The sequence below is a fragment of the Pavona decussata genome, unplaced genomic scaffold, assembly GCF_977016875.1.
Source record: "Pavona decussata unplaced genomic scaffold, jaPavDecu1.1 SCAFFOLD_9, whole genome shotgun sequence".
Classification (NCBI taxonomy): domain Eukaryota; kingdom Metazoa; phylum Cnidaria; class Anthozoa; order Scleractinia; family Agariciidae; genus Pavona; species Pavona decussata.
This window is the reverse complement of record NW_028145432.1, coordinates 3,630,470-3,772,908: the sequence shown is the minus strand read 5'-3', so window position 1 is coordinate 3,772,908 and position 142,439 is coordinate 3,630,470. Positions and strand designations below refer to the sequence as shown.

The 142,439-nt window shown below is 38.6% G+C and overlaps 14 protein-coding genes across 15 annotated transcripts in view; 5 read left to right on the top strand and 9 right to left on the bottom strand.

Annotated features, from left to right (window-relative positions):
* Positions 1–3,895: 3,895 nt before the first annotated feature.
* Positions 3,896–5,179, top strand: LOC146488631 (uncharacterized). The gene is made up of 2 exons (XM_085116824.1): positions 3,896–4,251; positions 4,642–5,179. The coding sequence occupies exons 1-2, from the start codon at positions 3,999–4,001 to the stop codon at positions 5,034–5,036; spliced, it is 648 nt and encodes a 215-aa protein (XP_084972950.1). The 5' UTR covers positions 3,896–3,998; the 3' UTR covers positions 5,037–5,179.
* Positions 5,180–17,248: 12,069 nt separating this feature from the next.
* On the bottom strand, positions 17,249–20,400 carry LOC146488630 (T-cell leukemia homeobox protein 3-like). The gene is made up of 2 exons (XM_085116817.1): positions 19,888–20,400; positions 17,249–18,568 (listed from the first exon to the last, which is right to left on the bottom strand). The coding sequence occupies exons 1-2, from the start codon at positions 20,216–20,218 to the stop codon at positions 18,156–18,158; spliced, it is 744 nt and encodes a 247-aa protein (XP_084972943.1). The 5' UTR covers positions 20,219–20,400; the 3' UTR covers positions 17,249–18,155.
* An 11,428-nt stretch (positions 20,401–31,828) lies between these two features.
* LOC146488629 (uncharacterized) lies at positions 31,829–35,702 on the bottom strand. Its single transcript, XM_085118949.1, has 2 exons — positions 35,028–35,702; positions 31,829–33,472 (listed from the first exon to the last, which is right to left on the bottom strand). The coding sequence occupies exons 1-2, from the start codon at positions 35,353–35,355 to the stop codon at positions 33,063–33,065; spliced, it is 738 nt and encodes a 245-aa protein (XP_084975075.1). The 5' UTR covers positions 35,356–35,702; the 3' UTR covers positions 31,829–33,062.
* Positions 35,703–41,386: 5,684 nt separating this feature from the next.
* Positions 41,387–44,647, bottom strand: LOC146488628 (PR domain zinc finger protein 14-like). Its single transcript, XM_085116809.1, has 3 exons — positions 44,268–44,647; positions 43,408–43,681; positions 41,387–43,227 (listed from the first exon to the last, which is right to left on the bottom strand). Exons 1-3 carry the CDS (start codon positions 44,568–44,570, stop codon positions 42,560–42,562), a joined length of 1,245 nt encoding a protein of 414 aa, XP_084972935.1. The 5' UTR covers positions 44,571–44,647; the 3' UTR covers positions 41,387–42,559.
* A 12,461-nt stretch (positions 44,648–57,108) lies between these two features.
* On the top strand, positions 57,109–61,139 carry LOC146488627 (homeobox protein MSX-1-like). Its single transcript, XM_085116807.1, has 2 exons — positions 57,109–57,432; positions 60,387–61,139. The coding sequence occupies exons 1-2, from the start codon at positions 57,144–57,146 to the stop codon at positions 60,758–60,760; spliced, it is 663 nt and encodes a 220-aa protein (XP_084972933.1). The 5' UTR covers positions 57,109–57,143; the 3' UTR covers positions 60,761–61,139.
* Positions 61,140–69,764: 8,625 nt separating this feature from the next.
* LOC146488626 (uncharacterized) lies at positions 69,765–72,712 on the bottom strand. Its single transcript, XM_085116799.1, has 2 exons — positions 72,122–72,712; positions 69,765–71,624 (listed from the first exon to the last, which is right to left on the bottom strand). Exons 1-2 carry the CDS (start codon positions 72,144–72,146, stop codon positions 71,218–71,220), a joined length of 432 nt encoding a protein of 143 aa, XP_084972925.1. The 5' UTR covers positions 72,147–72,712; the 3' UTR covers positions 69,765–71,217.
* A 309-nt stretch (positions 72,713–73,021) lies between these two features.
* LOC146488625 (uncharacterized) lies at positions 73,022–76,106 on the bottom strand. The gene is made up of 2 exons (XM_085116787.1): positions 75,734–76,106; positions 73,022–74,459 (listed from the first exon to the last, which is right to left on the bottom strand). The coding sequence occupies exons 1-2, from the start codon at positions 76,053–76,055 to the stop codon at positions 74,119–74,121; spliced, it is 663 nt and encodes a 220-aa protein (XP_084972913.1). The 5' UTR covers positions 76,056–76,106; the 3' UTR covers positions 73,022–74,118.
* A 1,674-nt stretch (positions 76,107–77,780) lies between these two features.
* LOC146488624 (T-cell leukemia homeobox protein 1-like) lies at positions 77,781–79,799 on the bottom strand. The gene is made up of 2 exons (XM_085116775.1): positions 79,342–79,799; positions 77,781–78,454 (listed from the first exon to the last, which is right to left on the bottom strand). The coding sequence occupies exons 1-2, from the start codon at positions 79,712–79,714 to the stop codon at positions 78,141–78,143; spliced, it is 687 nt and encodes a 228-aa protein (XP_084972901.1). The 5' UTR covers positions 79,715–79,799; the 3' UTR covers positions 77,781–78,140.
* Positions 79,800–84,121: 4,322 nt separating this feature from the next.
* Positions 84,122–116,162, bottom strand: LOC146488623 (ATP-dependent RNA helicase DHX8-like). 2 transcript variants are annotated; one of them, XM_085118931.1, is made up of 25 exons: positions 115,931–116,162; positions 112,225–112,310; positions 111,028–111,103; positions 110,209–110,318; positions 108,184–108,228; positions 104,059–104,108; positions 101,798–101,878; positions 101,493–101,576; positions 100,444–100,555; positions 99,448–99,546; positions 98,238–98,348; positions 97,334–97,428; positions 96,724–96,826; positions 96,551–96,635; positions 95,013–95,110; positions 94,310–94,457; positions 93,611–93,798; positions 92,365–92,980; positions 91,431–91,588; positions 89,891–90,031; positions 88,705–88,917; positions 87,712–87,921; positions 86,749–86,945; positions 86,059–86,406; positions 84,122–84,657 (listed from the first exon to the last, which is right to left on the bottom strand). In XM_085118931.1, exons 1-25 carry the CDS (start codon positions 116,022–116,024, stop codon positions 84,606–84,608), a joined length of 3,600 nt encoding a protein of 1,199 aa, XP_084975057.1. In that variant the 5' UTR covers positions 116,025–116,162; the 3' UTR covers positions 84,122–84,605. The 2 variants fall into 2 exon arrangements, with proteins under 2 accessions (XP_084975057.1, XP_084975065.1); XM_085118939.1 differs by having other exon boundaries at positions 101,798–101,875.
* Positions 116,163–118,656: 2,494 nt separating this feature from the next.
* Positions 118,657–123,981, top strand: LOC146488622 (26S proteasome complex subunit SEM1-like). The gene is made up of 3 exons (XM_085116764.1): positions 118,657–118,797; positions 122,346–122,442; positions 123,796–123,981. Exons 1-3 carry the CDS (start codon positions 118,722–118,724, stop codon positions 123,851–123,853), a joined length of 231 nt encoding a protein of 76 aa, XP_084972890.1. The 5' UTR covers positions 118,657–118,721; the 3' UTR covers positions 123,854–123,981.
* A 1,682-nt stretch (positions 123,982–125,663) lies between these two features.
* Positions 125,664–129,899, top strand: LOC146488621 (major facilitator superfamily domain-containing protein 6-like). Its single transcript, XM_085116069.1, has 4 exons — positions 125,664–125,857; positions 125,973–126,058; positions 127,586–128,956; positions 129,721–129,899. Exons 3-4 carry the CDS (start codon positions 127,618–127,620, stop codon positions 129,897–129,899), a joined length of 1,518 nt encoding a protein of 505 aa, XP_084972195.1. The 5' UTR covers positions 125,664–125,857; positions 125,973–126,058; positions 127,586–127,617.
* An 813-nt stretch (positions 129,900–130,712) lies between these two features.
* LOC146488620 (major facilitator superfamily domain-containing protein 6-like) lies at positions 130,713–132,624 on the bottom strand. The gene has a single exon (XM_085116068.1). It carries the CDS (start codon positions 132,312–132,314, stop codon positions 130,713–130,715), a length of 1,602 nt encoding a protein of 533 aa, XP_084972194.1. The 5' UTR covers positions 132,315–132,624.
* Positions 132,625–133,882: 1,258 nt separating this feature from the next.
* On the bottom strand, positions 133,883–138,575 carry LOC146488619 (uncharacterized). Its single transcript, XM_085116753.1, has one exon. It carries the CDS (start codon positions 138,551–138,553, stop codon positions 134,321–134,323), a length of 4,233 nt encoding a protein of 1,410 aa, XP_084972879.1. The 5' UTR covers positions 138,554–138,575; the 3' UTR covers positions 133,883–134,320.
* Positions 138,576–141,066: 2,491 nt separating this feature from the next.
* LOC146488618 (major facilitator superfamily domain-containing protein 6-like) overlaps positions 141,067–142,439 on the top strand; it is a 5,624-nt gene continuing 4,251 nt past the window's right edge. The window contains exon 1 of the mRNA XM_085116060.1: positions 141,067–142,439. This exon is cut by the window's right edge and continues 68 nt beyond it. Within this exon, the coding sequence (XP_084972186.1) occupies positions 141,067–142,439 (1,373 nt within the window).

Here is a 142,439-nt window from a genome sequence, read left to right as displayed (position 1 = left end):
CTGCAACGCAGGCTAAGAAAATGCCATTCAGGGTAGTTTTTGATCGCCGTTTTCCTGGTCTGGTGAACTTATCGCAAAAGCTGCCGTCATGATGACCTCATTTGTTATTGTCAACTCGTAACGACGTTTTGCGTGGAACAACGCAGAGGATACGGACTGTTTCCTAGGTTGTAATCGTTCCCTTATCGATCGGGTACAATCGTTAAGATAAATACGATTTTATCGATATATCGTAGAACACCGTTCCTGTTTATTGTTGTCCGAATCCTGGAACAGCAATGACGAAAGATAAAACTACCAATTTTCCAGTATTTCGTTCAGAGCTTTGGCGAGGAAGTAAAAACCTTTTTAAAAAATGAGATGATTCGCGAGCGATTTGTCCTGCGCAGTTATGTAACAAAACATGCCTGTTTGTTCTGGAACAGCTTAAGGGATTATCAAATCAATGGTGTCCGGGCTCTGCGTTGTATACTTTAGTGAATCATGTCATCAATTCTCGTAATTACCCAAAGGAACAGCGTGTAGCCAGTTAATCGGCTATCTCTAAAATAGGGAACGGGGAATGGAGGAATGGGGAACGGGGAACGGGGAATCTCTAAAATAGGGAATCTCTAAAAGGGGGAATCTCTAAAAGGGGGAATCTCTAAAATAGGGAATCTCTTAAAGGGGGAATCTCTAAAATAGGGAATCTCTAAAAGGGGGAATCTCTAAAATAGGGAATCTCTAAAAGGGGGAATCTCTAAAATAGGGAATATCTAAAAGGAGGAATCTCTAAAATAGGGAATCTCTAAAATAGGGAATCTCTAAAAGGGGGAATCTCTAAAATAGGGAATCTCTAAAAGGGGGAATCTCTAGAATAGGGAATCTCTAAAAGGGGGAATCTCTAAAATAGGGAATCTCTAAAAGGGGGAATCTCTAAAATAGGGAATCTCTAAAAGGGGGAATCTCTAAAAGGGGGAATCTCTAAAATAGGGAATCTCTAAAAGGGGGAATCTCTAAAATAGGGAATCTCTAAAAGGGGGAATCTCTAAAATAGGGAATCTCTAAAAGGGGGAATCTCTAAAATAGGGAATCTCTAAAATAGGGAATCTCTAAAATAGGGAATCTCTAAAAGGGGGAATCTCTAAAATAGGGAATCTCTAAAAGGGGGAATCTCTTAAATCTCTAAAGCTTTTTTACAACCACTGTTTCGGCAGGCTTTTTTGTTGTCTGATACTGGGTAATAAACACCGCGCCAAATGAGCCTTGACCAATTACTTCCTGGCTCGTAATCTCGTCCCAGCTAAATTTTGGGAGCCCATCAAACGCCTCAAGCTTTTTTCTTTTGCTGGCAAACGCCAATGGAAACTTGAAATTGTTATCCATGTTGACCTGAAACCACCGACTTGAAAAAAGGTCGACCGAAGGTCGGGATGACATGTCTTATCTCAACACGTTCTTGCAGCCATTTCCTGCCATTTAAATTGGAAGTTCAAAAATGTTTGCCAAAAAATTTGACCGCCAAAAATTAGAAGATACAAAAATTCGCTTAGTGCGACCCGACCCTAAGAGAATTTGTCTTTTTGGCATAAAAAAGCAGACGCTATTAAACCTTATATTCTCATTACTAGTCTTGTTAATTACGCCATGAAACGTAACCAGCCAGACACAATGAAAACATATTTAGCATGTGCAATCTGGGTGGCTTCCGGCCTACGTTATCCCAGGGAGATAAGCATGTCTGGTACCTGAGTGATAACATCATAGATAAGGTGAATTTTTTCCTTGACCAGTGAAACCTTTTTTTTCTTGAAAAACATTGAGGGCGTTTGTTGCAACTTTCGAAAGGCATATAAGGAAATTGGTTAGGGCTTTTTTATTAGACATCGTTGTAAGGCCATTAGGGCTGATGGATCAATCGCAACACAAACAACGCACATTTCACATTTTTGAACTGATCACTAGATAAGCTTTAAGCAGGCATAAAGACGTCTGTCTAGTCCAGTTAATGATGGTCGACGCGTGCTACAGATGCCAGGCCCGGTTCCAGTTCCAGTCATTTTGAGTCTACGGCTTATTCAGAGATTCAATTGCGCTTTTATCTTTACCGTTTTGCAGTAAGATGCTGTAGGAAATTCGATTTCTCTTGCTGTATGTGGCCCTTTGGTATCGATTGGCATAATTTTTTTAGACCACCCCTACCGAAGATATTGCGGCAAGCGACCACAACAATTTATTTTTATCTTATATATCTAGTAATTATGACAACAACTGTCAATAATATTATTGGTTGTTAGCAAATGCTGTAAATGTCTCTTAGGAAAAACTCTACTTCTAAAACGTTCTTAGATTTATCCAGTTTGTTGATAGATTCTCCCGTTTAGAGATTCCCCCTTTTAGAGATTCCCTATTTTAGAGATTCCCCCTTTTAGAGATTCCCCCTTCTAGAAATTCCCCCTTTTAGAGATTCCCTATTTTAGAGATTCCCCCTTTTAGAGATTCCCTATTTTAGAGATTCCCCCTTTTAGAGATTCCCTATTTTAGAGATTCCCCCTTTTAGAGATTCCCCCTTTTAGAGATTCCCCGTTCCCCGTTCCCCGTTCCCCATTCCCCATTCCTCCATTCCCCGTTCCCTGTTTTAGAGATAGCCCCAGTTAATCTGATTTCATTTCCTTTGTACAAGGGCTAGCAGACCCGAAGGCGCCGCTCACAACAACTTTTCACACTTTCGGTGACAAGCCGTGGTGACAACGCTCACACATCCGTCTGTCCAGTTACACTTAGGCACGACGCAACATTCTCGACAGCGTTTGAAAAACTTTGAGCGAATTGAAAGAAGTCTCATTTTTTGCAGTGAAATGCCTTTTGTCACATTTTGGTTCCATTACTATCCCTTGTTCTGGAACACATGCCTTTTACATCGTCTACAAACGGGAATATTTTTGGTGTAAAGGAACTGAGAATTCAATCAATATTTTATTTTTATATAAATTGGACTTGTTTGCTTTTGGTTCCATAAAGATAGAGGTACGCGTAAAACAAAGCTCGCTTTGAGAGAAGAAAAAATTATAATGATAATTGCTACACACACACAAAGCGTGAAAACAAATACAAGGCCACAAAACAACAAGTAGAGGAACGCAAGGAAAATACCGACAGGGTTATTTCCGACAACCGCGATGGCAATTTCGATTAATCTTGCTTCCTTCCTTGTCAATGGCAATAATTCATGGTCTTGCCTACTTGCGGAAGTTCCGTTCATTCAATTCAATGAGATGTAGACGGAGTTGCGCAAGGAACCACGGTCCAGCAAGTGACTGAGCCGATGTGCTGTCGACGAGGACGACTTTTCAAACTCATAAAAAAAGTTTCTTAATATAATTTGGTAATGAAAAAGGTCGAAAACGATCTCTAATTGTTTTTAATCTTGTTGTATCACTTCCAAAGTTCGATCCAAAATAATTTCCAAAATATGGATGAATTAGAAGACCTCGCTTCCACAAAAAAAAAAGAAAAGCACTTTGGTTGCCTTCCCATTGTTTTGTTGCCAAACAACTATAATTAACCCCATGTCCAATATGAACCTTGTGTATAAACAAATTTCTATTGGTCAACAGAGCGAGAATACCGCCCGAACGATCAAGAAATAAAAGAACAATGTAAACTGCCCGATTGATGAGAGACATTACATTTCATTATTCGCGATCACTTCTTGATTGGCTTGGTGGAGAGTAGTGATTTCTTTATTTTACAGTTGACCATGGGCTGAGTGATAGTGAATTTTTGTCCTGGTGATCCGTCTGAGGGTAATTTGAGTGGCCTCTCTCGCCTGTCATTTCAATTATTTATTAGCCAATGGCATGAATGTAGCTGACGTAAAATATCCCAGCCCCTGTAATTAGTAACGTCTGCCAGAGAGAGAGAGCGTAATCCGATAAGAAACAATACCGACTCGGCCAGTCACTAATTCGTGTCCGCTCGTGCGATCATACAAAGAAGACGGCGGGCGACATCCAACAATGCAGAATTCGATTTCTTTCTCTATAGAGTCGATTATTTCCAGAACAGACCCTCCGAAACAAAGAGAGGATGAAAGGAAAGTAGCGTTTAGTTGTGGTCCGCTCAGTGCTATGCAGAATTTGGTCGAGCTCACTCCACGAGGAGATTATTATTTGGAAGAGGCCTTCCCTTGCTCCAACATGGCGCGAAAAAAATCAAACAAACATTTTCATGGAGAGGACCTAATGGATCTCTCTTCCTCCTCTCCTTCTGGTAAGCCAACTATTAATTTTATTTATTGTACATATACTGTTTTCAAAGCAATCAGAGGAATGTAGGCAAAAAGTGCTATAGCTATGCCTCTCAACGTGTGCCTAACAATACTCGTACTTTGGGGAAACCTTTTTCAGGAATTGTTAAACCGGATAATTTTTTACTGAGCTTTAGCTAAGAGCTTTTACAATGTTTTGAAGTCTGCCCAATTTGTCGCAGGAAGGTAATTGCCCTTTTTTCGTGTGCATTCTGATGAAAGCAAAGGTGTTTGGTTTTTGTCGTTCCGTATATCCATCTATATATACCCAGTTAGGCCGAATGTTCTGTATTCTAAAACCTCTTCTCACGTTCAGAGTATTGATCTAGTCTCTGTTTTTGATTGCAAACTAGGAGACGAAAGCCATCCCAGTCCAAGTTCTCCCGCAGGAAGCGACGAGTTAGAAGATGAACAAGGAGATCAAAATTCTGACTCCGAGGGTGGAAACAAATCACGGCGAAAAAGAACAGCATTTACAAGCCAACAACTACTAGAACTTGAAAGAGAATTTCATTCGAAGAAGTATCTTTCGCTTGAAGAACGATCACAGATTGCTAGGACATTGAACCTCACTGAAGTTCAAGTTAAAATTTGGTTTCAAAACCGACGCGCAAAATGGAAGAGAGTAAGAACGCTGGGAGGGCCTCAAGCTCATGGCAACAGGAAACTTCATGCTCCCAAACTTGTTGTTCCCATTCCAATTCATGTGAACAGATATGGACCCAAGAACCAACTGCACATTTCATGAGAATGCTAATTTATTAATTTATCGAAAATGGACAATGCGCTTGGTTGGTTTTGAATGATTATGGTTTGTGGACATGGAAGATTATCTGTTGTTCGAATGGAAAGTCTGAGGTAATGTGCACTGTGCTAGTGTGTTTTGGCATTCTCTTTACTTTGGTCAGTTTTGTTCACGTCGCTAATATGGCATGGATAATTGCCTGTTATATTCAATTTGTTGTAAATGGTGTTTTAAAATTACAATGCGTGGAAGCAGAAGACAGGACAATGATGAAAACAAGGCATAGTGTTTGGTCAACCGAGACAACACTAATTATTCCTTCCTTAAAAGAAAGACTTGTCGTTTACTTTCGCATACTTAGAATAAACTCAGCCTATCGAAAAACTATTCATCTCTTTTGTACGTGATTAAAATTCAGCATTTCTTAAGCGTATTTAAGGACCAAATTTCATCCTTACGACGCCATTTTTGGTACGAATATACCTAGACGACAACAATTATAATTCCTACTGTGTGTTTTTGCTGTGTGCTGTTCGCACCTCAGTCGCCATCATGTCTACAGTATAATGCTTTGGGATCCTTGCGGCAACTTTGAGGGTGTGAAAACAGCATCTTTTAATGAGAAGTAATTCTTTTCAATTTAGAACTAATCTGGCACTTCACACCTCAGAAGAAACTGGCTGTAGCGTTTCTTCCTTGAGAAATCTCAGTAGAAATCAGTGGTTAAAGAACCCGAGTTGTTGAATCCGAAGTGCTCTAAGCTCGCCCTCTGGGAAATAGGAAAGGCAAATTGTTGTGCACTAGTTAACTGGCAAAGCTTTAACATTTAAAACAGTAGTTGTTGCAACTTGCTTATTCGAGTTTTACTCCGGGTCTAGTGCAGACTTTATAAATAAAGCTTTTTCAAGTCATCGGGAAAATATGCACTCGATGCACAATTAAATTACAGTTGAAGTGTAAAACAATTTCTTGTAAATCGTAAGATTTGAAGGTCAGTTCTTGTACAAGCAAGATACGGCTGAACATGATCAAGGGGTAAATATTTCCTTATGGTATTTTATCGCTTATCAGGAGAACGGCACTGATCGTTCGTTAAAATATCGGTTTTGTAATTTAACGTGTTGTTAAGGAATTATTATCGGACGTAATTTTACTGAGTTGAACAAAGAACAACAAACGTCGACATCTCTGGTTTTAATGTCGTTCGAATAACTATTTTGGCTGTTCACTGGGTTTTAAGAGAACGGTTTGCATGTTTCGCTATTTACGTTTGACTTTAAAATAATGATTTCTGGTTAAAATAACTTGAACACGATTCTCTTCAGGCGTCAATTCAGGCGCTTAAATTGTTTCGAGATGTGTAATCCGGCGACCAACCATGATTCAACCCGATATATGTACACAACCGAAAGGTAACTGATCGAAAGTAGTAATAAGTTTGCCAAAAACTTCGTAAAAGTGACACGAGTATTTAAAGGCCTTTGGGCACCCATTATAACAAGTTTAAAGTATCAATATTGACATCATATGAATGTTTTCCTGAATGTCCTCCTTGTGTTGAGAAAACTTATTTCAACGTTAGTGATCATCGCCTTCCTTTTTATGGCCCATATCTTTGATAAGTAATGGTACTGTAGGAGAAATGTATGCTGGTAACTATTGAGGCTTTAGGCCGGTTAACCTATCCGGGTTTGAATCATCTCTCCCATTCAAACTCATTTTTTTTGTTCTTGGACAAGTAGCAAACTACGTTAGCCGCTTAGAATTGCCCGAAAAAGATTGGATTTATTGCAGTGCAGCGATTATTGCAGAATTTTAGAGTGATATACAAAACGACGGTGAGAATAAGAAAGTTCAGCCAACGCTGTTTTTATTTAAATCCCCCATTGAAAGCAAACCACTTTTCTTTGAGGTCTTCAACAATTTCTATTTTGATTCCACAAACAAATTGTGCCATAATAAACAGATTAGAATTACACAGGAGCGTACAACAGCTAAGAAGTTATTTGACAAAACATTAACCGCTTGCGTATGTCCAAACCTTGTAAACCTGTAATAAAATAACCGATTCAGTGAAGGAAAGTTCGGTTAAAATGTCCAATATTTTGAAACTAAAGGCTCTGATCCCCACAAGTTGGAAGTATCACAATGGAGAAGCCAAAGCGGAGGTAAAGATATCTTGTTTGGACTAAAAGTCAGTGCACATAAAACTGTAAACCTTTTTTATAACGATGTTTTTCTTGCATTGCAATGCTCTTTGGGGCAGCCGGAAATGAAAGCCCCCTCAGTAACATTTACTTTGGCCGTGTCTTGTACAGATAAGGTGTACAGATTTCAATAACCGTAAATTTCACACGATTGTCACGGTAAACGTACCGTGATATTTCCCTCGTTTTGCGTTTCCTTCAAGTTCATAGTATTTTTGAAGTTACTTGCAAATCATTTTATGTGCTCACTGTTGAGAAGCAATGGACAAACATAAAATTAAATTTTTGAGAGTACGAAATAACGGCTGCAAAAATCTACCATCAGTCATAACATTCATGAACCACAAACACTATTCTCTGTCACGGCGGGGCCCTTGCTTCCCGTCTAATCAGATTTTCGCCTATCGTTAGTGGCGATAATTGATAAAATCTGTCAAATTGAAATAATTATGGCGGCAACATTTTAAGAAGGTTTGTTTGGTTTCCAATATCCGTCAGGATACTGCACGCTATTGGTAGATTTTCGGATTAGGGATGAAACCTCTGTAGCTGGTTACGCTTTAAAGGTTAAAATGTTTCGAGAGAAAGTAAGTCGAATTGACGGCCGTGAGCCCTAAAATGGAACTCTTAAAAGAAAGCTTTGTGAAATAATTGTTGCTGGAAAATATCACGCGCAAATCTAATGTCACTTCAATTGATTTATAACGGTTGCTTTTGTCTGGCAGTATCCTGAGTGTCGCCTAATGAACAGAACATCTCGGTGGATTTACATCCGGTGATCTTCGGTTAAAATCAGCAGTACTTGACATGGGTGAAATAGAAAATTGTTTGTGCCCATGCTAGAGCTGATCCGGACGGAAAAAAAGATTTCCACGATATGTATTTAGCAAGCAGTTTAAAGCTTTGACACCTTGGCTAAGAGTTTGTGGCTCGTTAGTCCAGGCAGACCCGAAGGCGCCGTACTGTACGACATTTTCACACTTTTAAGACAAGTGAAAAATGATGTGTAATTGGTCAACAAAATCCGTTTTCCCACGCTTAGTCGCTTTAGTTGTGCAAAATGCTAATTTATGTCCAACAGATAGATAACTATACGGCTTGCTTTTAGTGAACGCATTGTACAAATATTTCAAACTACTGGTTGGACTGGTGGAAATGTCCGAAAAACGCAAGCAAAAATTCGCATTGAGGTTGAGAGGGCGGGCAGGCGGGCGGATGGCCAAAAACCTCTTACGTGATTTCCGTCGACATAAATCGTGGAAAACATGACAAAGACTGTCAATGTGCTGAGGCCGACGTCACATAAATCATTCCTTGGAAATCGATATTGGAATAAAAAAGGGTGCTTAATTTTTGTTTTCAAAGTTGGGTTTCACATTTTTTTTGAAAACCTACAGTACAGCTGACCCAGACAGTCCATGGGCGGGCTGAAGGATTTTTAACCGTCTGAGATTAAGGGGCTGGAACGGAGAGGTGGGGGAGGGGGTGGGGAGGTAGTTGGGCATATTTGGCGGGGCGAGGGGGGCTGGTCTTGTACTGGGGAATTTTACCATCGCCGGATTGCGGATAAGTATATGCGATTAAGTACCATAAAACCCCGGTTATAAGCCCCTTCGATTGTAGGCCCATCTATCGGTAAACAAAAATTTTATACCGGTTATAAGCTCTCCACCCTTCCCCTTATAGCCCCAAAGTTTATGTAAACACCCGAAAGAAAGTGTTTAATGTTTGAGAAGATGTGGAGTCTTTCCTTGAGACGGATGACCCAGGCTAGGCATTGACGATGATGAACAAGAAGATTTTGAAGTGGAAAGCCTAAATTAACTTTTGAAGTAGAACTGAGATCAAAGTCTGATCTCGTTTTGTTATGGTATGGTTACAGTTACAGAGCTTCGAATTTGGTCTTGTGAGTGATTTAAAGTCATTTTTATTATTATTATTATTATTATTATTATTATTATTATTATTATTATTATTATTATTATTACTATTATTATTAGAACTCCCCCCCCCCCGGATATAAGCCCACCCAAAATTCCTTACGAAATTATATAATCCCGGCCGGGATTATACGGTAAGTAAGTATATTTATAAATAAAATTCGATAACAATCGAAAAAGTAAGGTTTAGAAAGTTCATTTGCTTTCATCTTCTAGCTGACAGCTTTTTTTCCTGGAAGATAAGATCATGGGAAAGGCACAGTTGCAAAAGCGACTCGAAAACCTAAACAACTACTTTGTAAACGGTTCCCAAAAAAACTACCCCAGGCCCCAGTTGTTCAAACAACGGATCAGTCGGTCTCCAGCAGATAAAATGTATTCTCTGGAATACATTTTATTTGCTTTAACAGCGATTCATCCACTGGATAGAGTTATTCACTCTTTCGGAACAACAGGGGCCAGGGCTTTACGCCCTTTGACTAGCGTGACAGGGCAAACCTCCTGCACAAAAGGATTTTCCCCAACTTAGGTAACCCGTATAGGAAGGTGAAGTCTTTTAAATTTTGCATTTTAGACTCATTGCAAGATCTTCTCTTGGCGTGGAGAAGTTGTCAATACAACTCGGTACATGTTTGTTTATGTTCTGTAATTAGGCCTCTTTGGTTGTGATGTAATTCCGCGTCGCGTTTCGTTGTGTAACATGTGAGTCGGAACACACCCGGTGCAGCTGTGTCCCCGGATCGCCGGTAACACTGATCCCATTCTGGGTTACGTTCAAGTGATTAAAGTCTAAGGTTGGATCCAAGTGCTGCCTATTCTGTTCGTCCTGGGGATTTCTGTCCCGACCTTCCCACAGTGTTTCCCAGAGATAAGAGAGTTTCTCACGATAGCCAAAACCGTTGCTCTACTGCACTGACTGAGCTACCAGGGTGTGAATGTGAAGCGTACAGTGAACGTTATCATTGAAGGTTAATAAGAACTTTATCACATGCATGCATGGCATCATTTGCAAAACTGAATGCTACAATCAGCTGATTTTACGCGAGTAGTAACATCAGGGGTAACATTATAACTTTCCCGGTGCTCGGTGCATACAATTTTTAAGGAAGAAAACGAAATGAGCAGTACTAATCGTACATTCCTAAAGTTTTCCTAAACTTTGCTGAAAGACCTTAGAAGCAGAGAAGAATGATCATTGGACAAAACGATAGAAAAATTAGTGAACAAACGCAAATCAGACTTGCAACGCAACTGAAACCGGCAGCAATTTTTCTCCTCAGTTCCCGCACAAACACTCAATGTTCAGTCTTGCTTCACGGGTTCGGGATTTAAATGCAACAAACAAATTAAGCACCTGATGCCATTTATGTATAAAAACAATAAAATCTGCAATACCGCGGCGACAAAAGTTTCTTTCCCTTGTATAGGGTATTGCATTTTTCCCGGACATCGAATTTGTGAAAGAAACATGATCAGAATGACGTTGTGACGATGGATTTTTCCTATTCTTGTGATTCAACTGTTGAAGAGTACTTTTTACGTAACACGACGACTTCGGCGACAACTACGGGTTGGGGGAGGGGGGTGGGGGAGAGATTAGCTCAAGAGGGAAAAATTAACTCAAGAGCAACTCACTTGCGCAGGAACGAAGCTCGCCACAACTTCTGTGGTACGCGGGATCTGGCTAACTATAACTCAAAGACAGCATGGAACAAATTAACATTTTTTTTAAATTTTTTTTTTATACTCTCCATTCTTACTGTTACATAAGCGCAAAATACAAAAGTTGAAGGTATTAAAAACATAGACTAACACGCAGCTCAAAAATACAATTCAAATAGCGGAGAGGAGAGTAGAGGGGCACCTCTAGTAAAACTAATACTGTGCCCCTTTAAAAGAAGTAAATCAATAAGAAAAGTAACTAAGTAGAATAGAAAAAATAAGAAAGATATAGCAGAAGGAAAACAGAAAACAAGGAGAAACGAAAATAATTGGAAAAAATTAAATTGAAATATAAAATTAAAACTCAGACCAGCACAGATTTATTCTGACTCACAACATAACCGGGAACATAACCGGTTTTCAAGCACATGCACGTTCAGGTTCTTATATATGTACATCAGTTCTTTGTTTGAGTCGGAACTCTTTGCATAAAAGTACAGCGTGGAGTACAACAAGTGTTACAACAAAAGAAACTACTTAACATTCAAAGTTCACGTGGAGAGATATATTGTTAAACTTAAGATTGGCAATACAAGCAAACTCCCCTTGAAAGGAAACTCAATGAAGGAAACACCGACGCTGTTTGCGGATCAACAAAAGGTACATCAACTCTCCAAGAATGGAACAAAAGATATGCTGAGTCTGTTTGAATCCTAAAGCAGTTAACTAATTAAATATTTTTTTCATGAAACTCGAGCTATTGAAAAGGTGATGCACAACGTTTAATTGACCACGTGTGCAGGAACTGGTTTGAATACAACTGTCGAATACACTTGTCGGTTTACAGCTCACATTAGACATACTGGCGTCGCGAAAACGTTCCAAACAGCGTGTATCAGTGAATTTGAGTGTTGGTAATCAAAAGATGTCAAATATATCTGGAAGTGTATTTTTTGTTAATTTGTGCGTGAACATCGCATAAAAAATTATTTTGATGAAATTGTAAGATGAGTCAAACAGAGGTTTAGTGTGTGCTACCGGTCTGACAAAAATATTATACCAATCACCTTTTTTTGAAGGAGTACAAGTCTATTTAATTTAGTTGGTATGTTGCCAGTGTTTTTCAAGTGTTTTTCAAGTGTTTTTCAAGTACTTTCAAGGGGCAACAGTTTGCCCATACTATATTACCATAGAAAAAAGAAGGATACGCTAATGAATAGTATAGAGTAAAAAGGCTTTTGTGGCAAAAAATGACTGACACACCTAATGATCCCTATGTTTTTGGATACTTTTTGGCAGATATAGTTAAGGTTCCAGTTAAGGTTAGAGTCAATAATAATCGCTAAAAATTTAAATGATTTGACTCTATCGATGTTTATTTTAACTATTCTGACTTGAATTCCTTCTGGATTGGTTTTCTTTTTCTTAATTTTTATTAGAAAAAAAATACACATATATCTGAAATGTAGTTTTATTGATATTAAAAGAAAAGCCTATTAGACTTGAACCAATTAGAGAGGTTGATTAATTAATCATGTAACTCCTGTACTAGTTAAGTTTGCTTTTTACCATTCAAAAACCCATTAGTATCATCAACAAACAGTACGAATTTAAGCTTGGTAGATGCACTTTCATATCGTTAATGTACAGTAGAAATAACAGAGGCCCTAAAACGGATCCCTGTGAAACACCACATTATACAGTCATCGTTTTTGATTTACAATCAGAATAAATTTGTACATACTGCAATCTATGAGATAAATATTTGAACCATTGAAGGGGTACACCCCTTATTCCATATTGTTCAAGTTGGGTCTTGACAATCTGCGAGCCAGCGAGCCAGCGAGCCATGCGAGGCAGACGTGCGAGGCACTTAGGTTAGCCTAAAAAACACTCCGGTTAGCCTAAATAGCACTCAGGTAAGCCCGGTTAGCTTAATGGTTAGCATTTATGTAGGGGGTTGTTCGTGCCTCGCAAGCCTCGCATGTTTGGCTCGCATGGCTCGCACGTTTGGCTTGCATGCCTCGCATGGCTCGCACGTTTGGCTCGCTGGCTCGTTGACTCGCACATTGGCCACACTCGTTCAAGTTTAGAGATTACGATGTCATGATTGACTGTTTCAAATGCTTTGGACAAATCTAGATGAACATTTGTAGCTGAAGTCTTTGCTTATTTTAAACTATTCATACAGTAGAAGTAATCATTCCGGAGAGAAGTTTATCTCTCAATTCGAAGCACGAGGAAACAAATGAATTTAACTGAGTGTTTATAAAATAGTCAATTAAGCTCATTATATGCGATAGTAAAGTTCCTCTTGCTAATAGTCGTGGAAATGGAAGGCTAGGTTCTATCAGAACATATCTCTTAAAGAAGAATAGCTTGGGCAATCTAATGAAAAGTGAATTTCATCTCCAATGGTTTTACAGTTGCAAACATTACACACCCTTTCATTACAGGGTATGTTGTCGTATCTTCCTGTTTCAATCAAAAGCTTGTGGCTTCGCTAACGCTTTCGTAGAAGCAGAGGGGCCATAAGGTGTTTTGATTGTGTAATAAAAGTTGGGTTTTTGTGAGTGTTGAAGGGTTTGGTGCCAATGAGAGATATATTTCTTTTTCATAAGATCTATATCTTGTTTGATGTTATTTTCATTCAGTGTTTAATAATTAAAGTTGGGGAAATTATAGTATTCACTCATCTTCATGAGACTGGAGTAAAAAACTAGTTTGACCATTACAATGAAGGTAAACAGATATTCTTAGAGATTGTTTTACTATAGAATGTTCATCCTGTCCTTGGAGTAGTATTTGTAAAAATTAATTGAGTATGCAGTTTTTCGATGAGATCTTTGTTCCATTTCTTAAGATCAATTTTGCCGAATGCTCCCCTGACCTCTGAACTGTGTAAACGTATAGAGAAGAAAAGAGAAAAATTATCAAAAGTTTGTTGCACATAGATATCAGGAGTTGACTAAAGTCGAGATATCTCTTACATGCAGAGATTGATCTTCTGGTTTTCTGTACTATTCTTTACTTAGAAATTGAGAAATTGCCATAAAAGGTTGTACCTAAGTTAGTGTTTTCATGGGCATTATAGATTAAATCCCCATTTAGAAAGAAACGATATTTTTCTCTTGTCGATTTACGGTTTTGTTCTTGGAAAATTAATGTTTTGGGATTCTTCAGATTAGTTATCAGGAGCCATTTCTCACTGTATTTGTGTAGAAGATTAATTTGATTCTCAAGACCAGCAGCACTTCCAGATATTCTACAAATACAACAAATACCTCTATAATTCAATGGGTCTGATTTGTTCCTGGTTTAAAAATGATCCTTTTTGATAATAAAATTGAAAAGCTTTACTAAAGAAGAGACCAATGGATGCATTTAATGTATCGTTTATAATTAGCAGTTTTAATTAGTTTTGGACTTTTTTATACAATCGATACTTATGTTTAACAGATTTCAGGAATGAAGAGTTTAGCTAGGATGTCTTTGAACATTTTGTTTTTTTTCTTTATTGAAGGAACACAAGAATTATAAGTTTTTGAAAACTTTTCTAGAAAATTATTATAGGATACATTGGCATTGGTAGAGGATAATACATTGAACCAGTCAATGTTTGATGAGGATTCCTAAAATTTGTCAAGATTATTCTTGTTAAAGCCTCTTCGCATGATAACTTTTTGGCTTTTATCGCTCTGCTTTTTGATAGTTTGGCGATTACAGTGATGGCAGGTGATCAGAGATATCAAAGTACAGAATACTATTTAAAATATTATCAATATCATTAGTGAAAATATTGTCAATAAGAGTAGCAGTGTTGCTTGTAATCCTACTTGGTTGTGTTATTAAAGGTTTGGAATAAAATCATGTCCACAACCTCACTGGTACTAATCAGTATAAGATTATGTGACTGGTTTCTAATAAGGTTAATGTTGAAGTCACCCATGATGTTGTGAATTTTTTCTCAGTTTTAATTACCCTTATTCAGTTTGTCAATGAAAATATTTTTGTAATCTAATGGTCAATCCTGACTTTTGCTCATAAAAAAAGAGTCTTAAGTAATGTTTTATTAGCCTACTTTTATGGCGTGTTCTTTTTTGTCGTACCATTTTATCGTTGCGTGCAGTTTCTTAACCGAGTAAGTGATTTTATGAGCGCTTAAATTGTGCCTATAAACCGAAATAAAGAGGTGTTTTCATTGTTTTTGACAGTTTTTCTGTGGCCTGCAAACGGTCAACCTGTATTAAGCCGGCGGTCACTCAGCCACTCCCCGAGAGTGACCACTTAAACAGCTTCGACTTTTTTTGTGACTTAACTTGGTTTCAGCACACTTAGGCTTCTACTTGAGAGTTCTCAGAGTTTAAAGACATGAATAACTGACAAGCCACAACCACAATTGATAGCAGGAGGAATCCTCCCACTTCTTAGCATTAAACAAAACCAGAGTTTACCCAGGTGTGTGTCGAGGACGCAAGAGTACGTAAAGTGACTTGTTATCCAGTTTGTCGCTACGTTTTGAATAGGTGATTCTTGTACTTCTTCGAGAAAGTTTAGACACTAGACTGTTAAAAAGTCACAATTGAAAAATCGTGACTTTCTGTTAGGTTTCGTTACTGAGGGAAAACCGATGAGGGGAATTGCATTACGTGTTCAGTGATCTTCGTGAACTCTTTGCAGCTGTCTTTGTGGCGCCCTGATTTGACTTATCGACAGAAAGGCCATTTTCTCAATTCCTTTCAACTTTAAACTGTTTACTCGGTTTCCCTGATAAAGAAAAATCAATCCAGCGTTGGTTCTCAGAAAAATCAATCCAGCGTTGGTTCTCTGCGTTTGTCCACTGTTTGCATGGGCGAAATTGTAAATCTACGACTGAGAGTATTGTGGTCGAGATGAATAACATATGTAACTGCTTAGAAAGCATATAATGTTTAATGGTAAAATATGTAAAAAAAAAAAAAAAAAAAAAAAAATTAAGGCATGAAATCGTAGTCCAGCGGAATTAAACTTTGTTGAATCAACTACAGTTCCTCGGTCACTCCTATTAGTTTATAGAAACATAGCACTGAAAGTTTAGTTTTTACGACAGTACTTGACAGTGGTTTGAAGGATCAAATAAAATAAAAAATTGAGGTAGCTTTGACCGCCGCCGGCTAAATTCTCCTTACAGTATCACTTCTATATCAAATATACAGATCAGAAGAAGAAAGGAAATAAAATTCTCTCAGTGTAACATAAAAAGCACGAGAAAAGTGAAGAGAATGTGCGTGTTGGTACTAAACTGATTAAATTGGACGAGAGCAAAAACTTAGTGAAATATGCAATGGGAGGTAGGGACTAAAGTGAACTACAAAACGGAAGGAAAACACCGTCTAACTAGAAGAAGAAGACACGTTAAATAAAATGTATGTATGTATGTTTAAAAATGGTCGCGGTCCAGAGCTCATTCATGCATGTCTTGAACTTGTCACGCTAAAAGCGTCACGCCATGTTACCCTTTTTATCACTGAGTCAGTTAGTTGTAGTGGTGAAAAGGGGGCGGGAGGTGGGATGTCGGGGGGCGATAAGGAAGTCGCTTCTTTGTGGATACAAAAATTGTTCTTTTCAGACTCGGTAAATCGTGACGCACCTCCCTGGTTCACCGTTCAGTAAATGTCACCTCCATTTCAGAGACTTTTCAAGCAGAACTTCAACCTTTCCACAACAGGTGTAGGAACGGATGACGAAATTGTTAGTAACCCCAATGTTTTATGAAAATTAACACGTGAATCAAATGAACGTGGTTTCGTCTACTCTGTGGCAAAGCGGATTTGCCTTTTTACTCCAGAAAGGTTTATCCTTCACAAATATACTATAAAGTTGGTTTTGGTAAGTTAATCTGGCTGTTATGAAGCTCTGAAGTCGTGAGTAAACATTTATTTGGCCGTTTTAAGTGCAACTGACAATTTTATCTCATGATAACGGGAACATCTGGGAAATTGTCGGGAAACAACGAAATACGCCCGTCACCGCACCGGGTATTTTTCCGAGACGTGATATTATTTCGCCTTCTTCGGCCAGATCTCAACTTTTCAAACAGTGAAATTGTACGAGAAAGTTTCTGTGTGTTAATGAATAAAACTGTTTTCTACAATATAAGTCACTTTGTAGTGATATCAATGGAAACTCATCATGTAGTTGTCTGATTGCTGGCCTTGTTCCAGTAAAATGCAAGGAAGCTAAGGAATCCGGTTGATTGCTGTGAAAAAAAAAAACAAACAACAACAACTTGTCGATTAAAAAAGGGTCAAATGCCCAGCAATTCTACTAAGAAAAACAAACGAGGTAAATTTACAGAACTAAGCTCAGTCTTACTTCGAAATAAGAAATTTTATGGTCATTTGAAAGGCATGAAAAGAATACATAGTCACTGAGAAATGGCAAAGCGTTTTATTTTTACTGTAATACGATGGCTATTACATCTATGGGCATGGCTACAATGATAACCTATGTATGTATGTATATTTTTATATGATAATATAATTTGCTATGCTATATATGCTATAATTTGATAAACGCCACTAGATCCTTCTAGGTGAAGTTATCAGTTAGGATGCCATAAAGTGTGAAAGCACTTGACACTCATTTAACAGCTTTACCTGACCACTTAATTTGCTCGGCAACAAAGCTTATAATACAAGTAGCGACTTTCAAAATGGCTCTGTTAAATATCAGAAGGGATGAAGGTTATCAGTATTCAATTCGTACTCGATACATGTCAGTGTGAAAAGGGTTCGTCAGAACTATTCTCAGTTTTTAATGGTTTTGTTGGCAAAAGGAAAGATACTATCGAAACTGACAGACCTTTGTCGTCTGAAAACAATATTTACCTTGACAAGGATACTGCAAATTACGCTTGTTGGGAGAATGTATTGTACAGCCGGTTGAAAAACACTGTAGTGACTGATTGACTGCATTGCAGGAAAACGTGTTTTGAGAGATAAACTATATACACTGTATGGTTAGCAAAATATTCGGCGAGAAATTGGGTATGAGAAGGACTAGATGCACTGGATTGAGTTTCTTAGCTAAGCTGATTATATTATACCAACCTTAGCAATAAATACAAAGCAAGACCCAGCAAGGGATCAGATAATAATAACAAAATAAAAAAAGTTACACTTTCTAATCGTAAGCATGTTGTGTGGCAAGGAAATCGAAATTTCATCTGCCCTCTAATGAAAACGTAAATGAATTTCTACCTTGAAAATGCTACATAAAAGTACCAAAAAATACTACTGCACAGCAGTCTAACTTTGCTTTTTCAGAGCAAACTATGGAACAAAAGAATCTTTAAAATCGATGGTCGGAAACAACGGCAATGCAGCACAATGCTGTGGCCAAACTCTGAACGGATTAATAAGCGACTCAACACAAATGTTCTGACAAAAAGGGTTCGTGCTCTGCATTGCGAGTAAGACATGTTCCATTTCCTCCTTGTAGCGGCTTGAGGTTGCGCTCGCTTCATCTTTTGTTTCCTTTTTCCACTTTGTTCGCCGATTTTGAAACCAGGTTTTGACTTGAGTTTCTGTAAGGTTTACCTCTAAAGCAAGCTCAGCTCTCTTGTCCTCCGTTACGTACCGCTGTTTGGCGAATTCCTTCTCCATGGTTTGGATTTGATGCGGCGAAAACAGTGGTCGCTGTTTCTTCTTTCGCATAGGGCGCCTTTTCTTCTTTGAGAAAATTCCTAATTACAGAAGATGTTAATAGAACAAGACAATTTTACCAAAACTGGAGTGTGAATGAAAAGTTCTTAGTATGATTTTTACAAGTTCAAGCGATACCAAACAAGGGGCACGGAAAACAAGTGGTGTCGAGGTTTTTTTTTATGGCAGTCACGGCTTTTGTTAACAAAAATCTAAAAATTTAAATCTGAAATAAACATCTTCCCTTTGCTAAAAGAATAAACAAGAAATAGGGCATAACAGCTTTACCTTAAAATTAGCCTACCCTCGTGTTTATCTTTCGTAGGAAGAAATGACAAATAGAGTTCATTCAGTTAAATTATATTTTTTTTCGAATCACCTTCTATCTTTCCATCGGAGAGGGTTGGGTAGTTAATTAAAGAATTTTAAAAACTGCAAAATGGGGCAATGAAAAAAGGGAAACAGATGTGCAATAAAACTAGCCAAAGCAGTTATTTTCACGGCCGGTTTACAATCCTTCAGAGATGGGACCAAGGTAAGTTAGCATTGGGAAGCTCAGCAACATATTTTATCGTACCCTGAAGTAAAGTTTCCTCTGAAGGTATCACTTATATCTTCCAAATTGAATTGCTATCTTCTCCTTTGCAGTTAGTGGCTCATTGACAAAGCAATTTATTTGGACAAAGAAACTTCATCTCGAATGCATGAAATGGAAAATTTTCATACGCCATTTTGTACGCGCAATGAATCTGCTCTAAAATTTAGAGAGTTTTCGGTGTCTTGAAAAGTCAGTTTATGGTATTAGACATAAAGATTAAGCACGAAAATTAGCAGCTGTGTTTTAATGGACTGCAGTAAAATACGGCAACTCTGTACTTGTTTATAACTAATCGAAGTTCACTTCAGCTATTCCATTCTCTACTGTGTAAATTTGTCTCAGCAAAGGATATTGAAACCCTTTTGTCAAAACAAATGTTTCCTTCGCGACGCCAGTTCGTTCTCTTACTTTCAATTTTCAATGTCTTGCTCCAAGAAGTAACTAAAACGTTGGTGGTCTGGAAATAAATTGAAATCTCCGCTGCTTCGCGCCATGAACGACGCAATGCAAACGTTGTCAACTTATGCACAACAATCTTTGGTATAGGTTTCTGTTTCAAATGGTCCTAACTCCTAAGTCTGATTTTTTCCCTTAAACAGTTCATAAATCAATCCGAACACCCAACTAATAATAATCAGTTTATTTTAGCGATAAGAACACAAAACGGAAAGGTAAAGCTGAATTGCTTGTAGTTCTCGTCGCTTTGTTTTTGCCGAATATGAACAAACAACAACCTTTTTGAGATGCGTTCAATAGACTTACCTAATGGAAATCTCTGGTCCCTAAAAGGAAACCTTCCACAGGCCCAATGGTGAGTATAAGGCATGAGACCGAAATCTTGCCAATTCATGAGACCAGTACCTGGACCGCTATCACTACGATTATGTAGAATGGGACGAACTACACGAGGAACAAGCGGGAGAGCGCGAGAGCAATTTTCGGTTGGTGAACTTTTAACTGAAGATGGGGAACGTTCTTCTTCACTCTCTTCTGGGAGATCTAATAGTCGTCTTATCGAAAACGAGCTGTTTGGTCCACAACTTGGAAGATTAACAGGATGAAAAGACGAAAATGTGCGACATCTCGACGCCATCTTGTTAGCGCAATGTGATTACCGTGCATTGGGTGTGTAAAATAGGGTCGCTTCTTTGAAAGCCATCACTGATTGAAATGCGTCGCCGCTGACTCATAATGGCGTTATGTCTGTCATTCACGATGCACCAATCACCTTCTACACTCAGTCGTTTACACTGACAGAGAATCTTACATTTGCTCCAACTATTGGCCAATATTTCAACGGGTCTCTTAACTCAGTTAACGTTTTCTCCGCGGGAAGTGTCTCCTTAAAAGGTCATTGTCAAGGGAATTTTGCTATGTTTTGGAAAAGAATGCGCAAAGTTTTGACAAATTACCTTTGCTCAAAGAAGCAATTGCTCCTAGCGCCAAAGAAGAAATTTCAAGTGATTTCGGCTTGAAGTATGAACGTTTCCATACTCCATTTTTTGTGATTTTTCCCAGCGCACAGAGGAAACGTGATTTTTTCCATCCCGGCCATCCGCAGCCAAAGGAACTCTAGTTTCTGTGAACTAGTAAAGTAATTGAATTGCTAACAAAACTGAACCATTATTTTAACTTTTCCATCGATGCAAATGTTTATTGTCAATTCAAAGTGACGCTAAAGATTTATAAGTGACATTGCCCCTTTGACAATGTGCTTAAATCAAAAGTATACCATTGCAGACAATTTTGTTTTTATAAGGAGTTGGTTTATTGATATGTTAACCAAGCTGTCGGATTTCGTGGTTTGGCTTTGTTTGTGTTTTATTTGGAGGATGTTTTGAAAGAGGACTCTAGGCAGGCTGAGTCTGTTCTTTGCACTTTTTGATAATCCGAAAGGGAATTTGTTTTATCTAAGATAGCATAATATTAAACGACATCCTGATTAAATCGTTACAACTGTGCATATACAAAGTTCTTATTAACGAAGTTTTGGACAATCGTTTTCAATGAAAATAAGTGATATGAGTAAAAATCCGACTTTTTGTGACGCTATATTCAGGTTCAAACAATAATGTCAAAAGGTCGGCAGAACTTTTTGTTTTGTTTTGTTGCATTGGATATAAATAACTTTAAGGAACGGTTGAGTTCACAGTTCATGTTTTTTTTTTTACTTTTTGTTTTGTAGCGGAAGATCTTGAGTGTTCTTCCGCTGCGTTGGACACGGATTCCCTCACAAAGGTCACACAAAAATTTACACAGCGTACTGTTGATTGACTATCGGTGATATTTATCGTTGTTATAATACTGACCTCTCGACAGTTTTTAAACTATAGTATAGACTGGCTCAAGAGAGGATGAAGGTCCTCTCTTGACTGGCTTGAATTCTTTACGAGACATTGTGGTTTAGTTTTTCTGTGTCTGCTGCTATTTTCTTTAACAATGGCAAAAAGATTTCCTTTAAACAGTCTAACTTTCTAACTTGGTCGCCGAAATGAGTGGACGGTAGATCTGCTGTCTTGTAAACAAAGAATTGGATAATGATAAGTTAAACAACGTTTGTAGGGTATTTTTAATAGGACTACTTTCCTCATAGAGCTAATGCTGTGATCATTAAAGATTGAAAACCGATTGAGCTGTCATGATATGTAGTGATGTCACTGATAACATATTTATTCAAGGCTTGGTGATGAAGCAAAAGAAAATTGTTGGCGGGTTTAGTTTAAGTTTGTTACGTACAATGATTTCCAAGGAAGGGAGGAAAAAACGGTTTACAATTCTACAGACAACGTAAACAGTGTTTTGTGACTTATCTTATGAAGAGAGGGGGAATTTCATATCAGCGAAGATTTGATTCAGTCAGGCGCAAACATGTAGACGAAATTAGAAGGCCTAAGGGGGATCGCATTACTACATCATCTGTTTTTTTTTTTTGCTCGTTACAATTGCCCTCTGAAATAATGTAGGTAGTCTTTTGTGGCAACTCTAAAAAACTCAGGGAGGTCAGACTCAAGAATGTTCAGGTCGTGATTTTCGAATTTCACTGAAAATCTCAACACATATCTAAATGCTTTTTCAGGGGATTATTCCTTGGTACAAGGGAGAAACATCGCTCGACACCAAAATTTCTTCGCCGTTGATTTGATATATTCTATCATTTCTCGAGAGCCTTTATGTTCTGCTGCAGCTCTATACATGCTCGTAGCCTACTAGTTTTGTCACATCGCTAGCCACTCAGCTTTATGTTTAATATAAACTTTATACGAACTATAAATGTGAGCTAATCTACTGTCAGCCGTAATCTGTCAAAGAAACGTTTTCGTAAGACGTTCATATATAAACCTCCCTCGCGTCTGGCCGTATTAGGAAATTTATACTGATAGAATCCATTTAAATAATACTTAACTGGCAGTGCACATTGCATTCTTTCCTTGTTTCCCACATCAAGATACTTTAATTACAAATGTAAACATAAAAGTTCTACACACACTCCTCGTGATCGGAGAAAAGAACTGATATGTCGTCATACATATGGTACTGTTCTTTCGAAGATCAGTGCGTTGTTGAGTGTTAAAGCATTTCATCCCTCTGTGTACATTTTCAGTGGAAATAGAACTCAGTTTAGAAAAGGTCTGGAAACCTGGAGCCTGTACGAAAAGACGAAAAGGCACCAAGAAACGTTACCAAGAACAAATAACCACTTCTAGATATATGGCACAGTCAGAGTTGTCCCAAAACCAGATAAGTGATCAAGCGTCTTCATCAAACTCTCTATTGTGTAGAGATGGGACCCAGAAATTAACTATTCCCACAGAAGAAGAAGCACCTATTGTAGATTCGGTCTTTTAAAATAAACAATCTAAATCGATTGTTGGCTCTATCTGCTAAGGCTCGAGACTGGCGAGCAAAAACACAAAAGAAGCGGCTAGTGATGCGATCAACCTAAGAGGACAAGAAATAACACCGATCTCGTTTGGAAGCCTGTTAAAACATCCAAAGAATGGATTTCAATTGAGAGGATGAATGTTTTTTTGTGCAGATATCGTACGATGTTTGTTCCCTGTATCCAAAAAAAAACAAAACTAAATATTTAGATTCCAACTGAAAACAGTAAAACGAAGCGAATAATTAACTCCAAAATAAAATTAACAAGCTGAGCCGTCATAAAGTCCGACCTCACTGAACCTTCGTCTCTCTCCAACAACGCCCGATTGCTATTTGAGTTTTACGGTAACCCAAACCAGCAAGAAGATGGTGTGTAAATGAGTTGGCCCCCTTATATTTTCACAGAAGAATATTCTGGAAGAATAAAACATTCCCTCTTTCTGCACTGTTTACGGATCAATTTTTTCCTTGAAAGTAATCAGTGAAACCTCCCTCTGTTCAACTGACAGTGGAAATCTGACATCTGTGCCAGTCGTTCAAATTTACACATAATGAGGGCTAGCAACAATCAAAAAGGTGTCTAGAAAACCCACCATCATTGGTCTTGCTTTAACCAAAGACATGTTGACATCACTTACAAAGGATCACTACTTACTTGTGCTAAGCCATGCTCAACCAGGCCTGCTGGTACTATTTCTTCGAGGAATCAGGTGACCATCTCACAATACCGTTATATCCTCTCAAATATCCCACGAACTTTGCCCAATCTAATTCAGTCACCCAGAAAAAAATCCAAAGAGAAATGTTATTTTAAGACCAAATGAAGATGCAGCGGACGTCATTCGTAGACAACTAAGACTGAGACCTTGTTTGGCAAAGAATTTAAACCAGTCTATAATAGCCCAAAAAAATGGTCATGAGGTCATGATTAATAAGAAGAACCAAACCGCCGATAGACAGTTAACAACACCGGCGCTGTTTTTAATTTTCACTGTGACCTGTTTGATGAGGGTTATATCTGCTACACGCTGCAGGCACTCGTACCAAGGCAGCTTCAAACACAACTGAGAGCTTGATTTGATAACTTGATATCCATGCGAACTTTTCTCATCCGTGCGACTGGATGTCTACGCAAACGGCTGAGTTGCTTGGTCTATGAATGTTTTTTGTTTTGTTTTGCATTTTTTCCTTCTTGTTTTCTTTTTCTGAAGGTTTCTTTTGTTTAAGCCGGAATCCAGTCCGACTCCATCCGTGCATGCATTAGTGTCCTTTTTCGCAGAGTTGAAACGACCTTCTGACATACACATTTTATCTTGACAATAATTTCATCAAGACTTCAAAACGTTGTTTTTTTTTTCGTGTAACGTATAATCGTATTATCTCGGTATCAGCCATTTTTTAATGACATTAATTGGTTGTTGTAGCAATCGTCGAGAAAGGAGCCTGGCGTCATGAAGCAGCCAATCGTGACGTCGGCTCTTTTAGGGTAACATTTATAAAACTCAAATACGTAGTTTCCGACAAGAAAAAAAAAAGCAGAGTGTAAAATTAATTAAATAAAAGCGTAGAGTCCAAAATAAATCTAATGTTTGACGTTTGCCTTTTAATGGCGCTCCCAGAAACGAGGTGGAGAAAAAGCACAGGTTAAAAATATGGAAGTGGGTGGTCCCAACATCACCTTCGCGTTAAAGTTTTTAGGCATTCCAAGGAAGATCCTTCTTTTGTTCACGCTTTCTGAAGAATGCGGCAGAAGGGAACGAATTACAAACAGCTACATTGTTATCTTGATTTTTGCTTGCTCTTAGAGCTCTGCTGGAGGGTAATGGCATAATCTGATGCGGCAAAGTATGGTCATTGGTCAAGTTTTGCAAAAAAAAAAAAAAGTTTCATGTTTCGTGTTTTTGGAAATGCTGCTTAACTCTGTAAAAGGCTTCAGTGATATAAAAGCTGTTGCTTCTCACTCCTAGTCATTCCAGTGTTGTACTGGAATGAGTAAATGACATTGTGGAAGATTCTTTATAGTATTACTGACCCGAAAAACATCACGAAGTCATACGGCATAATTTTAAGAGTGTCAGGATGGACAAATCGAAACTGTGTGCTCAGTTATCCAGCCAAACGGCAATTGCCTGTCACGTTTGGCAGGGACTCTTTCAATCTTCCAAACGTAAGTATATCTTCTCAGTATCTTCCAACATGCATAAAACGGTTCTGTGATGTAGTTTGAAATACTGACTTGAAAATAAAAATAAAATAAAACAAATACGTAAAAAATTTAACTCGTGTAAGTGACGGTAAGGAAGTGGGTCAGAGGAGGGGTGTTTGAAAACAATTCAAGGTGTTACTGAAAAGAAAGCAATTCATAATTTTGTAGTAATGCAGCGTTATTAATTTTGCTGAGAGTTAAAATGGTGACTGAAAATGTCTTTTCTATTTAGGTTCTTAATGCATGTGGAAACTGATTTTTACCATTTGCAGTATACTCTGACAACAGGTGAGTTTGATTCTGATTATCTGTATCTGAGTGATGAATTAAAGAAAAAGCTATTTGTTGTTAAGTTGGCTAGGCTTATTTCTTTTAGCACGCTGGCTGAGTTCCATTTTCAACACGTTGGCTGAGTTAATTTCATTCACCATGTTCTTTGAGATGATTTTATCGAACACATTTACTTGCGCGTAAGCGGCTTCAGCTTTGAAAACGGGGGGAAAGTAGTATAGCATCATTCCATCTATGATTCTAAGGGCAATAGCGAAATAAATCCACTCACCAACTTGATACTTCCCAGGAAACTTCGTCCTACAAACAGACGTCAACTCAAGAGCCTATGCGCGGTGAGAAAAGCATTCCCGGCCCAAGAGTCTGTTAGCGCGATATCTCCTTTGTATCACAGAACTATCCTGGCATACACTGCCATGAATGGTGACCTTGCTGATGTTTACCGGCAACTCAGGTTGCTACGTTTGTTGTTTTCTATTGAATTCACTGTAAATATTGGTATACCTTTTAGGTGCTGCGCCCGCACGGACACCTCTTCTCATTGGAGATTCAACTGTATATGTTAAAGTCTATGTCACAATAGCGAGAGAACGAGGCTAGATCAAGTTTGGCGAGATGTAAATGGGCAGTGGTGCACAGTTATTGGCACTCTGTTAATGTTGGTCTGAGTTTAAAACCTGTGAATCACTCTCGCTATGGGATATCAGTGTTGCTAGAGCTAAAGCGGTTTTCAACTGAGCGTCGTCCCTGGCCAATCGTTGCATACTTATTCATCACAACAAACCGATCAGAACTGGAAGCAAGTACAAAAAAATGGCGTTAAGCGGAGAAAAACGCGAGCGAGCAAGTCGCCATTGGTTTTTGGTTTCGCTGTGATTCACTGAGAAAATGACACGAGTTTTGCTACCAAATCACAAGGCGAAGTAAAGAAAACCAAACGCGAAATTACTTTCGATACTCAATTGAAAACCTCTCTATAATGTGAAATAACAGTCTTTGCTAGACAGGTATTGTCTGGTGAAAATTAAGGTGAGCATGAAGTCCAGAAGGCCAAACGGAAAATTAAAGACTGAAAGACTGAAATGAGAAAGTCGGGGAGAGCGCCTGAACGGAATCCAAGAAGAAATAGGAAGCTGAGAAGTGCATGACAAAGCAAATTCTTCATTTAAATGAATTAGAACAATTGAGAACAGACTTGCACAAACCTGGCTTAACAAGCTTCTCCGCTTACAAGGGAAATTGACAGCCATAAGCAATTCATTGTGTTCTTTCAAAGCTTTCTTCATACAGTAAATGAATATATAAATATATATATATATATACCTATTACTTGACCCAGCCAGTCAGTTAGTCCTTCTGTCATTCGATTGGTCGGTAGGTTGGTCGGTCATTCACTCACTCACTAACTTGCTCGCTCGCTTGCTCATTCATTCATTCATTCATTCATTCATTCATTCATTCATTCATTCATTCATTCATTCATTCATTCATTCATTCATTCATTCATTCATTCATTCATTCATTCATTCATTCATTCAGCCAGTCAGTCGGTCAGTCAGTCAGTCAAGCAATGAGTCAGTAAGTGAGTTAGTCAGTCAGTCAGTCCGTCAGTCAGTCAGTCAGTCTAACTAGTCACTTAGCTGCTCAGTGTTAACAGCTTCTCTGAAAATCTCGGAAAGCAATACTAAATACACAATAGAGTACTACAACAAATTTAGTTAAGAAAAAGTTGGTTTCTGTTTAGAAAATGAACAATAAAGGTGATTTAAGGTGATGGACATTACCCCTAGCTATGACATTCAGAGATATCGGCATTTTTTTTAACTTTAAAAAGACATGTGTTGATGCCAACCAATCTTTACTGGATCCTAGCCGGTCGACTGAGGATTTTTTTAATGCCAGCGAGAAGTGCTTATATTTTCATTGATCAGTTAATTGCAGTATATTGACAGAGCAACTGACACTAGGGGAATAACAGGACACATCTGTCACCTTGCCACTACCAATAACATTTTCAGAATGATTTTTAAAAGAAAACATATCGGACGCTCTGACTGGTTGCAACTGAAGTAGCTGCCTGTTTTCATTTGATGAGTGGCCGCCATGTGCTCACATGATCAGATGCAATAATTCACAAATGTTCGGGAGAAATTGGAAACTATTAATGTAAAACTTTGGTATTTTTCAGTACCTTTAGGCAAAGTCGAAGAGAAACTTTCAAAGGGATTGTAAGGATGCAATGTTTGCCCCAACGGCCTTCGATCTTCGGCAACTACTTTTTGCATCCGGACACACCTACAAATTCATCAAGTGGAGGGTCGGTCGGTTAAGGTTGGACGGAAACCAAAAGATCAAATTTGTATTCTTATTTTCCGCCGCGCACTTTGGAGAAATTAGAAGCTGCAGAGAATATCACCGGCTCTTGGCTGTCATTTCAAGTACAAACTGGTTGTCTCCACCATCATCAATCTTCATTAACGCCAAGCTTGCGAAAATAGTCTGGATATACAAACTATCAAAAGCATTTTATTATGAGAAAGGTCTTTTTTCTAACGCTTTTACGGCGACATCGGCAAACTCGTATTTACAGCTGGTAGAATTTTAGTATGATTTGACCAAACGCAACGTACTTCGAAGCATTATTTCATGGGAGTCGAGTTATTGGGGGAGAGGGGTTGGGTTGTGTGTTAGCCAAAAGAAAGATCTGTTTAACTATATGAAAAGACAACGTTATCGTACAATTGATCAAACAAAATATGTACTATTTTGTTCCCTTTTTGTTGACTACAATCTGTATGTAACAAAGAAGATACAGGTAACACGTGTCAAATCGAGGTATCCCCTATAACCGATCATGTTGTCAAGAGCTTTACCATAGGTACAATTTCAAGAACACGCAATACTTCAAAAACACAATAAAATCAATAGAGTTTGAGTTTCTGGCAATAGTTAATCATAAAGCCATTTTAATTTGGGAGAGCTTCCTTGACTCTTGAAAGGGAACGTAAAAATGTACAAGTAAACTGAATCTTGAGGAGAGCCTCTTTTGTTTGTTAAAAAAAAAATAATAATAATTGGATGGTTATATGACACTTTCATTGCGATCGAGTGAGGAGGACCTCATACAGCGTTTACAGGATGGTGTACATTCTCTTTTGATCATGAAACGAACACACGGGGAGCGTTTACATGACACCGGAATGCGTTTCCGCACCGAAATAAGAATCTCGATCCGGTACAAGTATCGGAGGACTCGAAACCAGGTAAATAGGCAGAAAAGGACAATGGGAACAACTGCTAAGCGGTTTAAAAAAGCCGTACCAGTATCATGGAAACCCTCCGTAAGATTCAAGGTACAAAAAGTGGTAACCCTACCTCACATGCTTTTTAAACAAGATTTATATTAATGGTTTCTCCTGATTTTATTCGCAGGTCAAATATACGACATTTCATATATTCCACTTCCGTCTCTCCATCATTTCTAGTTCTGCCGGCTATTCTACGAACTCACCGGAATGGCAGCTCAATTGGTAGACTGCTGCGCCGGTATCGCAGGGGTCATGGAGTTCGAACACCGTTCAAGTATGAATTTCTTCACGTTTTCTTTTACCAGCTGCGATAGTCTCTCATTTAATTAATAGAACTTCCATAAGTACACACAGAAATCCACCTGCTTTTTTTGCACTAGTTTGTTCTAGAAACTGGAAAACAATTTTATGAGCGATTTTCTTTTGAGCGCTAACAAAACAAAAAACAAACTTAAAAAGAAAGGCAATTTGATTTGTTAACACAAGGAAGACAAACACGTCGTTGTTTTAGTTATTTCGATCTATGGGCCAAGAATGTTCCAGACATCGATTATCATCTCTCGGTCACTACTGTGTGGTCAAAAGAAAACGTTTGTTACAGGTTTTCTTTAGCGGAAAACGAAGTTAAGGCCGGCCTTGACTTTACTCTTTTGAATTAGTGGACGGATGAAACATATCGCGAACACTCACGGAAACGGCATATTCACGGGTCAAACAAACTCGCTCTATTTATTTAGAGTAATTGCATTTGAAGGTGAACGTCAAAATAGCGATGCCCCGTCTACAGGGTCGGCCCAGATGAAAGTGTTCTCAGCAAACATTAGTCTATTTGTGTGTCTCCTAAGATTTCCCACTTGACCAATCAGTTTGTTTCCTTTTGACCTTTCTCCCAAAAAAGCTTACCAACAGTTCTGATCGCTTGGGAAAGACTAATGTCTTTTTGAAGTCTTTTTTGGTCTGTAAATTGAATTGTCTATTCAACCTCCCTTTGTAAACAAAAAGTACGTTATAATAATTGGTCAACGGATTAATCACAAATGAAAATGCTTGAAAGTCAGGTTATCTGTCACCACTTTCATCGCCTTTTGAATGCATGGTGGCACAGTTCCGGCTGAAATCACGCACATGACACGAGATAATAAATGAAGCTTGTCAACTGTCAATATTTGCAACCAAATTTAACACGCAGATGTTTTGTGAAAAAGTGCTAGTGGCCTTTTCAGTTGACACCAATAAATTGCAGCCTACAGAAAGAGGATATAAACGTTTTGTTTTTCAAAGGCAGATAGCTCTGTATTTTAATGACAGACTTGGTTGTGCTTCATGAATGATCACGCGATCCTAAATCCCACAGTATCCGTTGACTAAATAGGTTACGCTCTTTCAATGGACTAAACAATGACTAGAAGAGAAACTGTCGTCAGCGAAATGCTTGTCAACCATTATCCAGCTTGGAAGCGTTAGTTTGTTCTGTTGTTGGAAATAGTTTGTTTCATACTTTTGGTGTGGACATTGTTATATTGTTGCAGGATACCTTTAATTTTTAAACACGTGACCGAAAAACGGGAGGTAATTTCGTAAGCTGTGAGTTATCGTGTTAGTCATCAGTTGTGTAATAACTGTATTTTTCCCCCTGTGTGATATGATCTGCAAGGTACGTCATCCGCATAAAATTGGTTTATAATCTACTTTGATTTTGAGTTTGATTTTGTAGCCACTTGTCCTTATCTGTGTGACTAATTGTGAACTGATTAGTGAATTTCACAAGCACTTGGGACTTCAGCGTCGCGCAGGAAACCCTTCCTCTTGATTCTTATTTTCTATACAAGTTTTTGGAACACCCTCATCCCAAACTCCATTGGTATGCTGGATTGAACTCTGACCATTGTAGTCGGTCTTTATCTGGCCATAAAAATTACTGTGGCTCTTTGTTCCACAGATGCACTCTGTCGGGATCATCTCTTATGGATTGAGAGCTCTCAATTGATCCTTATGGAGTAATGGGGAGAGCCTATGTTACCACTGTTATCAGTACTGCATCTGCTCGGTAGAAAAAACTGAATATCTTCATAAATTTTGTTTTTACAAAATTAACAGTAGAGGTAGGAGGGTTTAGGACTTTGTATTGATGTTGTTCCAACAAAATGTCTATGAGTGGTTGTTGAAGAAAACTGAGACTCGCTCTTACCTTCCACTGAATTAGAGATGACTTTCATGGATCAGTGAAAGCCAGATAAAATAGGTTGATTACAGATGCATGACATGTGTGATCAAGTTGTTTATACAGAGTAATTGAGTGCTAATTTCGATGGGTGCACAAATTCACGGCCGAAAGTGTAAAATTAGTGATACAACCCACTTCCATCAAGATTCCTAACATTAGAAGACCTCGCATGGTGAAAATCTGGCTCCTTTGTGAAATAATAACTCATTAACTACGGTCATATGCTCCAAGGTGGATTGTTTAGGGAAAACACTTGGTCAATGAAGATATGAAAGATAGGGCTTAAAGCCGATCCTTTGATTTGCCAGTTTGACTAGTTAATAGTCTGATAAGTAGTCCATTGGGTTCCATACGCCTGCAAAACTGATCCACTCAGCAACGGTTTGGATGGCAGAATAATTTTGGCAACCACATTATGTTCTCATGTAAACAGAAATTTATACTCTTTTCAAGATTGTAGCAAGTTAATATATATATATTTTTTTTCCATACTAGATATCAAGCCGTGTGTTTCAGATACGCTGTATCAAATGGCAATTCAGAATTTACCGTTTCATAATAAAGAATGCAATATTGGTCGAAATAAAAAGGGTCAGGAGACTTCTGACATTGAAAACACATTTGAATCACTGGCTTTGTTCCAAGAATGCTCAACACCCTTTCCGGAAATGTTGCCCCAAATTATTTTTTTAAACGAAAAATTCACTATCACGATGTCGTAAAAAATAAATAAAAATATGATAACAATCAGAATAGAATACCATTTCGTAAACCGTGAAGGAAATCCACATGTTAGGAAATAGGAAATTGTTTTATTTTCACCTTACATGTACGCTCCTTAAATTTAGCAGCTTTTTATACGAGCACTGCGTAATGAAAGGCCATATACTGTAGACAAACAGTCAGTATTCAAGGTGAACTTATGTCGGGATTTCGTAAACTGTGGAAGCACTTGATACTCGTTTATCAGCTTTTCCTGACCGCTTATTAAATTTACACTGTCATAAAACATTCTGGTCGATTAAATATGGAACAATATATTGTATATTGTATAATTTATACTGAATAGGCGAAAAAGGTTTGTTCAAATAATCTGCAGAAACAAATATTTTGATGGGTAAATAAGAACGAGTTCATCGGTTGACCGAGTTAAATCAGTATCCGAGTCAGGTCCGAGTCCGAGTGAAATGGCCGAGTCAACAGAAAATGTTTCAATTTGGACGAAAGAGCAGAATTTAACACTCACAGCGGAAAAATGTATTTCACACTTGAAGGGCACTGCTTGTTAAATTCCATGAAACATGCTGAAATCTTTCGATGTAAATCGCTGAGATTTAAGAATAAGAATGACAGACATGAGTTAACCTCAGTCAGATTTGATTTCTTGTCGTTCAATTTAAAGCCGTTTTCGTCCGTGAAAATACAACCTTATTTACAACATTTAAAACACGTCAGAAAGAAGGAGAGAGGATTTACTATCTGCAATTTTTACAACCAGCCAAAAGTAAACTAAAAGTGCTCAAACTTTAGAAAAGCGAAAGCGTTCTCTCCAACATAAATTCTGGTCATATATGTTTTAGTACCGTAATAGTAAGGCATTGGAAGAATTTGAAAGCCTCACAGGACGATTATTTTAATTAAATTAAAAAAGAGCTTGTTTGAAACAAAAAAGGTTATCTACTTGGCCATTCCACTCGCGCGCGGATTTGAATCGGAAAAATGGATTTACTGAATTCATGACTGTATCAAGGAATGCGAAACGAATTGGATACACTGAATTAATTTCTCAGGACTTGTGCATGAAATTGTACCAAGCTCGGTGATAAATATGAAGCATGAGAATCGATAATAACATACAAAACCAGAAACAAGCTTAATTCTCTACTCGTACATATATTCTAAGATAATCTACTGAGGAATGGAAACGTAAACGAACTTCTAATATAAGCTAAACTTGGTATGTTACATATACATATCTACCACTAAACACGACGTACAACAATCGTGCTTTGCGTTTAAGAACACTCTATGGAGGAAAAGAACCTTTGAAGTCTATAGTCGAAAACACCGGTGCAGCACAATGCTGTGGAAAAACTCTGAACGGATTAACAAGCGACTCAACACAAACGTTTTGACAAAAACGGTTTGTGCTCTGCATTGCGAGTAAGACATGTTCCATTTCTTTCTGGGAGCACCTTGAGGCTGCACTCGCTTCATCTATTGTTTCCTTTTTCCACTTTGTTCGTCGATTTTGAAACCAGGTTTTGACTTGAGTTTCTGTAAGGTTTACCTCTAAAGCAAGCTGAGCTCTCTTATCCTCCGTTACGTAACGCTGTTTGGCGAATTCTTTCTCCATCGTTTGAATTTGGTGCGGTGAAAACAGTGGTCGCTGTTTCTTCTTTCGCATAGGACGCCTTCTCTTCTTTGGAAAGATCCCTAAGCCATAAAGAATCAAAAAGGCATTAAAAAGATAATATTTTACTCAACTGGTGTGTAAATGGAAAGTTCTAATGTATTTTCAGCAAGTTAGGACGAGACGAAACGAAACGAAACTAGAGGCAGTAATACAAGTTGTGTGTCCTTTTTGTTTGGTTTGTTTTTGGGTCTTTTGAGGAATAATTGGAAAACAGGAATATCAAACAAATGTTCTCTGATTGTTGAAAGAATAAATACTAAAATAGTTTGGCCTTTACTTAGACTAATCCCCTCTCGTTCTTCAGCAGACAGAAATCAATACTTAGCGAGTAAACGAAAAATTATAATTTTCGAGCAAGCTCTTAAGATTACGAATTCAAGCACAGCTAAAATGTGTGAAGAAATCAAAGAAACTAACAGAAGTTCATTTACAACTTAATTTTCATGGCGAGTAGACTAAAGCAAGTTACCAACAAGCTGGTCAGTAGTACACGTAATATTCTTTCCATGTAGAAGAGTAGGTTTTGGTTTAGGTCCTCTTAGTGTGAGGGATAGCAAACGAATCAAACGTATCTGTTGGAAGGCAGTAATCGCCTTAGCTATACAGATGAAGAACAGCTAGAAGAACTGTTTACTCAAACTTTCCTAACATGAGAAAAAAAATAAGATACTTTGTTTTAGGAGGGGTAAAAATGTCGTCGCATTGAGCCAACTAGGATTATTTAGAAAGGCATTAGAAGATCGGAAATTCGGGAGATGAGATTCTGATTGCTATGATTTTCTGTCATTTAAATTTTCAGCTTAGGAATTTGAACAGGACATGATAACTGTGTTAGGTAACACGAATAGCTTTTAAAAGGGCCATAAACGATCTAGAAACACGGCAAGCTAAGTGTTTTGCTGAAATTATCTCGTTCGGTGCCCCAGCAATGTGCATAAAATCGTACAATGTTTGTCCTCGTGTTCTTGTCAGTCAGTTGGTAGTCTTTTCCTGTTCCTGTAAGTTTGCCGGTGACTTCGCTTAGTCTATTTCTACTTGAAAAGAGGGTCTTAACGTGTGTACAGGTTAGGAATGCACAACGTAGTTAAACGGTTCTGATGAAAGATAACCTCAGGGAGCTTTTCTGTTGTATATATTTGTTCTGGTGAAGAAGCGCAAACCTTTGCAAAAATTACTCCCTCCAGACAATATTCCATTCCCTTGCCATAAGCAATGACTAAATGATTGTTGATTAGGGACGAAATTAATCATCCCAGTATTTTGTGATCTACAAAGAAGCAAAACGTTGTGAAGTTATGGACGGCAAATCAGTGAATCTCCCTCTGGGGCATCTGTCTCTGACTCAGATGGAATTAGTTTTAAATCCTACTTTTCCTTTTAACAATTCGGCATAAATCCATCTGAACTTTAGAGTAGTAATACGGACTCAGCTTATTCTAGCCCCTAGAAAACAAAACAAGACAGCAAACCTGAATAGGTATTTAGGTAAAGTTGTCGTGTCTTCCCGAAGGCGTAACATGGACATTAGAACAGCAACCTATTGAGATGTGTCTACTGTGTCTGTGACTCACTTACCTAATGGAAATCGCTGATCTCCAAAAGAAAGAGTACTATAGCCCCAGCGATGAGCACAAGACATGACACCGAAGTCTTGCCAATTCATGAGTGCAGTGTGTGGTACATTTTCCCGATAATTGTGTACCATGGGACGAAACACTCGAGGAACAAGGGGGAGAGAACGAGGGTAACTCTCGATGGGTGAACTGTTACTTGAAGATGAGGCACATTCTCCTTTACTCTCTTCTGGGAGATCTAATATTCGTCTGATTGAAAACGAGCTGTTTGGTCCACAACTTGGATTAACATGATGAAAAGACGGGAAAGTGCCACGTCTCGACGCCATCTTGTTAGCGCAATGTGGTTACCTTGGGTGTGTAAAATAGGGCCGCTTCTTTGGATATTCATCTCTTATTGAAAACAGTCTGGCGCGGCGGAGTTATGCCTGTCATTCACAACGCACCAATCACTGTCTACCTAAGTCGTTAACACTGACAGATTAACTAAGATGTTTTTGAAGTGTTTGCTTGCTCTAATAGTCTCATTTCTGTGAAGTTCTAAAAAACGTTCATGATCGCTCTTTTCTTTCATGAGAGTTTATCGCCACGGCCAAATCTCAGACCTCACTTTTGACCTCGGAGCGCCTCGCCAGTCCCCAAAAGAGGGTAGTGCTGTTGGTCACGGTTTCCGTTTCCGAATTACAGCAATATGATCTCCATTCAGATAATTCGCTGCTAATTGGTTAAGCGGAAGAGCATGAAGTGCCAATAATTATTTAGAGTATATCCCGGGGGTACTCCCTATGTAAGCTATATAGGTGTGTGCAGCCCCAAAGGCTATGGTTTTTGAGCGGTTTTGGTCTGAAATAAGGTACAAATTTTACACTGTGTGGATTCTAGAAACCAGGTCTGAAAATGGGTACGAATTTTAGAGGTCAGATCTGAACAATGATACCGGAAACTTGCATATTATGGTCTGGTACGTGGGGTTCCCGGCCGGGAGTGTGTATCTACAGAAATCTTTTTTGAACAACAATGGTGAACATTGTTCTTTGGTTACAGAAATTTAAAATAAATATGTAAATCTGAGACCGACAAAATACCTTGGATTAACTTATATATTGCTTGCAAATCTAGGAAACACATGATGTAATGTTCCAATGTTTAACTCCTGGTTTATACCTACGGAAAAATCGATCTTTGCTGACACAGCGTTGTATCCACTGGTAGCGTAATTTTGGGGAGATATCAGTATTGTAACATAGATGAAAAAGGTTAAAAAAATTAATACTTAAGACTGAAAATAAAAAAGTCCTTAATCCTGAAATAAGCTGGTTGAGAACGTTGTAATCTACCACTTAACGTGGAGGCCAATAAAAATTCTCTAACCTCCTAATCGGTGAGGCTTTACCATCCACAAACGCAATTTCATGGGTCTGTTTGTGGTTGACTGCGCGTTAGTCGGGAGTGTGCGATATTATTTTTAGTGTGAGGGGCCTGCCGGTGATGTTGTTGCAGATGAAATCGAAATGTTCATATATATAATTCCACAAATCAAAAATAAAAGACAAATGAAACATTAAAAAGTCATCTATAACGATCGAAATATGTATGTTGATGTGATATATCCGTTAGCTGTCAGAAGTCTTCTGTGCCGGTTCATGTTTGAAGCAGCTCGGTATCTAATAACCTAATTCATGTCACAAGCCCATTTCATGATTCTATGAATATTTAAAACTGTACAGACGTGGAGCTAGACAAGAGGTGTAACTTACATTCCACTGGTGAATTTGTAGATGAAACCCTGAGGCAACTGTTCATGAATGCAGTTTTTGGGGACCACGCGTTTCATTTGCCCGCTCTTTAAGTTTTCCCCTTCCCACAGCCTGGAACACGTTATTCGTTTCATGAATGTCCAGTACTTTAACACTCCATGAAGCAAATTTTATAGGCATAATTGGAGCTTAAGTTTATTTGGCCCTGTATAATTTCATCGCTTGCAAGTTCTCCTATTTTATAAGTGTCGTCAATTAACCATTTGATTTACGACCTGACTTATCGGGTCCATAGGTCTGCCTTTAATCTTGCGGAGTTTTTTTTTCTCGTGTTGAGATTATTTTCCTCCTAGAAGAGGCTAGAAGAAGGCGACAAACTGATAAACAACTCAGTGACCTTCCATAAAAGAGTATAGTAGTTTTTCACTCTGAAACATTTTTGGAGACCTGACACAGCTGTAACGGCAAATTTTTTTCAGTGTCGCAAACAACATCAAAAATACTACACTTGATCAGTGACTTGACACCTTTTTCGCAAATCAGAAGTTTTAATCCTTTCAACCCATTTGAGTGAATAGACATCAATTACACGGCTATTAATCAAGGGTTTGTAGTCGCTTGGCACTGAGTGGAAAAGCTGCAGTCAACTAACACGGCAGGTACTCACTCAGTGATCTAGCAAGTAACATAAAACCAAAGACTGTATATGTTGTTATAAATGATGTTTTACTTGGGAATATTGGTTGGAAGAATGGACTGAAGTATGTTTTAAAACTGCATCCATGCGCTGTGCATGTAGGAAGTGTCAAACAACTATTTAAAATTACGGTTTAACTTAAAAATGCTGAAGCTCTTAGTTTTATACCGAAACAAATGTTTAACAGTGATTTATTAGGGCAGCGTCGTCACTTAGCAAAAGTATCAAATACTCTGGGATGTTTTTGCAATGTTCGGATCAAGTTTGTAACCGAATAAAACAGAGGTTAAGAATAATCTATATATATTGGAACATTTGGATACCTGATAGATTCGACCGCCTTAAAAATCGGATAATTAATTTTATGATTACAACGTGGTATTCTCGAGTTCCAGGGAATAATCTGCGGGCATACCTGGTCATTGTTGAAATTCACTCTATTTGGCTTCACCGAAATCAGTGTTCAAATGACTTCTGGGCATGTAGACTCAAGAGGACTGGAAAATAGTGGTACCTGCAACGACTTAGAATTGATGTTTGCTGTTACTCTTTCAAAGGAAAATTGATTGATCAACCAATCAATCAATTGCTTGAATGTGAAAACATGCGAGAGGCTGCAACCATGTTTTCACTGAAGAGTCAGAATCCCTAACAATCCTTGCAGACTACATCTTTGCAGTTTAACATTTTAGTGTCCTAAGGTCATTTACACCGCCCTTCCGTCAACCTAAAGCAAATCCGCTTTAAGCATTTTCAAAAAAGTAACTTCCGACAGCTATAAATTTTAGAAAGTAAACCGGCGCCATTCTGAGGCACTCTTTGTATAACATATCAAACATATCAGTTTCATTTTTCACCTTAATATTTCAACAGAGAACAGAGTGCCTGTAGCTGAATTTAGCCGTTTTTAGTACATTATATAGTGAGTGTTCGACAAACGCGATTAGTCTAATAGCCAGTAACAAATTTAAACGATAATAATAAGCACTGGAAAAAGGTCAACGTAGCCTGTGTGACAAACGCTAGAAAGATGAAGAGGGAAGCGAAATCGGGCGCGCGCGCAAAGCGAGGAGAACACTGCTCTTGTACGTGCGCAGCAGAGCGTTTTCGTGGGATTCCTGCGTCTGTCGTATTTTGACCGCGCGAAAATCCCCCCAATCTATCCTTCCATTTCTCTTTTCGTCCCAACTTTCGCGCGGTCAGAAAAATAGACAACGCGGGAAAACACCATAGAAGCGCTTACTCATGAGTAGGCTAGACTGGCGCTAGAGTGAGCAACAGAGGGGCGCCTGGAGCGCGTAGGGTAGGAGATAGAGGGAAAGGAAGGCATGAATTAACGTAGGTTGAAATAATAATAATAATAATAATAATAATAATAATAATAATAATAATAATAATAATAATAATGATAATGATAATGATAATGATAATGATGATGATGATAATAATGATGATGATGATGATGATGATGATAATAATAATAATAATAATAATAACAACAAAACCAGGGGTACAGGAAGGGCATCTATGACAACCATACGCTACGCTGCAAATAAATTCACCCTTAACATGTGGTTCGTGCTTTGGCGTGCGTATGTTGAATTGTGATGCACGCGGGAAGTTTGGAGAGCAAGAAGGAAGTGTAGGAGTTGTTCGAGGCGTAGCCTAGCTTGTAGCTTCTTGAGTGCTCTCCAAACTTCTCAATTGTACTATAACTCGATATAGGCAAACCTGAATGTACGAAGCTATTGTTTTCTAACATTGCCAGTGGGAATGTATGAAGAACAACTTGGTAAACTGAAAAGGGAAAAAAATCGAAAAAATTCAAAATACAAAACCCGCGCGAATGAATCTATAAAATGAAAAAGGTCTTAGCTTCTTTTCTGAACAAAGCTGAAGCACCATTTCCCGTTCCTAAAGTCTGTACACCCGTGAAGGGCGGGTGAAGGGTGAAGAAGTTTCATTTATGCCATCTTTTATGCCACGGAAAGTGATTGATTTTCACCATAGCAACGGACCAGATAGCGGCTTATCCGTTGGATATTTATTCATAGCAGTATCCATGCTTCACAACGCCTGTTTGATAACTTTTTGATAACTATCCGGCGGACCCCAGTTTATGTGGTGGGTAGGCCTATCCAGTGGATAAATTAAAGTTATCCGCTCTTTGAACAACTGGGGCTAGGTCATTCAGCACACAACTGAAATTTGTGTTCTATGCGAGTGAAATTTAGTAATAATGCTTTATTTCTGTTCCAGCGTGGGAAAACCTATGGAGATCAAACCTTAAAATTTTACCGAAATGCCAATTGAAATTGATGACTGTCATTACGGAAACCCAAGTCATTTGCTTTCGAAGGCTAAGGAAAAGAGTTTACCAGTTACCTGCAACCTTAACTTAAAAGAAGGTTACTAACAGCATAAGCTGGATCATTTATTCCAGACGATTTTAATGCCTAATTTTTACTATGGTTTATCTGTATACGGAGCATCTACTGCCGCTTTGAATAGTATTCAACGTTTTTTGGACCGCTGCTATAAACGCAAGTATTTTTCAAAGAAAGTAGATATCAGGGAACTACTTGGAATAGGCGGACATTCAGATTTTTAGAAAGGCCTCTTGTAAGAACTCTCCGTTATGTACAAGGAATTTTACCGAATGTGAAGCACACGAACTACTCCTTGAGGAGAAATACTTTTATGTGTCCTAAGGTAAACACAGGATGCATCAAGCTATCGTTTGTTGATAGATTCGTATTTCAGTATGTCTTTGAGAACTTGTAAAAAATAATAGATGAAGTACTGATGGGCTTCGGATTTTATACATTTTGATATATTTTAATCTATTCTTATTGTTATTATTTGTAACTGAAGATGTGTATTTTTATCTTTTGAAGACCATTGAAGACTTATTATTATTACTTTTATCATTAACTGTCTGAGTAGACGTTCTTGGTGATACAAACAATAGGTTATACTGCGATTCATTGCCAATGCGACTAAAACAGATTCGTACCCAGTCATTTTTTATTTGTTTGTAAGGCGAGAGAAAATTGGATACGAAAATAGATTGAGATGGCATGGCGCCAATCTTCTCCCGCTCCACAAACAGATAAATAGGGACTAGGCACGAGTCTGAGAGTGAAATGTGACGTATTTTCCAATACTGCATGACGTTACTACCAAGATGGACTGTGTGTCAATAAAAAGCACACGCTTCAACCGGCTGTACTTTTGTTCGAATTATAAATAAACTCGGGAACTGCCTGCGTTGATCTCAAGATACAGAGTTATTACCGACTTGCTTTCTATAGTTTTGTTGTTTATACGAGTCCTACCTCTCCAGCCCAAGCTTAGATTGTTAAACGTTCAATTAGAAACATTGTGCTTGTCTATTTTAACTGAAAAAAGAAAGGTATTTTTCTAAGCCTTTCTTGATTACCAGGAGTTTTAATTTCTACTGAAACAGGTTGCTAATTGAGGGTGTGCCTGTACCGACTGTACCTGACGTCACGTTCGAATTCAGCTCCACATTGCAACCCATCCTAAACAAGACACCAAAAATTTCTACCCCTTTGAGACTCGTTTGAGATTAATTTTTATTTTAGAACAAATTCCTCACAGCATTGATCCGTTTCCCGGTAAATGATACCCTGTTCGAGAACAAACCTATTTGGTTCCCATACCCCGCCCCTTTTTTTTTCAGGGTATGGTTTTCGCACAGAGGCACATTCTTACATTGGTTACCTAATTCGCTCCCGACCTGATATATACATAGGAGACCCCCCCCCCCCCCCTCCTTTACGCTGAGATATTGTTAGGTACAGTGGAGAACTACGCCGAACTTTCAGCCTATAAAGACCATAAAGAGAAGAAGAAAACTAACCGAACAAAAACTTATCGAGGCTATATCCAAGTACGTTTGCACTACAATGAAAAGTTGGTGCATATAAACTGGTCTTAACTGTCATTACAGGTGAACGTTTCCAAAGCGTGGCTTTCAACAATAGAAATTAACACCCTTTCTAATAAGTCATTACTAGACGAACGAGAAAGGCTTCTAACAAAATAATGTTACAAGTAGTTCTCAAAGAAAGTGGAAGCTAGAAGGACTTGATTTTATAGGAGTTTTTGCGAACTCACAGATACCCTCTATGTGGAGATGTAGCCTATTCTTTGACGTTCAGGCGTTGGGTTTAGCGCGAACGAATTGCTAATCAACCATAGTATACAGTAACAGTAATTGTAAGTTTAAACGCAAAAGAGCATTCTTTTAATGCAGTTGATGCAAGTTGAGTCTCAGCCTCGCAATATCATGGGATGGGGCTTGTAATAAGAGTAGTTTGTCAAAAGTCACTAACAGTGTTAAATAACTAAAATTTTAAATCTTTATTACAAGACAAGAAATTAACTTAAAACGTTTTTTTTTTAATTGTATCAATTTTCATGACAAGAAATGTTCAACCAACATTTGAGTCATTGTAATTAACATTTAAAGTATTTTCTAAGGATCTTCCTCTAAAAGGAAATTGAAAATGTCTAAAGGTACATTCTTTTCATGAAGTGATGTTGGTGGACTTACTTATGCGCAGAACACATGTAATTAATTATTTATCGCTCGCAGGTTCATGTTGGTGTGTTTACTTTAGTGCGGTTTATCTTTTTATAAGATCTTGGCTCTTGTTTCGCCATCGACAAGATTTCAATATCGTAAGTGATTAGTCGCTGTTGTTTTAAAACATGGCTACAGGTTCTTTATTGACGGCGCCTTACAACCCCACCTCGTTGTCAAACAAACGAGGTTATGTTACTGGTTAATTTAAAAAGTAAGAAAAACCTTTTATTATTCCAATACTACTTAAATTTACTCTTGACTTTCTTGTAAAAAATGCTAATACCTCGATGTAACCAAAGCACTTTTAAACAACTTAAAGAAATTTGCCTAGTCTCCTAACAAGGGACTAACAAATAGTCTTGCAGGTGCTAACCGTTTCCTTCAAAACTTAAGATATATTATAGCTATGGTAATAAATAAAATTTTTATGGTTACGTTACGTTAGTAATGGCACCGAATTATATTCAAACATTTAACAGTGTCTTTCGCATGACTTTAGGTGCGCGATTCTTTCTTGTAATGCAGTCAAAATTAGCACGGTGTCGATCACGTGACGAAGGGCTTGAAAATGCTCTGCCGCATTTCTCACAAGTGTAAGGCTTGGCTCCCGTGTGCATGTTGATGTGAAACTTCAGTTCATAGGACTGAGCAAAAGCCTTTCCACAGTATTCACACACGCATGGCTTCTCTTTAGTGTGCGTACGACGAACATGACTATCATGCGCCGCGTGCGAGGCGAACGCACGCCCACAATGCCTGCACTTGAAGGGCTTCTCCCCACTGTGCTGACGGATGTGTGTGCGCAGAATAGAAGAAGCTGTGAAGGCCTTGACACAGTGAGGACATTTGTATGGTCTCTCTCCGCTGTGTACTCTCATGTGTTTGTTGAGGCTAGATGACTGAGAGAACCGTTTGCTGCAAACTGCACATTGATGAGGGCGGTGTTTCTCGTGCACATGCAGTACATGAATACGGAGGCGATCCCGCTTGTCAAAGGACCTGTTACACACCGTACATGGAAACTTCCGGTCTCCTTGATCCACACAACGTGTGTATTTAAGGTGGCGGTCTCGGTAATACTTGTAGGCAAAAACTTTACCGCACCTCTCGCACGAGAAACTGCCAAAAACACCTGTAACAAATTCAACAACATGCAATCAAATGAAAAGAAAAGGAGCGCCACGTTGAAACGAACACAACCTAAAACTAATCCTTTCATGGTGTTTTGGATACCAACAATTACAAAATAATGTAAGGCCTCATCGCATGCAAAATTTGGCAATTGCCTTGTAGCTTTAGAATATAATCTCACCTTGTACAGTTTCGTTGGTTTTTTCTTTCTTTGGCAAAGTCTTGATCCCGGTTGGAATCCCCATGAACATATCATAGCTGTTCCCATACCAAACCAGAAGTTCCTCTCCGTGTAAGATGTCTCGACACGATTCGTAAAACAGCTGGTCGCCATCTTGAACCAACACAAGGTTTTGTTCTTCGCTGTTTCGTGCACAATTGACAAACTTCATCCAGTTCTGTGGATCGCTTTGTCCATCAATGTAATATGCCAGCCCTCCATCCTCTTTGAAGATCTTTAATCAAAGGAGCACAATGTCATGAACAGCCATAACTCAACCTTAATTTTCTTTACCGATTCCTTAGTAACAGCTTTTAAAGAAAAATCCACAGCTCTGCGCTCCGATCAAAGACATATTTTGCAGAGTGTTTGCAGCTCGCTTAAGCGTTATGCTCCTGGTGTAAAGTCAATGCTCAGCTTCCAGTAGGTGAACTGAGTGAATACGACATAAACCTATTTCTAGTTTAATTTAGTGTCCACCGATTTTAACTTATCATATGATAAATGAAAGAAGAAAAATAACTGCCATCATCTCACAATGTCATGTGAGAACTGACAAAAATCCTACGTTTTCATAAAAGTGTGAGGAAAAAATAGAAAGTGGCTGCAAGGAAGTTGATAAATACTGTACATTTTTGCGTGTTCTACGTACGCGCAAGTATAAAAACGTTAAAATGACAAGTAATCAGGTATAGAGGCTATAAAGCCTAGCGCTTTTCTTATTGTGAGCACCCGGCTATCATTTTTTGTAAAATCTGCTTAACAAGGAAAGGGAATCATTCGAACATGATATTTCACATCAGGTGTTTTACTGTACTCACCTCCCATAGAAACTCATTATTTTCTCCTTCTTTTACTTGCGACGGTTGAACCACTCTTCCGAGGTAAGGTCCAAAGCGGGTTCCTTTAGAGATGGAAGCACGGCAGCAGACCGCTGTAGTGTGGACGCCTGTATTCACAAGCCGAATACCTTCTGGCATGCATAAAGGTGGTGCGGCTATTTGATGATCCAAGTGACTGTATGTCGGATAATAAAGTGCTGAACAAGGCGGCCACTCTGAAACAGTCGAAAAACCTAGTGATGAGTTCAGCGAAGTATATTCAGTAGTGTATAAGAACGCCATTAAATAGTTTATTGCAGACCCTCAGAGGAGCTTAAAGCCTTAAAAATGAAGACAAAACTTGAAAGCCTCATGGCCAATATATATATATCGTTGTCATACACCTGGAAGGTTTGCTATCGTGATATAGTAATTATATCATGTTAAAGGGTTGGAACTGAGCCATTTTTGCGGGGTTAGAAATGCCAAAGATATAATCGACGTAAATCAGCATAATTGACATTCTGAGTGTACATAAAAAGCTCGTAAAATTAGAACGCGTTTAAAAGATACATTTTCAATTAAAGTCAATTTAAAAGTTTGTAATATATGCTTATTATAAACTTAGCTGATAAATTCCAAAGGAGGCGAGGATTTTAAAAATGTTTTGATATTTTCTCGGCTTAGCAGTTTATTTTCGTGCCCGAATCATAGATAATATTAAATAGATAGTTGCCATCGTAAGCGCTCTCATTTGTCACACTGAAAAGAAAGAATTTCCCCTGAGAAGTGGACTCGACGAGCGGAAGCTAAAATATACATAGCTTAATAAAATTCACATTGTTTAGGTGATTTTTACGTACGCGTAAGGTGTAAATCTTAATACGACGATTATCCCCAAAATATCACAACTTTTAAAATATATGATCTCAGTAGAATTTTACACAATCTATGTTTGTTGCATGCAAATTAAATTCAGAAAGTTTAAAACAAGAAGGAAAAGAAGAAGAAGAAAAGTTGTATAAAATTTGAAAGGAAACTTCTCTGTAAGTAATTAAAAGATAAAAAGCGACCTCACTTGCAGGTTAATTAATTGAGAAAGCCACATTAAAATAAGATCTATCAAGTAAGTAAAGATGCTATTAGATGGACGTAAAGTTAATAAACGATATGTTAATTGGCTTCAAGACTTTAACGAGATGATGAAAAAGTTATTAAAAAACGTGGTTACTACTCCTGATTAAATTCCCATAGCCATCATACTATCATGGTATAATTTAATTTTTTGGAGCATAACAACCTTCAGTTGCTGAGCAAGCTGTTGTCACTGATCAGTGTAGTTGAATTGTAGTTTTTTGTATAGTAAGTGAATTTCTACTGATAAATTCCAGTGTAAATTTTAGCCATTGGAATAAAATGGGACAATTTATTAACTTTATAAAGATACAAGTCAGACATCAATGTCTGTTATTAATAATACTTCCGTGCACGAATATATTTTGCTAGACATCACTTCAAAGTATTAGTTAATTGCCCAAAGTGCGTTTTGTCTGTAATGGTAATCACGTTATTGTGAATCGCTAATTTATCCTCTCAGTGAAAGATGAATTTTGAAAATAAGCATTTTGTTAATTTTACACTCTGTCTATTATCCCGCAGTGTTGAGCACCGGACAAAAATATGATACTTTTCAGGGTAACAGTTTAATGGCCAAAAAAAAAGTCACTTTGGAATATCAGATTGTGCTCATTTCGTCGTTTCACTCACATATCAAAGTGATCGCATCAACAAGTCATACCGTTTTTATGTATTACACATCCTGTGACTTAACACTAAAGGCCGTAAATGAACCACATCATCTCCTCAAACTATGATAACTTTTGTAAGACTCACTAGGATATGTTATTATTCCCTGTGTGTGATAATAAATGTACTCTATATGGTCTTAGCTATCGCCGATGAACTCCTCCATAACGACACTATACTTTCTTTCTTCCTTCCTCTATGGCAATATTTATTTCCTCCATAACGATATACTTTATCATGTAAAATACTGACTTGGATTTCAGAAGTTGTCCTTTAGCTATCCGGCTGTTTGTCCCATTCAGTTAGAATGCTACACACAAATTTCGTTGCTGGAAAATTTTATTCACGAAATGAAGTTTATGAAAGAGTCGGGGACGCCCACCGGTTCGTTTGCGGGAAAAAATCTGTTGGATAAGCCTTTATCCAACAAAATTTATGATTTATCTCAAAAATTATGATTCATGGTCAATTATGATGAAAAACAAGAGTTTTGCGCAACATGAGGGAAAATTCCAACATTCGCCTGATTGTTGGTTGTAATGCTAAGCTTCTGTTTTAACAATGTTTATGTTCATAACTGGACCGAAGCGAAGAAAATAATCAATCTTTCGGTTGAAGGGGTTCGAGGGTTTTGTCGGCAGAAACAATATTTTTTGGCGTTACCTTTTCTCGGAAAAACGACGACCTTTACAATAATAAACGTGATTTACACTTTACAATACTTTAAGACATGCAAATTTGTTTTAATCCCTGTCTATTTAAATCGAAAATAACTGCAGACGAAAGCCAAATACCGAGTCAGCGATTTTGAAAACTTTTTGTACCAGCGGGCTGTCTCAGTCCCTCCCTACAACTACCAGAAATCTTTGCGTGTGTGCATGGCATTAGTATGAAAGCGGCCTATTATGTAGAAAAATTGGTTCTTCTTGTATTACGGAGGACAAAAAAAGATCTTAAGAAAGCCAACAGGAACAGCGGAAATTAAGGAAACCGCTACCTAAAAGCTTCTTCAGTTGCAGCTTACGCGCGATCAACTGCGTGGTTTCGCTGAATTCATCGCCGAGCCAAGGTGGCCTGTAACGAGAACGGGTTTTTTTAAATCCTTCAATTTTTTTTATCGTTATATCACGCTGTGCATATAAAGCGACATCGGGACTAATTTTAAATTTTTTCCAACCGAGAATATGAAGTTGCAAACTTTCAGTTCGTTCGAATTACGGTGGACTAACTAGGTTTCATTCAGTTATCATCTATGTCTTGGCGTTTCGTTTCATTGGATACGCAATGTTTGAAGGAAAAAATATATTCTTTTGTCTCTTTTGCTTATTGTTATGGCTAAATGACCTGAATTTTGTAGTTAAACCTAATTATGTTAATTGAATATTTCTTGTTGTTTCGTCCAATAACCCGCACGACAATTTCACCAAAAAATTGTTATTACCGGAATACATTAATAAATAGAGAATAGTTTTCAATATCAGCCTTTGAAGTAATATTGGTTGGTAATCTTGAATATGCAGTTTTTGTGGTTGATTCGCTCTTTCAGTGCGGCAAAGATAATTTTAAAAATGCGTCACTGTAACGATTTCTTCGAAACAAAGAGTTCGAATTTTATCACTGACTTATTACAGAAGTGGAATAAACAAAAGTATACCTAAAAAATAAGAACGCGCATTGATTAGCTTGCTCTTGCTACGCTCTTGTTAATGCTGGTCCACTGCTTAGACCCTGAAACATTCGGAGTTTTATTTGCCGAGAGTTTCGTTTATGAAAGAGAATATTTTAATAAATTTCCCATGTTCCTAGATAATTGGCCAGTTTTGTTGAAACATTTTGTGGGTGTTTTCACACCGCTTGTTACGGCAATTTTTTTTGGAGTAGGCAGGTTTTCTTTTTCCCAGTGTAAAGCAGTTTACCGAACGTGTGTTACTTTATCAACACTAATTATATCAATTATTCTTTGCTTCAGTGTTGTTATCTATCCTTAACTAATAATATGCCGCCAATTACAGGATTTATGCTCTGATTGTAAAAGTAGGTTCCATCGTCTTCTCATAACGCGTCCTTGTAAGGTTAAGGAGATTAATACCGGTCAGGTCAATGTCCAACTGTCATATTGCGCAAATTTCTGTATATAACACTAAGCTGATAACAGGACGGTATAGATTGTCAATTAGGAAAGCCACCTTTTTCGTGATCATCGGCCATGCAATTAGTGTTCGGGTATTTCGTGATAATTGTTAACGTGAACTGTCCAGAAAAAGGTTTATCTGGAGAAGTAGAACAAGATAAGTGAAGCAAACTTCCTTGAAATGATAAATCTAAGTGTTGACACCAAACAGTTATCTTTAAAAATAAGTCTGTAGTGGGATTTGCTCATTAAAAATAGTTAGCGGCGAACATCGGCAGGGAAACACCCACTTCATACTCAACAATAACATAAATACAACTCCAGGCATATCATTTAGCATAGACTCTACCAAGAAGTTTTTGGATGATTATATTTTATCTGCTGTATTTGATATAGTATCTCTGTTTAATTTTTGTTTTATGTCGCTTTAACTTGAGTAACTTTTAAATCGGAACACAAACCAGAATACTAAAAAACGACTACGTTACAGGTAAAAGGATCGCAAATATATTACTTACAACATAATTGAATTTTATAGCCCTGACAATCCTTACCTTCCATAAAATCATGAAGTGCACCTTTTCGGTTCATGAGCGGGCCAAAAAGAAGATGATCTACGGCTTCTTGACTAAACTGAATAGAACCAGTAGTGCTTTTTGCTTTGTGATAACTCTTCGTCAACGAAGTCATCTTATTGAACCTGAAAGGGAAATTTGAATAATGAAATCGCAACCTTCATAATACTACACGCGCGTGCTATATCTTGGATAATGTTTAAATAATAAGTAATTTCACCCTAATTTAAAAAGATGAAAAATATCAACAGTATGGCTTAAGGTCCCGCGAATTTTCGTTCTTTTTTTAACTAGGTGTCCCACTGTAAACACTTTCCAACGTAGCTTTTTATTCCAGTTAACATCGCTTTCATAAGCGGTTCAAGCGCACAACGAATCGAGAAGCGAACTTGATTCTTTGTTTTTTGTTTTTTTCTATATGCCGTTTAGGGAAAGCTCAGCGAGGCAAGCTGTTAACCATTGCTGAGTTCTTTAAAAATTCAATACAAACTTTAATCAGTGGTACAGTCCGCACCAAGGTTAAGGTTACGAACAAAACCAAGGCTCGGAAATTATGCCTTCTTTTCCGTTAAAAGCCGACTGTTACTAATGTAAAATCATTGGAAAAAAGCATTGTCGATCTGATGTTAATATCAAAATAAACAAAAAGATGAAAGATATACCTCTGTTTCTATGCCTTTGGACAGGTATCGTTATATTTTTCTTGATCGCCACATCTCTAACTTGTTAGAGTCTAGAACAATTTTTCCGTTTGCTTCACTGCGTGTGGTCACAGCATTTAACATTGCGGTGCATGGCTAATTATATTACGCATGCTCAGCTGTGTTTATTTGCAACTGCAGATGTTTAAAAGTTCTGTGATAGATGGTGGTTATTGATGAGATGAAAAAGATATACTGAAAAAGATTTAATACTAACCTGTAGTCTTCAGAAAGCAGCAGTGCTAACAAATTGATACCAAAAAGGATGTAAACCTATATTACAAAAGCAGCGGCTAATTATTATTTTACTGATACGCGTGTTGCTTGTTAGCGCGTGCACTGGGCTATGAAATTATTGTGTTTGTTTGTTGGAATGAATATAATGAGGCTAGCAAGAAAGGAAGCCTGATCGTTGTCGATAGGACTTTCATTTGTTTCTTCAAAACCAAACTTAACAAGAAATATCAGCATACTAACTGAGCTGGAGTTTTGAAAAGGATGTCAAAATCTTACTCTGGAACCTGGATGGGAGCACAGCCGTAGGCAGCCTTCTTCCTAGCGTGGCTGATTATTTCATAGGGGGCATGCCGTCAAAGATGGCCTACGTAAACTAAGAGCAAAGCTAAGAGGCCACGTCTACTCGGGATCCCTCCCTTTAAATCCAGGGAGGTAGGGTGGGTCAGAATTTTGTCAAGTAAATGTTCACAGATGAGACCTATTCATCAAGTGAACGTATTAAATTAAGAAGGGAATTTTCATTGAGTACGTAACCAAGATGCTTGTTTTGTTTTCAGTGAAATGGGAACTGCATTGCATAGCAGATCCTGTCCAAGTTAGTTGATATCTCTGGCAGTAAATTGTAATTGGATGGGGGGGGGGGGGGTGTGGGGTGGGGGAGACCATTTCTTGTTTCTTTTGTTGATTGAGTTACATTACTGGCTTAACATGGTTCCAGCTTTTCTTAGATTTAAATTACAGGCTACATGAAGCTTGATGACTTTGAAGACATGGATATGGCAAGACTCTAATTTGCTGTTGGATGTCAGATGTTCTGGTTAGATTTAGTGTCTAAAACCGGCCAAATGGGATATTTTCCTGAACATTGGAAGTCAGTTTCGATTAAAATCAGGTATATATACAAATGAAACGTAGCACAGTCAGCTGTGGTTGCCAATCTTCTTTATTATTGGTGGGAAGATTACAATTTTAAAATTTTCCCTTTTACTCTCAGATTCGTCTCTGTAAACGCATTACAACTCAGCTTTTATCCCCTCCTCCAACCTCGACATACCAACACTTAAATTTCATCGGCTTTTCTGTCACTCCCTTCTTGAAGTAAAGCTCCTATCTGCCTTTTCTGGGAATGAGTTTCGTTTCCGAGCCAAAATGGTACCCTATCATCCTCCAAACCACCCCAGCTTTGCTTTTCACCGGGTTCACCGCAAGGGTTTTCATACCATCGCATTTTCCCTAGCTTATCTTCCTCACAGATTGACTGAACCAACACGTGGATTTCATCGATGGTGTAAAATCTAACTTAATTCCTTACCTAACACATTACTAACTCATAAACTAAAGTGCTTACACGTGTCTTAAAGCAGTTAGCCTAACATAGGGACTCACCTGAACTGATGCTTTAACCCTAAGCGAGAGCTACTTTATTGGTTTCTAACAGACTCTCTCGGGGACCTCTTCATCAAATGCCGGCAGCTTTTAACTGGACAAAGGTTTTACAAGTTATGCTAAGAAAATATTTTTCATGTTCGGTGTTTAGCAGGTTGTGCTCCACCCCCTGACAGAAAAAACCCCAGGATTTTTCAGCTTTAAACATGTAACAATTACTTATGCAATATGAACTGACCTAATAAAAGAATATAGGATATTTGAAATGATTCTTAAGTAACTTGTTGAAATTAAATGTTTAAAGGTACGCTCTAGAGAAATTTATTCTGTCCGGGTATGACAACCTGTTTGTAAAAACACACAGCAGTGATTATAATCACGCGCTATTGATGTTGTTCCAGTGTCTTTAACACTAGATCATTTTAAGCTCTAAGGACGTTTTTGTTTTTCACGGTAAGCGATCTAGCTGATTCTTTTGTTGTGAAGAAAACCTCACCAGTTTGGCAAGGTGGCAGCATTCTAAGTAAAAAAAAAAAGACACGCCTTCCTGTCAGGGGAAACACACCACCATCACTTATTAATCACTGGTGATTGTAATCAGTGACATCATGTGTTTTAATTTTCTCTGTTGATACTCTCCTCTGTTATCTATCTCCACGTTATTACAATGTACACTTATAGAATGTTTTTTTTTTCATTGTTATTTCACACTTCACTAGGTTTACTGCTAAAAATATTAATAATAGTAATCAGAGTCAGTGGCTGAAACATTCCGAGATCAGTACAGTCATTATATTACTCGCGCGTTATTTATTACTCTGTGCCACTATAATTGGAGTTGTTCCATTTTAAGCTGCCGGATAATTTGTGTCTTACCTCGTGTTCCTTTACCGGTGTTTTGCCTGTCTTCATTTAAATATTGCCGTCATTGAAGCTTTCTTCTTAATAATTTCCTTGAATTTCTCAGTTTGGGGGGAAAATAATATTATGACAAGTGTAAAGTGACAAGTAGGGCGAGAAAGAGATATTCTTTAGTTTTCTAATTCCTTAGGGACCTTTTCCCTAAGAACAAAAGAAAGGCACAATGATATTAAAAAGAAATATATAATAAATTTGATAGTAAATGCGAACAAAGAATCGTTTTTTCATGGAATACGCTGAAATGGAATTCTACGATTTCTAGAAGAGTTAGAATTACAAAAAGAATTGTGTAATCACTGGGTTGTAATGGATTGGTTTCAGATCGAGTTTTGCTCGAGTTTTTAATTCTCTCACTGGGTTTCCAGTTGTTTCAAAGGAGACTGGAAGACGAAACCTCGCTTAAAGGTTAGCGATTACACAAAAAGCAAGCAAAAATATTTTAGCATGGCCAGGTCGTTTTAAGAAAACGGAACAGAAATCTTTTTTCGTCTTCCTCCGTGAACCGTAGTACTTTTAGTTTCGAAAGTGCCAGGGTCTGCTACAATTCAAAATTGTGAATGTATGCCATAATTAGAGATTTTCACCTTACAAGAATTCTAACAACTTGACTCTATCAACTTGACTCCAACAGAGATCTTCTTTTTTTATAGAACCTCGTGGTGGATATATCTGTTTTACAGTTGAGGATGGTGGTTGTATTACATTTAGACTGACTGAGCCAGCTGACGGGTGCTTAAGAGAGAAAGAAAGAAAGAACGAAATTACAGACAATTGTCAATAAAGAAAGAAAGAAAGAAAGAAAGAAAGAAATAGAAAGAAAGTAATAGAAAGAAAGAAAGAAAGAAAGAAAGAAAGAAAGAAAGAAAGAAAGAAAGAAAGAAAGAAAGAAAGAAATAGAAAGAAAAAAAGAAAGAAAGAAATGGAAAGAAAATATTAATAAATGAATTAATGAATGAAACAAGGAAACAAGGAAAAGAAGGAAAGAAAGAAAGAGTACAATGCGGTGCACCTACAAAATCTGATATCGAATGATATCCTTGCTTTATGAAATTATTTTTTACTGCGAGGAAACCCTAAAATTTCTATCGATGAAGTCAAATGCCTCTTTAAAATCGATTAAGATGCCATCCAAGGACCTGTTTATATAGAGTAAAGTTGTCTGCCTCCTATCTTGACTGACCTTTATACCAGAACACATTTAACATATTTTTATACTATGCCGCGTGAGAAATCAATCGGAGAACGGCTTTTAAATTAAAATTAAGAGCCAATAATCATTATTTTGGGCCCGAGGGCGTCAACGGAAGTGACGTCATAACCATGCAAATGTTAAAAATGGAAAAAATCACCTACTGGCCACGCTATGTAACACATAACATATACAATTGTTCTCGAACGATATTTGATTTGATACTTGTTTAGGTTTAGGTTTGAATTATTGGTAGCTTGTCTTTTACGATGACCATAAAATCGGAAGCATCTGATCCAGGTTCCTTCCTGTGAACTGTCTAACATCAAATCTAACAGGTGTTTCTTTGAATGACAGAGTTCCTAATTCAATAAAGCTAATAAGATTCTTCAAAGTTTTTTTTTCAAAGTTTTTTTTTTTGGCATAAGATATTATAGTTTCGCGCTATCGTTACCAGACTTTAAATAGTGCAATAAAAAAGGCATAAAAATCAAGCACCCTAACACCCAAACCTATTCTCAGTGTAGTTGTCGCCTTCGATTGACCGTTTTCCGGAATAAAAATAAATGGAACGGTATCTAGATTTCTCAGTTCGTCTTAGGTAAACTCGGGAAGGCGTATTTGAAACATTTTTGGTCGCACTCAGATTCCGGTAAGTTCAAAAACCTCTTATGAAATCGTAATCATTTTATGTTTTCTTACTCCAGAATAAAGGTCAACCAACTCGCTCTTACATAAGTATTAATGCTTGTGTGTATGACATAGATGCGTGGATCTCTTTTAAATTAAACAAAGATAAACTGAACTGTATTGGTTTTAGACCCAAATTGTCAGCCATCACTGCCAATCTGCAATCAAGTACTAGCGATAAAATCATGCATTGCTCTTCGTCAGTAGAGAGCACTGAGGTGTGTTTGACCGCTCACTATCTATGAAAAAGAATGTTACTGTAATCTGCAAATCGCCGTTCACCACCAGCAAAACAAATAAGAAAGGTTTCTTTCGCAGCAACTAGGCTACTGAAATTCTGGTGTATGTTTTAGTTACGTCATGAACAGATCATTGTGATTCTCTTTTGTTTTTTATGTCGCAACGCAAGTACTTTAAAAAGCTTCAATCCGGCCAAATTGCAGCCTAGGCTTATTTACCTGACTGACAAGTATACACTCATCGGCCAACTGATCTACTCCGCGAACGCGTGAACTTTAAGATCTTGTTGTTGACGTTTACAGCTTTAAATGATTTGTTCCCCTGCTGTTATATTAATGAGCTTATTGCTAGGTACACTCCAAATAGATCATTGAGATTTGCGACACGAAAATCGACAAGCCTTTTTAGTTATAAAAAAAATCTCCTCCTGAAAACATTACGCAGTAGCAAACGTTTTGGAATTGTTTAAACTCATCTTTTTAAACAAGCATCTTAACTTTGACGTTATACCTTTGATAATTTTATTATTTTTGATCCATTTTAGTTTTTGATCATGTAAAACACCATAAAGAGGTCACAAGTTAGGTACTACCATGAGTGCCTCTCAGTATTATTCTTGACCATCGTAAGTGATTAATCAGTGTGTAAAATGTAGGCTCAGTTCCTCCAGTTACACACAAGGCCGGAGAGAAATGCTTCGGATCTAAGGTCATACAAAATAACCCCCAGGCTGCCTCTTCTCTCTTCGTCTTCTTTGTCGTCCTCTGTTTTACTAAAAAAAACTGCCTGCTTAATCACTTGTTACAGTCCTGCTAAGGTCCACAGCAAGAAAGAGAGAAGAGTAAATCGAATTTCTGGGACTTTTTTCCCGTTAAATCTGAAAATCAAAAGCAAAGTATTGGTCTACACATCTGTAAAATAGTTCCGTGCAAAATTCTTGAAAATTTCAAAAGACAACGAAAGGCGTCACTGACAGGAAGGCTATTGAAGCGCTTTTTGACCTTCCAAATTCCACCACACTGAATTCCACACTAAAATGAGAATCCCTGTGAGGTCTTGCCCCGATGACTTCTTGAAAAAATGCGCAAACGACTCAGCGACGTGCTGACGCATTAGATTACTAACACTTTAAGGGGACACTTGTTGTTTTTAAAAGCAGACAACACCAAAAATGATCTTGATTTGATTACTGTCATCGCTATTTCTTTACAAATGCATTCGCCGCTCAACTGCGCCATCATCGATTCGACCTTTTGGTTGATTTTTTGTATAAAATGTATTGAGTATATTTGCGGACACAAAGAAATTCAATCACTATCCGAGCCGGCAAATAGTGCTGAGCGAGGATTTATGGAGCAGTTCTTGACAATTATAAGAGTACATGTTTTGCTGTTCTTTAAAAGAATGTAATTAGCGTGAAAGGCAGTATCGCTACATAAAATGCTTAGTATTACATAAGCTACGTAAATCATTCCTGAAATCCTGTCCACGGATAACTGTCATTTTCACTGCACGCGAGCCAAACCTCAAATGATTGCACAAATCAACAGGTGTTCTTAATCCGTAATAAAATAAATTGAAGTATTCAGGCAAATAAAAGTGTCGATATATGATATCAATCGAGGACTTTTTTTCCAGTTTATCATTGATTCGACAGGGTATTCATTCGTGAAACTTTCAATACTTTTTAGACAACAAGGACACAACAACAACAATGACAAAATGATTATTTCTTGTCATAGTTTAAGGGCCAAAAAGGCAGCGAAAACAACATCTTTATGAAGTTTCTTTATTATACAAGGTATAGCTGAACAAGATTAGTGTCCCTCTTTGATCTACAGACATCCTTTCGACATTATTTTATAAAGACCGCCTTGCTTTTGTCAGAATACTTATCATGATAAAACAGCATGAGAATTGTGCATAGAGGATACAAGTAAACACAGTAAACTGTTTTTATTTTATTTTATATATTTTTTTGTCATGAGCTTTGGAAAAATATAAATAATCTGCGTTCCGACGAGGGTGGAATCTGAGACCTTTCGTGCACCAGTGGGATGCACCAAGTTAAGGTCATTTGCACTGCTTACATATATAATATATGTTCTGTTTTGATGCCTTGCCAAGTGCCTAATACAGCTTATAACAAGGAAGATTCAGTGTACTTCATGTTAAACTCTGCTCTCAGAGACAATTGAGTTACAGATGTTTTTCGTATGCATGAGTACAACAAAATAACCCTCTGACCTGGTAAAAGAGAACTTGTACAATGATTTATGAAGCCGGTGAAATTAATTTTCACATAATTAACAGTGATTTTGGGTTTACCTTCATCATAGCAAACTATCACAAGAAAAGACAAAAATGTCGCACGACGGAAATTAGCTTATCTAGCTCAATACATTTGAAAACAGGAAATCCCCGGTGATCTTAAAACAGCTCAATTACGGATAGTAATTTTGAACAATGTGACTCTAGATATGCTATTGCATTCTTTATTTAATATTTTCGCCTCAACCTCTCAGGAAATTTAAAAAGGCTATATCAGTGTCTTCGGTGAGCTTCGAATTTGTACGTATTTGTTACACCGTTATAAATTTAGACTATCCTTTTCCGGTCAGTAAATTACCTCAACCGGAAGTTAAAAAACATAATTCTGTTTGCTTCGAAAGCTTTGAAGATTTAGGAGTTATTTTGGATTATTTTAATGGAAGAAGCAAAGAATTAAACAAAGTTAACGTTGCTACGATGAAAGCTCTGGAGCTTGCAAAACCAATATAAGACATATAACGGCGTACCCTGAAACATAGCCTGACATCAATTCTAGTGGTGAAATCGATACTAATTGACATTTCCAAGTGTAGAAGAGTGAGTGATAGCACTAATTGGGCATCAATATACAGGCTTTGTGTCTCCAATCTACTTTAGTTGTGGAGTCCCTTTGGCGGCCTAAAGTGCTGTTTTTCACACCAACCTACCGCCCAAAAACACCATCCCACAATGGCGTCTTTAGGTCGAGAAGTTCTGCCGCAAGCACAGCCAGTTTTTGACAACCCGTTCTCCATAAAAAGCATTTTGAATCTTTCTGACGAAGCGAACGATAAATGCGCAGAGATTTCAAACGAAAACAGTCGTCCGATCATTCCTATCGTCCCTCAGCCTATAAGGCCCTCAGTTGGGTTCAATATGGAGGCAGGATTGTCTTCTTACAGAACAGCACAGTGGCTCGCTGCAGCAAGTCACTTTCCTCCATGGCTCCTTGGAACTCGCTTCATGAGATTTTTACCAGGTAAATTTGAGTGGGTGTGAGTTCAAAAGGCGCGAGTGATACTCTCATAAAAGTGCTATACACTATTGTGTCGGGATTAACGAGGTTTTCGCCTCATTGGTGGGCCATTCGTTCTCGTACGCACCCGTTTTGCACGATGCAAAGAGCGACATGATTTATGGAGTGTCAACAAGACTTTGATGGAGAGAAATTTGATTTAGAACCAGCATGGCAATGCCTGAATGCTACCACGAGTTGATTATAAATACCAATTGGAATGCTTCTTTCCATTCGGCACATTTAATAATTTCTTCGCGTACCGATTCCAGTTATTCAGTTATCCTTGTGTAACTGAGCTGTAAACTTAGAAGGAAATAATGCATACAAGACTGAATGCGAATTAGCTGCTCATTTGTAACTGTATCAAAACACAGTAAGTTTTGTTGTTTTATTTATTTTGTTGAGTTGAACTAAAAGTTCTCCACTGAAACCATGCTCATTATCCACTATCTCGAGTTCGAGCTCTCGGATTCGAGTTGAGTTGTGAGCTGGCGGTAAAATAGCTGAAATTTCGCGAGTAGTACCTTTACAGGCTATTATCACATGTACGTTTACCTCTTTCTGATGAATTTTATATTGCTGAGCCATTTGACAAAATAATGATCAAGGCAATTAATTTTACATTGGATGAATATACAACATAAAATTTGTAGGGCTGGAGATTTTTTTCCGTTTCCATATTCAAGATTTTCTCGTTTCAATGGCATTTGGCTCTCATCAAGTGTTATTAACTGACGCGAAAGAAAAATTCTCTCCTACGGATTATTGATGGATTTAAAGCGTTGATGTGCTCTGTGTCACGGTCACCTCTTCGCTCTCACAGAATACCGCTGCTAAATTTATCAAAGTTCAGTGTGACCAAAGGGGATCATGGAAGATAGCTCGAAATCGCATCAGTTTTTTCGAGGTAGTTTAGCAATTAAAAAACTTATTTCTAAAAAGATTTTCATAACGTACTGCAAACAGTTTAGCGGTTGGAGCTTTGCGCAGTTAGCGCCATCTAACCCCTGGTGATAGTGATGGTACAGACCGGCTTACATTCCTTTAGCGTTAAGAACTACTATGCTCTTCAAAATACTGCCAATGTAATGTTTACATGTTTTACGGTCTAAATAAAATGCATCCAGAGTTTACAAGGTTTAAATACTCAGGACTTCCTATTTTTTGGCCTTACACTAAACTACTCTTGAGGCTCTTAGCCCCGTGCGCCTCCTGGTGAGAAAACAAAACCACGAAGCAAAATGGCAAATGCCAAAACAAAACAGTGTCACCTATTTTTGCGTCACTATAAATGGCCAAAAACATAGTTGAACCGATGGACTCGTCACAATAATTGTCCCTTACGATAACCCTATACCGTTGCACACTGGAATTAGAATTAATTATGTTTGGCTGCGGATAGCTAGGATGGAAATCAGTGGATTACATCAAGTTCTTCCCATGTATTGTAGAGAAGTCGCTAAAAACTGGTTATAGTTTGTTATTCCTTGAAGAAATCCCTTAAAGAGGACGTCTCTTGAGGTTTTTGACCTGTTTGATTAAAAATGGTGAAATAAGACCTTCACATAGCTACAAAACAATTTTAGAACAACGAGAGGAAAGAGATCAACTCAATTCTTGAAAAGAAGAACTCGTGATCTGTTCAAGCGCATTTTGAAAACAAAAATGGGAGAAATTGAAAAACGTTAGTTTCAATCCATTCCCACTTACTCTGTCTCCAGCCAGAGGCACTAATCGACAGCTTTATTGCACTGGGGTGATAATTTACAACAAAACTAGACAATTATGTTATGTTTCTTTTGACAGACAAACATTTTTGGGTTTTCAAATTCGCGTGATACTTTCCGGTGCTCTAACAGCAATTTCATATTAGAAAAAATGTTCTTGTCAAATATTTGAGCAGACATGATCAGTGACCAAAATACAGCACAATCATGGTGACAGCTACCCCTTAATAAGGTTAAAGAACAAATATGAACATCACATATTATATTAAAATAAGAGTTCATTGAAAAGTTCAAGTACTGAAATCAGGGCTGGCACCTTGCGGTCATCTCAGTAAATCGATTAGGAAGGCCAAAAAATCTCAGAAAATGAGATCGAATTAGATCTAAAACCTAGCGGTTTCTTCGGTGCTTTGGCCTGAAAATTTTATTAACGAGAGAAAATTGATTACTTTTCAGTGCCGGTCTGCCAGAGAGCGAAGTAAGAGCAGCTAGAATTTTCGAAAAACCGTCAGCAGCTCGTAAATTCTGGGGATAACGGATCTGATCTCTGAATTTTCTGCGACTTAAAAAGTCAACTAAAGAATTCAACAGATCAAATTGTGTTAACTAGCGCGCACAAATATGCCTTTTAAACGCCCGAAAACGATATTGGAGAACAGAAAGCGACATTTGAAATATTTTTCTTAGATATTATTATTTGGTGTCCTCGTGAAATGAATATTTTATTCTCATCCAGTCGATCGAGCTTGAAATTAATACCGACAGAAAAAATTTCCATTCTCTGTCACTGCCGCATACAGTTAGTTTCGCCAAATGCAAACATATCTCTTTTGTTGATCGGTGTTGATTGTCAAAAGGCAGTTTTGCTGTGGAACGATCAAAGCTCAATGTAACGTGAGGGGTATTATGTACAAAAAAAACCATTAGGACTTAAGTATACAATTATATTTCAGAAAATTTGATGGCCAAAATTTCAACTAGTGTAGTGGACGTAACGTTTTGTAGTCAGTATAGAAGAAGCTGAAAGAGAAATATACGATGACAATGTAAGCCGTAAGCCCAAAACCCTTCACTGGTCGCTCTCTCATAGCAGGCAAAATGTTTTTCTGGTTTTATATAGAGTTCGCTTCTACTCAACAACAGATAATCCATCATATTAATGCAGCAGGTACTACTTTTTTCTCCAAGGTGCAACGGCTTACCTACACAGGAGACGCCACCAACGCAAAAGAAAACAAAGACCTTTGTTCACTCAACATCAAGTTCACACTTTGGAGCAGGAGTTTGCCAGGAATCGCTACGTCTCAGAAATAAAACGAGCAGAGCTTTCATCCAAACTGAACCTCACAGAGACGCAAGTGAAGACGTGGTTCCAAAACAGAAGAACGAAATGGAGAAAGGAGGCCAGAGATGAACTAGAAACCGCTTTGATGGACAGCAAGAGACGATGGAAAGAAGATACCGGAATAAATGAACCATCTTCTTCTTCAATAACCGAAGAGTCTGCTCAATTATTCATAGACTTGGACAACTATAAACTAAAACCAACTTCTCACGGCTAAAAAAGAGTTAAAGCAAAAGTTTTGTTGTAAGACCATTGTCATCTCTATTTACAAAGGAGAATTAATATGAAGTTACTTTGGAGACTTTTGAAATCTTAAGCATTCAATTCGGAATGCTGGAATTATCTGAAGCAGTTGTCTTAAAAATAAAGCGGATCGGATGATCATAGTGAATATTTTATTGAAAACCGAGAAGATGAACGTTTCCAGATCTTGTTTCCAGATTCTTGTTTTGTCCTATAACCGATCGTCTTTGCTGATTCAGTGAACATCAACGAAGATCATTGATATTGAAGAGAATCTGGGCTTTTTCCTTTCCGACTGTATTTAATTTGATGCTGTGTATTCAGACCGCACCAAGGTTTGTGTTTGAAGGAAATAGTGTTCTGAGAGTCAATCGTTTTCACGTCTTATATTTTCAAGATGCACATTATTTTTTATCTTATTTGAGCTTGAAATAATGCCGGAGTGATCACTAAACGAAGATATTTTTTATCGCTAATTTTTATTAATTATAAGCAAGAATTCAGATTTCGATAAAATTATAAGCTAATAAAATTACTGTTGTCCCAATGCTGTAGTCATGCTTTATGATTTACTTTAACTCGAAGTAACAGCCAAACCAAAAAATCAATGTGAATACGAAAGAGACAAATGGCGTCCCTTGAGTGCATGCTGGACGGATGATGGTCACATGACCTATCCCGACTAAACTAAATATGTTGTAATCATTGGACTATAATCTCCCTATTACAACGAAGAGGGATTCTATACTATCATTTGTTGAAATACATCACAAAACTCTAATGCAGCTTGGCAGAAACACGTTTAAAGGGATTATGTGAGGTATTTGCCAAAAGTCACACTTACACCAACGAAAACCTGCATACAATAGTCCAGTTTTGTTAAAAGTCACCATACTACTCAACCTATTGGCCAACGTTTTCACTTTCCGCAGTTCTTTCATGTAAAAATCGCTGAACAAAGGAACGAATATTGCGGCTTTTATGAACAGAGGTTATGTAGTAATTTGTCATCGTAACCCTTCGGCTAGCACTCGAAACGTCAGCACTTTACGGTGACCAAATTACGAAGATACCAAATTATCAACTCTGGCAGCAGCACAGTTCCTTTAGAAGCTAACCCCCTTACTCAATAACCAGTAGGGCTTGTTTTCCCTTCAAGAATTCACTAGAAATTTTCCTCTCAATGTTATAAAAACATTTCTCTTGGGTATGCAGGACTCAATCTCTTTTTGAGAGAAGGAGCAAGAGACATAAGGCAGACGTTCAAAAGATGACTTGTTTTAGACGTTAAGGGACGAAGGATAACTCTTGAGGTCACACGCAAGCGAAGATTAATATCATAAATGGTAGATGAAACATTATGGCCCAATTTGCATGTGTGAGATGCGAGATACAGTCGTCATTATAACGCGCGTGCATCCTAATCTAATTCCTATTGGCGTCATCATGGTACATTTCTGAACATACGCACGGCCGTGCGTCCATCCGATGACGTGTGCAAGTCAGGTGAAGAAAGCATGCGCGCGCTATGTTATAAAAACTTTTTACAGAGAGACAACACCATAAAAAATGTATATTTATAAGAGCTTGTCGAAGTTAATGAAACGTTAAGATTAAACCGATATGAGAAACTACTTTCACCTTTTTTTTCAGAGAATTTTGTAATTTATCAGGAACAAAACCTGTTTCCCAGGAGTCGTTTACTTTATTTTCACTATGTTATAAAAGAATTGGTTCATGCTTTTAGTTGTGCGTATATCGAGTTATGGATGCACTTGGGAAGTTTGGAGAGCACTCAAGAAGCTAGAGTTGCTCTCGGCTACGCCTCGAGCAACTCTTACGCTTCTCTCGTGCTCTCCAAACTTCCCGCGTGCATCCATAACTCGATATACGCACACTAAGCATGAACCAATTCTTAAGTATTCGTCGTTGACAGAAAAAGGTGCTTTGTTAGAAGGCTGTAGGCAATTGAAGTGTATGGAACAACACTAGACTGATGACATCCTAACTGATGAAAAAAACTGAAGTCCAGACGATTAATTGTCAATCAATAATAATCGATAAATCGAAAATTAAGATCGATTGTCTGATGGACGAAAACAAGAAGCTGTCGGTGCGATTGTTATCCGGTGGACGTCATCTTGTAATTTATCCCTTTTTTCGTTTTTTTTCCCCGTAACAATACCGGCAACAACCAACACACTGATCAATAATTAGCGTATGATTCACGGCACCCTCAATCAGTAAAATTCGGTATTGTCAAGTGTTTACATGACTGGAGGAAATGTTTCAGTGTGACATGACTATCAGTTATCTCTGAACATGTGTCATCTGTTCTTGTTTCTGTTAACCTTCTTTTTTGCAGAGACTAAGTAAGACCCGTTCACAGCGGTTCTACCTTACATAGACGGACTTTCCGGACCTCTCCGCCGCTGTGGCTACAACATATAATATATGCACGACCATCAAATCTGACATCACACTTACGGTCACACTTGTTGTGGCCTAAGGACACGGTTTAACTGTAACTTATATTAACAATGACATCCCCGATTAAAGGCTCCGTGGTCCGTATCCCTCCAACTGCTTTGTCATGTCGGCACTGGCATTTAGTGAATTAAACTGGTTACTCTAAGTAAAAATACACCCCAGAGAACAGTGTGTTCATGATTTCAGCACCTACAGAATTTCTCAACTTTACATGTGCTTTGCAGAGGACGATGACAAAATATATTCAGCAAATTCCTGATTAACCTGCCGCCCTGTTTTGTCAGCAATCAGTGCAAGAGAGTATGTCAGTGTCATTGTGTATAGTCAGTGTCTGTATCCTTCCTCCTTAGAACTTCTTCTTCTTCTTCTTCTTCTTCTTCTTCTTCTTCTTCTTCTTCTTCTTCTTCTTCTTTCTTCAATCCTTCACGCTTTGTACAGCCGTTAGAAAGGAATAAGTTCTACTGCTTTGAAGACTTCCGTATGATAACCGCTGGTATGTTAGAGCCAACACATAAATACTCACAGCATGCAACTGGTAAACGATAAATATATTGTATACGAGGTAGGGGATATCTGCTGGACAACCGACGGTTCATACTCTTAATATGCCTAGGTAAAGTATAGTGTAACCCCTTTCAATATGGCCACCAATCTGGTCGAATTGGCGGTGTGGCAGGTTAACAGTCTGGTGTTAAACCTTGTGCCAGGTCTCGCTCAATGTCAGGAAAAATGAAATTTTTAGTAGGTGTTGTTTACACGCTACCTGCGCGACTTTGATTCCGGTGCGCGTTCACACCGGTTCCCTCTTGTGTTTCTGTATTCGCTTACGTAATACCCCTAGTCAAACCAGTGAGACTTCATCCGGTCACTGTACCGGAGCGACATTCACATTCCGGTGCGAAAACTCATTCAGAAGTCATGTAAACGAGATACAACTGTTCGTTCCAGCAAGAAATAACTCTGCTAGGAGTCTGGAAGGGGTAGCGCACGCGTAGTCTTTGACATCCAATCCAAGATGGCGTTACAGTCACGTCGGCCGGCATGAACAGCCTCGTTCCTTTTTTTCCCTTTCCTCCTCTCCCCAATTTACAAAGGAAAAACCCTGGGAACGAGGTTGCCGGCATGAAGGGTCCCTTCATGTAAACGCGGCCTGATTAAAACTCTCATCCCAGGTTAATGATTGGTCAATTTTCCCTGCATGCAGATCACCCGGAAGTAACCAAATCGAAAATGAAAATATCTTTCTTTGCTGCGTTTTATAGTAAAATACATAGATTCAGTCACCGACCATGGAAATTAATTAAGAACTGATGCACTCCAGTAAATCTTCAGTGAATACGCTGTTGATCAAGTTGCATTATGTTTTGAGTACGTGGAAAATCATTATCAATCCTCGCTGATGTAATTTGGGTTTATAGTTATGTTGTATGGTTTTGTGGTACTACCTGCGTTTATATTTCAACAGATTGAACAAAACATATACCCACAACTGGCACTCAACTCTCCTCAGAGCCTTTTCTCTGTACTCAGGCTGCCAGTCTAAGTCACAGGGCCGGAATATCGTTTGCGATATACACTGGCCTCTCGACAGTAAAAAGTCTACTTTTCCCAGCACAAGGGGCCCAATTTGGTCCCACACCACACCCTAAGTTTATTCGTTTGAACTCTGAAAGACCAATGGTCTGAAAGTGTACTCACTAGTCTCCTTCGTGCTCACGGCAGCACTTCTCTTGACACGAAGTATTCTTAGACAATTCTGGTTCAAAAGTCGAATCCACCTTCATACAGCAACACACAAAACCTAAACCCCGCCAAATGAACTTTGCAAAGTCCCGACGTCAGGTGTGTACATTGTAATACCTCATTTGGTCTAAACTGGGTAAGTCCTTTCGTCTACAGGTGTTAAAAGAGTCTTGAACAGTGTGCAATATTGGGGGTAGCAAAATGAATTGACTGCATGTCAATAACAAAATCACAAACTTAGCTGATGCTTTCTGGATAAATTACAAAATAAACAGATAAAAATTAATGTGCGTATTAAAATGATGTTCTTCATTGACTGATAAAGGCATACTCGGAAAAAGGAAATCCGAGTGCTTCTATCAGGAGATCCCTCCGAGACCTTCGGATTACTAGTTCGAATGCTCTGCCACTGAGCTAAGAAGAAGAACAGGCATGTCAGACATTGACATGGAGATTTGCAACCCTCTCCGGGGGGAGAAGCCATTTAGGTGTTTGGGTATGTGGGACATGGTTTTTTAACCGTATGGGTATAGACTTCAACCATTTAAGTTTGGACCCTGAAAATGGAGTATTACCTGTCCTTGGTAAAGTCCTGGAGAAGGTCCAAATAATGCTAAATAAGGATGCCTTTAGAGTCAAAGAAAATCAACATGCTTTTTCTCATGGTCGTACGCGTTCGACCGTATCTGCCCTTGTAAACATAACACAAACATGGTTTGACGATTCCGACAACATAACAGGAGAAAAAAAGCCATCCATTCCTTATTCATTGATTTTAGCAAGGCCCTCGTCCTGGTCGACCACTCGATTCTTCTATCAAAGCTTAGGAAAGAAAGATCAATAAGTCCTTGTGGCAGTGGTTACGGAACTTTCTCCAAGACAGAACACAACAAGTCAAATTCCCTGGTGTCCTATCAACGACACGGACATGCCCAGCAGGGCGGTGTACCACAAGGATCTGTTATATCCCCTTTATTGTTCAGTATCTTCAAAGATGACTTTGATGACTCTATACCTGTACAACTGCATGATCGTGTACAGATGTGTAAGTACGCTGATGGCTGCACAGCGTTTGAAAGTATACCAATTGGTGAATTATCAAACATGCAGGAAGTACTTGATGGCCTTCGGAACTGGGCAACTACAAATAACATGCTGTTGAACCCAAAGAAAACCAAGAACATGTGGATCTCGTTTTCTAAAAACTCTATCAAGCCGGACGCCCTACGAATAAATGACTCATGTTTGGAGAGGGTATCAAAGTTTAAGTTACTGGGGGTATGGCAAAAGACCTGTGTTAGAACAATCATGTTGAACAGACGGTAAAGAAAGCCAGCAAGAGACTGTATTACTTACGCGAATGTAGGAAAGCAAATCTACCCACAGAGATTGGCATCAGAGTATATTGTACTAAGATACGTCCACTCCTCGAAGATGCATCCCCAGTATGGGGCGGTCTGCCGAAATACCTTGCAGATGAGTTGGGGTCCACACAAAACAGGTGTCTGGACATCATTGGGATACAGAGAACATCCCTCCCGACGTTGGAGGAAAGACGAAAAGTAGCGACAAAGCGTGAACTGGAAAGAATTGTAAATAATAAAAAACCACCCAAATCAAATTTTCACTACAAAGCCAAATACAAGCTACAGCTATAACCTGAGATCAACACCAGGACCAGTAGCAATACCAAGGTCAAGAACCAAAAGACATGCGAACTCTTTTATGGCGCGAGCAGCAAGGCCCCTTTGTTTAGGATTCGTTGTATTTTTAACTTTAGATCCAATTATGTAAATCCATTGTATATTTATTTTTTTAAGATGGATGAATAAAGCTTATTATTATTACGGATATTACGTTTCCAGTCCAGGTCTGAAAACGGGAATTGAAGCTTTACATATTTTGGTCTTGAGTGGGTTCAGGCTTTTGCTTGAGGAGCGGGAGACACCAAACCCACCTGCGTCGCAGCCAAAGAAGGCATCAGTCCGAGATTAAAAGTTTAAACTCAACTGTCTTGGCCTAATTCCTTCCCCTCCTGCATTTGTCTTGTTACTCACAATGTAGAGATACCAAACTTTCCTGGAAGAACACCATTCTCTTAATAAAGATGGCATTTTCTTGAACGACAATTTACAAAACCTTAAAAAAAGAAGAGCGATAACTAACTAAAACAATTTAAACCAGCAGCAAAAGAGCCAACAGCATTTATACAAATACTTCAACACTCGATCAGTCGTACTTAAGGTCAAAACAGTCATTTTGTCTACAGAAACATTTGGTCTTAAAGGTTACGGAACCTGCTATATATTGTGCTAATGTAGAAGTGACATTGTAATCATGTGATACACAACCTGTTAGTGCCACTGATGTTTCGGTTGTGTATTAAGATGTTGTAAGTCGTGCAAGGTAAGTTTTGTTCAAAACTGAAAACTCAAATTACCCCACCCCAACCCCCTTCTTTATTCAGCCTCCCTCCTGTCCTGAGGCCTGAAATAAGCCCTCCTCCCAGGGTGGGCTTAATAGACGCCTTACGATACTCGTTGAAAGCGGTGACAGAACACTTAAATGTCAACACCTTATCAATACTCGCACCGTTTGCGCTGTCAGTCAACATATATTCTTTGTGGGCTTCCAACGAAAATATTTGAAGGCTAATATGAAGACAAAGCTCACATTTTTTCCCGGGAGCTACGCTCTTCGAGATCACATCCATGAACATTATGGCGCAAAATAAAATTGTTTTCTCATAACGTAAACTTGCACCTGCTACTGCTGGTAATGATTAGATTCCCTCGTTCCCCTGCCTCCTCACTCAAATTCCACCAGCACCCACATATAAAAATAAATGGTCCAGAATGAGACTCCGAGGAATTCTCATATCTGGTGTGCCACTCGGATCAAGATGAAAAGCTGAAGCCTGGAAATTATCTTGCAAACGATCTATCACAGATGATCGTTAAGTGCAATGTTTCCATATGTTCGCAAAGCCAAGGATCACAAACATTCGCAAAACAAAATGATCCCTTTTCCTTGCTAAATTTTTGGACAGCGGAATTGGCCTTTCACGATCGTAATCTCACGATCGCAGACGTCTATTTCCATAATGGCTCTTGATGGCAGAATTTTGAGATCGTCTGCGATAGAGTCTGCGATAATATGAAAAGTGGTATGTTAAAATCAGGAGCCAATATCTATTGTTAGTCCTTAGCCAAAAATCTTTTCCCCTCTGAGGAAATCACTCTCTGGGGCTGAGCACTTCTGGAAGGCACAAAACGCTTTCTATGGAGCCAGAGGGAGGAGGAGAGCCGAGTACTCTAAGTAAAAGTGTCTGAAGTATGTTGAGGGAACTTAGAAAAAGAACACTTCAAAGGTACGGCTCGTTTTCTGTGGGTGCGGGTCAAAGTAATTTTCAATACTAAGAGATATCAATTCGGACAAGGTGGTTTGCGTTTCCCCTAATCTTTTACGCTATTAAAAAGGTACCAAGATAACCCTAACGATGGGAATTGGAGTTTGCAATACCCTAAGTAGTGACGAACCCCGAAAGTTTACTCCGGAAAGGTACTACGAGCACCTCCTCACTGTTCTCTGAAAGTCTCCCCCGGATGTTTAGTGTGCGGTAGGTACTGCAGTGTCCGCTGATGAATGATACCATGCCGCACGCATGTATTCGCCAAGGTACAAGTTGTCAAATCCATGTCAATCCTTAGAAAGTGAGAAAAATTGAAGCCAGTAAATCACAGATAGGTATCAGGTCTAGCTATCACACTGTGCCTATCAGAGAAACGCATTCTTGCTTAATCCGTGGCGGGATGCCAATTGTGCTATAGCGCTACAGGCCGCAACACAGATAACAGTCTGTGCGATGAATCTTGCGGTTTGAGGCGTTCACCAATTACTCTTCGGCACAGCACGTGATGATTATCTTCAAAGGAGAATCAGGCATTGGTTTGGAGGTATTTCCGTGATCCAATTTCTTTTCAAAACCTTTTTCTTTCTGGACTGATAATTTCGTGGATATTAGGTCGCTCACTTTTCTTAGTTTTCACATTGAACGTCTTCTCAAGACGTTGAATATTTAAATAGATAATGTGAATTGTGAGGTCAGGACCCCAGTTATCTACAATTTTCTCTCAAACACAATGTGTTTGTAAGACTCAAATGGTTCACTTGAAAAGGGAATCAAAAACACTATAGAGGAGACAGCTAAGTGGGGGAAAAGCGCGTTGATTTAAGAAAAAAAAATGATTAATGATGACTGAGGAAATGACAATGATAATAGTGATTTTAAATGCGCTGCCAAAATCAATGAATATTAAAAAATGAAAACGTGTTGTCACTAAAGGAGATCAGCTTAAAAAAAGGAATGTGTTTCTTTTGAACACCAGCCCATAAAGAAATCACCGTTGCAAATGTCGATTTGTTTACAAAACCTTTGCGGTTTTCAAGGGTTTTTAGATAAAGCCTGGTATTTCCTCTGCTTGTTAGGTCTCTCTTATCACCTACTCCGGGTATTTTTCTGCATAAGTATCGTGGAGTCAGAGAGGAGGGGGAGAATGGGACACAGCTGCCTTGCTTGCTACATCCAAGGATATTTTCACCAGGAGGAGCTCCTTTAAACAACTCTAAACGGGGTTTATTTTGGGAACTCATTCAATTTAATCAAAAACTACCATTTTTTTTAAGAAAAACGTTTTATCTAGATTACGTACAAAAATCGTTGACTGCGACCCGCGTCCCGCGTCTTTCGTGATAAATATAAAAAAACAATAAATAAAAAAAGCCTAATTCTGTCTGTTCTCTAGGGGTGGCCCAAGTAGTATATCGATTACTTCCTTTCAAGACAAACAACTGACTGGGTTAAACCTGTTTTCGGTTCAGTTTCGCTTGGACTTGAACTGTTGCCTGTTATTGCATCTAATGGCACTAATGTCACTAATGAGGCTATAGTTTAACACCCAAATATATTAGTTTACGAGTAACGGATGCGTGTGGTCGCTAACACAATTTATCTTTCCTGTTCCGATCAGAAGTCAACAAGAATATCGCATGTCAGTTTTTAACTCCTTCGTAGGCGCCAAACGGCTAAAGCGTGCGTGCACATCCTTAAATACTTACCAATGAATAAAACAATTAGATTAAAAGGAATTATGCCATTAATAATTAGAACAATGTTGCCTTCACCCGAAAGTTGTCCCGAAGTTCTAGCTATAGTATATCTTCAGTGTACAATGTCTCGGCCTGCAACCACGATTTTCTTCTTGCTTTCCTTTAGTAGTATCTGAATGATTGGATTTTGGTGACAAAAAGTTTTTGCAGTACCATGATTTGAGCGCAAGAGCATGGCCTTTGAAGGCATTGTAAATGTCGGAATAATGCTTTTTGCGCTTTCCGTTTTTCGACAAGCACATATCAACAGAGGAAACGCCCAGAAAGGGGAAGTTGGGCCTGATCTGGTGCTTACTTTCACCAGAAAGTTCCTGAGATACCTTCAGTAAAGTTAAAGTACCTTTGAAAACAGACATTTGCCGATAATCTCACTCAGTCGCTCTTTCTCATTGCACTTCTTGTTTTTCTACTAACCAACAAGAACTCCCTCACCGTAGTGTGTTTTAAATTCCCATTCACTTTAAACTCGTAAATCTCCAGAGTAAGATTTTCACTGGCATATGCTGTTAACAAGACTCTCTTGTGGTCTACTGACTTAACCAACAAGATATTTCAGTTTTGTAAACAGTTCTTCGCTGCAATGAATCCCCCAATGCACTGAATTCGTGAGTTCACTGACAGTTTGTGAAACACTTGGAGTTGCGACTGTCAAAAGCGGACAAGGTACAAAAACATTTTCAAGTCAGTTTACCAACCCCAACATATTTAGTTTTTCAAGAAGCCAAACAGCGGAGCAGTTTATCAGTATATCTGTTTTACCAAAGACAACTCGGCCGACCAGCAATACCTCTACATTATATTTTAAGTTGAAGTGTTTTCGCTACATTCCGATACTCATTAAAAATGCTGGGTATGAGGGGAACAATCGAATACCATTCAGTTTAAAATAATGGTAACAAACCGCCCATAATCTGATCGTTCACTCTCAATACTGGCACTGATAGGTTCCGTACGGATCAGTTCGCTGTGAATATCATATCCCGCTTGCTTGTGTCATAAACACATCTTCCGTGAAAATTTTAAAGTCAGTTAAAGTGCTTGGGCTTGGAGGAAATGAAATTGACAGCTATCGACGACCCCACTGTCGCCATCTGCAAACGTCAAATCCAACAACAGTTCATGATCTGCGAAGAGCTTCTTTTCTGGGATGGCTCCTTGCAGACCTTGCAGTTCTTGGCGCGTTTCAGAAACTGTAGTTGCCTTCTTTTCTTGCTTCATCTGTTGTACTGAACCATATTCTACTTGCGTTTCTGAACGGTCCAGCTCTGACTGAAGAGATCTTGGCACACCTCGCTCTCCACGATTGGGCGTTCCTCTGTGAATTCGATTTCCATGGCCGTTTGAACTTGTTGTTATGAAAAACAGTGAACGCTTTTCATCTTCTTTGACGAAAGCCTCCGTCGTCTCTGTAGGATTGTATATGGTGCCAGCATACCCTTGGTAAAAAGAAAACGAAAATAAAGGTTTTTTCAAATAGCTATTCGAAACCTAGCGTTCATTAAATAGCTCTACACAACCCGAATCTTTCACAAACGTCAAAAAGAAGTACAGCTTCGGATACAAGTATCAACAAGGACGGTATCAGTTGTACAATGGCGTTTTTGGTTAGTTTATTGTATTTCAAGGTTATTTCTTAAACATACGCAATTACATTAATTCTTGCGCGTGTAGAGGACTGTACTAAATAGTGAAGTATGCATCCAGGACAACGAATGAAAGGTCATGATAAATGACCGTACATACATCATGAATGTTCACAGCACTTGACTGTACCGTCTTTACTGAGATCATGCTTACGGCTTGATCGTCACTATACCGCGTCATTCAGCAAAGTTAAGTATCCACTTTGGATGGTCAGAAAGAACTGAAGGTAGTCCAAGGGGCCATAATATTCAAAACAAACTAAACAAGTTCGGTAACACTTCACACTTACCAGGGAATACTTTTAGATGCATCATAAAATTTGCTCGAAGTTCCCTTCCCAATACTAATACTCATCCAGTTTTAGGCGCGTTCATTAGCGGGACAAGACTTGCACTAGGGTACATCAATAGGGTACATTGTAGGGTTGTGGGTAACAACAGGTCTTGGTTTCGAGCATTTGTATCATCAAAATTTTCACGTGCCAGAAGAGGAACGTGATCGACCACATCCCTTCCGATCCGTTTTGATTGAAAACTTCACATCTCCTGAAATTTCTCAGACCATGGGTTTGCAAAGAGTTTTGGAGAGACCAAGTTAAACTTTAGAGGAAGGCAGCTAGCCTGGAGTCTTTTAACAAGATTTGCACTCGAAATATGCCGAACTCTGTGAAAGGTTGCACTGCTGATGACAAAAAATGAGCGATTTGCTTGAAGGACTGGGAATGGAGACGATTGACAGACTCATCTCTGGTGGATACGCTGTATTTGATCCAAAGCTGAAAGACTGCAGCTCAAGTACAATACGGTATGCCAAATACATTTGGAGTTAACCGAAGTGAAAATTGATGTAGATCTAGGTCCCGGTTTGAGTCGTCGGTAAGCTTAATCTGAACCAGTTCCCCTGCGCTTTGGTGTAACATTTAGGATCTAGGTCAGTAAAAACTTTTAGCGTTTTCACAAAACTTTATATCCTAGAAAACTGTAATTCGGCTTCAGTTGAAGAAACATTACTGAGAAAATGGACTGATTAAGGGTAGAACAATTAGCAGTTTATTTTTCTGACACGGCTTCTGTCAAAGTTTCCCAAACAGACACGATCAACAGATTGAAACTAACCGATTTTCTCCGTGTTGATCAAAACACTTGCATAACTCATGTTTGTTGGAGACATGCAAGGAACATAACAACAGTCAAGCTTTCTTATGAACGTTATTAGTATCTGACATGAAACGTTGCAAAAGCAAAAAAGCAGTTTGTGTCTGGATTAAGAAGGTAAAATCGACCAGCGATGTCCTCTGAGTAAAAATAATCCCTGGTTTATACATTTAGTGTGAACAAATAACAAAGTTTGTTTGTCATCAACTCTTGAACGATGTTGATTCAAATCAGAATACTTGGACTGACACCAAAACGCAAAAGAAGGAAGCGTATTCATATGAAGACATATTTTTCTGAATTATACAACTGATCATTGACAGCACAAGAATTCGCTCCCACTTTCTTTCAGTGACTCGAATCGGTAACTAACATGGCATAACTCCCCAATTCTTTGTGGCACCATAGTAATAAAAAGGATTACGTAACAAAATGATTATACTACATAGCTCTGCACAAACTGATTTAAATGGACATCCGGCTATACGGATGATAAAATATAGAAAGGCTCTTTGACAAAAACAATTTCAAAGTCCGAACTTCGACGGCATGAACGAAACTGGGAAGGTAACATTGAATGCTTCAGCGAAAGAGGCGGGAGAAATAAAACGCATCAAATATCATAGAAAATTGAGGACGTAAACTAGCTAATGTGTTTGTTTATCCAACACCCAGGACATGGCAGCTTAGTTTTGAATGATTTCACTCGAAGAACGTTTCTATGTTTCACTGATCAGTATGGTTCATCCGTTCGGTATTTTGTCATGATCTTCGATTACTTTCGTTGTTATCATTATAAACAGAAGTTCAAAACAATTAAAAAACGAAGCAAACAGCTGAAGTACTCTTCTGTTGTTCGGAGTAAACCTTGAGCTGATCAGAAAACGCCATGGCGTTGTAACAATCAAAGACCCAGGAGCATTGCTTAACAGTTATAGCAGCCACGTCATGATAAATGTAAATGATTGTTACAAATCGACCCTGTTCTGTTTACTAGCTACAAGGGCTCAATAGTCCAGTCTTGATAGCACCAGTAAACAGTGTTATAAACATAGTCTCCTAGTCTGCTGAAGCACTTTCGCTTGGAGCAGATCAAACTGACAGAGCTATGACTGCATTCCATCTGCAAACATCAAATGTACTGCAAGCACAGTTTAATCTGTGAAGAGCTTTTTTCTGGCATGGCTCCTTGCAAACTTTGCAGTTCTTGGTGTGTATCAGAATCTATGGTTCCTCCGTTGTCCTTCAGTTCTTTTCTCCACTTGGTTCGTCTGTTTTGGAACCATGTTTTAACTTGTGTTTCTGTAAGGTCCAGCTGTGAGGCGAGTTCAGCGCGCTTGTTCTCAGTGATGTAGCGATTCTTCAAGAACTCTTGTTCCATAGTTTGAACTTGCTGTTGAGAAAACAGTGGCCGTTTTTTCCTCTTTGTTGAAGGTTTTCTTCGTCTTTGAAGGCGCGTGTATGGTGCACACCCTAAGCAAGAGATAAAAGAAATTGTAATTGTGCTAAATAATTTATAAGTAAGTGATCAAACCAGAAATATAAATACAGTGACTAAACACAGAGAGGCGTTTCATCAAAAGGATATTTTATAACTTTCATTACAGGTTGTCATTTTCTTCATTTTAAATGGAAAATTGTAAGAGTTAATACTTGAACTGAATTCAGTTCTGTTTTAATAGGACAATTTAACATCCGAGAACGCCAAGGACAGTTGATCAAACGGTGTTGAGGCTGTTTGGAAACTCTACCACTGCAGTGTTCGCAGTGTTCCCTTTGCTTGCTACTCCTTATTGCAGCGATTTTGAGAAAAAAGACTTAACCAACCAGTCCACTGTGAGAAACTGAGTTTTAACAAAACGCATTTTCTCAGTAACAAAGCAGCTCACTTCATACATATGTTTGTTCAAATATGTTGTTGTCCAAGGACCTTGTGTTCTGAACCTAAGCTTTTTAATTTCTACAGCCGGATAAAACGATTCTGTTTACTAACAGTTGTCGAAATGTACTGTCCTGTGTTATAATTTTAATCTTTCTTACAAATGGGAAGCACTCTTTTCTCTGTAGGTGTCACTTGCTTGAGTACAGAGAAATATAAGAGCTGCTTGTTGAAACAAAACAACGGGCACATTAATCTCTTTCCTGTCCCCCTTCTAATTTCTCTTACAATTAAAGCTAGCGCTGGTATAAGGTCACTAAAACGAACAAATCACAACTTTCCTCGATGATTAAATGTTTCATTACAGGAAACAGGAAATCTTGTAAAACTTTAGGCAAAAATGTTGGAAAAAATCATGGCTCAATGCTCATGCAACAAGATCTCCAACAGTTTGTGAAGAAACAAACGCAGTCGGGGTCGATTTCGGATCCCTCGAAACTGAAGGAAATTGCAGATCGAGTGCCGGCATTAAATCGCCGAAAAACTTTATATTTAAAACTTAGCGGGTATTTTGTCCCCAGTATCGTAAGCTACAAAGCACGTTGATTGCGTTTTACAAACAAGTAAGTCCACAGTGACGTATGGAATGCATCTTTCTCTAAGAAACCTACTTCGGTGAGTGATCGAAATTGTAACATGTCTACCTGAAGTCTCACTTCGGATCCTGTTTATGGCTTGCTGTCTCTAAATCACTCATTCAACAAGGTTAAACATACACTTAACACAATTAGGAAGGAATGAAGGTGCTTGGAGAAGCGATCATATTCAAAACAACCGCCAAACAAGTGCAGTAGTGATTTGCACTTACCAGGGAAGAATTGATGCGTCATAAAAGAAGTGCAGGGCGTCCAGGCGACAGTTTCTTTTCCCATGCCAAAACTCGTCCAGTTTATTGGCGCGTGCAATGGCGGGCCAAAGCTAGCACAAGGGTACATCAATGGCGGCGGATTGTAAGGAACTGGAGCAACAATAGGTCTCGGCATCGAGCATACTGCATCATCAAAACCTTTACCTGTTAGTTGTGGAAAACCGGCCACATCCTTTTCGCACTGATAATTTAGAATATTTTTTATGGAAAACGGGCTTGTGCTGAGCGAATCGGAGCAAGAGACCATCTTGGTGAATTCCATGTCGCAGCGATCGAGTTCAGCTTTTGGCTGGGCGGTCCGAGTCGTGCTCTTTTCACCCTGTCAATGTTCTCTAAATATGTCGGAGGCTTCGCGCCTGCGCACTCAAGTGTTATTAATCCAATTATCACATCAATCAATGGCGTGAAGCTGTTTATGCACGAATAATAACTATTAAGATACCATTCTTTATAGTTTATTTCTTACGTAAAGTTAGCATTCCGTGGTAAGCCACGGTATTCAAGTTTTCTTAACTCTACTTGCTAGCTTAGGGATAAGCTGGAAGTGTCTATCCTCTTTTACTTCCGGTTATCATATCCGAATTTCAGAGGTTAGACAAGCGCAACTGAGCTGCGAACGATTTCACCGGAAATTTGGGTGGAAGAACATCTAAGACGCAAGTTCTGAAATTCAGGCAGTAGGTAAGAAATCAAGGAATAAATCATCAGCAGGACTCTTTGGAGTGCTAACTTATTTTATAGCTTATTTTGAAGCTATCCGCTACTATCGTAGTTTATAACAGCAGGGAAGTAATTTAAGCTTGGACATACTCGGGTGTGTTCACAGTAATAATGAGTTAATTGGCCATATGTTAACACAGCGGAAACTCCTTAATCTTAGTTCTCCCAGCAGCGTCCCGTTTGAACAGTTTTCCCAAATTAGTTTTGAAGAAAACATGCGGTGTTTAGATCAGTGAAATCGACCAACATTAGTAAAGACCATAATTGTCTTGGCTGTTGACAAGCTATTTGATCGCCCACAACAGCAAACTATTCAGACTCCCTTTTCTTCTGCTATTTTTGAACGTCGAGACGGGCACAACAATTTAGATCCTTTCAGGGATACTTGAAAAGGAAGGCCGCCCTCGTAAATTTAAAGATGGAAATGCGTCACTTGGGCTAATCCAACTCCACTACTGTGGCGTAGTTTCAGTCCAAATTTTAATTCAAGTAGCTCTAGCAAAATCTATTACAATTCTATACTTTGTTTTACTGATACGTTGTTAACAGTTACCAAAAGATCAATCTTCACCCTGGGTTGCCGGCTTGCGAGACTGCGGTAATACCAGTGAGACAATTTATCAAAAGAACCCGGTTTTCAGTTCAGCTTTCAGTTTTTTCTTAGTCTTTCGCATTCAAATTGTAAACGCTCCTGGTTTATTTGTAGTCTTTGAGGCCCCTTAGAATATCCATAATTAGATCTCCTTAGTTTGAAATAGTTTCGATTTCTAGAGCTACAATCAGCATGAAATAATCATGAGATTAATCAGACACAACAAACAGCTTCTTATTTCCTGTTCACGCATTAGTGTTTTCACATATTTAGCGCCGGTTTGGTTTCACGCTTTATATCATTCACACGGCCACACCTGGCTCATGTAACATGCTGTGAAAACAAAAAGGGCGGAGGTAACAAAGGCAGTGAATTTTGTAGATTCCACTGTGCCGCGATTACCTAACGGCAGCTTCGTTTAGAAATTGTACGCAAAGAACTATGCCTTTCTGGGAGTACCCCAGTGAGTTTTATGAAGGCGCGTTTCTTTTCTCGAAGTACTTTTAGCAATTTTGTGTGTGGGCCAGGTGCAGCCAGGACCAATACTTCGCAAAGCTAGAAGCTAGAAGCCTATTTAAACCAAACCATACCCTTTTAATAGGTCCTCACAGACTTCCATACTTAATAATTTCTTAATTATTGGGTAAGTTGAACGTGTAACGTATAACAGCATGCATAAGGTGATTTTTCCAATAAATTCACAGAATACATTATTTTACCTGGCACTTTCATTACAGATCGAAAGAGAAGTAATTATTTACCGGCTCTCGTACCGTCTTTGCAAAGTGTCACGTTTTGCTTGAGATCGTTACTTTCAGGGGGAGAGCGTGTGGAGTCGTCGTTACTTCGGGAACCCGACCAGGGTTATTAAGTAACTGGAGTCACGACCTGGGTCTATCTCTCTTTATCAGAATTTGCCCAGTACGATCGTACGTCTAGCGTGCGCACTTTGGCAGGCGCCAAATTAAAGGGTAGCTTTTTTCTTTCTTTATTTTTTCTATCAAGTAATTATAATGAAAAAGGTAAACATCACATTTACTCCAAGCACAGTTCAATATGTGAAGAGCTTTCCTCCGCAATAGTTCTTTGCCGCTCAGGGCGTGTTTCAGATCTTTTGCCCTTCAGTTCTTTTTTCCACTTGGTTCGTCTGTTTTGGAACCATGTTTTAACTTGTGTTTCTGTAAGGTCCAGCTGTGAGGAGAGTTCAGCACGTTTACTCTCCGTGATGTAGCGATGCCTCGTGAATTCGTTTTCCATGGTGTCAATTTGGTGTTGTGAAAACAGTGCTCGCTTTTTCTTTTTTGCAGAAAGTCTTCTTCGTCTCTGAAGGGTCGTGTATGGCGGATAACCTTGACAAGAGATACAAGGGAATGTAAGCACAAATTAATTGAGAAAACGATAAAGTTCAGTGAGACAGGGACTAAGTTGTCATAGGGTGATCTGAAGCATACATGTATTCTAACACTGGTATAAAGAAGTCGCCTTCATGGCTGAAGAGAACTGAAGCCAAAAAATTAAGTTTGTTTCCTCTCAGTACTAAGCAAAGCTCAACTCACTAAATCGTGATACCACTTTAAGAGAACTAAAAGGGTGAAGAAAGCCCTTTGACAACTAGGGGAAAGTTTACACACTTCTCTGAGTTAATTGAAAGAGTCGGTTAGAAAGTAAAATGAAATGCAAGCATTCATTGTTACATGAAAAAAGCTGAGCACACTTAGCCTTCTTCTAATCCTTCTCTTTGGATTAAAGCTGCGTATTCCAAACGTTTTACGATAAACTGGAAAGCTTACGAAATTACAGAAAAAAAACGCGTCACTAAAATTTATAAAAATGAACGTAGTCAGAGATAAAACTGCAAAGCCGTATTTCTCCGAGACAACTGATTTGGAGCAAATGACATTTGTTGGCCAGTGGTAAATTGAAATGCGGAAAAAGTCGATAGATAAATAAAAGCGTGGCAGACGTATACATTGTCTCCCTTACGCCATACAAAACCCAAAGAGTATACTGAACACTGATTTACGTTTTACGTGATAGTTTTTCGTATGGCAAGCGAGTTCAGCAAGTCAGGAGCGACATTGCAACCTGTGTACCTGAGGTTTTACTTAAGATTATGCCTAGTCTTTGCTACAACTAGGCACCTCATTCAACTTTTAAAAACAGTTGTGAAGGAATGAAGGTAGTTAAATAAGAGTTCAACACAAACTAAACAAGTACAGCGAGGATTTACACTTACCAGGGAAGAACTGATGGGTCATAGAATTAATGTTGGGCATCCAGGCGACAGTTTCTTTCCCCATGCCAATACTCGTCCAGTTTATTTGCGCGTGCAATGGGGGGCCAAAGCTAGCACAGGGGTACATCAATGGCGGCGGATTGTAAGGAACTGGAGCAACAATGGGTCTCGGCATCGAGCATACTGCATCATCAAAACCTTTACCTGTTAGTCGTGGAAAACCGGCCACATCCTGATAATTTACAATATGCTCTATAGCAAATGGGCTTGTACTGAGCAAATTAGGGCAGGCGACCTTCTTTATGAACTCCACGTCGGAGCGGGCGAGTTCATCTTTCTTCTGAGCGGTCACTGGAAAGGGTGAAAAGTGCATGACTTGGAGGCCTCACGTCTGCTTACTATTACTGAACCGCCGGTGATAGAAACTAAAAACTGCTGTCTTCTAAAGTTTTTTCTGTTTTTCAGTTGCCTTCAACTTGATCTAATCTAAAATTAAGAGGCCGATCATTTATTTATACTACACAATGATCTTAGATTTAAAATAGCTTTGAAATTACTGTCTCCGTCTACTTCCGATTATCGTAATTTCCGACAGGAAACACGACTAAGCTGGAAATCGTTCTACGTTAATGTATAACCGGAAGGTACAGTGTTAAAATATCTTTATAGTTAAAACAACTCAAGAACTGCAATTCACGCAATCCGAACACTGAGAAGATTATTCAAAACCTCAAAAGTAATGATAAAATAAAAACTTTTACTACTGGACTCGCTCGTGTTCGGGTGTAATAACACAGTTACTTTTAAGCTAACTATCAGTTTTTCACAATAAATAAAGTATTGCATTGTTGTGTTGTTACCCCGCGAGACCTCCACAGACCATAGGTTCGTTTGTTCCTTAATTCGACCACTTGACAAGGAATAGGATACAACTGCGTCCGGTTAAAATAGTTTTCCGTAATTAAAAATAATTATGACCGAAAGTTAGGCTAAGAATGTTTCGGTGAAAAAGTAGGACGAGAGCAAAATTGTCCCAAGATTTCACGCTTGTAAAATTTCAGCACAATATTTTTTGGGATTGTCACATCTACTCATAGATCCAGGTTTTCCTTTGGATTATTCTCTTCCAAGGGTAGTAGGTAAAGAAATGTCTGACATTTTCTAAATATCTCGTTTTGAACGTCCCGCCTTTTTTAACCCCAAGAATCTGGACAGTTTAAAAAATATCACTTGATCGATTGAGTAACTGCAATTTTAAAGAATACCTATTCCATCTGCTCTTTGGTGTGTTTAGTCCAGATCAACATAACATGTTTAGCTCCGAAATCGTTGATACGGATAGCAGAGAAGGAAGGATATCAGAGCTGGGCGCACGATTAATCCTATCCCGTCATGAAACACGTCAGTTCCACCTCAGTGACGTAACGTGTCTCATTTTCAGTTTGAAGGAGCTCTAGTGAATGTTTTCCTGTTTAAACCTATTGAAGAAAAGTTTCGACTAAACATATTGTAGACTTCGAATATACAACATCTTCAATCATCGCCCGATTAACTAGCATCAGCGACTCAAGGCTCCACAGATGAGCCTCTTTTCCCCGTTTAAAAATGCTACATATTACAACTAGAATCCGGAAACAAATTAACCTTACGTTGATGGGACACGGGTGTGACAGTGTGAGTGATGTAAAATCCGGGAAAATCAAACCCACTCAAGGTTTCAGACAGAGGCCCTAGATGGAAATAATCTTTCGTCCTGATTTTAGTGTTCTTATGAATGCCTTTTCTTCGATCAAATAAAAGGTCTCTGTGTTCCATGTTTTTCATTCGTTAGCTGTGGCACTGTGCCTCTGTCACACGTTTTCTAGCGTTTTGACTTCTGTCACGAATGCTTTAAATTGCTTGGCGTAAACTTTTCATTTCAGAGGAATATAAATAAAGATTTAAATTGTAACAATTCTCTCAATTGCCTGATAAATGACTCGGGTCGTGGCCTCATCAATTGTCACGCGACTCATCATTAGAGAAACTTGAAAGTGTTTCTTAATTAGGTCAAAGACATACCCGTTGGTCACTCTAAATACACCAGTAAATAACGTTTGGGCGACTAAATACACGCCAGCGCTTTTCACGAAAAATAAGTCGATCCGAACGTTTCTTGTGTCGTACCAAGTGCTAAGCATTTTTGTTTTGACAGCTAGACGGCGACAAAATCAATTTGGTTTGGCACGGCGCAGACCCTGCACGACATAAAAGAGACTGCACTTACTGCTTCCTACATGGCATTTGAAACGAGCCTAAATGTACAGAAATTTCGTCATATCAATCGGGCTCAATACAACTTATTGAGAATCAACGAAGACTGAGTAGGTGTATTTCTTTTAAGGGGGTGCATTCGAAATTAATGGTAAAACATAAATAGAATATCCTCCACCGTCATGCATTAATTTATTCATCTGTTTTATTTTCAAGCAATGCAAAACTTGCAGTGCTCGAGCTTCAATGGGTTTGGATATTCTTAGTCTTAACAAACGAACTGTTGCCGGACATTATTATCACAGAGCAATTGTCAGCATTCTTTTCACAAAAGGCGATCCTCTCTCTCCTCTGGAGTTATTTTTAATATATTTGTTGACAAACATTTTTAAGGCGTCAACCAAACCTTGTCTTCACTTGATTATGGTGCAGCACAGGGTGGGGTCCCCTTTGGACAGTATGATCTTGGGAACAGCATTGTCAGACTCTGCAAGTCCTACAACAGCAGCTGATATAGCAGCCGAGTGAAGTATGCTTCATTCTTTAGCCGCGTGTTAAGAACAAGTACAGAATGGAAGGTAAAAGAATATTAAAGGCTTTAGTTTATGATCTGTGTGTGTACCTTAGTCGTGTCGTGTTTGTTGCCGAAGACATAAGTTGCACAGTTTGGGGCGGGTCAGAAAAATGTCTCAAGTAATGGTGACAGAATAATCATCGTAAATATGTCGCGGGGACGGTAATTAATCGACCTATTTTCCAGATCTTCTTACTGTCTAGCAAACTGCTCTGGGAACCGGAAAATGACGGCACAGTCAAATCTCCGCTCACGGGAACCTCCCGAAAGTGGATACTGAAATAAACTAACACCAAACTGCGGCCTCTTCAGGAATTAGCTTCATATTAGTGGGTATTTTTTGGGTAATTCTTTTAGTCGGGACTTGCATCTCCTGCGTAGCGCGGTGTCCACAAAGCAGGCATTAACTGTAGAACCTCCACTGCAGGGAGTAAACAAGGACACTCATTTGTAAGGTCCTAAGCAGCTGAAAGAACTTCCCTTGAACGGACAGTAATAAACGATGAAACCCCCCAAATGGCCAATCTGTTAGAGCAACACAAGGAACTTTCTAACAGTTTCCTAGCATCAACAATTGACATCCAAGAGATATATCAATAGCTTTTTCACACCTACTTTGCAACAATACACTTTGTAATATTCTCGCTTTTCGTCGCAGAAGAAAACCGTTGTGTTATTTTGAAGCCACGCGGCGTACCAGCTTTATTGACTAGAGTATCAACTGTGTCGTGCTTCAGTTGTTGAACATGAATCGAGCACTATTCAATGTTTATATTATATCAGGGGCACCCAACGGATCGTTTCGGTAAATTATCTGTTCGGAAGGTCCTTAATCCGCCACGATTTTCTGAGGGGAATTTTCACCTCGAACTTTCGTGATATGGAAAATTTAAGGCCTAGTGTTTTCGGATTGATAAAAATGTCGTTTCGAGTACCGAAAAAAGGTCAGCTAAGATTTTCGGAAAGGAAATAAGACCCAAGGTTTTCAGGAAATGGACAAAAATGCCCTAGTAATTTCGAAAAGACTGAAGTTCCCCTAGAATGACCGAATAGATAAAAATATTATAGTGCAGCCTAAAATGAACCTACAGAACTTTAAAGGCGCTCCAGATCGCCTAAAATAACGTTTCAAAGGATCTGAGAGCAAACTGTCGTTGGGTGCCCCTGTTATATGTACGCTATGACAACACTTGTTTCAACGGACGTTCATCTAACTCTCCCGGAACTCTTCATAAATCTTCTCAAAGGTCGAAAATACAGATTTTGAATCTAGGACTGTTGCATCCTTCCTCTTATGGTGTGACTCCTATGGTAACAGTACATTTTTTTCCCTACGGCGAACAACGTTGATTCTGCTGCTTCCTTTTGCCTGAATCGACGATAATCCACTCTGAAAAGATTTAATTGCAGAAGGGTGCATATTTCGTTTTTTAGGGCAAATGTTAAGTGTCCTTCAAATACGGAGAGTTTTTAGTCTCAAAGACATGTTTCGGCAGTTTCCATGCACCATCATCATCAGTTTGACGATAAATGTTTTACAGAGTTGAATTGATTTGTAATGCTAACCAGGCCCCCAGTTGTTGAAAAAACGGATAACTATCCAGTCGATAACTCACTATCCAGCGGACAAAATGTACTCCAACTAGTACATTTTATCCGCTGGATAGTGAGTTATCCGCTCTTTGAACAAGTGGAACCAGAGCAATAACAAAGATTAAGACCTAACCGATTTTTGGACTCTGCGAGTACTAAATATCAATTGAAAATCAAAGAGCTCTTACAAATCCTTTACGAAACTTATTAATTGATTTTCGCATCTTTTGTCCAATATTTTTGCTTCCAACAGGACAACAGTAACATGTCTTAGAAACTAAAAATGTTTTTTTTCTTTTTCAAACTGTTTGTTGGTCTGCTGCTGTTTAGACAGTTCGCAAAAAATCCACATCCAATATATAATGGTTATGACACCTTTTATATTACCTTCAAGCGAGTCGCGATACCGAGACATCTTTACTGTGCGAACACAAATAAACTAACTGTTCAATGACACAATCAAGTGACTTGTATCTATACTATATACACCACACTCCACACCGCATATATAAACACTAGAATCACTAGAGAATTGAATTGCGCTGGTTACACGCGCCATGGGAAAAACTGTTTTGTGCTGTGGAAATTTTTTTACAAAATTTGTTGTGGTCAAGTTCCTATTCTTAGTCGGCCATCCAGCCTCTGTAACTTTCATCGGCACTTCTTTAGATCCTAACGTTTTCTCAGTCAAGGGCCTTACAAAACAGTTTTACTTTTAACGCGGTTAATATTACTTGATACAAAGCGCAGCTAGAGTCTTGGTTGCATTGCGGTGCTGCGAGTCTCTACCGTCCACATTGTCGATGCATTTAGGCAGACACCAAAACATCCCAAGTGAAGTATTTCATCTCCTTCTAAAGGCTCGAGAAATTCTCCAAGCGTTTGGTTCTTCGTATCTGTTGGCAAGAAGAGATTACAACAAGTTCAGATACCACATCACACTAGAGATGCTCATCTGGCATCTGGTAACTGAAGGAATTTTTCTCGGGGTATCCAATCGATTAAATTGATGATCAATGACATAGATTAATATTGGACATCAATGGCAATCAATAAAAGGTCACACAAATCTTCATCGATTGAATATCGATTATCAATAACAATCGATTAATTGATATCGATTGACATGGATTGTTATATGCCTTAATTGGTATCGATTGCTATCGATTGGTTGCACATTTTTTCTGGCTTCAGAGATTGTTCATACCAACGGGAATAAGTGCTTAATAGAAATATCACATCTTTGCACGTACATATTTGTATCGATTTTTAACACACTTTTTTTTTCAATTCTGTAACGTTAACACAAGAATAAGACTGATTTTCTCTCCTTCTTTCTCTTATTAAGAAATTTTTACTGACTTAAAAAAAATAGTTGCATGTTATCTTCACCAAAAACTCTGGCAATTTAGGTTCTACCTTGGAAAATAAGGAACTTACCAACAAAAGCAGCACACTAGTTGTTGCAAAACAATGAACAAATCATGGGCAAGTGTAACAATCGATGAACAGTTTTTGTTTGATTATCGATTGGTCATCGATTGCTAGATACCAATCGATAACAATTAACTAATTTTATCGACTGATAGGTTACTTTTCCGATCATCGATTGCTATTGATTGGATACCCCGGGAATTTCTGTGATTACTTTTTACAGAGTTATTGTTTTGTTTGGCCAGCGGTTCAGCTTGGAAGAGGCCACATCGTGTATGACTCCATTTTTCGTTTGGATGGTTTTGTAGATAACCTGAGTGCTGGGCAACATACTTATATACTGTCATGTTTAACCCTCGTTTTTTAGGAATTTCTCATAGACTGTCACAAAACGTTTGCTACCAGGCGCGTGAGTAAAGTGCACTTATGTTTTAACTCGAATAGGTTTTGTTTCTCTTTCTTTCCTATTGTACTCTTTGAAGCAAACTATGTAATAACCCATTTTTATTTGGTGGTTTAGGTTTATTTGCAAATATCTCGATAACGAGTAAGGAATCTAACGTTCAAAAAGGCGAAACTGAAACTGAATACCCATGGAGCTGTTGGTTTAACACAGTTAGCACAGTAAGGAACTCAAGCACACACGTTTGTGGGTTACAGCCATAGCTTTCCTTTGTGGGCTTAGTTTTCCTGCCGCCAAGGGCTGGAAACTCTTGTTTTGGTGTCTGTAGGTGGTTGCCCTGATGGACGTGATGGCGTCTTAATGAGTCAAAACAGAGTCATTTGCTTATTAGTAATCACAAATCTATGTGGCTAAGTTCCCGATACTTTAGGAATTGGCCTCGTTCGCTCCCAGTCCTTACCGGTTATACAGTGGCTCCAATCTCTCTTGTCTCTTGCGCTTGCTGAGCTTGGTGGGATTTCCCATCTTGAAAAACGCGGGCGCAAACTCCACCAGCCATTTGGGGTCGACAGTGGTGACTTCTCTCATGTACTCTTTTGTGGTAAGCACCAGCTCATGATAAACTACCCACTCAGGCTGGCGATTAAACAGCGCGCTGGAAGGATGGATGTACACCACCTGATTATCAGTGACTGTGCGGTAACCTTCCTGTGGGTCTTTTCTGGCCGCATTGCGGAAGAACCCGCTTGTTATGGCCTTTTGTGCGCGAGATGTTGTCTTGCCACATGACACCACATCAAGCTTGTGCCTGCAAATAAATAAAATGAATAGATCACTTTGTTCTAGTGTCAATGTATTTAGCGTATAGCACTCGATGGGGGACACTTTCCAGATTGGTTGAAGTGTTGGTTTTTGAGGATAGGGGAAAACCGGAGTACCCGGAGAAAAACCTCTCAGAGCAAGGACGAGAACCGACAACAAACTTAATCCACATATGACGCTGAGACCGGGAATCGAACCCTGACTATATTGGTGGGAGGTGAGTGCTCTCTGCGCCATTCCTGCTCCCCCAAAACGGAGTAAAAGCAAAAGGTGTAAAATTCAGAAAACTTCAACACGGACTAAATAGATACAGGCAAATCATAATTACCTGTCCATAATTCCAAGCATTTGTTTCCTGATGTCTTGAGATCGCCTCAGTGACCTGGCCTGCACGAAGTTTTCAAAGCACCATGGATTTGAGAACTTATTGTTTTTCCAGGAGTTATAGACAGCCAACAAGGTCAAGTGATCTCCCTCAGACTGGTGGAATTTAGCTTTCTTTTGGTCTGCGAGGGCTTGTTTATCCTGTCAACACCACAAAAACAAATGTCACCTACATGAGAAAGAGTGCGCCAAAAGGAGAAAGGATAGTATCTCTAGTTTTAAACCCAATAACCAAGTGCATGTTGTCAGATGAATTTTAAAACACTGTTGGTGATAAAAAGCTATTTTAATGCTTTGATCGTCCACTCTTATTAAACACTATGGTAGGAGTTCCTAAAAATAAATAAATAATTTTTTCCTATAAGCAAAGCGTTATAAACAGTTTAAATAAACAAACCAGCATCAAAACCATAATCCAGTATGCCAATATAAATAACATTATGGATCTGATAGTTTGGCATGGCTGTTCATCTAAGAGCAAGAACACCTTTTACAGTAATAGAGGCTGTTTACAAAATGGCAGTTATTATTGCGTTCCACGTAGAAAGATCGTACTCCTAAGACAGATTGGAGTCGGGATTGTATGGGACAACGAAGGAATGGATCTTGGGACGCGTATCTAGCATCCCCCACAGATTTTGCAGGGACGGATGACATCATCAACAACTTGGCAAGGGAGAGAGAGCCTGGGATCGAGATCATCGAACGCACTCCCTAATCTTTGATTATCACTGTTTCTTTATTGACCATTCGTTTTTTGACCTACCGACCAATTCACATGCACGGTATTAAAAGAGGAAGATGGAAACGAAACAGGTTGTGAGGGATTCCGTTTCGTTTGCGGGTTCTACGCAGAAGTAGTATATTGTTATGGATGAAGTATAAGTAGTCTACATAGCGAGCTCACCTTAGGTCTGTAGAAGACGTTTTGGACAGACAGCATAGAAACAATGGTCAACACTTCATCACTACAACCAAGATGAACAGACTGAATTAACATCTTGGACAACTGCGGCTCAAGAGGAAATTCCGCCATTCTTCTGCCCAGTCTGGTAAGGAGACCTTCATCATCCAAGGCACTGAGAGAATGCAGCTGCTCCATGGCTGAAATCATGGTCTGACCACGAAAAACGAAACAAGTTAATAAACAATTGGCTACAGACACACAGCAGGCTCAAGTGGGGAGTGGGGATGGGTTATTTGTCTTATCTACTTTAAGAAAGAAGGAAAGTTTCTTAGCTTTCTCGTACACGAGGGCAAAATTACTTTTTCTGTTAGGCTGAGCTCTACGTTTCTCAGCTTCAACAACAACAACAACAACAAAAAAAAAAAAAACAAAAAAAAAAAAACCCGAAGCATTTTCAGACACCTGACATTTGATTTTAAACACCATCAATTACAACGTAACATCAAGGCCACAAATTTTCCTTGTAAATTTTGCTCTCGCGGAGGTTGATTTTAGATGTAGAGGGCGCTACTCTACTATAGGAGTCATTTTTTATGTCATTCAATTTCCTTGATGATTAATTATCAAACATTTTTTAGACGATTTAGGAACTATTCCATTTCTTGTTTATAAATTTCCGAATACCATAGAACATTCTCGTTTGTCTCACATACATCCTTCGACATTATTGCAGTCACAAGGATCAAAATCTTCTCTACTTCGAACGCAATTATATTGCAGCAGACCTATTGACAATGATAATTTCCACAGATCTATCAAGCAGCTTATCAAGGCTACAAGAGTCATCTAGAGCTACAATCGTAGCCAGGGTTTGAGACACTTAAAATCTTTGCTGCAAGTCGCTCATTGACCTAGTCTCATCCCCTCTCCTCCACCGCCGCCCCCCCCCCCCCCCTCCCTCCCCCACCACAACTACTATTCATTTAAACTTGCCTCCATAGGCGGTGGGTCCATGAAATCGAAGGAGAGCAGATCATTAATGCCCATGGCCTTGAGTGACAGTATAGTACTCGCCAGGTTTGTCCGCTGTATCTCTGGGACAGCAGTCGGTAACATCTCATCTCTGTACGCACGCTCAGTGTACAATCGGTAACATTTACCAGGCCCCGTTCTCCCTGCTCGACCAGAGCGTTGCTTAGCTTGAGCCTGCAAGAATGATTCATGTGAGCGGCCACTAATTTCATTGTTTAACTGAAGACGATAGTTTCAACATTCACATTTTTTTATTGCGATGGCTTAGCTAGGACTTCATCTTGGTAATGACTTCCTTCGTTTCCATGTTTTACGCTCTAAAGATCCTATTACTGAGATGAGAATTTAGATACCTATAGACAGAAAAGTTGCACATGTGAAGGGCTCTGGCTCACGGACAAACTCCCCCTATGTCCTGAACCAATGCAAGAGCCACCCGCAGAGGTGTGGAACAACAACAACAAACAAACAAACCGCTTGGTTCATACGGTAGGGTAGCTAACGTCGCACTACGAGCCTAAGTGGCATGCACTCGGTCGGAACTCAACCCGGATTCTGCTGGATAGGATGTTTGTCCATCGCAGGGTTACCCCGAGCAGTACCCATTTATACACCTGGGTGAAGAGAGACAATGTGGAGCTACGGTTTCTTGTCTAAAGAAACAACACAACATTGAAGAGACCAAACTAGCCTCGAACCAACGACCCTCCGCACCACCGCGCCTCCACGTTCATAAGGGATAGTCCATTTTTATAGCGGAAGGGTTTGGATTTTCCTTTATGCAACTGTAAATTCTATTCGCCACATCCCCTCCCCCTCTCCCAAACTTCTTGGTATTCCGTAATTATGATTACCTCCTCCGCCTCTAACCACCCAAAAGAAAAAACGAAAAGAAAAGAAATTTGGGGTACTGCACATCAAGTAAAATGTCTTTTTTCACCGCTGGAAATTGTTAAACGACCATCCGTCCATCTGACTCCTTTACTGTTCCCCCCCCCCCCCCCCCACCCCACCCCTCGAATTCCACCCGCCCACCCACCTCATGAAAAATGAACGGTTCCTAAACCGACAAATTTATAACAAGTCACAATCATTATCACTTAGATCAACTAATTTTCAGTAAAAAACGAAAACGAGAAAGAATAACCTGCGAGATGGGCGTGACAACCAATGCATCGATCCCAGACTTGGAGTTGTACACCTTTTGTTTGACAAATCCTGGATCAACCACATAGTATATACCGTCTATTGTCAGCGATGTCTCTGCAATATTGGTGGCAATTACAACCTGACAAAAGAGAGAAACAACAAAGAAATTGGACATCAACAATTTTAACCACTACTGGATCAAAAGCCTGACATCCCATTACAAAGTTTCTTTTTCAGTTTATTGAAGGTTTTTTTTAAGAAACATTCATCCAAGGTGGAGTGGGATATATGGACCAAACCTAAACGATTTACTTTCTGGACGGGCTACGTCCGGTTGATAAAGTGTGTAACGTACATGGGTCTATCATTCTTGATAAAATTGTACTAAAAGTGAGAACTTGCGCACACTTTTAACTAAAAGGGGAATTTTACAGTGTTTTCCAATAATAATCTAAGGAAGGTTTCTTCAGTAGTTATTGTGATGTACAAATTGGTACAAATGGGTCCGGGGGCGTAGATACTTTCGGGATTTACACGGTGGGTACGTTCCTTTAGATTGACCGTACTAGCCGGACTAACTAGCCAATGATCAGCAACACCAGTTGGTAATCAATCATTTAATCGAACACACACGAACAAAGCCTACAGTTTTCTTGTCGCTGTAACTGTTTACTCGACCACACCAACGATTGTTCAATAGAGTGATTAATTAATTATTCATTAATTACCTACTGTACCAATTGATTACTATTGGAGAACTTATTAGTTACTTGGCATATATTATAACGGAAAACTGTTACCGAGTTGTTTTGAACCTCACTATGAAAGCGAGGCTAAGTGCAAAGTTTTTGTCATGAAAATTAGTTTTCATTCATATCAAACAAAACTAATTTTCATATGAAAAGTTTTGCACCTAGCCTCGCTTTCATAGTGACGTTCACAGCAACTAGGAAATGGCCTATTAACAGCCCTCTTGCACCCATACTTCGGACGTCCTTGTACGGCTTTCACCCAGGCCCTCGCGATCAATTCGTGTCGGTGACGTAACCGAGGCGAACAAACGGATTGACTGACATGAAAGACAGAGAGAGGCCTAAGAACTAGGCAAGGACATACTGTAAAGTTGGCTTTTTCTTATTTTTTTCTGATCGATTCAGTCTTGTTGGTATTAATATTGGTCCCACAATCGCATACTGAGGTTCTTCACGAAATCGGCTATCGCTATGTACCTCTCTCAATATCAGGGCTTGTACGCCAAACAAAATATCTTTAGCTCGTAATCTCAAAATGCGACACTGCTTTACGTTGATTTGTTTCATTTGTGAGTTGTCCATTTTTCTTTAGGTTACCTTCCTTCAATCTGAACTTCATGTACAATCCCGTTCAAATCGTGTTCATTTCAGCCGTGTTAATTTAAAATATCTTAACAAACAAAAGCGTCAATTTCTATATTGTACTGAGTGGTGGATTGATAGTGGAATGCACATTCACAAATTTCTCATTGACGCCATAGAATAGCTAGTCTGGTAATCCCAAACCTTTCTGCTGCCTGGAGGGGCTGGGTCGAATATCCTGGTCTGCATCTCTGATGGTAGAGCGCTGTACACTGGCAGTATAATTAGTTCTGGTACATCAGGTCCCATGCTCTTCATTCGCTCGTATAATATCTCACATGCCGTGTCGATTTCCTCCTGGCCTACAAAAAAATAATGAAATTACAGCCTCTTGAGTAAGTCAAATACAGGAACAAGAGTACCACAATAACGAATGACATGGGGGAGAAACGGGAAGATAGACAAAGGAGAGGAATAAAATAGAGAAAACAACCTGAAAAGGGAAAAAAAGATAAAAGAAGCAAATCAAAAATGTTTTTTCTTTTACTACAGTGTATAACATAACTTGTACTAGCGGCTAGTACTTGGTGTAAGACTAAGTTTATTGTCCCGAGCCACACCCCATACGGTAGCTGTAGTACAGTACAACATTTTGAACATCAGTATCTGTATAATAACCGTTCTATCTGTAGTACTTGTAGTATCACTTTCGAAAAGTAATTCACTGAAGTGAAAAGGCATTGTTAAAAGAGAATTAAGTCAGAATGGGTTGCTTGAGGAAATCCGCTGTGAAGTAGCTAATGAACAACATGAACAAGCAATAAACAAATAAATACATGTAAACAAAAAGCAAAGAAAAAAACTTCTAAGATGTTTGAAACTCTCGGTACCCTTAAAGCCTCCAGGTGTGCTTTTCAAAGTGATTCATTGTCGTTTCTGTTGTATTAAGTATACCGTGCGCGCCTCTTCAGGCAACATCGCGGGTTTTTTGTCGGACGAACTGAACATTTTAACTGTAGGTAATGTACGTGGGTACTCCAAGAATACCTCCACAGGTTTTGGTCTCTGGGCCAAGACTCTGCGGGTACAATTAATCCTGAAGCAACTCAGTTGACAGTTAACAAATCTCATTACGTACCTGTTAAAAACACGAGAATGTCGCCTGGGGGCTCGGTTAAATGAATCTGCATGACAGTAATCAGTGAAGCATCCAGGTAATCAGTTTCCGCCTCCTTTGTGTACAAAATCTCCACAGGGAATGCTCGCCCAGGAATTGTGAATATAGGAGCCTCAAAGAAATACATTGAGAACTTCACCGCATCTAACGTGGCTGATGTCACAATCAGCTTCAAGTCAGGGCGCTTCTTCACAGTTTTTTTCATTAAGCCAAAGAGAACATCGGTACTAATCGTGCGTTCGTGGGCTTCGTCGAGTATAACGATCGCGTATTGATTTAAATCAGGGTCAAGGAGACACTCCCTGAGCAGCATTCCATCTGTCATGTATTTAATTTTAGTTTCAGCGCTAGTACAGTCTTCAAATCGAATTGTGTAGCCTACTTCTTGCCCAAGGCGACAACCGTACTCTTCAGACACTCTCTTGGCGACAGACATTGCGGCTACTCGCCGGGGCTGAGTGCAAGCGAGTTTGCCAACAGAAAGAAAGCCTTCCTCTGCAAGGTACTGTGTTATCTGGGTCGTCTTTCCACTGCCTGTTTCCCCAATCACAATCAAAACTTGGTTTTGGTGGACAGCCTGTAAGAAAAGAAGGAAATTATGTAAAGAAGGAAACAGTAAAGAAAGAACAATGAGCAATGCCCTTGTCACTCAAATGATAATAAAAGTAACCGAGACGAGATTAGGTCCTCGTTACTTCTTTTCGGTACAAAAAGATAATTCAGCAGCCTGACCTCACAATCTTTGGAATATGAATGTACTTGCTTTGTTCAAGGTCAGCTTTTGCAAAATGAAAACTGTGCTTCAGAATTAACCAAATGGTTTTATTAGTAAGAGTTGTTCTGTTTGGGAAGTTGAGTTGTGAGGACGTTTGCCTCAAGATTACACATATCGACGCAGTGCCTCAAAACTTTGATCAACGTTGTATGATGGGAGTGAAAAAAACTCAGAACCTAATTGCTTGTGCTAGCATTATGCTGCTTGACACGGACAACGAAATGACAGAAGAAAAAGAAAAACCACTGAAATAGTTCAACAGCTGTTCACATTTCCTTGACTGGTGTTTCTGCTCGTGTCGTACCAAAACCTGGCTTTAGAGGTCGTTTGCCTGAATCTAGAGATGGTAGCCCGGGATAGTACCCTAAATTACAATTGCCAGTCCCTTTCATAATGCCAATCGACGTACATGACTATTTACAGTTTACAAACCTTGAGAAGCTCCTCCCGCAGTTTGTATATGGGTAACCCTTGCCTTTGTTCTAGAATAGTCAAGTTTGTTTTCTTTCCATAGGAAGCTTTGTTTCCACCGAATGTAGCTCGTTTCCACTCAGGCATGTCGTCGTTTGCCAATCCAACTCCCCTCATATCTTGGGCAAAGACTGGCTTATTACCATCCACTTAATGAGATAAACAAGTAACGTTAACCGTATTGTTCTTAAGTTTTACTCATTATGACAACTCTACCTTAGCGACAGTAATAATGTTCCTAAGATACCACAGTCCAATTACACCCTGTTTGGCTCTTTTACTGCAAAAGGAGAGCTGTAAAGAGTCGTTATTTCATCGAGACATTTTCTACCCAGCGGACAGTAACTTGTTTTGATGAATAATGGTGAGGTACTGCTAAGAAAAAACCCGACCATATTTGTGTACAACGTAAAGTACAACGTAAAAAAAAACTGAAAACGAAACAATGACAAGCCACTAGTAATACAGTGATCTGTTTTAAGGAGACACCAAAGGGACAGACACAAGTGTTTGTATTATAGAGGAAGGGATTACATGAAGTTTGGTATGTCTGAGACCAAGAGAACTGTCCGTAATAGAGAGGTGATCGTCCTGTGGAGGTAAGGTATATCATATGGCTTTTCAACTGACGGTGCAGTAACTTGTTTGCGCGTGACTCACCATCTGGGACAGGATCAATCCAAAGCTTGCCGATGTCTTTAGGTATGCTGTCTGCTTGTGCTTCCCTCTGTGCCTGCTTTAGCTCTCTTCTTTCCTTGGCTAATGCGCTTTGCGTCATGGCAGCTCGTTGTAAGGAGCCGTCAGGGTTCTAGTGGATTAGTGAGAGAACATTTTACAGGAGATTTATAAAGACCATCAGAGAAAACACCTTCGAAACACACCTTTTATAGTTTTCAGACCTTTTTAGACAATTTTCACAGGAGTCATGGTTACGTTGATTTTAAGGACGGTGCCTACTAATACCGAAGTATTCTTGCGCAGTTTGTGACTATGCAGGAAAAGCAGATCTTAGCAAGGGCTGTTGGAATCCAAAAAGAAAATTGGGGGTTACCAAGCATTATTTTAGAGATAATTAAGCAACAATAATATTTCTAAAAAGCTGTAAAATAAAAAGGAATGTCTGGCAATTTTGTTTTTGAAAACGAGGCTTTATTATCTCTAAAAAATGCATGGTTACCCCCCAATTTTCTATTTGGATACCAAGAGCACTTGCTAAGTTCTGCTTCCTCCGCATAGTTTTAAACCGCTTAAAAATATCGCTGTATTAGTAGGCACCACCGATACTGAACCCGAGTATCTCGAGATGCACAAAACGTTTGCGCAGTAACAAAAGTAGGTACCGTCCTTAATTTAATTTGTTTACCTTTACAATCTTCACTGGACTCATGGCAACACTAAGCTTAGTTTGCCCTCGTAAAAATGCAGGTTCTTCATCAACTATTTCAATTTCAATGTCTTCATCTGTATAAAAAGAAATACATTATGGTCATTGTATACCTTTAAAAGCAACATCTAACACGAGCAGATACTAACTTTAGAAAATCGGAGACAAGAATACACTAAAATTCTCCAATTTCGTGATCGCCTTACACGAATGACTAAATTGGCTTTCTAACGCTTTAACTTCTATGGATTTTAATATTTCGGTGAACAAGTTTTTTTTCCGCGACGGTACCATCAAAGGCGCTAAAAAAAATGCTGGGATTTTCCAATATGTTATTCCAGTAAAGGGAAGAAAACAACCTGAATGATCGCATGCGAATGTCAATAAGTATTTAGAAATTTTGCATTTGCATTATAATTCAATTTTGTTGATAAATTACATGTAGAATCTCGCACATTTCCAAATTTGATAAAATTGGACAAACTCCTGTGGAGTTGTAAACTATACAGTATTTTGAGAAAACTTCATGAGGCGCCTTCGCATCCCCTCCGCTAAGAGCTCTTTGTTAGCAAACGTAAACCAGCACGAAAACCTTGTTTCTAGTAAATCTTAAGCACCGTACTTCTCAGTCACTATTACTTGATTTTTTACGCTACTGTACTACTGGGAGGGGGTGGGTTAAGGTACAGTGTACCATTGTGTTGTACAGAGATGCGGTATAGTGCACTTCTCAGAGTGGAGTAAGTGTACCGCTGCACCACTGGAAGGAGAAAGATGTAATACTAGGAGGGGTGAGATGGGGATACAGTGCAAAACTGGGAAAGGGTAGATTAAGGTACAGTGTATCACTGGGTTGTACAGAGAAGCAGTACAGTGCACTACTCGGAGTGGGTTAAGTGTACCGCTGTAACACTAGATAGGGCGATATAACAGCTCTCATAAGGTCTCACGCGATTGGCTGGCAACCCTTCTAGAAAACAATAGAACGAACAACAGAACAATACCCCCAACCCTAAAAACAATAGCAACCGCTACACAATTAAAACAATAATTATTACAAGCTTACGGGAGCTGCTACACTACTGACTGGAAGGGGAGAGATGAAACACTAGGAGGGGAGGGGTGGGGTACAGTACACTGGTAGAAGGGGGAGGGATGGTGTATAACACCAGGATGGGAGCAGGATGACACTACCAGTTTACGGGGAACATTGTACCATTGTGCGGAGCACGGAAGGGACACAGTAAACTACTAGAAGGAGTAGAGATGGGGTAAGGCATACCATTAGAAAGGAGAGGGGTGGGGTAGGGTATATTACTGGGAAGGAGAAGGTAGCCTCTACCTGCAAGACAGACACAACAGTCGTTTTTTCAGGATTTTAGAAAATAAACCAAGAGTTTCAATTTCCCTACAACCTGTAGTGAGTAGACTAGTGTAAAATGCAACAGAATCTAAGAGGCCATAACAAATGATAGCTTTGGTGTTGTCTTGAAAAATTCTGGGGTGATTTAACTGACCTGAGTCATCATCTTTAGGAAGGACACCACTTTCTTCGTCAAAATCAGGATAGTCTGCCTTGTCCAGCACACCAGCTGAAATCAGCTAAACAAAAAGAAAAAAAAAAGTATGTCAGTGTCACTTTGTTGGGGTAAGATATTTATGCTAGCTGTGAGAACACACAGTGATTTACCTGTTTTATCTCCCATTTCTCTGGTGAGGTTATCCTCTGAACTTTCCTTTTTGCACTTGGTTCATCTTCTTCATAAACTGGTACCACTGGAATGCCTGCAGGTCTTATAACATGCAAAGAGTACCAATAACAAGAGCTCACTGACAGGAAAAATCCATACATTCATGACAAATTATAATAATTATTATTACCGAGCAATTCCATGATTGTAAAGTTTTGGTTTAGATCCTGATAAGAGGTAGTTGACTCAAAAATCCCAATATGCAAGTGGAGTTGCCCAAAAAACTGTTTTTTCTTTCCTGTTGCAAAACTGTTTATCCCTGGCCTTAGAAACCCTGTAATGTTTAACACTCAACATGCTTGATTCTGTCACCTGCTACCCACAATGTAACAATTCCCCCGAAACCATCAAAATGATGATGAAACAGTCCATGGATGTGACAAGTATGTTTTCCTGTGGAAAGCCACAGTGGAAAATTAAGATGTCCAAGTCTAAGATTTTGAGGGATTCTTATTTTAACACACTCTGAAATCCTTCTTCTTCTAATGGGGAATGTGTTAATACTATTTTTCTTGCAATAGAATAATAATTTAAAGCTTGGTGTCATACCTGTCTGGGTTTCTTGCCATCTCACTGACTTCACCTCCCACTGGCTGCCTTGACCTGGTGGGATTCAAGTCTTCACCAGTCTCTTGATCGACATCCTGTAACATCGAATTTAATAATAAAGCTCAAGATCACCAAAAATGTTACAATATGTTGGACAACAATTGCAGTTGACAATATTTAGGAGTCTTAAATTTGCTCCCTAGAGAAATTCCATTTGATTTCTGTGTGATTTAGTTTTTCTAATGTAGTGCGCGTTAATAGAAACAGATTTTAAGATTTAATTCTGGATCATTTTGACCTCCTGAACACAAACATTTCCTTCTCCATTTTTCTTCAAATTAAATTGCTTCTGGTGGAAAAAGTCTACAAATGGTTTGTATTCTTACTAATGGTCATTTATTGTATAAGGAAAAATTTAAAGGAATCTTTTTGAACTTGTGCCAAAATTAAAGGGGAAGTATCACATGAATCAATTTTGATGTCATTTCAAACCCAAAAATTAATGTTTGTCTGTCAACAGAAACAAAAAAAATAACGATGATTGTCTAGTTTTGTTATAAATTATCACCTCAGTGCAATAAAACTGTTGATTAGTGCCTCTCACTAGAGACTAAATAGGTCAGAATGGATTGAAACTTGAAAAATGTTAGGCTAACATTTTTCAACTTCTCGCATTTTTGTTTCCAAAATGCGCTAGAACAGATCATGAGTTGTTCCTTTCAAGAATTGAGTTGATTTCTTTCCTCTTGTTTTTCTAGAAGTATTCTGTAGCTAAGTGAAGGTCTTATAAATTTTTAACAAAAAAGGCCAAAATCCCCTCGACACTTCCCCTTTAAGATTTATTTTTGTTTGAACAGTATTAGAGCTGCTGTTAACAAAAACAAGCATCAACTGGGCAAAATACCTTCATACTCAGACTGATCTTGCTGCCAGCCATGGACAGAACTTTCACCATAACTTTTTGTCCTCTGTGTACTACATCACTCACATTAGCCACTCGACCTTCACGTCGAAGCTGTGGAGATAATGATAAGAAGAGGTCATGCTGGGTAGAAAATGCACCCAATGACAATCAAGGATCCTTAAAAAAGGTTAAAAAGAATATTGTGGCATTGAAACAAATGCCACAATGATGTCATGACAACAAGCCTAATAATGTGTGATTATTGATGTGGTTACTTTGCAAATTTGTAATATTTTTTTTTTTTTACTGGGAGATAGGGCAATAGGTTTAAAGTGAAAGAGACTCTTTTCAGGGGTTTGAAATTAATAATAATAGCATAATTATTTCAGTAACAGATTCATTTCATTTGCACCCCTTTCGCCCCAACAGTCTTTCTTGTCCACAAATTCAAAGAAGTAAATGATCCAATTAATGGCTACAGCCATTACTTCAGAAACTGTGGTAAAAGCAATTTTTATAAAAAAAAATAGTGGTCAATTTACTGTGTTTCTTACAATGGGACGATAATGGTTTAGAATGCAAGCTGAAAAGCAAGTTTTGAATTCGGCTCCTGTCCCATACAGGATGGTGGGCAAAAAGGCTCACAGTCTATAGTGCTACATGTAAAACTCAAGTTAATTTACCAACCAAGGGTAAAATGTGAGTCCAGTCAAGGGATATAGTACGTTATTCTTGTGTTCAAAGTCATTTGCCATATTTTTGGCTTAAAAAGTGAAATGGCTGTTTTTTTCCCTGAGAAACATGTTCTCCTGAAGTACAGTGTAGCTGTGAGCCACAACTTTCCATAACAACATTTGTTAGTTGTACTTGTGAAGCAAGAATCATACAATGTGATTTTGTAGGCACCTTGAGCAAATGTTATGAAAGATGATGAACTGCAACTAAGTAAAACAAGTGTTTTCATTGAAATGTTATCTGGAACCCTGTACACCACGATCCTCAAACAAGAGTACTTATTATCATGTTTGATTGAAATCCACAGTTTCTGTGTACATTGGATAAATGTTCTCCTAGTTAGCACAGCCTGTCCAATGCCTTTCTTTCTGTTAGATTGCAAATTTCTTCCCTCGACTCAATGGGCCTAAGACAGAGTTAGCTTGCTTTATTTCTTGACAGAAAACTCAAGAAATAAAGGTACCTTGCTTATTACCTGTGAAATATGCACCAGACCTTCATGTCGACCCCTCAAGCCTTCCAGCTGCACAAAGCAACCAAACTGCATAATAGTGGTCACCTTTCCATTATAGATCTGAAAAATAAAAATTACATGTACCTTATTGTGGTTCCTACCAAGCTCTTATTTACAGTACATCTTCTTAGATTAATGGAAACTGTGCTACAATAAAATAATTATTATCTCTTGTTGCCTATAAAAAAATTATAAAATTACAAAAATAACTTACAGCAGAAACCTCAAAATAATGTGGGATAAATGAGAGAAATCAGAATAAGACTGGAATCAAATTTTAAAAATACACTAGTCATTAATTAAAATGTAATTTAACATTCAACGATTTCACTCATGTGACACCAAGTGTGCACATGCTATGTTTAGTTATTTTATTTTATTTGCTTTACCTAAACATGACATCACAAAATATTAGTTGCAGCATATTATAAAGATAAGCAAGTGACTCAACACAACAGATGTGACGAATTACTAATCCTCCTAATACAGAGATATTTCATGCAGATTATGACACTACATGTATGAAGGAAAAGCAGATCTTAGCAAGGGGTACTGGAGTTACAAAAAGGAAATCATGGGTTGCAGTGAATTTTTTTTTTTTTTTTTTAAATAATGATTCAGAAGCAACGATGAATCTAAAAAGCTGTAAAATACAAAGCAATGTATCTTGATTTTGTCCAAATTATCCTCAAATATCTCTGAAAAATGTATGGCTGCCCTCTTTTTGGATACCAATGACCTGTGCTTAGACCTGCATAAATTCCTGCATACTTATAAACTGTGCTAAAATGTCCCTGCATTCACCACCGATAGGAAAACTGAGGTTCTAGGACCATCCCAAGATGCACAAAACGTATGAACAGTAAAGAAAGGAGGCACCTTCCTTAACAACAGTTATAGTGATAAGTGAACTGGATAAGGATTTAATGATAAATACACAATCTTACATGGGCTTACCTGACTGACAACTGGAGTGGCAGGTGGAGCTTTTTCTACATGGCTGGAGCCATGATGCCTGTCTCTTGAATGATCTTTTTTTTCTCTACTTCGTGATCTGCTTCTACTGCGCCTTTTATTCAGTAAAAACAAATTTGAGAGATTAGGGGTTGTAAAAAGCCCCTTAGGGTGTCTTGATGAGTAAAGTCTTCTCTCACACACATTTCTCACAACTGTTCTTCTTTGTTCCCAAACACTTTCTCCAACATGTTTGCATTAGCTTGTGATGAAATATTGCCACAATGTCAGTAGCATTTCCCTGAGCCACACAAAAAAATTCTCCAAAGCTCAAGTTGCACTTTCAAAAATTCACACGAGGTAACTTTTGAAACTGGAAAGCAAAACCTGGCAAAGGATTAAGGCACTGAGGAACACATTTTAAGGAAAAAATTATGTTGAACTTTGTGGAATTGAAAATATTTTTCTGTGACGAGCAATCCACACAAAGGTATCACAAGAATGCACAAACCTGTAATTTGAAGAATTCTTATTTCGATGTGAGTTTTTTTAAATGTACACTGTGTCAGGTGAAATCATTAAAAAACATACTGGATTTTTGTTAATTCAGAAATACAATAACAAAGCATCAAAAACAGAGTATACCACCCAAAATTACACATAAAGACTTCATTATATAATCCTGTATCATTGTTATCTGAGACTCGTTGGGTAACTACTGCACTACACCAAAAATATATACACTGAATAACAATTCACCTCATACATGTAACAACCAATCATAAGCAAACATTTCTATCAATGATCACCGTGGCAATGGGCAACCTTTACTACATGTAAATTTACGTATCAGACTTGCTTAATGAAAATAAAGCCAAAGTTAATTGTTTCTAGTAAACATTGCCAGTAATAGATTATCTAATAGTATAATATGTTCTGGGCACATAACCCTTGCACAGAAGGCATGCCCTTTCCTAGGAGATGCAGATGTGTATTCAGTCAAGACTAACAACATAATAATAATAACAAAAGCAGATCACCAGTCAAGTTACCTTCTGTCCCGCTCTCTTTCTCTACCTCTGTCCCTCCGCCTGTCTCTATCTCGTCTTGGGCTTTTTGACCGTGACCTTGGCCTTCTTCAACGAAGTAAAAATTATTGCAATCAATCAAAAGTGCTTTATGAGCTTGGAAAGAAATTAGGTTACTGATGTCCTATACTGCTGTCACAAGATACATGTAGCAAAATAATTAAAAATAATTATTATGTATTACACAGCCCTGTAACATGAAAACAAGCATAGTAACTAGTATTTACTAGATTCACCTTAGGAGAACAAACTTCCTACAGTGAAAATACCTTTGATCCTTTCTTGATTCTCTCTCCCGGCTTCTGCTTCTACTTCTGCTATGTTTTCTTTTTTGTTTATGCTCTTGTCTGCTATAAATTAATGTTAAAACATAAAAAAACTATGTGGTGGTTCAATTTTATCCTTGGTTTAATTTTTATTTTCCTTTGTTTTTGTATGTGGTAATATGAAACAAAGGAAAAGAAAAATTGAACCACAACACAATTATTACACTGAATCAAAATTATGACTAGCTGTTTGTAGACTAAAAAAAGTAATTTATCTTTATTGTCATTCTACTGCTAGACTAAAGATTTAACCAGGGCTCCACTGTACTTGTTTCATGTAAGTGAACCCATGAACTTCCCACTGAGCATAGAGAGTAGCTCGTAGCTCAGTCGGCAGAGCAAAGGTGATAAAATCCAGAGGTTGTAGCAATGTCGTGCAGTCTCCCATTTCCTTTCTAGTGCTAACCTTCAGTGGGAAGTTCATGGGTTCAGTTTACACTACATCATGCACTGCCGGCAGACTTAAATATCTGATCCATCATTTGTGTCATTGTTGCTAGTCGCACAATATTCACTGTGCTGTTAGACTAATTTTGTTGGTTCATTAACATTGTTTATCTCGATCCTGGGGAATCTTCTTATTGCACTGAAACGATGTTATTTTGCGATAATGTTGTCTCAAAATGACAGTTACTGGTTGATTCAAAAACTGTCATGTAAGCATGGCAGGTGTGGTGCGCACAGATCAAAATTTTACTTCTGTGAATGAACATGCAACGTTGAATGGTGCTGTTTATTTCTTTTCATTTGAGTTCAAAATGCTTCTGACACTGTTCAAGGAACACTAATAATATTTGTTTTGTGGTGAACATGTACCATATACATGCAGCGGATACAACTTTTTTCTTGAAGGTAAGCGAAAAAGAATGATTATAAATTTGATGAAGAGAAATTTACTTATGAGCTTAAATTTCAATAAATTATGGCATTTTCAAAGCAAAAGGATCTGAATCAGATTTATTTGGACTACTCCCCTTTTCAGACGCTTTGAGATGCTTTCGCTCTGCTCAAAGTTTTTTGTTTAAATTAGTACCATCGCCAATATCATATGTCGAAATTTTCACCTTTGCGCCTCTCCAGAAAATACCTTCTGAAGCCTTTTTGGTAGGCTGTCAACGTTGCTGGCTCATATTCTTCACCAAAAGTTTCTTTTTTGGTGTCTCATATCTCTAGAAAAAAGTGCTTCAAGAGCTCTGCTGCATTGTCTTTCATGGTTCAGGTCTGTCAATTTGATCTTCTTGTCGTAAATAGCGCAAGCGCCGAACGGCAGACTCGGTAATTTTTACAGCATCCTTCGCCACTTGGGTTATTTCAAATTTTTAAATCTTCACAGCATTTTTTCATTTTTGGGTAATAGTATGGTTACTTTAATTTTTTTTCTTGCTTCGTTTCTGGTTATGAGGTTTATTCATCACTGTTTTCATGTTGTTGTTTATCTTGTGGCGATAACAAGTTTTCTATACAATTTGCTAGTAACAATCTTAAAGAAAAGAACAAGACTTTTAAATAACATTGTTGCAAAATTGCTGCTTTTACATCCTTTTGGTAATTTGCTAGTAAAATGTTTAAACCTACTAGCTCATTTATTTCATCAATGGTAGGTACTTTATGGACTGTAAATTTTTGCATTTTCTTTGTTTTGACGTCAAAATTAAAGCCAAAAATTCAAATAACTTGCACCAAGAAAAATTTCTTGTGCAGATATTACCATGGCTACAGTTTGACTGAAGTAAGAATTTCTCACGATTTGTACTTTATCTGTTTACTCTCTCCAACAAAAATGTTTGTATTGTGATAAAAAACTAAATTCGATTTTGAGACAACATATTTATGGCTTTATAATGACAGTGCTAGGAGAAAATATTTTCCGTATTGTGCTCCGTCACTTAGCAGCTCTGCCCAATACGGAGTAGGGCAGAAAGGGCGGAGGGCCCAATTTTCTCCCAACTAGCTCTCATTCTAAACCTGTAATGTCATCTCAAAATCGAATTTAGTTTATATAATTGTTAGTTCTGTTGAAGTCAAAAGGAAAAAGACAAACAGTAAACAGAAAGTAATTAAATATTAGAATTACTATTATGTTACATGTAACATAATTATGAACCTACTGAAATGATTTACACAGTTTACTCGCACAGTTTTCAACGGAAGATAACTTTATAAGACAAGAAGTCATTAAAATAATTGAGTACTGTTGTCATTACCTGCTGGCTTCAGATGAAGAATGCTTTGCTTTGGACATAAGAGCTTCCAGCTACAAGAAAAATTACCATAGGATTCAAACTCTGTTATCAGATACAGACTGTCAACTTACTTATAACTGGTACTGTATAATACACTGTAAATGAGTAGGGCTTGAATTTAACATTTTGACAAATTAATTTGCTTCTAATTTGAAAATTTTAGGAGTAAGTTTGGTTGAAGGACTAAAAAAATATGATTGGTGAAAATAAAACTAATAAATAAAATGGAAATTTGAACGAGCATATCTTGATCAGAGTAAGGAAATAAAGATATTTGCAACAATACCACACCAGCCAACATATTATTTATTTAGCCACGCATAAAAGCAGAGCTCCACAATTCCTTTTTTAATAGCATTTATAGAAAACCCAAGCTGGTGAGTAACAGGTTTATTTTTTTTTCTGTTTTTATTTATTTATTTATTTATTTATTTATTTATTTATTTATTTATTTATTTATTTATTTATTTATTTATTTATTTGCTAGTTTTGAAGATGATTGAGGCAAATTGGTTTGTGAGCAGTCTACATGCACTTGTAGCACTGTAACTCTCTAGTAAATTTTGCTTATCAAGAAAGCCATGCGTAAACCTCAGAAAAAGAGGCTGGACTAACAAGAAAACAGACTTCAAATATATCACTAGAGTAATAATAAACAAATAAATAAATAAATAAATAAAAATGAAAATAAGTAAAAAATAAATAAATAAATAGATAAAAAGTTAAAAACACGAACTGTGATATTTCACACCAAGCAGAACAGACATAAACTAAACAATGATCTTTGAAAAATTTGCACAAACAAGCGAATAAATGTTCTGCATAAGCTTTGTTTTGATGAAAATGAAATCACACTTTAATTTTGCATTTGCTTTTAATGACAATCTTTACAAAGACTCAGTGAAAATTCTCACACATCTTACTCTTTGCCATTATATCCTATTGTTTTTTTGTGTTTGTTCCGGAACAAGCTGCATGGTATAAATCTTATTTTATTACTCTCTGTCAAGATTGATGGCTTGTACACGTTATACAGCGCCCACACTTTGGGCACATTTATCAACAAAACTTTAGCAGTGGCTTTCTTCTTCCCCAGAAACTTTAAATTATCGATTTTTTTCTGAATACCGTAGTGAAATATTGCAGACATTTTGGCGACAAAGTTGAATTTGAAAATCCATCTTGGACAATTTGTGCGCAAAGTATTCTTACTACAAATGATGAACATGCGCAATTGTGCTATGTGTCACATTCCTGACACATAAAATTGGATCTTACCAGATGTTCTCTCCCTAAGAGTGAGAAGATCTGGGTATGAGATTATTCCCTCAGCTTGTTCCTGAGCAAAATGGTTTTACACCAGCAGCTTATGTGAGATTTGAAACTAGTGGCTTAGGCTCTTACACTGTAATAATATTATCTTTCATTTCCTGGCTTAGACTCTTAGGCTCCTTTTAATGGCTTAGGCTCTTAATTCCCTTTCTTTTCCTTAATTTAACCTTGCCTCAAAAAAATAATGGTACATATTTCCAACACAGACCCCAGAAAAATTACAAGGGTTTCTCCAGGGTGAAATCTACCATGTCTCAAACCCTGGTAGGTGAAATGGATCACAATCATACCAGTGAATTACTTGGGTGCATCAATACTGCCAGAATGCAAGCTGTAGCATTTTAGGGCTTCCACATTCTTTGAAGTCTAGGGCAGAATTCTGGCAGATCAAAAGATGCCATTCACAAGTCCAAAAATTCAAGGATAAGCCTTGCTACTAGCTTCTAATCAGTTCCAGTTTGCACATTTGTGGCCGCCACTCAGAAATTATTAAAAATTAATTAAACTTAAATAAACAGTTAAAAATAGTTAAAGGGCAACTGCCACCTAGAAAGATCTTTTTTAATTAAACTTTCCACACGCTCCCTTAATCATTTAGGATTAAGAAAATCTTACTTCCCAAGGTTTTTTACCCGTTAATTTTGACGTAAAAGAAACGTTTTGGTCGCTCGTGTGATCTTCGGCCATGAATGCTTCGTTTTGGGTCACGTGATATGATACGTCACAGGTGTGTAGCCAGAACTAAATGTTGAAGATGGCTGACTCAGAGAGCAGTAGTGAAAGCTCAACTTCTGCCCCTGATTTCTCCGATTTCGAAGAAGCAATAGAGGGGAATGTACCCGTAAATGAAGCGGAGCCGTTCTGTGGTATTCAACCGTGGCGTTTCGAGCCTCCAGGAAGAGCTGTCGAAACGCAGGAAAGAGAGGAAGATATCGAACCTCCGCGCCGCCAATGTGAGGTAGAAAGCGAGGAATGGTGAGTGCCTAGAGGCCTTAGACATATTTTTCGCCTGCGACATTGGCGTTTAATCCGTTAATTTTATCAAGCCTGAACGTGTTTGCAATGATTTTTTCAAACATCTTTAATAAATGTAATTTATCCAACTAACAGTGGCTGTTGAATTTTGTTGTTTACGTGATATGCTTTGCTAATCGCGCAAAGTAATATGTCAACAGGAAATATCATAACCTCGGGGTCGTTCGAGTTCTACGGGGAAACGCTAGGACGTATGCCTGAATTTATCCTTGTAATACAATTTTTATGTCATTTCTCTTAGAAGAAGGGAATGAAATTGACTTGATTGTATTTCGTGTGATGTAAGCAATGCATGAGTTCTTGTACAATGGTCACCCACGTTTCTGTTCGGCTTCACAAATTGCGTAATTTAATTTCCTTGCCTTTCACAAAATGCTTTCATTAAAGTATTTCGCCCCCATTCCCTCAAAGCAGTCTGGAGAAAAATGGTTACTGCAAATATGCCCAGAACCTGGCTTCCAGTCATCGTCTCTTTTTCTAAGCACGAACTGAATCCATTGTCTTCGCAGCGGATCATGTCTCGGAAATTGGTGAAGACTAACGTTGTCTGCGTTGGTATTATTACAAAACATTACGGCAAAACGCTTGCCAGGCTCTCTTTTTTTCTTTTTTCCCTTTGGAATAGCGGCCAAATTTTTATTTTCGTCATCCATTACGCTGCCTATCTACACGCGCCAAGGTAAGTACATGTAAATTCTATTGAAATCCGTCTAGCCGGATAAACAACTTCACACCGACATCTCGAATGACATTTACGTATGCATGAAATCTCACTAGTCCATTACACGCAAATTGGTTCACAGAACTTTTTCAACGTTAGTCAAAATTGTATTTGCTCAATATATTTTTCAGTTTACTTCCTCACACAGAAATTTGAATTTTCTTTTTCCCAATGGCTGGAGAACATAAGCAGTATTCAAAGGGCTAGATAAGTGATGGGAAAACAATACCGCAAAGGTCGCGCAAGCCGGCCGCTTGAAGTCTGTTCTTCGAAACACAGACAAACCAGTACAAAATTAATTTCTACTTGTGAATTACAAAACAATAAGGAATAAACTAAACTCGCTGATGTTTTAAAGCCGTTTTATTTGCAAACTTCCCAGCTTCCAATATGACACAACATGACACATCATATGCCTTAGTAGAATTACAACAAAAGTGACTGATCTCAACAGCTCGATCTGAGGGGATCCTTTCAGTTGACAGACGCAAAAAATGTAACAATATAGTAAATTTTCACAACTTTAGAATCCCTTGTTTAACATTCTTGCCTGTTTATTTTATTCCTATTTTATTTAAGACATCTGGCTACTCACGCTGAAACATTGATTTGTTTTGTGAGGGATCAAAGCATACTTTAGTTATCTGAGAGCTGATCGTTTGTGTCTTACACACCTGTGACGTAAAGAGACCACGTGACCTTAAAACCAAATGTTTTCAAAATGGCGGCCAAATAAGCGCGGAAAAAAAAATTCCTATTTAATTTACTTTTGCCGATACAGTTAAACATTTCACGGAGAATGAGTCTTTATGCTAAGAAGAAATCATAGGAATGATAAAAAAATGTACAAATTTTCCCGTCAGTTGCCCTTTAAAAGGAAAACTGTGTTCATGTAATATCTGCAAATTATCGTGGACAAAATACAAATTATTGTACAAAATGTTTGAGCAAAATACCACCACTTAACAACAAATAAATAAATGTTATCCAAAGCTTACCTCACCAAGAGCAGATGATGCCACTCTTTCATCATCCTCTGTGCTCTAAAATAAATTTCATGTGTAATTAGATCAAATGTTGTTCTGTTTCCTTTATCTGGTTTAACACACAATAGCACTTACCACGACAGTAACTGTAGAATTGAAGGGCTGGGAGCAAAACCGACCTATGTCGAATTTCAGCCCGTTTTTCGATGTAGCTCGGATTTGTGCAAACTTTTGCATGTGAACCGCAATTCGATTGAAAACCATTGTCCAGTATTTTTTCACGCCGCTTTGTGTTTCGTATTAATGCCATTGAGAAATTTTACCATCTTGTAAAGATATATCGGTAACACTATAGACACTGGATGACCAAAAGGACAATGCCCTGAGGATTAAATACTTGTATTCAATATACACTCGTTGTCTTTGAAACACGGCACACGAAAGCGGTGTTTTTCGCGGGAGCAACGAAAGGAATGCTGTCACGCTTTTATTTGATTCTGTTACAAACTACTACGTACGTGACAGGAATGTCCGAAATGTAAACAGTAACATCCTCCAAGAGAAAATGTGTCCATTTCCTGGCGTAAAATCCAGCTTTGTCCCGTTTGTCGACATATCACTCTTCATAACGCAAAATACTAGCATTCTACACGATTAACAGGAAGACATGTAGCCATTTCAACGATTAACAACGATTAACGGCAGTTCTATTAAAAGGTAAAGACTATCTATTCTTTTTTACGAGCAGTCGGTGTTAACCGTTGAAAATCTATGTTAATCGTACTTTTATTGAATCATTGCCTTGAAATTGTCAAGTTAATCGTTACATACCGAATTTCAAGCCTGGCAAACCACAGCTAAGGCTTGCAAAACACCTTGCACATGGCGGGATTTGTCTCTGATGCTCCCGCGGGATTTGATAATCGAATTGAAAAATTCATCACAGCACAGTCATCACTACCAAGGAGGGATTCTTTGGACAACATTTCCACCAGTTCCTGTGAACTGCATTCCTCAATTTCATAACTTTTCAAAAGATCCATAGATGTCGGTGCGTTTACAAACTTCACCAAACAAAAGCGAAACCAACTAGCCAGTACGATACGCAAGTTGTTTATCCCAACTGCCTTGATCTATTTTGGGCTTGTTACAACCCGCAAAAGCAAACCATGATATCATCTCAAACGTTACTTATAGAAACAACAACTGGTGCGACTAAACACGGCTCATGGACAGTGGAAACTTTTAGCCTACCGATAATTTGGAAAACGGGTCTGACGTGGACAAAACCTATCAAAAATTTGCCTTCCAAGCGCGTTCACTTGTAGACAAGCAAACTACCAAATACCCCTCCCCCTCCCCCTCCCCCTCCCCCTGACTCAATGTTGTCTTTTGGGTCACGAACAGTTTCCTGGCAAGCATCACTTCCCACATCAACATTGCATAAGGGAGAGGGGGGAAGGGAGAAGTAACTGTTGTAGAATTATGAAGGGAGAAACAGTAAGTGAGTGGTTTTTTGGCTGTCTGTGTTCGGTTCTCATTGCATAGGGGGAGGGGGTGGGAGGGAGATTAGTAAGCAAGTGGTTTTTGTTCTGTTCGTGTTTGGTTTTCTCAAGGAGTTTTGTCCACAATTGTAAAACCGCGAAATGTTTTCCAAACCAGGGAGAGCCAAAATTCGGACAAATCCTTGCAAAATCGAAAGCCGCGCTAAAATTCGACATAAGTCGGTTATGCCCTCAGACCTTCAATTATTAGAGCTGTTTCACTTCATACAGTAGTAGGCCCAAAATATGTACCAAACATGGCCAAGGGTTAGCTCCAACTCTGCTCTGATCACTCTAATGTTGTCAAATGTTGTGGCGATGGCTATGCATGCAATCATGCATGTAGACACAAAAATGAACCTCGGATTACTGTATGTCAATAATGCAACTTCTAACTGATGCTTCTTTTTCTTTCTTTCTTTAAATTAACTGATACATGATTGTATTATTCTCAATTTGAACAGCTGCACCTTAACTCACTGCTGACACTTACTTTACTTTCCTCAGTTTTTTCATCTGGAATACAAAGTCCAGGAAATGCTGTCCGTTTTTTCCCCAATGCAGATGAATTATTTTCTTTGTTGTCATCCAAAGATGATGTACCTGCAGGTAAAAACTAAAGGTCTTCACGCCATTTAAAAATAATGATCAGAATTTTGGAAAACAAAATGCGTTAGTGAAGTATATATTAGTGACTTAATCAGTAGTGACAACAGCATGTTGAGTAAAACAACAATTTAAAAGGTAGCAGATGAAAATATGGTTATTATAACTGTAAATCGATTTAATTCTCACTGCTCCCTGTCATGCATAAACACACATTTATCCAAATTGTGTCCAGATTTTAAGATTAAGTACCAGCACGTCTGTCTAGTCTATGCTACCGTTACTGGTTTTGCATACCAGTCTCAACGAAACTTATTGTAAGCATTTCAACACTATGAATTTAGATTATTCTATCAACAGAAAAAATGACCTTAATTTGTTCTAATTGTTTTCACAGTTGACTATGAACTACAATTCAATTTCTTCTCGGTAATAAACTTAAGCTTCTTGAAAATGAGTCTTTTTCTTTCAAATTATACATGTACTTAATTTTAATTTATACTTTACTTTTAGAAAGAATAATCTGCCTAATATTGAGCAAGAAATTTTTCAAATTTTGTGTTGGCTAACAAACATTGTTTTTATAGTAATAGGGAATGGCAATTACATAATCATGCTCATTAATTAATTTTCTGAGAATAGATTAAAAGTTAGAATATTTTCCAAATAGCTGGCTGTTTGTGGACTGAGTGACTACACTTCATACCTGGTTTATCATCTTGTGACGCCAGCTTAGGGTTCATCTTCTGAATCAATCTTAACAAGTTGGATGTGAAAGATTCCTAGCAATATAAAACATTAAAGAAGATGTGAATTCCAAAATACTTTGGTTATAATCACTGTACCATGGTTGCCTGTGTACAGACATCAAGTTATAAGACAACTGCACATCATGCAATCAGTGTTTCTTTTACCGGGTGTATCTCCTACTATTCAAGAGAGTGTAAGAAAAATTAAGTGGAGGGTTACAAAATAAGATAAAAAAAGTTAAACAAAAATAAATGGTTTTTTGCAAGACTTTTGTACAACGTAAGTACTGTAGCACCTAGAATTCATTCAAGATGCCTTACGGAGTTCACAGGAACTAGGCGCTAATTACATTTGCATACCGCATTGGTATATTAACTGATTTTGTTTCAGCGTGGTTTATAGTTTTGGATTGCATCATTTTCTATGAGCTGTTTTTCTCTATGCTGAGTTTAGCATCCTTTAATTTGTCATTGTATTTTATTTTCAAGTTTTTATCACCACAGTTGTGGAAGTATTTCGCATAGTTTTCCCTTTGCTCTTTTAGTTTGCATGTTTCTTAAGAATTTCTTATTTTGGTTTTGTTTTATTTCAGTTGAGTCACTTGACATAAATGATTATTATTTGTCCATCTTGGCTTGTTTTTCGTTTTGTATAATAAAAGTGCCGCAATTCATCCTGTGGTGGCTTCTAATCTTCGTGTCCGTGGTGGTGATGGCTTCAGCCAGCCACAAGTACATTGTACCTTTTTAGGTTTTGAAATCAAAACTGCTCCAGATACACTTAAGCTCTGCTTTGGCACAGAGATCAATTGTCATGCAAGAAATTTTGTCCTGTCTTAAATTTTAGTTTTTGAGAAATTAGCACATTAAAAGCACAAGCAACCTTTGAAAAAGAGGAACCAATGCTTGACTGAATTCTCTTGTTCACAAAACTGACCCAACTCAAGCCCTTGGCTAGCACCTTGGGCTTGCAAAACTTTCTTTAAAAGAAACAGTGTACAATGAAACCCTGCTTTATGGACAGTTTTCTTGTTCCCACTCCATAGATTTTCGTTAAAATTAACCCGCTTAATAAGGACACTCTATAATACGGACACTTTTTCTGGTCGCAATGGTGTCTGTAATAAAAGGCCAGGGTTGACTGTTTTACTTACTGGAAATTCTGCACCATTTTCTGCTAAAGCTGCCCTGAACTTGTCCAAAGTGGGGTTTTTCTCGCCCAGCATAATAATAAACTCCGCTAATGGAAAACAACAAGGTGACATCAATAAAACTATAATAGCCACAAGACTTGAATGGGAGGGGTGCTTGGAATGACTTAGTGAATATTTAACATCACTTTTACTTGGAAACAGCTGTACAGCTCAGGGTTGCAAGCTCAATTTTTGTTTTAGTTGCAATTAAATTTTTGGTAAGCTTTATCAGACATACTGTAGGCACAAAAGACAAGCATAAAGTTATTTCTTGGGGGAGGGGATTACTAGTAAAATACAATAATCCCACACTTACTGTTATACGTATATTCATCCATGTAGTGTGCCCAGTAATATTCATTCATTTTTGACATTCTCAAATAGCTTATTTAGATCTCAGACCACATCAGTGCTACACTGATAAACCTCCTCGGATAAATACACTGTACATGTATCCATGCTTATGGTATCATAACTTCTATAAAAATTGGAATTTCAAAAAAATCAATACGTCACATTTTGCATTTTTGCAATCTTTAAATATTGGCACAATTTCTTCATTGACAAGTGTAAGCCATTGGTTGTTATTTGAAAATCTTTTACATAGAAAAAGATGGTCCAAACAGCTTATCTCTGTAAGTTAGGAGTCCAAGTATAATTTGCTTACTTAAGCATATCTAATTTTGTATTAAGGACGGTGCCTACTATTGTTACTGCGCATACGTTCTGCGCATCTCGAGATACTCGGGTTTCCTATGGGTGGTGCCTGCTAATACAGGGATAATTTTGCACGGTTTAAAACTATACGGAGAAAGCAGAACTTAGCAACTGCTTTTGGTATCTCAAAAGAAAATTAGGGGTAACCATGCATTTTCCAGAGATAATTAGACTTTAATTTAGGAAAAAAATCCAATACATTGCTTTATATTTTGGCGCTTTTTAGAGATATTATTGCTTAATTATCTCTGAAAAATGTGTGAAAAATTTGTGAAAAAATTTTGTGAAAAAATTTGTGAAAAAATTTGTGAAAAAATTTTCTTTTTGGATTCCAAGAGGCCTTGCTAAGATCTGCTTTTCCCGCATAGTCATAAGCCGCACAAAAATACTTCGGTATTAGTAGGCACCGTCCTTAAACAATGGCTCTTCCATGTGGGAGTCCAAACCCTGCACACGGTTGCCATCACCAATGGCTTTTCTTGTTTCTTAACCAAGCTTTGTTCCCAGAGCTGCAATAATGGTCTTCCACCATAGCAAAAAGAGTAATAATGCTTTACATCCGGTCTTTCATAGCTTAAATTATTTATGATATTTCTAAGCAGCATTCAGTAAACTGTTAGCTGTAGACACACGTGTTGAAGTAATTCTTTGACAGCCTGAATCTCTAGTCACATGGTAGCTGGTCAAGCCTGTTCTTTGCTACAGCTGTAAGCTCTTTGTTTATGAGCAAATTACGAAATGTTCACTCATTCTTTATTTATTTGCCACAAAGAAAACACAATATGATACAAAAGTACCATTTAAGATATGGTGAGGAGACCTCTAAATAATAAAAATACAAAAATTAGTACTGGGTATGTACAGCATGAAAAATCGAATAACCGGTATTTCAATAAAAACTAGTACATTCATTTCTTAAAGGTAGGAAAGCTCAATGAACCTGTGATAATGTGACAGAAGGGAATTCCAAGATGTTACACATCTTTCTGTGCCTCTCCCGCATCTGTTATACACTCATACATATACAATTACATCCGTAATTACAGTCTGGCTCCAAACATGACGGCATTTTCAGTCCACAACGATAAAGAAAATTTACCACAGGGAAAAATAGATCAATGTCACAAGCTGCGTTTGAGAATCGCGCAAATATTGTTGGACAGAATGAAGCCACAAAAAGTGCCCAGGCTACAAAGTGCCATTCAAAAATGGCGGCGCTCAAATTGGGTTTGTGTGGATCAGATGCACTTCAATCACGAGCTCAAAAAATCGTGAGTAACTGAACTCAGTGATTAACTTTTACTGGTGGATTTAAAAATACATGATCTCTAGAGTCACCTTCTTCTTTTAAGCTTTATATTTGAATGCTATGTTTTATCATTGGAAGTTGAGTGTATAAAAGAAAAAGTGTCAATTTATTAAGACTTTTTTAAAGTGGCCCTTGTAATCTGAAGTTTACTTTAGTCTTAATAACGAAACACCACAATGCTAACCTACTCATATTATGGGACGCCATTTGTAAATTTATTATTTAGACCAAATTCATGCTGTTTTTCCATTATTTAAAAATAACTGGAAATGATGAAAAAATTATTTACAAATAAGGAATAAGTATTCGTCAAGTGATATCTAAATCATTAGTTGTATATAATATAAATCACATAATATGAATCACAAAACAAATTATATGTAAATATTTGCTTGACAACTTTCTTTATTTATAAATCAGGTTGTTTCTTAAACATTTATTTACATATCATGAAGTTAGGCAAACCAGTTGTAAATCTATTATAATTACATAGTACAAATAATGAAGTTCACCCAGCGCGTAAATTCATTATTTATAAATAATAACATTTTGCTTTGCCAAGTAAAAACTATTATTTATAAATAATGAATGTCACCGAGAGTACAAATCCGGTATTTATAAGTAATGAAATTTCACCTTGTCAAGTGTAAATTTATTATAATTTTATATATGACAAACGTTTTGCCGCGCATGCAAACCCATTATATATCAATACTTTCGCTTCACCAAGCGTAACTTTTATGATATGTAAATAATGAATTTCACCACGTTACACTCAAACTAATTTATTACAAACCCTTTCACGCCAAAACGATAATTTATTCCAAGGAAATGGCGGGAAGGCCTGGTTCTTGGATAGCTAAGTGTTACGGAAACAAAGGCCCTCAAAAACAAAGACCTAAGACCTAAGACCCTGTCTTAGTTTTCGTAGTACGTAGTACTACGAAAACTAAGTTTCGTAGTACGAAAACTAAGACAGGGTCTTAGGTCTTAGGTCTTCGTTTTCGAGGGTCTTCGTTTCCGTAACACTTCGCTTTCCAAGAACCAGGCCTTTCCGCCATTTCCATGGAATAAATTATCATTTTGGTGCGAAAGGGTTTGTCATAAATTAGTTTGAGTGTAGCATGGTGAAATTCATTATTTACATATCATAAAAGTTACGCTTGGTGAAGTGAAAGTATTTATATATAATGGGTTTGCACGCGCGGTGAAAAGTTTGTCATATGTAAATAATAAATTTAAATAATAAATTTTCGCGCCGGGTGAACTTCATTAGTTATTGATTTACAACTGGTTAGCCTAACTTCATGATATGTACATAAATGTTTAAGAAACAACCTGATTTATAAATAAAGAAAGTTGTCAAGCGAATTATTTACATATAATTTGTTTTGTGATTCATATTATATACATATCAGGTTTGCCAAGAACTGATGATTTAGATATCACTTGACGAATACTTATTCCTTATTTGTAAATAATTTTTCCATCATTTCCAGTTATTTATAAATAATGGAAAAACAGCATGGATTTGGTCTAAATAATAAGTTTACAAGCGGCACCCCATAACCTACAGCATATGAATTATGCTCCTTTTAAAGTTTTACGATATAATTGTAATGGGTAGAATTCATCACTCACCGAGATCCTTGTCGTTGATGCCCAAGTGATTATCCAGTTCCGTACAAATCTTAGAGACGAGGGACAGTTGCTCAAGTTGTTGAAGTTCTTCCATTTTTATAACCACAAAACACTTATGCAAGCGCAGTACTTCAGCTAGTGTTTCCACAAAACAAACTCCCAAAACTACAAGCCAAAAACATCGTTACGTCGACCGATCGTCGGAAATCTCATCGAGTGATCGTCCCCAGAGCCCGCGCGCGTGGTAGGTCAGCGGTGGCCCTACCACTCAAGGTAGGGTCTTTATATATGGTAGTTATTATGTCCCCAACTTTTATATGTGATCATTGTGCGGTTTGTGCCGATACGGTGTCCCCAATTCCTTTCGAATTGTGTTGTCCTCCTATTCTGTTGCGCTGTTGCTGTGTTACTCTGTTACTCTGTTGGTTTCCTTGTTACCTTTTTAACCCGTTACCTTGTTCTGCTTGTTTATACTCTGTTATTTTGTTATCTTGTCTATGCTGTTTCTTATTTTACTTTATTTCTTTGTTGTCTTAGCTTGTTAGTTTCCACTGAGTGTTGCCAATGTGCGAGCCAGCGAGCCAAACGTGCGAGCCATGCGAGCCAAACGTGCGAGCCATGCGAGGCAGACATGCGAGGCATGAACAACCCCCAACATAAATGCTAACCGTTAAGCTAACTGGGGAGCTATTTAAGCTAACCTGAGTGCTATTTAGGCTAACTGGAGTGTTTTTTAGGCTAACCTGAGTGCCTCGCACGTCTGCCTCGCATGGCTCGTTGGCTTGCAGATTGTCAAGACCCCTTTCCACTCTGTTAGTTTCATACTCTGCCACTCGGTGCAGGAAGATTTAAAATGAAGGAGTTGCCGCCTTGTTTTGTAGCCTTGTTGCTCAGTCACCAAGGTGGCATCAGTCCCCGCACGTGCGTACACTTACAATCCTACAAAATAAAAATTGATTGTAAAATATAAATAAAATAACAAATTTATCTTGGACCTTTAGAGGATTCAGAGTCTTTGACTGCAGTTCGTGGAATTTAGGGAGATAAGGCAAAAGATACCCTGTTTTCAAGCAGGTTATCCTGGATAATAAAAAGTAACAAAATGACGCACACGTCACCACGTTCAGCCCCCGAGGAAGGTTTGTATTGCAAACCGAAATATCGGGCAAAAATTTGTTTTTTAAAAAAACAAATATATTTCAGTTATTCTAGCTTTTGTTGTTTGTTCTATCAAGCTCGTCACCTCCGCCGTTGGGATCAGTCTGCCGTTAATATTTTGTACCATTACTATGGCCGGTGGAAAAGTCATTTGTGGTCTAGCAATTCTTCGTATTCATAAACATAGGGACGGTTGGCACTTTTAAGGTCTACACTTTGTTTTGCAGATGATAAGAAGAGGCCTTTGCCTTTTTGTCAGCGAGCACTGAAAAGCTCTGAAATAACAATCTTCTGATATCTATATTTTTTCTCAGTGTGCGAGCGGGCGGGGTTCCGCTCTTAAATCATGCAATCTGATTGGTTCCGATAAAGGGCGGAATTCAGTTTTATCTTGTCGGCGAACCTTGGCGGATTTGTTGCAATACCTGGGCCTTGTTTTTTTTTTTTTTTTTGCGCAAAATAAAATAAAATAAAATAAAATGCTATTTGCTGGCGTAGGGCGTTGCGTGTTGGGAAAAACTGTTCCCTCTGTCTTAAAGTACGGCCTTTGGCCAGTCAATAACTTATATGATATCGCTGCTCATCCAGCTGACGGTCTTGTCTTTAGCTAAAATCCTTGCTGGTCAAATCCGCTTAAAATGTGGTTCATTTCACCAACTGAATTCTTGAAAAAATTATTGTGGAAAAGGCCGGCATTTTCGAGCATGCTGTTTACAATTTTTTGAAGGGAGGGGGTGGGGTCTATGCGCCCAGCCCATCCTAGTGTTGCGCGGGTTTGTATTCAATTGTTATAGGATGTTAGTCCTCTGTGCGTATACTACGAAATGGTGTAGCTACTCCCCTGAACCTACACCATAATCAGTTCTGATTTTTAAAGATTAACTCAATTCAACGTTATCGTAATATAAGAGATGGTATGGTAACAAATTAAATTTTTTTTCTTTTTGGGGGGGTGGGGGAGGAGGGGTCTTGTAGCTCTATCTTTACTTGCTAGTATTAAAGTGTAATGAACTCTAAGAGCACTATTGAGCCTGAATTAAGGAAACTAATAGAAGGGCGAGAAGGTTTCAATATATAAACTCGATGTTTAGGTTTTTTAACATAGCTTAAATATTTCCATGATATTTACCACACAAGAAACTTTGTATACTTCTTGATACTTCTGCAGATGGAATGCCAAGTTTTCCTACAAACAACACTTATCAGCACTGAGACACAAGTACCATCCCCGTGGTATGGCCAATACTGTACGCCACTGCCCGGGTGATATGGTTGTGGGCATGCGTACGGTATTGGCCATACCAAGGGGATAATACGTGTGTCTCAGTGCTGGTATAAATGTTGTTTTCCTACAAACAGACTGAGCTGACAGATTGTGTTCTGGCCAGTTTTGATAAGCGCAGGTTTGGAAGTATTGCTTTTGTGTTTTGGGAACATAGGAAAAGTGGCAGGCTTAATAGCGGGGTGGGGGGCGCGGGAGCGAGGGAGGCGGGAAAAAATTGGGGACCCAATAATCAGGGACATGAAAATTACCATATATGAAGTACATACCTGTCTCAGACAGATACTTTTTAAGTAGGCTTACATGGCATACTATCCGTGGCGCTTTTGAGCTCTTGTGGTTTGAAAAAAGATGGCAGGGACGACAAAGAAAACAGATTTGGGATTATTAGAAGAAGACGATGAATTTGAGGAGTTTCCTGCTGAAGGTAATGGACCACTTCTCGTGTCATTATGTTGCGCTATTTCCAAACCTCGTATGAGGGGCTTTACCACTCACAGAAATTAAATCGGTTTTCGACATTCTGTGCACATGACTCAGCAAAGGCGCCTTCACTGTTCACAAAAGCCGCGCTTTTGTTAGCTTAGCCACTATGTTTCATTCTCTTTACAAAAGGATACACGGCCACTTTTACAGAAATATTTCGTAAGTGGCTTGATTGTTCGTCCGTGAGGGGAAAACAAAAGTACTTCATCAAAAACCCCTTGGGTATGATACCTTGTGTCACGATGACGATCGTTCCATACGCTCATAGACTGTTCTGGCCTTCCTTGATCTTAGCACAGTTTGAAAAAGACATTGAAAAAGGTGGAAAGATTTGGTCACCAGCCCCTGGCATAATTATACATATTCCCCTTGTAATACTAAGGCCCAGTCCACACCATGTGTGGTTCCCCCCGGGTAGCAAATCAATAAAATTGATAATCGATAATATTCGACAAAAATCGTTAGCAATTAGGTAATCATATCGAAAATCGGTAACAGTATACTTCATAAGGTGAAGACATGCAAAATGTAAAATTTACGTTTACCCTAATGGAAGACATGAGAGTCAGGAGCATATATTTAAGATTGTAAAATTATTTCACTTATGCATGACTTCACATAATCATAAATATTAGAAGCACGTGAATAGCAGTGAAATAGACCTGGACAAACAAAATAAAACTGTTGTTCGGAGAAAGTGAATAACGACTGAAACTTGACCAAAATTCAGCCTTCATATCTAACAGTGCTTTAATTTAACTGTTTTCAAACATAAATATCTTACAATAAAAGCAAGTGATGAAGCTCAATATACATTTACAATGTTTTGCTATGAGGAAAGACCTTTTAATAGAAAAAAAAGAGTGCCAAATTTTATTTTGCCGGAGATATTGGTAAAAAATGTGGGAATAAACAAAATTACCCTGTGAAAATTTAGAAAGTTTTACATGAAAACACTCTTACAGATTTTTCTAACTTCACTTGCAAGTTGTCTAGATTGAGCAGTTTAAATCCTCAAAGTTTCCTCATAAAGTGTCTGACTAGATTTGGAGATAATCAATAATGTTTAAAATGAGAGGCTATGCTTTACCGTTGCTATGGTAATAGTTATTGCTTGAGAATAGATGAAAAAATTAACTTTGACCATATGTTGAAATAATGATGAAGTATGAAGGAGATCAAAGTTCACCTTCTATGCAAGATTGTAATTTCAAAACTTCCACCCCAAGTCCAGAAAATCTTCTGCTAGCCTCCCTAATGTTGTAGCAAAATCACCAGCCAAAACACATATACATTTTTGTACAAAAATGCATACTTTTCTCTGTGTTTTGGCTTCCCATCCACATGTAAACAGCATTTTTGGTCACGAAAAATGAGACTTTCGAAAGTGCTTGCCATAGTGGAGTGATGCCAACTTATTGTTTTTGTATGGACAGTGAAAAGCAGAGAGAGCTTTCCAAAACAATGAATAACATCATTGCTTCAGACATCAAAATTGACTCCAGTGTTGCTTTTGAGACTTTGTGGTCGTTTGCTATCCGTAAACTCAAGTAACAAAATACATCGAGGAGCAGCCAGTCACTCATCATAAAACTTAGCTAAACTCAAGCTAAGGTCTGATCTGGATGGCACGCCACTCATGTGCGAAACCTAGAATAAGTTCAGCGAAAGAGCAACATCTGAATCAGTTTCATTCAGCAGTTTTAATTTGATGTGGTAAATATCATTAAATTTGACAGACTCTGGTGCATTATGTGACACTGGAGCAGCAGTTGATTCAAACACTGCTCCTCTCGAACCTAATGCATAAATTACTCATTGTTTGCCAGTGCTTGTGATTGGCTCACCACTTCATACTGTGACAAGTCACACATAAAGCTTTAACCATAAAATAATCAACAAAGATGACTATCGCTTGATCCTGGCAAGTTTCCTCTTTTGGCTTTCAATAATTATTGGCTAGGCTTTGTATTTCATTTAGAGGGTCCAACTGATTTGACACAAATCTGTTTTTACGTGCTGTTTTCATCCTGACACAGGATTTAGAATTGAATGCTAAAATTATCAGAAAAAGTCATGCAAAATGACAGATAAAGTTTAGTTTCTCTTATTGTAACGCTGTTTAGCGATAACTATGTGTAAACCAGATCAGCCACATGTTTGTACAGAAGTCACAATTTTGCATCTAACACTGGATTATAGAGCCTGAGATAAAAGCTGGCAAATAAAAACATTCCCAAAGCTGTTCAGACATGTTTAGAATTGCACAGGTGAATTGCACAAGCAACACACAGATTGTGTTTCAATTAAAGAGGAATCTAGAGTAACCATAACAGCTCTATTAAACAAGAAGTTCTGCTATAAAAGGGCAAGCCCCTCCTTCCTTTCACACCTTTGCGGGCGTGAGATGCTAATTTAGACACTGCTCAGTCGTGACAAGTTGGTGACTCAAGAATCCTCCGAAAAATATGCCTCCCTTTTATGATATCACCACAGCAAAATAAGATATCAAGTTCTAATTTGTTTAACAAGGGTTATTCTGAAAACAAAGCCAATTTCATCGGTAAAAGCCGAAGAAAAAGGCACATGTTGTTTGTCAGTTGTTTACGCTCTGATGGTTGATTGACAACTGAAGGTGAGAATGGCCTGGCCAGGCCCCTTTTATAACTGGAACTTCCTGTTTAAGCCCCTAGGGTGCTTAGCATAGTTATATTTCATGCCCCAAGAAAGGAGGGCTTAATATTGAAGGGAGGCTTGTTTCAAATCATGCATTTTGAGCAAAACATTTACCATCTAACTAAGCACTAAAGGATAGTGTATCACAGCACATCACTTTTACCTTAGCACAACAATGCTTTTGCACATTGAAGACCAAGGTTTTTTTTTCAAAACTGACTGATGAGTCACTGATGTCTTCTCAGTTGTTCTTTCTTTTTTTACATGGAGTGGAATTTGGGGGGGGGGGGGGGGGAGGGGTGCAGTAAAAAATCTGACTTCCAACTTGGGGAGGCTTATAAGAGAGGGTGGCTTACAGGGTTCTTGCTACTCCTTGAAGTCCTTGAAAAGCCCTGGAATTAAGTTTTAAGAATTTAAGTTTTTTTTAAGGGTGCTTGAAAAGCCTTTGAAAAGAAGAATTTTCACTGAAAATGCTTGAAAATAATGAAAACTCCTTGAATTTTTGTTCGGATGGGAAATAATGTAGGAGTGTAGGATTGTATCAAGTAATTCAGGGATTGAGCACAGATTTCAAAATCGGGGACAGATTATATCCTGGGGAGCTTTTATGAAGTTACCATTGTCCAATAAAAACACTTCAAAACATAGTGCAAGACAAAGTAAACTTGCTTTGAATACTCCTTGAAAACTCAGTTTTTAGAGCTTGAATACTCCTTGAATTTTATGTCCAAAAACCAGCATGGACTATGGGCTTAGTAGAAGGGAGGTGAGGCATAATAGAGATTTGATGTTATTGATTTTAATGTTTTTTAGAGTGGACAGCAGTAGATGAAGACCAGGCTGACATGCATGTGTGGGAGGATAACTGGGATGATGATACTGTAGAAGATGATTTCTCTAATCAGCTCAGGTAAAGAGAAAGAACAACATGATAATCTGATATTGGAGTTGCATCAGCTTACCCCATAATCACAAATTCTGTATAAAATGAATGGGATACCTTCTAGTTTGGCAAATTTTCAGCAGTATACTGTAAACTGCCACTTATAAGCTCCTTCCCCCCTCCCCCCTCACTGGTTATAGGCCCATCTACCTGTAAACGAAAATATACATCTGATTATAAGCCCCCCCCTCTAGCTTTCCTTGTTTTGAGTGATATTAAGCACTTTCACAGAACTCTGTACTACTTCTAACAGAAAATAGGAAAACTTATTGCAGAACAATAAGTTTATTACTCCCTTTATATTATCTACTCTTTATATAACTACCATATAAATTTATTGTAAAATACCATTAAAGTATGCTTTATTGTAGTATTACTGTACAACACTGAGTTAACAGGCTTCAACTTAACACAGGATCAACTTAATTAAAGAAGGGCATTGTATAAACGAATTCAATTTATCATGACATTTAAAAGGTTAATAAAAAACAGTAAAATTAATGAGAAAACATATTTCAATCAACACTGTTCAAGCTTGTTTTGAAATGATTTTTTATTCTGGTTATAAGCCCCCTCGGATATAAGCCCCTCCGTTTAAAAGCCCATCTAAAAGCCCAGGGCTTATAAGCGGCAGATTCCAGATCAAATTAGAATTTTGGAAATGTTGGTTTTAGAGGAGAGGTGGAAAACCGAAGTACCCGGAGAAAAACCTCTCGGAGCAAGCAAACTCAACCCACATATGACGCCGCGTCCGGGAATCAAACTTGGGCCACACTGATGGGAGGCGAGTGCTATCACCACTGCGCCATCCCTGCTCCGCTTAAGTTGTTTGTCGTCATTTATGTTTCATAAGCCTATTAAATTTGAGTAAATATGGTGACAACCAATTGTATGATATCATTAGTGAATCACTGTCCAGCTGCAAAAACCATGAAAAAACTTTGATTTGATTTTGACATTATTTGCGGCCTCGATATATCTTGCTTTAGTTTCATTACTTTTTGTTTGACTGTTTTGTAACAAGTCTTCTAAGCTCTTCATTGGTAGAATGTATAAATAGCACATCATATTGTTGAACAGCTACTGCAGAATGAATGTTACAATAGGCCATTACTGAGTTGCTTTGAACCTCATTATGAAAGTGAGGCTTAGTGCAAGGTTTCTATTATGAAAAAACAAAACTAATTTTCACATGAAAAGTTTTGCACTTAGCCTCACTTTCGTAATGAGGTTCACAACAACTCAGGAATGGCCTATTGTTACCCCTAACCAAAATGGCAGTGACTCACAAATTATCTTTTTTGTTTGTTTTGTTTGCAGGGCAGAGTTGGAAAAACACGGACACAAGGTGGACCAACCAGAACCAATGAAAACCTGACTCATCAGTTCTTGTCATCGCACCTCATTTTTGACTGTACATATTTCAGAATCTTGTTAAATTTTCTTTGTTTGCGGAGGAGGAACAAGAGTTTGATACAAATAAATAAAGTCCTGTCTTTGGTGGAAGACCCTTGTTTATGTCTGTATTAAGGAAGAGGCTTCCGTAAACTATGCAGCATAAAGTCGAATTTCCAGGAGACATCCTTTCTTACAATAAATTGGCGTTAAGTTGTAAGAAATAACGTCTCAATTCTAACTTTTGGACATGTGGCAAGAGCATTGCAATAGCCCATTTTACAGCTATGTGCTTAGGGACCTGGCCTTGGATTATAAGCAAGGCTGGGTTTGACCTTGTTTTGATACAAACCTCACTGCTTTTCATCTGCAGATCATGATGTTCTTATGCTAACTAGTTTGCATTTACATATGAAAAGCAGTGGGTTTTGTATCAAAACAAGGTCACCCCCAACCTCGCTTCCACTCAAAGGTCAGGCCCCAGTTGTTCAAAGGCCGGATAACTTTATCCGCTGGATAAGGCACTATACAGGGTCTAAAATATACTTCACGTTAAACGTTGTCCAAGGTTTTCGTACACTCCCAAACTTAACTCTGGTTATAGTGTGCATATTCTCTTGTACAAGAGAAAATACTGAAATCTTTGCACAGATTGAAACTGTTGGATAGTGACTTATCCACTGGATAAAGTTATCCGGCCTTTGAACAACTGGCCCCAGGTCACTAAGCAAACAACTGTAAAATGGCCTATTGTAATTCATGAAATCCCAAATGACGGAGTATAGGCAATAAGTGGAAACAGGCGGTAACCATGTCCAGTTTCTTGTAAAAGTGTTGTCCAGCTTAGGAATGGCCTGGTCAAAGCAGATGGGAAGAACTGTTTTGGAATGGCAATTGAACTGGAATCAAAGCTGACAGTAGCCCTGAGTTAGCTAACAGACCATAACAAGAAAAACCACCACTTATCCCGTAGGCCTAAGGCCGCTGTTACACTAGGCAATTTTTCTTGCAACTTGTCTCGCAATTTTGTTGCAACACAAGTTACACGAATCGTTGCCTTGTGTAACATGCCCTGAAACAAACATGTCTCGCAATTTTTTTTGTTGCCGCAATCGTTGCGAGAAGTAGAAGTCGGTTCTACTTCGTGCAACGGTGGCTGTAACAAAAACGTGCCTGCAAGAAAACTTCCAACACCAAAACCAAAATGAAATTGAAAAAAAAAAAAACCGTTAAAACCAATATAGCAATGAAAAAGTTCTAACCACGTGTGAAGGTACGCTTACCCTGCGAGCAGAGGCCCTTCGATCTTCCCGACTTATCTAGGAAGATCGAAAGGCCTCTGCGCGCAGGGTAAGGTACGCTGCTATCTTCACCCCAACGAATGCACCGTCACAACCAAGCCAAAGTTTTTTAGCTTCCTGTAATTAACAGGATCCCATGGGCCTAGTTCGCAATTATCGATTGGCAATTTTCATCGCAGTACGCGTAGATCCGGCATGAGGTGCTGTTGAATATGACAAATGTGGAATATGGTTGTGACAAAACAGTTTTAAGTGCAATCACAGGAGTATTCGAAATGCTTCATTGCCAATAATAGAAGGAAGGTCCTGTATTTCAACAAGACAGGCTGCTCAGATACCAGCACCCCACACACATACTTTCATAAATAATGAGTGCGCATTAAAACAAACTTGCCCTGTGTGCCTTTTGTGCCCTTCTGGCAAACTTGTATAAATCTACAATAGTTTTTAAATACTACCTGAGAATTTCTAAGCAAAAATGGTTGCGGTTGAGTTGTCGCTTAAAAAGGTGATATTTCCACAGTCTAGTGATAGCGCATGCGATAGTGACAGGTACTTGAATTCTTCTTTGATTTTTTTCTCGGCTCTTGTTTACTGAGTGGGATGTTTTGTGACTCCCAAACTGGCTTATTACTGGCTCATAAAGGCAGTTGATTCGGTCGGAATCATGATTCAAAGAAAGACAGGTAACAATTTAATATATCCAACTGCAACCTGACGGAAGTGATATCTTTCAAACACCTTTTACTGGTGTTTTGTTCCGCAGAGTTTCAGTGTCAATGTATACCCTTTGTCCCACAGCGTATTTTTAAAGGTTCACTGTCAACGCTACTGAAGAGCTCTTCAACACTGGGAGATAAGTTCATCTTGAGGCTGACTTGTTGCTGGTAAGTATGTGTCTTTTTCTCTTATCCATGTGACTCAGTCAAGACTTAATAAATGTGAAACCCGTTCAGTTAAATTCCAGGAATATCTCCCGAAAGGGACAATCACGGTGAAACAGGTTTCTCGTATTTATAGTTTAAATTTTTTTTCATATATACAAAGAAGGAGCAATCGTATATTTACTGCTCTGGCTAAATAAAACATCGGTATTTAAGCTTGTTTGTGAAACTGAATAAGGTCGCATCGGGTGATTCATTAAGCCTGGTTTACACGTACGACGCAAGCATAAGCACAAGAAACCTACGTGTAAACCGGTGCGACGCAAGCATAAGCGCCTTGTGCTTGCGCTTGTGCTTATGCTAGCGTCGTCCCGGTTTACACGTACGACGCAACGACGCAAGCTTAAGCACAAGCACAAGCACAAGAAAATGGAACGATTTCCATTCTCTTGTGCTTGTGCTTGTGCTTGCGTCGTTGCGTCGTACGTGTAAACAGAGACGACGCAAGCATAAGCACAAGCGCAAGGGAATAAAACTGAAAAACAATGACAAGTTGTCTGCGTACATTCTAGTTACTCATGCGTTGCCATTTGCAAAATGGCGGCAGCAAATTTTTATGCTTCTGCGCTTGCGTATGTCACCTTATGCTTATGCTTATCGCACGTGTAAACATCCTTGTGCTTATGCTTATGCTTGCGTCATACGTATAAACCAGGCTTTATACAGCCCGACTGAGAAAAATTTAAATTTTTATTCCATCAGCCAGAATTCACGAAAGTCATTAAAATATTTGGAACGAAACAATTTTTTTCATTAAATCACGCTCGGCAATATAACATGATGTTCCAGTAGTTCTCCGGGGCATGCCGGATGTTCAATCATCCTAGAATACATGTAGGTATTTTGGAATAAACTGTTATGAGTGCTGTGAAGGGCGAAACTCTTATAAATGCGCCTAAGCATAACATCCAAAGTTAGCATACAAACTCACGACCTCTCGATTAGATCTGACCCGTACCAGGCTACCAGCGCTCTAAAAGACAGTAATCGCTAAGGTACAGAGAAAGTTTAGTCTCGTTACACGATTAAATCGAACTAAAGGAAAAAATGGAAAAAAAATATGACACGGAAATTGATGAAGTTGATCACTCTTAATAAAACATAGCAAATATGTAGGACATCGAACGAGACCAACATAGTATACACGATTGTTTGGACTGCACTAAATTGTAATGTTTCTTTTTCCTGTTTCGGTAATTAGAATAAATGTTTTCTCTAACAATGGAAACGCTCTTATCTAATAAACACCTCCCTAAATTCGAAAATATTGAATAAACGCCTTGGGACTTTCACTGAATCAATTTGGCTTGAGGGCCGGGATACGTCTACCTTTAAGAAGTTTGTGTATTGAACAAACTCGAATTTTATTATCCAACAGCACAGAAGTGAGCGCTACCCACAACGTAAAATGTCCCGCTAAATTATTTCCATGCTAACTTTCTTTCCCTTTTTCTTTCCAATCCTACGCAGGTTATGCAGTATAACCTTTGTCCAATAGTAAAATGAAAGAAACAAGCACAGACATCCCACGTGACGCTAGTCATCTTGATGAGGAATCCAGCTCTAACGAAGATGATTCATACTGCGCATGCCTCTTAATTGACCGGAAATACATCATTCCCAAAATGTTTTATTTCTTTTACTTTGCGGGACTTGGCGCCGTGTTGCCATATCAACCTTTGTTCTACAAAGAACTTGGTTTACCGGCCAAAAAGGCTGGGATAATTTCTGGTATCCAGCCTTTTATATCATTTTTGTTTACCCCAGTGTGGGGCGCCTTGGCTGACAAATTCAAAACGGGAAAGATAATATTTATCATCTCATTTGTAGCACTGGTTTCCGTTGGAATAGCTTACTTGTTGACTCCAATGCCACCCTGCGCTGATAAAAGTGAAACAAAAGGTCTTCGTGAGATAACATTGGGGGGAAATCATTCTATTCTTTACAAAATTTCTCAGATGATAGCTACATCAAATGAACGATGGCCAACTGAAATCAAAGAAAAGGAGGTAAATTTGCAGACTCTGCGAAGTAAACAGCATGGCAATGATGATGGGTTCGACGTATTTTTATACCTGTTGCTGGTCTGTTTAATTGGCACGCTTTTCTCGTGCCCAAGCCTCGCTCTCGGTGATGCGGCTGCTGTGTGTCTTTTACGAAGAAACAGTGACATACACAAATACGGAAAGCAAAAGAAATGGGCCTCCATTGGCTGGGGCTTGGCCGCGTTTTCCTTTGGAGCACTAGTAAGTGACAGTTACCTATGTCCCTTTGTACCAGGCCAAAAGACACATATCGACTACAGCCTGTGCTTTTATGGCTCCATCACATTAAAACTGATGGCGCTATTTTCCGGATTACGTCTTGATTTTGATATGAATGGGGATCAATCTGATGACAAAAAAACCACCAACGAGAAGGAAGCCGGCCTCACAGCTGTCATAAGGGCCGTGAGCGAGCCGCGTTATCTTGCATTCTTTGTAGTCGTTCTCTACAGTGGAATGACGTTTGGCATGATTATGGGATTCTTTTTCTGGCATTTGGAAGACTGTTCCGCTCCACTAATATTACTCAGTATAATCCCCGTCGTGCGATGCATAGCTGATGTCATTGTATACACAATATCTCCTCGTCTTATAACTAAAATTGGCGTTCAAAATCTTATCTACCTCGTTCTGGTGGGTTACGTCACGCGATTGGCCTGCTACACGTTCATTACCAGTCCCTGGTATTTTCTTCCTCTCGAGCTTTTGTCCGGGCTGACTTCTGCAGGGGGCTGGGCGGCATTTGTGGCCTATATCGCTTATCATTCCGTGGAGGGGGCTCCTGCCACATTACAAGGTAAGAATATAAAATTTTATATAGGATAATCTGAATGTTTCACTGTGCGTTCAGATATATTTCAATATTACTTTGTACCATCTCCAGCCTATAAAGTAGCGATCCAGTACATACTGAGAATAGAGGCAATGTTATCTGTGGCAGTGTGCCGTGAGAAGAAAGGCATATTCCCATATTGCTCACGGAATGCGAAGGATATGCCCTTGTTAACTCATTCTGAGTTATAGCTTTGAAATCCTTTAATAATATTACAAGCAATCTTCAGTTCAGTACAAAGTAACTAGCTTTAAGAGCTGGCTAATACGTTACCGAAAATAGTTCTCAAGTATCAAGGAGAAACTAACCAAGTGAGACACGCAAGATCATGTTTAGTATCGTGAGCAATCTGCTGATTATCAGTCAGTCATAAGTCGGTCATTCAGTTATTAGTCAGTCAGTCAGTCGGTCAGTCAGTCAATAAGTCAGTAGGTCAGTAAGTCTGTTATTAAGTCATTCGATCGGTCTGTCAGAAGTCAGTTGGTCAGTCAGTCAATTTGTTTAGCTCTCAAATTTCTTTAAATTGGCCAAATTACCTTATCAACTCAAATGAATTGCTGTGCGCTTGTACAATACAGAACGAATTTATGATTATAGGTCTAAAGATTGTCGTTGTTGTTTTTGTTGTTGTTAATCAGCCGGTTAGATGCCGAGCCAGTTAGTTAGTTTAGTTGGTTGTTTGGTTGGTTCCAGTTAGGTTTCAAAATGTTTTACATGTTTCTTGATAGGCATGCTTCATGGAGCGTATCACGGTATAGGTCATGGCCTGGGACGAGTACTTGGTGGTTTTCTATTCAGTTCTTTTGGAGCTCAATCAACGTTTTCTATATTTGCTGGTGTTGGAATTGTTATGTTGATAATGTATTTTGCAGTTAATAAAACTATCGAAAGTAATAAGGGAAAATAAAAGTTATTTGCCAACACGGACCGTTGCCTGTTTTTCTATTTTGATTCCCCGAATACTGAGACCACGCTGGAAGACACAGTCAGGTCACTTCAGAAAATTGTTAGATTTCCATTAAATGGGGGATTTTGATTCAACAATACAAATGAAAAGCTCATTTCTGATGCAAACTGCTCAAATCTTGATTCTTGTTGAGCCAGTGATTACTATTTTCGCAGTTTCAACCTATACAATGGTGTTGAAAACGCCTCCTAGTTAGTTCCCTTAGCAACTCTCGTTTTTCTAAACCATCTTTAGAGGTTTCATTTTATTAAAACCGCCATTAACCATACTTGTGCCATAACATGTAAAACTAGCGAGACTTGTTACCTTGTACCCTGATAATATAGTGTGCCAGCCTATTTCAGACCAAACCACAATAATTTTGATACTAATGTCAGTCTCAACACCTAACATCTATACCCAAAAGGGAAACCATACGTACATATGTCCAAGTGGTTTTAGACCCGATAAAGCACGTGCTGCGAGTTTTTTTTTTTTAACGGCTTCAAAAACATTCCTGGAAAAGCGTGGGTCGAGAGAGTTCATAACAATGAGACTTGTTACCTTGTACCCTGATAATATAGTGTGACAGCCTATTTCAGATCAAACTCGTAATGTCACACCAGCTTTTGAGCATTAGAACGAAGGGCCTTTTGAAAAGATGGAGGTGAGGAGACTAGTAAACCAACCTGGTGTTTACCAGAAGAGCATGTGTCTGCTTCACATGTGCTCGAGCAAAATATCCAGCCACACAATTGCAAACATAAGCTTTGTTCACGTTCTATTCAGTTTATTTATAACAGCAAAAATGAGAAGAAAACACAAGCTAGCAAGAGAGTACAGAAGAAAAGAAAACTTCATTCCAGTGACGTGAACGAGTAACCCACCCATGAAGCCACCAGATGCGAAACCCAGCCCCATGTAAACACCATTTAATATACCTTGCATAGTATTGGAGGCTCCCGGATGTAAGCCCACGTATGATACACAAGACGACCATAAGGCCGCGGTGGTGATACCTTGGAGTAACTCCGCTGGTAAAACAGCCCAGGGGCTCTGAATGAAATAGAAATAAAGAAAGCGAAGGGAATAGCAAAACAAAGCGAGATAAATAACATTGATATGACCAAGGAAACTGAGAAGTTTATCAGTTACAAAAAATATGCAAACTTCGGCTGCGCAGTTGAGACCATTAATAACGCTAAATAACAGCTGTCCGCCCCCTAATTCGTGAAGGTACCAGAAAAGAAATGTTTCTATAAAACCCGTAGCCGATCCACAGAAGAGTGCAATAAAAATAACAAAGCAGAACTGGACACTACGGAAGACCATAAGACCTTCGATTATTTTGTTATTCTTGGCATTGCCTGCATCAGACACGTCCGGATTTTCAGGAATCTGATCAAACTGAAATTGAGTGGCACACAGGAAGGCCACGCCCATTGCCACCGCATAAACGTAAAAACACGGACTGTAATCAATCACAACCTCACCGCAGTAATTTTTCTGATTATTGGTGCTGACTGCAGCTCCAACAGAAAATCCCCCTACCCCCCACCCCAAAGATCCCCACAATCGCACTCGACCATATTTGTGTGTTTCACCATGAAGGTTTTGAAGCGTGGCTGTATCTGCGAGGGCCTGGGCAGGAGCCGCGATGATGGTGCCAATGACAGTAACAGAAAGGAGGTAAATAAACTGTGTGGAGTTGCAGCTTATGTGCTTATCATTATGGTCTATTCTGCTCAAGGAATCCTGAAGTGACTTCTGATTGGAAGGTCGTGAAGTAATAATCCCCGCCTCTGGCTTTTCGTGTCGGTGACTCTGAGCTGTCATTCCATCTATTGTTTTGTCATATTTTTCCGATGTTGTAATACAGACATCATGAAAATCTCGCAAAGTTAGTGGAAAGAATGGCACTGTGGTATCAAGATAAGGTGACACTCTGGAAAAGAAGCCCTGATTTGTCGCATGCTCACGGCTGATAAAATGTTTGTAGATGATGGACGAATTCCTCTGATGTGAAGAACCATCCTCGTAATTTTTATTGTAAAACTCACAGAGTTTTGGATCGTTATTGACGGGAACTAACAACAACAGGAAGTTTGAGACCAGCCAACCCAACACAGACAACAGCAAAATGACCTTACTCTTGCAGAACTTGTCGGCGCATGCGCCCCAAACAGGTGTAACGCAAAACTGAATAAGTGGACGAATTCCAATAAGTATCCCATTTTGACGCGAGGATAATTTCAGTTGCTTGAAGTACACTGGTAAATAAGGAAACAGTGCCCCAACGGCTACATAAAAAGAAGTATAAAATGCTTTCGATACCCATGTTCTTTTATCCACTGTGAAAGCACATCTAGTTGTCATATTCTTTCTGAACACTCCAACACATTCCTCAGGATTTGATACCTATCACCTTGGCTTGACCTTGGAACACTGAATCAGATCCGAAATTACTTTGCCATCTGAAGCGCAGCTAAGGTCGTGACGGTCGAATAAACGTTGACACTTTTCTTGAAAAAATCTCCAAGTATGTTGCCTATTCCTGTGAGCTCGAGCGAGTGGGAACTAAAGACCAACGATTCGTTGACGAATTGTTCATGTGAGTCAGATGACTCACTGATTCTAAAACCTGCTCTCTTGGATGAAACACTGAAAATAAAAGAAACAAAGCATGTCTGCCTGCCAAACAAAACATGTTGCCGGTTTTCATGGTACTTTGTGACGCCTGACTACCTACTGTATTCTATATAAAAACTATCTGGTATAACGCAGGTGTTTGCATTTTGAACAACCGTTAGAAATAAAGCACGAGAAAGACAAGTCTGCCTGATCACCTGCTCGATTCGAACAACTTGACTAAGTGAAAAAAAAAAACCAGGAGATTAATTAAGTTTCTTAAGGTTTTTTAAGTCTAGTTTGCCACGCGATATTTGTAGAAGTTTTGTCGCACTTCACTCAATGCAACTTTTGTCGTGTTCAAGTTTAAGTTTTAAATCGCTTGTAAATTAGGGGCGATTTAAGCGCTTTTTGGCAGGAGGAACAAAAAGGTTTTAACTTGATTCAAATTTGCAGGAATTCTCAGAAACGTACAACTGCATCGCGCTAAAATCACGACTGGTCATGGTCTTGCGCGAGGAACAAAAGTTGCATCAAAAAGCGCGTGTGTCTACGGACTCTCAAAGTGCATCAGTTGTTGTTGGGTCGATTTTTCCACTCAGTTTCTCCTGGCCCTTAAATTACGTTCAACGATGGATAAATTGGGTTCACGGCTTCCCTGTTCTCGGATAGTGATCCTCACAAGCCCTTACGAAGTCATGTTTAACAATTATGCAAAAGAATAAACAAAAGAAAGTATAACGAGACAACCTCGTCACATTTGATTGCGCGCCAAGGAGACTAGGGACGTCACCCGCTGAGGTGATCGGGAAAGACATGCCCCAAGCCTCCAACTCATTGGCCGATAAGTGCGATTAGGCCTGAGAACGAAGCTTATGACGAAGCTAGGTATCAATTGTGTTAGGACATTACAGAAAGTGGAGAAAAATCCCCAAAATGGGTATTTTAAGAAGTTGTTTTTGAAAGTAAATGTTTCTCAGTTAAGAGTTTCCCATGTCCTCGACTACTCTTTCCTGTCCGCGATGAAGAGATGAGCTTTATATTGCACGCAACGTACAGCTGATATTTCACGTTAGTCGTCAGTAGTGCAACGAAAATGATAGCTTGTGTCGCCTGACAACTCTCCAAAATATTCCCTGCATTTCATTTTGTAGTGACGAACTGTTACTGTACTGTACACAGCTCTAGACTGGAATATATAGCAACAGTACTTGATTGAACTAGACAGATAAACCAAACCTAGATTTCCGAAAATAAAGTGACTAACATAAACAAGAAATGCATATCACAAATATACAATAAATCGTTTTCAAAATAAAACTTTTATAATAATCTTCAAAATGAGGCTAAAATATACAAATGGTATAGCTCTAAACAAGCCAGGGTGATAAAAAGTATATGTTTTTTTTTAACGTGTCTAAAAGTATACTTTGGTTTGTACATACATCCAAAATGATTGCAAAATTTTATGCAAGATATAAAAAGTAATAAAAAATATAAACATTTCAAGTTAGTGTTTTTAATATATATCATTTAAAAGCAGCATCTCTATACATAATGTGCTGTAAAAAACAGGGAGTTATGTAAATAACTCAGAGATCATGAAAATAGCTTTGTTCTGTGTGATTACGCGGAAATTAAAAGCGTCCCTCTGCCATATGACCTCGTTTCAAATTATAACATGATATATACCCCGCGTAAGACCAGATGGTTTCATGTCTAAAATATACGCTTTGCCGTGGATCCGACGTTGTCTATTTACTTAAATAAGGTCTTAGACATTGATAGATTATCTCGGCCATTTTGTCGTAGCCAAAAGGTGTAAGATGCAGATGATCATTCCACAGCAGAGCCTTGGCCTGGGGCGAGAGTGAATGTCTGGGTAGTTTGACAGCCAAATCACAGAGTACTGTGTTTCCTTGTGATCTACGTGCATAATCTCTAAGGTCTTGATTAATTTTATTACGCATGACCCAGAGTGTTTTAAAATTGGGCCACGCCTCGTACGCCGTTTCCGGGATTGTTATCAGGACGGTCTTAGCCCCATACTTGTGGGAGATTTCATGGAGAACTTCAATATCACGTACGATTCTCGGCTTCCAAATGCTGATCAGTTGATTCATGAATGAATCATCATCTCCAAAATTCTTGACATGCGCTACGTCATTTGTCCCACCCAGAATAATCACCCAATCAAATCGCGAGCTGTTTCCAAGCACCTGTGGTAAGCGCTTTGCCATGCTGCCATGCGCCATCTCACGCACTTTGCCACTGGTTTTAACCAAATACTTTAGCCTTCCATTAGAGTTCAACAACTGACTCAGTCTTTGGCTGTAAGGGTGCGAATTGTGTCCATGGTTATAATAACCGCTGGTCAGGCTATCACCAAAGCATAACACGCTTCTCGAATAAGGGTCGGGACTAACTGGCGGTGCGTTTGGTCTGATGTCATTGCCACTCCTTTGTGGTGTAAAGACAGGCTCCAGAGCTGATAAAGGTTGATGCTGTGGAGGGGATGGTGGGGGAGGCGCCTGTAACGGAGTAGACAAAGGCGTGACTAGAGATTCTGAAATAGGGTCAGACGGAGGCCCAATTGGAGAAGCCTGTGTACTCGCTGGTGAGGAAATGGATTGTTCCCATGGTGGGGTCTCCGAATGAAGAATTTCATCAGGTTGCCTTAATGCTGGTGGAAGTTGGATTGTAGGAACAGCAGATGACGGTTTAGGTCTCGTTATTTGCGGCCGAGTTGGAATCTTTGGTAACGGAGTAGGCCTCTCTGTTGGTTTTATCGTTTGTTTGTGTATAACTGTTGTCCCCTTGGCCAAAATTGTACTACTAAGGCTATCTGATACCAAATTTCCCATCCCCAATCTTGCCAAAAGATTCTTCAAGCCAAGGTTTTCTGTTGTCTTCTTTTGGAACCTTTTCTTTTCTTGTGCTGGTGATGGTTTCGCCTTAAGCGTCGGTTTAACATCTTTTAACGAATCACTGTTCTTTTTAAGCAACAATGGGAGGATGTTTTTCATCATGTCCACGATGTTATCGTTCTTTGACTTAGCGGTTGTTGGCGGTGTCTTGCTGGTGGGTGGGATTTTCACTGTTGACGTTCTTGGTTTAGTTGTTGTTACCTTTGGTGTTGTTTTCGTCGTTACCTTAGTAACAGCCGAATCACTCCCTTTAATGTCACTGCTGCGCAAATTCTTTAACACAACAGGAAGAATTTTCGCCAACAGCGCCTGGATGTTGCCATTACTTTCTCCATGGTTTTTCCGAGAATTCTTTTGTAAGGCTTTGTTATTTGTGCCATGCTTACTTGTATTATTTCTTTTAATACTTGCAACCATTGTTTTTTCCTTTTTACCCTGCCTGATCTGTGTAGTAGTATTTTGACTTTGTGCAAGAACTGCTTCGAGTGAGTCAAAAACATTCTCGCTCCGAGTGTCGTTAGATTTTTTCTTGTCATACATCTTAGCAAGCTTTAGAACTTTCAAGAGTATTTTGTAGAATTCTTTATCGGAGTCGTTTTTCCCACCTTTTCCTTTGTTGCTTGTGAAGTTTTTATTTGTTGAAGATTTTATGTCTTCTTTCTTATTGCGATGTTTCTTTCGTTTGTCCTGTAACTTCGTTAACTTACGCCTGTGACTTTCACCCAGCTTAAGATGATTCCTGGAGTTTGGTTTAGATTTCTGGCCAGAAACATTTCTGTGTCTTTTTGTTTTAAGTGCGTGAGGGCTTCTTGATACTGGGTAATCTCTATGCCCGAGCTTCCGGTTTCTGTGTCTTCCCTTGCTTCCTTTTCCTTTATTCCATTTCTTGTGCTTCTTCAACTTGTGATTGTAACGTTCGTGTTTTCCATGCTTAAAAGAGGAAGATTTGACATGGCTTTTCTTTTCATCCTCTCTCTCCATTTTGCGCACAAACTTATCAGAAATATTCCAGATCTTCGTCTCCTTGCTACTGGCATGCGCATAAGAGGGCTGGCAAATTTGTACTTTGTATCTTGGAATTTCTTGATCATTTGAATCTTTTTCAACGACGATAATTCCTTTGGATACATACCACTTCTTAGAGCAAAGTTGCGCATATTTCATGGAAAACCGTCTTCGGTGGACTCTCCTCCTAAACCTCAATCTGACAGGCTGACAGATTAGCAGTGTGTGTAGATATCGTCTAACTCCTTTCGTCCTGGTCATTTTGACCGTTCCTCTTGTTGAAAATTGATCGACAAGCTTACAAGTTCTGACTCGATGTCGACTAATCTTCCATTTACCACGAATTTCGTCATCTATGGTGTGGTGTTTTCGATAAAGATGATATAGTTTGAAATCTAAAACCTTGCGATGTCTCCTATGTTGAGAGTGGCGAGCGTGCTCATTTCTACCACCATGATGAGAGCGGTGTGAGTGCGCCGTAAGACGTTCATGGTGCGTTGGATAATTATCCAGTGCATTTTTAATACGTGAAATACTCATGTCACGATACTTGTGTGCTTTAGCGTGAAGTCTTTTGTTATACACTGTATGATGCTGCTTCCTCGCGTGATATCGCGCGTGACGATAGCCGTCCACTCTTACTGGAATGTGCGTTCGTTTGTAGGAACGCGCGTGTTGCACACGATCCTTAGGTTTTTGTGCCCTTGAATATTGGTGATGCTTTCTAAATTCCTCGTGATTTTTCCTTCTTGGATGTTTAAATGTCACTTTTCTGTGATTATTCACTTTGTGGTGTCTTCTAATAATTGCTTTCTTTGAATTCATTTCATTATTTTCTTCGATATCTTCAACGAAGCCGTATCTCGAATGGTTTTGTTTTTTATTCCGTTTCTTTTTTGCCCATTTTCTTATCTTCCTTCGCAGCTTCTTTTGGTTCCTTCGGCTCTTTTTAGAATGATGCCTGGATTTGCGGGCATTGTTGTGACTCTCTCTCATAAACGTAATGAGAGGAGATGGCGAGGTTTCTACACCGCCTTCTCTATTTTGAGAAGAGATATCTCCATAGTAACTGTTGTCATAGGAGCCTTGAGGGAGCTCGTTCCTGTTGGTTGGTAAGTGGTATGGGTATCTGTAAGACATGTTTGCCAATGGAGGGGACAACCTTGCGGCGTTTTCATTGTACATACCCAAGGAATTAGCGTTATAAGGAAAACGACTGGAAGCTGGTGTTCTGAACTGGAACCTTTGGTTATCATTCCTGCTTCGAAATGGAGTTTGTAGATAAGGATTAAAATCGGTGGGATACGGGGCTATGGGTGACAGGGGATTGAAAACGGAGGGATACGGTACCGTGGGATATGTTGGATTATCTAACGGTGGATTAACATTATTATACGGACCTTGGTAATAGTCATAAAACGCGGGATTAGTCGTTCTCTCACGTGACGTCCAAGAAGGCGATGGATATCTAAGCACAGGCTGTTTTGTTATCGGAAAATGGATGTTACCATTAACAGTCCAAATTTTGCTGCGTTTATCGTTTTCTGTAGGAATGAAGATTCCTGGAAATGATTTCTCTGGCGAATTTTCATTGTGAAGGGAAGGAAGTTTCTTTGCACTTTGATGAAAGCGATCAAGGACATTCCCTTTTTCTAACCAGGCATAAGTGCTGGCATAGCCAGTCGGAGCATGCGTGGTAGGGTTTAACTTAGCGACTGATGTCGAGTTACCAGATCCAGGTCTCCTCGGCGAGCGAGAATGAGCGCTGACGATTTTCCAAATCGCATAAAGAAATGTCAAAACAAACAATGAAAAAAAGGCATAAAACGCCACGGAACTGTAACCGCGGTGACAAGACACCAGTGAGCTGAACTTCTCTGAACAGCTAAGACTGCTGCCGACTTCTTGAAGTCTAGATCGTGCATTCAAATTATGAATTCTTTTCCACCAGTAGCTCTGTGGTGTTGAAGCTGATCTACTGCCAGATGTTCTGTTTCCTTGTTCTCCAACCATTGAAGGTTTATATTGATTGAACAGACTAGAGAAAGAAAACATTGAAATACATGAACAGATGTTCAATTCTAGACCATTATTTAAATTATATTCATATGAAGTTTCAAACTTGCTTTCAAAAGAGGATGCAAATCAAACTCATTTTTTACATTTCCGCTGGATTAAAGCAGCCCCCTTAAGTTAAGATGCATCGATTCTCTATACTGTTGGAAGAAAAAAGCTTTAAGTTGAGAAAAATATATACTTAAAAACAATAGAGCCTCTTGAATCCTGCCCCTACAGAGCTTGAGCACAACCAGAAGAGCCTGCACCAAACGCCAACAAAGTCACAAAGTTTTGGGCGTGGTGAAAAACAACCGAAACAATGCGGGACGCCTTACTAATTAAAACATATCATAGCTTTAATAACATATTATTGACTGAGTAACTGGAAAAACGGAGGTTTCATATGAGCGTAATCGCAGTCATGAACGCCATACTGCGGAATCCCATGAAGTGGAATTGAATATTACTTTTGCTTTCAGAATTTTATTTGCGAGTTGAAGTAAACAGTCCATCAATTTTGTACTTATCGTGGCTTCAGTTCCTTCACTGGAGCAATCGTTAAGCATTGGTTTAATCGGACACAGCAGGTGTACGAATTGTAAAACGTGTACGGATGTTTGGTTAAACAAGTACCGTGAACGACATACCAGTGACAGATCAAGGTCAAAGCATTCTTTATAGCACTGTCTTAACCCCAATACGCTTTTCTGGATCACTTATTTCTACTTACCTCCACAAGAAAACTCAGTGAATCAGACTCGCTTGTTGGGTGTATCCATTCAGCCATGTGTTTGAGTTGTTAGAATAGTCCAAATGTCGCATGTTTACCGTCTTATGAATAAGCAAATGACTCCGTTTATTCGGCGATGGACTGGCTTAACGCTGAAGTTTTTTTTCCTTGTTCCTCCACAATAAAATTCAGCCAATTTGACGCCAAAAAAGTAGAAAACCACTTTTCCTCTCTGAGCAAGAAAATTATGGTTGACGCCTCTCACACAGCTAAATTGCAGATTTGGAAATGATGAAGAACACGGTTTGTCAGAAATGAGGTCATTTTGTCATAAAAACGTTTTACGAATGGCTCCTTTAATCCCGAGCATTTGTTTCTCTTTTATCGCTAGTCATAAGAATATCCTTTATTCAAATATGTTTTGAGTTTTGTTGAGTTTTCACAAATCTAATTTTAATTGTCAAGACACAACAAACTGGACAGGTGTCAAAACGTCTTGTATAGGTTCGGGACGGTGCGAATCATGCTAAAATATTTTGTAAGCAAAACAATCAGCGAGAGAAACTTTCTGCTAGACCATATAAAACCCTCTTTCACATTACAGAGCTTTCTCGATCCTTACGTGATAAACACCTCTAATTTCTCAACATATTTGTTTACTTTTACTTGCTGTTTAGGCGGTATTTGTTTCACCTGCTAAAGCCTGATTAACTGAATGATATTTTTAGTAGATTGCCGCCATGCGGGTTAAGCATTTCACTTCTAAAGATAAACCTCGGCTCATGAAATCGTGTTTAAACTTGGGAGTCTGGGATAAAATTCTACTATGCGTGTTAGAATATGGCTTGACATTTTTGCCAGAGTTTAACTGGGAGACTCTACAAAATTAAAGTAGTTAAGACCAGTAATCAGTGGATAAACTGTTCGAACTAGACTGACTTCCTAGCTAAATTAAAGTACTAGGTTAACGGCTTTAGAAGTAATGTAATGATCAAGACTGTAGCTTTAGCCTCACAAACTGGAAGAAAGTCTGTGCCGAATATATGGACGCTTCAAAATGTTACATTTTTTAAGTCATGCCGTGTGCTTAATCACGTGACTCTAACATTAGCTTTTACAGCATACACAAACTTTGGCGCTTTATTCACCGCTGCTTGTGGCTACAAAAAAGCTTTCCCAGAAATTTAATTTAAATTTTATATTGTTCAAAGCAGGCCCCTGTTTTCAGATACATAGAAGACTTCCTATAAAACCAAAGGATACAACCTCCAGTGAATAGGGGGAAGGGGGGGGGAGTGGGGGTACCCCTAGGATTCATTGGTGCAGGTGTGCTGTCCCGTTCTCTAATCTCAGACCAAAGTATGTCATTTTCCATACCCATTTTCAGACCAGTTGTGGTACTTTATAACCTTGGATGAATCTTTTGATTTCTCTTTTGATTGCACTCTTGACATAGATAAAAATCTATTTTCAGATGCGCTCTCCCAGTACCTTAGAAACCATACCCCGAGCCCAGACCAGAAGGCAAACCCTTCCCCTTTGGGATGGCACATGGGGTGGGGTGGGCATCTCCAAAGACGAATGAGATCGCTGAGGTGGAAGTACAATTTACGCTGTTTCCTTTCTTTCTATTTGCCAGAAGAAGGCGAAAAATTGAATAACCTGAACAGTGGCTTAATACAGGTAAGTTCCCATACGCGTCAAGAGTGGCTGGCAACCGGTACCTGCAAATTGAGAAAAACAAACAGGTTGATTGAGGCAAGTCTGTGATCGGTGTAACATGATCGAGGAGCAGAATACCCGGCAAGGAACTCACCCAGGACGACAGAAATGTCCTGAAAAAACTACTCCTGGAACTCAAACACAAGCGGCAAGAAATGCATCAACAGTTGAAGATGAAAGTGATAGTGAATTGTATGGCTTAGCGCGTATTCTTCGTAGAACTGAAGATTCCGCGTCTTCGAGAAGACATGATGGTTTGTCAGAACAAACCAACATCAAAGACAATAGGGAAGAAGAAACAACACCAGAGTCATTAGAAAAGGACCGAGGGATATTCCTTTTAACGTGCTTTTCGAGACTGAACCGACGCCTTCTAATTTACAAGACTTTTTACTTCTTCTTCTTCTCCGCTATAGGTTCGTTATTTCCCTACCTCGCAGTATTTTATAAACAGCTATGGCTTTCTGCACACGAAACTGGAATATTAATCGGTATCAGACCTCTGATACAGCTCTTTGGAACTCCCATGTGGGGAATAATCGCTGATACGTTCAAGAAAAGCAAAGTTATTTTTATTGTGTCATTAATAGCGTGGTTGGTGTCTAACTACTCCTTGTCACTTGTATTACCCGTGTCTCATTTAGGCGTTTGTAAGGACAATGCCACCATGGGAATTATCCACGAAATTTTGGAAGAGCAGGAGAACAAAACTGTCCCATTGAAAAATTCTACATCGGTTTCTAATCGACAAAAACAGAAAGTTCCGATAGTCGTGAACCCAGGTAAAGGCAGTGAAAATTGGTTCGAAATTGTTGGAAAGGTAAAAGGAAGTAATTCATCGAAGCGAACAACTTATCACCGACTTCGAAATTCCAAAAAACAAAATCAACAGCAATCGTTATATTTGGATGCAGATTATCAAAACGCGTCTCAGAACGCACTGAATAGCTCTAAAGATTACTCTAAGTTGAAAACTGGTGGTCAGCTGTACTCTTCATTCAGATCAAGAATATTGCGTCGCATTGATTCTTCGCCAGTTTACACACAGCAAAGACTTCGAAGGCACATAGAAAGCTCTGAGTTGTCGGGTGCCATTATCACTTTTCTGAATGCACTCAACAAACAACTGTTAAACGAAGACAAACTGGCTTCTGATTATAAACTACGCCGCTCTAACATGAATAGCAAAGATTTCGTTTCCGAATCAGATTCATTAAGACTTCTTCCCAATTCAAGCAAAGTTAACATTCTTGAAGAGTCCGACAGCCAAGTTAACAGAGAGCGGTTAGAGAGGGTGTTTGATTCGCTAAACATGGCTGGTGAATATCCATGGCCATTGGACACTGTAGCTAATTATGACTTGACGCAGACGTCTTTTGACTGGAAGAACCTACCAGATACACACTTGTTTACTATTCTCTTTGTTATCAC

Bases quoted from the DNA above. Each gene is read 5' to 3' on its own strand.
- LOC146488631 (XM_085116824.1), top strand. From the start codon at position 3,999: ATGCAGAATTCGATTTCTTTCTCTATAGAGTCGATTATTTCCAGAACA. The intron at 4,252-4,641 runs GTAAGCCAACTA...ATTGCAAACTAG, and splicing joins CTCTTCCTCCTCTCCTTCTG to GAGACGAAAGCCATCCCAGT.
- LOC146488630 (XM_085116817.1), bottom strand. From the start codon at position 20,218: ATGGCGTCGAGATGTCGCACATTTTCGTCTTTTCATCCTGTTAATCTT. The intron at 18,569-19,887 runs GTAAGTCTATTG...TTCTGTAATTAG, and splicing joins GGACCAGAGATTTCCATTAG to GAATTTTCTCAAAGAAGAAA.
- LOC146488629 (XM_085118949.1), bottom strand. From the start codon at position 35,355: ATGGCGTCGAGACGTGGCACTTTCCCGTCTTTTCATCATGTTAATCCA. The intron at 33,473-35,027 runs GTAAGTGAGTCA...TTTATGGCTTAG, and splicing joins AGATCAGCGATTTCCATTAG to GGATCTTTCCAAAGAAGAGA.
- LOC146488628 (XM_085116809.1), bottom strand. From the start codon at position 44,570: ATGGCGTTCTTATACACTACTGAATATACTTCGCTGAACTCATCACTA. The intron at 43,682-44,267 runs GTGAGTACAGTA...CTTTGATTAAAG, and splicing joins ATAATGAGTTTCTATGGGAG to ATCTTCAAAGAGGATGGAGG. The intron at 43,228-43,407 runs GTGAGATTATAT...AATTTGTTACAG, and splicing joins AACCAACGAAACTGTACAAG to GTGTTTTTGGCAGTTTCTCG.
- LOC146488627 (XM_085116807.1), top strand. From the start codon at position 57,144: ATGGCGTCTTTAGGTCGAGAAGTTCTGCCGCAAGCACAGCCAGTTTTT. The intron at 57,433-60,386 runs GTAAATTTGAGT...TTTTTCTCCAAG, and splicing joins CTTCATGAGATTTTTACCAG to GTGCAACGGCTTACCTACAC.
- LOC146488626 (XM_085116799.1), bottom strand. From the start codon at position 72,146: ATGATGCATCTAAAAGTATTCCCTG. The intron at 71,625-72,121 runs GTAAGTGTGAAG...CTTTTTACCAAG, and splicing joins GCATCTAAAAGTATTCCCTG to GGTATGCTGGCACCATATAC.
- LOC146488625 (XM_085116787.1), bottom strand. From the start codon at position 76,055: ATGGAATTCACCAAGATGGTCTCTTGCTCCGATTCGCTCAGCACAAGC. The intron at 74,460-75,733 runs GTAAGTGCAAAT...TCTCTTGCTTAG, and splicing joins GACGCATCAATTCTTCCCTG to GGTGTGCACCATACACGCGC.
- LOC146488624 (XM_085116775.1), bottom strand. From the start codon at position 79,714: ATGCACTTTTCACCCTTTCCAGTGACCGCTCAGAAGAAAGATGAACTC. The intron at 78,455-79,341 runs GTAAGTGTAAAT...TCTCTTGTCAAG, and splicing joins GACCCATCAGTTCTTCCCTG to GTTATCCGCCATACACGACC.
- LOC146488623 (XM_085118931.1), bottom strand. From the start codon at position 116,024: ATGGAAGAACTTCAACAACTTGAGCAACTGTCCCTCGTCTCTAAGATT. The intron at 101,879-104,058 runs GTAATGACAACA...ATTAATTTATAG, and splicing joins TCTTCATCTGAAGCCAGCAG to CAGACAAGAGCATAAACAAA. The intron at 93,799-94,309 runs GTGAGTCACGCG...TATCTCATTAAG, and splicing joins GATTGATCCTGTCCCAGATG to TGGATGGTAATAAGCCAGTC.
- LOC146488622 (XM_085116764.1), top strand. From the start codon at position 118,722: ATGGCAGGGACGACAAAGAAAACAGATTTGGGATTATTAGAAGAAGAC. The intron at 118,798-122,345 runs GTAATGGACCAC...AATGTTTTTTAG, and splicing joins TGAGGAGTTTCCTGCTGAAG to AGTGGACAGCAGTAGATGAA. The intron at 122,443-123,795 runs GTAAAGAGAAAG...TTTTGTTTGCAG, and splicing joins GATTTCTCTAATCAGCTCAG to GGCAGAGTTGGAAAAACACG.
- LOC146488621 (XM_085116069.1), top strand. From the start codon at position 127,618: ATGAAAGAAACAAGCACAGACATCCCACGTGACGCTAGTCATCTTGAT. The intron at 128,957-129,720 runs GTAAGAATATAA...GTTTCTTGATAG, and splicing joins GGCTCCTGCCACATTACAAG to GCATGCTTCATGGAGCGTAT.
- LOC146488620 (XM_085116068.1), bottom strand. From the start codon at position 132,314: ATGACAACTAGATGTGCTTTCACAGTGGATAAAAGAACATGGGTATCG.
- LOC146488619 (XM_085116753.1), bottom strand. From the start codon at position 138,553: ATGTTTTCTTTCTCTAGTCTGTTCAATCAATATAAACCTTCAATGGTT.